Source organism: Diabrotica virgifera, chromosome 5, assembly GCF_917563875.1.
Source record: "Diabrotica virgifera virgifera chromosome 5, PGI_DIABVI_V3a".
Taxonomy (NCBI): Eukaryota; Metazoa; Arthropoda; class Insecta; order Coleoptera; family Chrysomelidae; genus Diabrotica; species Diabrotica virgifera.
The window spans coordinates 198,831,985-198,976,163 of record NC_065447.1 but is presented as its reverse complement, the minus strand read 5'-3'; the positions used below and the strand labels follow the sequence as shown (position 1 = coordinate 198,976,163).

The 144,179-nt window shown below is 32.0% G+C and overlaps 1 protein-coding gene across 1 annotated transcript; it reads left to right on the top strand.

The window, feature by feature from the left end:
- The first annotated feature begins 46,148 nt into the window (after window positions 1–46,148).
- On the top strand, window positions 46,149–105,609 carry LOC114324785 (uncharacterized). The gene is made up of 3 exons (XM_028272633.2): window positions 46,149–46,600; window positions 70,421–70,714; window positions 105,136–105,609. The coding sequence occupies exons 1-3, from the start codon at window positions 46,252–46,254 to the stop codon at window positions 105,570–105,572; spliced, it is 1,080 nt and encodes a 359-aa protein (XP_028128434.2). The 5' UTR covers window positions 46,149–46,251; the 3' UTR covers window positions 105,573–105,609.
- Window positions 105,610–144,179: the final 38,570 nt, after the last annotated feature.

The following is a 144,179-nucleotide window of genomic DNA, read 5'->3' as shown; positions in this document are numbered from 1 at the left end:
TATCTAAAATTCGATTTATTTTTTCTTAAATGCCCTAGTCCAAAATTAAAATTTTAAAAGATAAAATTTATTTGTTTTACACATAACATTTTTGTAACTCAAAATATGTGGATAAAAAAAATTATAATTATTAATCATCAAAATATACTACTCATTATGATGTAACCGAACTAAAAAAACACTGTGTAGTTTTATATTTACTTCCGGATTATTCATCTTAAATCGAGATAGAAATAACGTTTTCAAGATATAATTATTTATACGAGTACGTCAAGGTTTCTTGGTAATTTTGTGTTAGAAAGGAGATCACTGATATAAAAGTAAAAACCGGATTTGTAGACATCTCAGCTAGACGTTGTATGAATATTCCATTTGCTTATTTCTCATAAAATGAAGTAATCCCAAGAAAAGACATAAAGAAAAAGAAAGTAATACAATTTTGATTACGAAGAATCATAAAACGAGGATTATTTTTAATCATATTTTAATGCGAACATCCTTAATATATCTATTTTTAAATTAAAATGGTTTTATAGTTTTATGTTTACAAACTTACTATACAGGGTGTCCCGAAAAGATTGGTCGTAAATTATACCACACATTCTGGGGTCAAAAATAGTTCGATTGAACCTAACTTACCTTAGTACAAATGAGCTCATAAAAACAGTTACAGCCCATTTGAAGTTATAAAATGAAAATCGATTGTTTTCAATATATCGAAAACTATTAGAGATTGTTTATTTAAAATGGACATGTATCATTCTTATGGCAGGAACATCTTAAAACAAAATTATAGTGAAATTTGTCCACCCCATAAAAAATTTATGGGGATTTTGTTCCCTGAAACCCCCCCCCCCAAACTTTTGTGTCCGTTCCAATTAATTCATTATTGTGGTACCATTAGTTAAACACAACGTTTTTAAAACTTTTTTGCCTCCTAGTATTTTTTCGATAAGCCAGGTTTTATCGAGATGTGACTTCTTTTTCAATATATTTACGTAAAAATTTTATGGGGGTTTTGTTCCTTTAAACCCCCCAAATGTGTGTGTACGTTCCAATTAAACTATTATTCTGGTACCATTAGTTAAACACAGTGTTTTTAAGACTTTTGCCTCTTAGTCTTTTTTTATAAGTCACCTTTTATCGAGATGTAGCTTCTTTTTCAAAATATACCTAAAAATGTAAATTATAAATAAATTTTCAGATTATTAACAGGTCTCTATAACAGTACTTAACCATATACAAATATGTGGTTAATTCGAAAATTATTCAAAATACCTCGATAAAAACTGACTTATCGAAAAAGTAATATGAGACAAAAAAGTTTTAGAAACATTGTGTTTACCTAATGGTGCCACAATAATAATTCAATTGGAACGTACACAAAAGTTTGGGGAGGTTTAAGGGAACAAAACCCCATAAAATTTTTAGGGGGTGCACAAACTTCACTTTAATTTTTTTTAAGATGTTGCTGCCATAAAAATGCCACATGTCCATTTTCAATAAAAAATCTCGAAGAGTTTTCGATATGTGAAAAAAAATCGGTTTTCATTTTGTAACTTCAAAGGGCTGTAACTTTTTTTGTGTGCACTATTGTATATAGGTAAGTGAGGTTTAATCAATATATTTTTGACCCCAGAATCTGTGGTATAATTTATGACCAATCTTTTCGGGACACCCTGTATATCTATAGTTGATATACGTAAAAGACAGTTTTGGTAGATAACTAGCTAACCTAACCCAAGAACATAACTTTATCTTTCTGTAAACATATCAACTTCTGACCGACGGACCTAAATAAAATTCTGAATGAATTCAGCTATTGTGCGGAAGAAGAGAAATATTTCAGTAAAACTGAAAGGAACATTTCAGAAAACCGTCATTAGACTAGCGTTGTGTACGAGACTCAATGTTGAGCAGCTAAAAGAGAAAATATTAAACGTTGAAGAATAATCAAATGTTATGTTTGGTCAGTGTTGCTATATGGCACCGGGACCTGAACTCTGAAGGAGAAGGAGAAAAAGACCAAAGAAGATCTCTGGGAAAGACCATTAGACAAGACATGTCGGTAAAGGTGCTTAATACTGGTATGACCAAAAATAGGCACATGAAAAAATGTGAAAAATATGTGATGATGACAATGATAACAGAAGTATCTAAAGATGACACGATAGAAAACGGATATACAAAATAACGCAACTCACTAGTATTGAGAGAAGAATGAAGGAAGAGAAGCTGGCGAGAATTGACCGCTTGGTAAAACCAGTTAGAAACACATGCAAGTAAAGCAATCTAATAAACCAAACGATGATTAAGAATCTACTTGAAATGGAATATAACATTGGTTAGTCCTTATTAACAGATCGAAGGAGTACAAACATAAAGCAGAATTGGTTCCATTGATTTACTTATCTCTACGGTGTACATTGCTAATAAATTATTTACGTATGTATTTTTGTTAAATAGAACCATCAAGACAAACTAAACCTTCAATACACCGTTGAATTTGAAAAGTGATTCCTATTTTTTTTTTTTTTTCCAAGTAAAGATTTGCAGTCTGTTCTGTTTGGAAAATAATAAAATTTGATAATTCAATCACAGAAATTAACATATAGGAATATTACCTACCAATGCTGATGCCTTCCGAATGAGGGATATTTTATATTCGAACTCATTTCTTGATTATTAAATTCATCTGTTACGGCTAAGGGTTTGTGTCTCTTACGTGCCAATCACTTACTTTTTTATTTCTTTGCGCACAACACTCACTGAAAGATCAGGATGTATTACTTGGTTAGACATGGACGTAGTAGGGTGCATTAACAATCTGCCTAAGGACCTTCAATTGGAACCTCAGTAGGATTTCAATATTGAATTCATTTGCGTACCCCTACAGTTAACAGGCATAGGTCCAGATGGGTTTTAAAATTGCCTTAGAGAGTAATAATTTATTTTCAATAGATAGCTCAGATCTTCTTCCAAGTATCTAGTAGAGTTGTTTCACTTTTAATCCACGTTGTTAACGTTTATTAATGAAGCTCTTTCTCCAAGTAAGTCATTTATCCATTTATTATCCACTGTCAGATTGCGGTATATCGTGATTATATTTACATAGATGTACAGATTCGCCATTCATTCATTCACCATTCACCATTCATTCGCCATTTTCTTAACCACATTTAAATGATGTCCACATCATCAATAATGAACCACATTTGAATGATGATAACCTGTAACTTTCCAAATGCTTCGGAGAATTTGTGTGGAACGAGAGGATGACGGTGTCATCAGAAAATGTTGTTAGGGAGCACTGATGAAAAGACATGCATTTATACAAATAAATTATATGTCATATCTACGTTCTTCACGTTTCCTTAGAATATTATTTCCTGTATAATAGGTTTTGTAATTTTATACAGTCCATGACCCTAAAAGGTGTTGCACGTTAAGAGAATTTAAAATAAAATATCAAAAATAATATCAAATTTTTTCAAATATTCAAAGAAAGTGCAGAAATGAATGTAAATTTCTACAATATTGGTATTTCTTATTGTTCCTATGCAGAGAAAATTCTTCACATCTGAAAATCGGGCGCTGCAATTTTGTTAAAATTCCACCATCGGGAATTCACAGTTTCTCGAAGAGTGTAAATACTATACCGATATGATTACATTTTATGAATGATGAATGTTCGATTGAAACTCCATTTTCTCGTATTTGGAAAATTTAAATCAGCGTCTATAAACGGCGATAAACATTATCAATTATTTTAAAATAATAAACATTAATCAAATTCAAACAAAATTTGGAAAGTCAAGTTACAGTCAAACTCACTTATTAGAATACTGGTTATAGGAATATTCCGATTTAAGAAATAGTCATTTGAGGTACCGAAATTATTCCATTTACTCCTTAATAAATTTATCCCTTTATAGGAATTTTAGTAAAATAATACCGCATAATGGAATATTTTTCAAAATAAACGAAAAACTTTTACGTACAATTTCGTTAAAATTTAAATGATGTCTGGTTTATTATGGTCTGTCAGGTAATAAATACTTTATTATGTGTTTATAAGTACCAATTCGAACCTTCACCAAAACATCCACGGGTTATAAAGAACTTTGTCATTTGTCTAAAAATTTCTATTGTCCAGAATAATGACTTCGTTAAATTCGAAGAGAAGAGATCTCACTTTCAATAAAACAGTTCATAGTGGCACCGGTGGCTCTAAAATGGAAGAAGGCTCAGGATGCGAGATATACTCCAGATCACTCAACGTTAGTAGGTATAAAATGGGGTATAGGCAAAAATGCCAGCGTAGTTCATACTGAACCGACTGATGTCTCCATAGCCGCAACAGAGATAACCCGAAAAGTTATATCCGGTAAAACCGTAATAACCTGCACATGCAACAGACAAGCGCTACTAACCCTAAATAGACCACGTGTCACATCAGGGCTAGTAATGGAGTGTCATGAGTCGCTAGCCCAAGCTTCTGATCGTACCAACATCATTATGAGGTGAGTTAAAGGACAGAATGGAAATAAAGGCAACCGCCTTGGTCAACTGAATAATTTGGCAGACAGACGTCAGTTGACCAAGATGGTTTTTAAGATTTTGGGTAGGGTTTTTTCATGTTCCCGGAAGGTATCCGCTAATATCGGTTTTAAGCCTTTATAATTTTACAATTTAAGAGTATAAATTGAATTCTACAATGTAACCATTGACTGATATTGGGGCTCTTTTGCAAGTACATGAGTTCACTGATGATGGACTGATAAGTCTGAAAATGTTCGCTCTGAACAAATTTATGTAATCCATTTGGATTTTTAAGATTTTGAGTTAAATTATACCTACCGTAAAATGGGGTGAATAGGAACGGTTTTCAACTTTCAACTAAAAAAATGTCACTACACATGTTGTAAACATAAAACTTATGCATTTTTATTTGGGTCTTTCCTTTCTCTTTTGATATTTAGATGTTAACAAATTAGAAAGTTAATACTTTAATCACAAAAAAATAAAAACCTGGTGTTCCTCTTCACCCTATCAAACGGGGTGAAAGGGAACACCTGTATTAAAAACTATTGTATTCCTATTCGTACATTTGTAGGGTCAATAGAATCAGTTAAAAAGTGGCTAAGGTGTAAAGTAACATACACATAATATAAAGTTTGTATTGTGGGAAAAATATATTGTTGAAATGAAAAATATTTTTTAAACTCGGATTTAGCATTTTTCTCCGAAAGACTATTAACCAGTTTCTTTAATAGTCTAGGAAACTTGTCTTTAGCTATTGTGGATTCATTCTTACCTGGTCGTGTTTTCCATTCCTCAACTATTTTGTGCCATTGCCAAAGCCGTATAAATATTTATTTCAAATTTACGAAATTATTACCACATTTGGTCCTTTGAGCCGGATGCTGATAATAATTAGTGCCCATAATAATTGGAAAAATTGTGTTCATTTATACCACGCGTGGTTGAGAACCCTGTGAGAAGTTTATTTTGGATTGGAGACGATAGCTAACGGCTAGAAACACGTTTTGCAAGGTTTGGTTCTTCCTATTGTCTTTGTTTGGATCAATATAACATGTATAATTTGTCGTTAGATGAGATATTGTTTCGTTTTGTCTTACTCTATGGAGATATTAGATAAAAAAAAGTAATTTCTAATGTGTGTGGTGAATGGCAACGCGGTAAATATTATGTTACTATTCACCCCACATATCTCAAATTCATGACGTGAACAGTAATACTTGTTGTTAACAAAAAAAGTTAACAGATAAATCAAAATACAATCATGTTATAATGTTGTAAAGGTTAGAATAAACAAAAAAAGGGTACTCTTCAATATATTTTATTTTGTCAGAGGTTTTGTACTTACTGAGAAAGTTTTTTATGATGAGAAATAACCTCAAAATCAACGACTTTGTTTGCATGCCGAGAACATAGAAACCAGTGACGCCAACAACACAAACCTAAATTTCATAAAGCCATATCACGTTAGCCAACTTGAAAAAAATTAAATAGCCTAACGAAAGTAATATATATGTTTAGGAAGATTATTGTTATTGTTTAGTGAAGTTTTGTTCCTATTCACCCCACTGTTCCTATTCACCCCATTTTACGGTACTAATAAGGAGTTTTTTACTTCGATGTTAGAGTTTTTGAGAGTAATTTTATGTTTATTAACATCAAGGTAAATTTCCCAGTGGTTGGTTGTATACCATAATAATAAATAAAAAAGTAGTGTAATAATTGTTATTGCAGAAAGTATAATTATGTAAACATATAGAAGAGGATTTTTCAAAATTAATCAAAATCTTTGCGGTGTTATTAAATTATCATTACCGAGTCTTGCATGAAACGTGCAACCACATACTGTATATGTATAAAAACCTTTTAATTTTTAAATCTGTTGAGGAAATACCGATAGTTATGGATTCAACTCTGAGGTAATATCTTAAGGACTTATCTGAAATGAAGTAAGTTTCTAGATATATTACCGTTACCGCAAATGGAGATGTTAACATATATACAGGGTGAGTAATGGACAATTTTATATACTACCTCGTATGGAGAGCGCTAGATCCTATTTCCTTGCCCTTTTTAAGACAAAGCCTTTCTCATAATTTTTTCAAAGTTTTAATATGTATTAGTAAATCACATTCATCAATCACGATATAATTTAGTAATTCGTAGTGACATAACTTCCCTATTTATTAATATAAAATAAAAAAAATAAAGCTATAACATGGATATACACTACTCCAAGAAATTAACGCACCCCCTTAAAAATGGGTCATATTTGATGTCTCGAAATTCCTAAACCTGTTGTCCGATCTAAGTAATTGGTAATATGTTATAGCCTTATTCTTTTAGGTCTGGATCCTGCGTACCAAAAAAAAGTTGATTAATAGCAAGCTGAAAATTTGTTAATAGCTTAACGGTGTCTAGTCGGACAAACTTTGATGTAAGGAAACACTGGAACAGGAAAAGTTTTAATTGTGGAACAGGTTAAAAATTTAAAACGTCAGACTACGAAAACGTCCCATGTATTTTGTCTGACAGAACTTCCAATGATTGATTTGTTACCCTTTCATAAACTCTTATGCAAAAATCAGAATGGTATTTATCACCAACTGTGCATTTTAATAAGTCCGACACGTAAAACATGTCAAATGACAGGAATTATGACAGGTGATAAATAGCAATCTGATTTTTGCATAAGAGTTTAACGAAAGGGTAACAAATCAATTGGAAGTTCTGTCCGACAAAATACATGGGACGTTTTCGAAGTCTGACGTTCCAAATTTTTAACCTATTCCACAATTAAAATTTCCCTGTTCCAGTACTCCTATACATCAAAGTTTGTCCGACGAGATACCGTTAAGCTATTAACAAATTTTCAGCTTGCAATATATCAACTTTTTTTAGTACGCCGAATCCAGGCCTATTTAACAATATCGCTGTAATAATATTGTTGCTAGACAGGTAAATTGTCATTGTATGCCGGGTGAACCAATCAAACTGTGTTTTTTTCTCAATGTTTACCACACCCTTTGGAATATTCTAACATTTATAAAATACTGAAATTAAAACCCAACTATCGCCTCAGGTTTTCTTAATATTGGATAATAAAAAATTTGGTACTTTAACACTAGTTATGTTTTTCATCGATACAGGGTGTGCGACAAACTTTCAGGGGAAATTCTGCATGAAAAAGAAATGACAGTTTGCTTTATAAACGTATGTCAGCAAATGCATCGTTTTCGAGATACGGAGCGTTGAAATTTTTCTTACCAACTGACCATTTATTTATTGCTCTAAAACCGGTTGATACATGCAAATGAAATTTGGTGGATTTTAAGAGATAGTCAGTGTACGTTTTTTGACATAAAATTAAGAATTTTATATTCACCATTAGCGTGCATACGGGTAATATGCCCGTATGAATTGTATGCTTTAACTCTAACTTTTTAATTTATAGTAAAATTTATTTTTGTTTATTAAAAAATTAGTACCTAATAGAAAATATTTTCTCAATTTTACAAATCGTTGTAAAACTCTAGTATATAATAAAATAATTTATATTGAAAAAGAATAAACAATAAATAATGAGTTATCAAAATAAAAAAAATAAATCCAACTCAAGAACACAATTCCAGCACCTCTAACTGTTTAATTTTGCAAACTTTACATCCAAACTTGTTGGATTTGGGGAAATATTCCGGAGATATTATGGCGAAGCTTTGATTATCTCAAATATTCATATTTCTGTTTGCTCCAAACTTGAAAACTTATATGGAAAGCTAGAGGCTATTTATTACACGTTAATAGTTTGTTGGAAAACTCAATATGAACAGCTCGCACTATTTAACTTAGACTCTGTTGGGTGTGTTTTGAGGGTCAGTGTGTTCCGTCAATATTAGTTTTGTTGTGAATTGATATTCCTAATATAGAAATTATATTGATCTTGGTCGGAGCCATTTTAGTATACGGTTACGCAAACAAATTTTTATGAATATTAAAGTAAATTTCCTTGTGAATCTGTACATTTTATGGTCAATATTTGAGCGTTTGCGAGCAGGGTAATTAAAATTTAAATAAACTGTCTATAGTCTGTCTGAATTACTGTCTGAAATAAAAATTAATGTATTTTCACCAGATTTCACAATGAATACAAATTTATACAGGGTGGGCCAAAGAAAAGAGTTCATCTTAATATTTGGCAATTATTAGATTTTAAGGGAATGCCGAAACAGGCCGATTTTTATTTATAAATTACAATTTTTTTATATATATTTCATAAGTCTCCATGACATGTCATCGTCAGTGACGTCATCCATCTGGGTGTGATGACGTAATCGATGATTTTTTTAATGGGAATAGGGGTCGTATGTTATCTCATTTGAAAAAGTGTTCAATTCTCTGTTCAGTATTATAAACAATAATATACTTATTTATACAGGGTGGCCACAAAATAATTTTTGAATTAAATTAATTGACACAAAAAGAAGAATGTATGTAATTTATCTAACTTAAAATATATTTTATTGCTGTCATAAAAAAATATTTGGCAAATAAACATTGCTTCTCGCTTAAATTAAATGTTCAAACTCTCAATAGGTAGGTGGGAAGCTGTTTGTGATTTAATTTAAGCGAAAAGGAATTTTTATTTGTGAAATAATAGTACATTGTTTACCGGGTAGGAAAAGCTTAACATTCCTGGACGACTGTGAAGATTGCTAAGTCGAGGCGCAAGCCGAGACTTAGCAACACAGAGTCCAGGAATGTGGCTTTTCCTACGAGGTAAACATACTATTTTTCCGCAAATCGTTTAAAATTCGACAGATATTGATTGATTTAAAAAAAACGCGATAATTTTATTCCCAAATAAATGGTGCTTTGAAATTCCTAATAAAATTACTTGGGTTACTATGGAAACGTATTGAGGTTGAATTGTCAAACTTGACGCTTATAAATAGAACACTAACAACTGTACGGAAATATCATTTCCTTACAGTAAGGAAATGACATTTCCTTACAGTAAAGAAGTCCTGACTTTTTCTTCAAGAAATTTTGACAGGAATGTCAAAATTTCCTGGCGATTTGCGGAAATCATTTTTTCTATTTTCTTACAGCAGTAAAGTGTATTTTTAGTTGCCACAAGACCACTATTCCCATTTAAAAAATCATCGATTACGTCATCAGGCTATGATGGATGATGTCACGTAGTATGAAATATATCCCAAAAAGTTGCAATATAATAAAAATGGACCTACGTATTTCGGCATTTCCTTGAAATCTAATAGGTAACTATTGCCAAATACCGAGGTGGACTCTATTCTTTGGCCCACCCTGTATAAATTTGTATTCATTGTGAAATCTGGTGAAAATACATTAATTTTTATTTTATTAGACAGTTTATTTTAATTTTAGTTACCCTGTCCGCAAACGCTCCAATTTTGACCATTTTGATTTTTGACCATTTTTTCAGGCCTGTAACTCCTATATGTATGACGTAAGTCTGAAACTCCAAATTTTTACTTCTTATTTTACTTGCTAGGGGCTAACATTCAGCCAAATTTCTCATTTTTTCATCCGTGCCCATCAGGGATATAAGGGGTCAAACTTTGAGATTTTTCAAAAAATTATATTTTTGAGATTTTTTCTTTAAATTTACTCAAGTCTCAAAGCTCAAACTTTTTTCATTTAAAGTATGTACGTATGTCTTTTTCAGAAAAAAATTACAAACCATTATCGGCTTGCCTTATGATGTTAAGAAAATGCTGAAAAGGGAATTTTATCAGTTTACCTTTTCAAATTTTGAGGTTCATTTAAGGCCTAAGGGGTAGTTTTAAATTAAATAATGCTACAGGCAATTTTCCAGAGCATACTTTTCTAAAAAGTTTAGTTTTTGATTTTTTGTTCTAGGACAAACCTTAGTAAAAATATTGGATAAAGAGCGAAGCCATGTTTTCCGTGAAAATGATCGACACGTTTTAACAAAATTGGCCGTCATCGGAAAACTAAATTTTTAAAAAATAAAATTAATACAATTTTGTACTATCTATATACTGAAGTTTAAAAGGTAAAAAAATAAAAAATACTAAAAATAGTCAAGCAACCACCTTTGGATCACTTGGCTTGGATTGACCCATAAGTAGTTAAAGTGTGACAGGAACACTTCAGACACGCTAGGTCTTCTTCTTTTTCTTCTTGTTATTTTTGTATAGACATGAATCTGTCTGTTTTTTAAATTGGGAAATTGGGGATCCGCCTCTCGCCGTCCTTACTACTCTACTTGTCGTCATTCAGCTTTTATGGTTATTTCATTCTACTCTTGCACCTCCTTCGATTTACATGTTTACTCTGATGGGAGTACGAAGGAAAACATTCTCATTGGAACTTTACCGCGCTGAGCAGATGAGACGTGAATTATAAATTGTAAAATTCCCTTATCTTCCTTAGTCTCAGCATCCGTTACGGCTTGCAAATTGTAGAAGCCTCGGAGGTGTTATAGAGAAGATTCTTATTGTTTTCAGTCTGGTAGGATGTGGAACAACATTTTTTGGTATTGTTTTATGTGCTATTCGGTGTCTTTTGCTAGCAGTTACCGCTAGGGCATCCCTGCCATTTTGTTCGTTGCAATCCGTGACTGCACACCGGGGTTTGTCTTAGTTGGGTCAGAGAGAGCAGCATATGTGCCTCCTGATGAGAGGCTAATAAGTTTTGAAACCGGTAGAGGTGCTTGCTGCACTCTATGATTGTACTGGAATAATGATGCGGCTTTAGTTTGGGTTGCAACGAACTTGAAAATGGTTATTCATATTTATTTACATGTTTACTCTGATTGGAGTACGAAGGGAACCATTCTCGTGGGAACTTTACCGCGCTGAACAGATGGGACGTGAATTATAAATTGTAAAATTCCCTCATCTTCCTTAGTCTCAGCATCCGTTATGGTTTGCAAATTGTAGAAGCCTCGGAGGTATTACCGGAGAAGGTTTCCATTGTTTTCAGTCTGGTAGGATATGGAACAACATTTTTTGGTGTTGTTTTATGTGCCATTAGATTGAAAATTTAGTCTAATAATTTCTCTTGAACTTGTCTCATTATCAATATAGCATCGGCGCCTGATATTCCCTACCAAAAACCTTGTTGTTCTTCTGCTAATATTATAATTATTATGGTAGTTAATGGAATAGTCTAGTTAATGGAGAAAATAAAACTGAAGATGGATATGATATACAACTAGAACAAGAAGAAACTGAGTTACCAATTTTGAAATAAATGAAACACTAGCCAGAAACAAGTCACCCGGAGCAAATAACCTACCTAATATTCAGAGCTGACAATCAACCATTTGTAACCCTCTTTCACAAATTAATAGTACAGGTATAGCAAGAATGTGCTTTACCAGAAGATTGGAATATTTTGATTATATGCCCTATATACAAAAATGAAATTTACTTGATTGTTCCAAGTTTTGAGGGACTTCCCTTCTTAATAAAGCGCACAAAATGTTGTCACTAATACTTAAATATCTACCGAAGAGACTTTTTGAGAAATAGATGTAAGCTTAATCACATATCATTAGACTTAGGCAAATATGCAAATTGCACATTTTGCATATAATGCATAAAAAATGCAAAAATGTCAAATTTTGCATATTTTTATAAAAGTGAGGATAAAGTGCATATAATTTGAAAATTTGGTGTTAACTATATATTTTATATTCAAACTTACAGATAGCATGAAAATGCCAATATTTAATTTTGTTTTATAATGACTTGGTATTCAAATTCTAATAAAAGACAGCGGCTTATAGTTTTGTCACGTTTTGTCCTGGAATTAAGAGTTTGTGTTTGCCAGTTTATATCTCTAGGTAAAAGTTTTTATTTTGACGGTCAGTTTCACTTGGTTTCACTTTTGTTGTAAAATTGGAGGCGTAAACAACGTGTATTTCTAATTGTGAATAATTATTGTGCTTTGAAAATTCCGAAAATGAGCAATGTTTCAACTTGGATAAAACCATTCAAAGAGCTATCTATGGATATGGATAAAGTTTATTGCTCATATTGTGGCAAAACCGTAAGTACATACGTATTATTTTTTATGTTATTTTAAAAATTTACACGGTGGTACAAACAAAGATTTTAAAGTTTAAGATTATGTTTAACCCGCCATTACACGCGCTATGAGGGAATCCCTCACCATATTTGTTTATAACCAATGAAATTGTGTAAACTAATACGACAACCTTAAGCACCCAGGAATGCCTTTAGCATGGTTCATGAGAGGGTATGAAAAAGTTATAGAATATTTCAGGCGGTCAGTGTGCTGTGTGATAGTTGAAAGAAGAGATATCACTCTTCAAGTGAGGGAATTCCTCACTGCGCGTGCAATCACAGTGAAATCACGTTTCTATTATCTCAAAGAAACTTTGCAGGTTTTTATTTAATATTTAGGTAGGTTTAATTAAAGTATTATTGTTTGAATTAGGTTAGGAACAGTGGCACACCGAGGGGGGTTTGGGGGTTAAAATCCCACCCAGAGCATAGAGAAATATATATAAAAGAAAGTAGGAAAATGTAACTTGTCTTTCACAAATAATACAAAAAACTTTCGGTGCCCAAGCAAACCCCCCTCCCCCCCAGAGGTAAATTCTAGGTGCGCCACTGGTTAAGAACCCATTTTTAAATTAAATTTACCTATTCTAATTGGGAAATAAGCCACAATTTAACTTGAAAAATTGATTTTATTGACGTTTCGAATTCCATCGGACGTCGTTATCAAAATACAAAATATTAATAGTTAATTACATAAATGCCACAAAGAAATAGCTTCAGAACAGTTGTTGTTAATTTTAATTTGTATTTTATTTTAACGTTAATTTCTTCAGTGGCCTGCTGAAATTGAAAATTAAGAAAACTTGCTTTTGATTTATATTATTTTTACTTTTGTTTTGTTAAATTAATAAAAAAAATTGGTTTACGAGACTTCCTATAATATGTGAGTACAAACAATTTTATATTTGTACATGTTGACATTCATTCTTCCTCGAAATAAGTCGAATTGATGTAGGTGAGGGCGACGCTCATACGCGTGCAACCACGTCATAATAGAAGACGCGTGTAACGGCGGGTTAAGAAAAGAACCGACACAAGGCTAGTTCGAAATAAATCGATGTATTTTTTCTTTTTTCAAGCATTTTTAAAACTCCTTGCGATAAAAAATAGGATACCTATTTAAAAGTCAAATAATTCAATAGTCTACTGAAAGATCGCTAACATTTTTTAGTTTGCTTTAATTTTGCTAAAAACAAAAATAATATCATACATATATTGGACCTAATTAATTAAGTGCTTTTAATTTATGCTCACAGTATTTTTTCTTTAAATGTAAACAAAATGTAGTACAAAATACAAAAACACAGTAATTTCTTGACATTTTCAAGTTTACTACACCGATTTTTATTTGACTTAATATAAATATTTTATTTGTTATGCAAAAACGGTTTATTTTTAGTTTATTTCTACAATCTTAGATTTTAAAAATGGGTACAACTATAGATTATTTATATTATTTTTTAGATTTCATCTGAAAAAAAATTTCAAATAGATCAGCATGTCAGAACCACGAAACCTTTAGCTAAAAAAGTAAAAACCACATCCGGTGAAAAATATCAACCTTTAGTGCTTTCAGTCAAGTTCCAAAAAACAAACCGAACAAGAAACTTTTAACGAAGACTTCTGTCGTGCATTAGTATCTTCTAATATACCGCTTTCAAAATTATCTAATTAAAACTTAAGTTCTTTTTTAAAAAAATATTGCAAACAAAACATTCCCAGTGAACGAACTCTAAAGAGAAATAAAGTCAATTTGTTATACTCCTCAGTTATCCACAATATAAAAGCCGAAATAGGTAATAATTACTTTTACATATCTGTGAACCAGACCACTGACTCGTCAGGAAGATACATTGTGCACTTATTGATTAGTGTACTTGATTGTGCACTTATTGATTGTTGTACTGGCGATGAAATTTTCCAAAATCGTATTTAATTTCCTGTAAGCAAGTGGAAAAAACAAAAGCTCTAACAATATCACGGTTTCTACAAGAAGCATTAGCAAACTTTTTTCTTCCTGCTGCTGTGCCTAATGATAAATTATTGCTTATTTTATCTGATGCCGCACCATGTGTGGTGAAAGCAGGACAGAATTTAAAAATATTTTATCCAAACTTCATACATGTCACTTTTGTTTAGCGCATGGAATAAACAGAGTTGCGGAGGAAGTAAGAAAAAAATTCCCACTAGTTAACAGTTTAATAGCGAGCGTCAAAAAGGTATTCCTGAAATTACCTGTACGAATACAACGTTACAGAGATATGCTTCCTGCTGTTCCACTGCCACCGCAACCCATTTTAACACGTTGGGGAACATGGTTGAAAGCAGGTAATTCCTATGCTGATCATTTTGTTGATTTAAAAAAAATGATTAACCATTTAACGGATGATATTTGCCAATCTTTATTGGAAGCTAAGAAAGCCTTTAAAAATAACATCCTCCTACAGTATCTCTCGTTCATAAAATCAAATTATAGTTTTGTCCAGAAAACTACAACTCAATTAGGATCCTCCAAATTATCATTGTTAAAGAGTACAGATTTAATAAAAGAATTTGAGTCATTGTGTCAAAACGTTAAAGGTACTATTGGAAAGGAAATTTTTCAAAAATTTAAAGTAACCATGGAAGAAAATAGTGGTTACCAGGTTCTTTCTGCAGTGGTTCAAGTACTAGCTGGGACATTTTTCGAAAAAACTTAATTTAGAACCATCTATTATAGTAAAGAAAAATGCCCCAGTTACATCAGTTGATGTCGAAAGGAGTTTTTCTATTTACAAAATATATTCAGATGGAAGCCATAAGGTTTTATTAGAAAATTTTGAGCATCATTTGATAAACTATTATTACCACAATTCAAAATAATATTTATATGTTAAAATAATTTTTTCTATTCTCATACTATAATATATGTATTAATTATGATGTCACTACCTGTATCATAATGAACTTCATTATGATACAGATTTTCATTAAGAGGATCGGAACGTATTTTCGGCTGCAATACTATTCAAATGGGGATTCATTTTTTTCAAATCCTGAGAAAACTAATAAGTATTTTGGAAAAATTTAAACGCAGAATGAAAGATTACGTTATTAGCGAGGGCCGAAAGTCCCTGAGAACTTCTACAATGTTTATTTTAATAAGTTACAGGGGTGAAAAAACTAAGAGAAAATTTAGTGTGATTTTTAAATTCAAATATCTCATTCAAAATAAACTTTTTATTTATTCTAAGGGACTTTCGGCCCTCGGTAATAATTTAGTCTTTCATTCTGCGTTTAAATTTTTCAAAAATATTTATTGGTTTTTTCAGGATTTGAAAAAAATGAACACAATGCCGTGGTAATATTTTCCAAATCTGTCTTTGTCTTACAACGCACTCAACCGAATATAATATTGTCAGCATATATTGTCAGTCAGACACTGACAATCAGTGACAATTTTAAATATTTGACATTGCATCGGGAATATTTTGAGAAATTGATTAAATATTATTTATATATAGTGTATTTGATAAATAATTGATTTAAGACGTGAACTTAATAAAAAGTTATTTATTGTGTATTATTTGTGAAAGATCCAAGCAGAGAATACATCAGATATATCCTGTGATCCAAGTATTTTGTTGTTAGAGATGTTCAAAATTGTAAGCGTTCCAAAATAACAACATATTATTAAAAAATCACTTTAACACTTTTCCTCTTTTCTCGATTGATTATTAGTTTTTGTTGTACAAATAAATTATTACAATCACTGAAAACATAGTTAGTGAAAAAATTATCACATTTATTAACTGAATTAATAATTTGCAATTATAAAAATAACAGTTATCCAAGAACATTCAAAAGCCATCTCTTTAAATTAATTATGACATTTTCAAGTAGAATGACATTCTAGTAATGTTTACATATCCACACCAGTGTGAATTTTACTACACGTAATTTGCCGTGTAAAGACAGAAAAAGTAGGGATACACGTAAAATATTTGCGAATTATGTACCCATAGCCTTAAGATACAGATGTTTAACCAAGAGAATCGCGATATGGCATTCGCGATAAATGTGGTATACGTGCAGTGACCAATGGCGAATCAAATACATACGCTTTGACAGTTCTCAATATGTAAACAAACCGTCAAACTGACAAACTACTGAATTTATTTGTGTTACAAAATTAATAAATTTGAATATATTTTTTGTTGTGAATGATCATAGAAAAAATAGTGTATACAACTTGCATTTAATTATCATTATGAAGTTCGTACTTTATACGAAACTCGCCGCATACGGCTCGTACGTAACCCTCATACTCGCTTCATAATGACCATCATTAAATGCTCGTTGCATAATATACTAGTATATGTTATGTATTTATAATATTGTAAGTATTTTTGTAAATAAAAAAATATTGTAAATATTTTTTATTACATGCATATTTTCTAGATAAATATGCATATTTTGCATAAAATACTGCATATTTATGCGCATATTTCATACTTTTTTATTTGCATATTTGCCTAAGTCTACATATAATCCATTAGAAAAATAATAAAAAAAACGGCAAATTGCGGCAAGAACTGCCATTACATCTTCGTCGAATTTAAGCCAGCGGACGATACTGTTGACAGACCCCAATTATTTTCGGCTATGATGAATTTAGAATACCAGGATTGGTAGAATTGACTAAAATGGTTGAGAAGAAAATACTAAAATGGTTGAGATAAAGAAAAGTTGAATGTAGTGCGGGTATAAGGGAATGTTTTAGAACCCTTTACAGTGAACAGAGGACTGCGATATGGAGACGCGCTATCATGTCCGCTGTTCAATCTAATCTTAGAAAAAGGTATGAGAGATTCGGGAATAACCTTAGAGGGTGTGATATACACGACTAATATAAAAATAATGACATATCCCTATAATATCGTGATCATAAAAAGAACCTGAAATTAAGAAGTTGAAGCTTGCATACATAATATAATTCTTCCATTATATCTTTGCACATGCATGAAATTATTTACGAATTACTTCTTATACTAGGTCTTTTTTATACTCACAGAAACTAGTATCGCAAAATTAAACCGCTTGTCCATAGAAACCATAATAACTTAAACAATGATAAACAATACGGCATGTCTTTGATACCTTGTTTATTATGAATGTTGACATTTATAATTTTCAGTGACAGTGACATTAGCGCGTTTGTTATGTTTATTAGAATTTACATCTTATATTGTGTTTACTTTATAAAGGGTACTCCCCCCTTTTAAGATAGGCAAAATGCCCTCACTCCCAGAATTCAATTTTTTTCATTTTTTTACGTTCTGTGCAATAAAAAATGAGATACCGCAAATTTTTAGCTCGCCACCCCCTTACCCCTCCCCCACAGCCAAAAACGTAGATTTTTAGATTAATTTTTTTTAGTTGGGTTGCAATTGATTTAAAAATTAAAAAAAAAATACACGTGTAGCTGAGGCTTTTACAAAACATGTCCATTTTTTATGGACCCGTAGGTCAAGTGAACTTAACCTCAAATTTTTTTAACTTTTTTAAAACCTATAACTTTTTTAAAGGAGGGGGCTGCATGTCCAATTTTTTGCAATTTGTGTATTTTAGCAAAAGCTATCTCTCTGATTTTTTTCAGATTTTTCGTCAGGTACAGGTTTTCTCCATTTTATAGACTGCAACATAGATCAACTCAAGGTTTTATTAATAGATTATGTATAATTTGAAATAACTGAGTATTTTGGGATTATGAAAAATTGGATAAAACACCTTTAAACCCACCAAAAACCATGTTTTTTTAAGTTATGTAAGGGTTTTTGAGGGCTTAGTGATATTTTTTGAGATCGATACAGCCTGAATATCTTTTTTATTTTTTTTACGTTATATGTGATTAAAAAATGAGACTCATCGCATTTTTAGCCCACCACTCCCTCCGCCTTCCCCCACAAAAACGTCAATTTTTCTATTTTTTTTTTGTTAAGTTGCAATTAATTTAAAAATTTTATGAGGCTTCTACAAAACATATCCATTTTTGATAGACCCGTAGGTCGAGTGTACAGTGTACAATACATATAATCTCAAAATTCTTTTTTTTATTTTTTTAAAATGTATTTTTGACTTCCAATCGATATTTTTTTTAAAACGTCCAATGAATTGTACATCTCTCTCGCGGACGGCCGCTTCAATACGTGCTTAGCGCTCATTTTTAATTATTAAAAATAATAGTTAGTAACAAAATAATGACAAAAATTTCTTCAGGCTCTTGCCTTCCAACTTTAAACTTTGGTTTGGCTTTAAACTTTGATTTGGTCACTTTATGACTTTCATAGTAATAATTTTTAATCGAGTTATTAAGCCTTGAAAATGGCAATTTTCACGTTTTTCAAATTTTAAATTGCATGTAACTCGACAACAGCCAATGTTATAGAAAAATTAAAAGAGACCTTTTTTGCTCAGGTTGATCCAGAGAATCTAAAACAAATTTGTGAGAAGTGAAAAAATTTATTTTTTTAATTGGTCTAAAAAAATTGTTCTTAACAATTTTCGGACCGCGGTACTGCCTGGCACCTTGTGGATTTGTTATAAGGACCTGTTGTTGAGTAAGTTTGTGCAAAAAAAATACATACATACATACAGCGTGGATTATTTGCATTATGAGCAAAACGAAGATGGTTTGGAAAACATTAAACGATAGATACTGTTTTAGATGCGAGTTACGCAAACGGCAACATAACCATAGGCTGTTGTTCGCATGTAGCTGCCATAATATAATAATAATTATCGCATGGAAGATATTTTACAAAAATCATCAAGCCAGCAGTGTATCTTACAAAACTCTTTGACAATTCAGATCTTATACCTGTAATAGACGAAGACAACGATGAAGACTTTAGAACTGTAAAGTGTAATACCAACGAATATACTCTCAGAATACTCTACGAGTATACACGGAGCTATATAATATATTCTTTGGTAATACTTTCCTTATTCTTTTTATGGTGTTTTACGTGTCAGTAAACGTTAAGCAAAATGACATTATAGGCAGAGATATAGGTTATGTAGATGGTACAAGCACATGTTTGAATAATTAGAATATATGTCATAATGTAAGTTAATATTAGGGTACCTACTAAATACGAACTAATGAACAAAGAACAAAATGTTTTAATTCACAAAACGACAAGAAGTATGATATATTAAAATAATGTATTTTTCTTAAATTGATTATTCTGTTTTATTTTTGTTTTTTTATCCTACCCAAAAGATATCAAGATGACATCTTTATTTTCTATAAAAATCTTTACTTTATATAAAAATATTGCAAAAATTTGAAATTATTCTGTTAAAGTAGTTTACTTGAGGACAAACTGAGCAACAGATATGCTGAGAAAAAAAAATTAAAACGAAAAAATGATGATTTATTGGGCAGGTTGAGGGGGAGGAGGGCTAAAATTGGGCTAAGGCTTATTTTTTAAACACATCAAACGTAAAAAAATGAAAAAAATATTCAGCCTGTATTGATCTCAAAGAATATTAGGCCTGGATCCCGGCCTGGATCCCTGGATTTTAACTGTGGAACGTGTCATCCTGACAAGTTTATGATTGTGAAAACTAGCAGGTTGTTTTTAAGTTTATTCAATAGCAAACTTTATAATATATGAAAAAATATTTGTCCGACAAACATGTTGGGCATTTAATAAGTCCGACACGTAGGGCATGTCAAATGACAGGAAATATATTGGTAATAAATACTAGTTTGATTTTTGCATGAGAGTTTAATAAAAGGCTAACAAATCAATTGGAAATTCTCTCCAACAAAATACATGGGACGTTTTCGTAGTTTGACGTTAGAAACTTGTAACCTGTTCAACAATTAAAACTTCTCATGTTCAAGTGTTCCCGTACATCAAAGTTTGTCCAACTAGACACCGTTAAGCTATTAACAAATTTTCAGTTTGCTATTAATAAACTTAAGGAAGTACAAAACTCAAAGAAGTACCACAAAATGTATTATTATATATTTTTATATGTTAATTCATAAGTTAATTTATTTATTTATTTATTTTATTATTAATTATTTAATTTAATTTAATTTAATTATATTTTTATTATAGAATTATTTTTATTTATTTTTATTTATTATATTTTTATTTTTTATTATAATTTAATTATATTTTTTTAAATATACTGATTTAATAATTGATTTTAATATTGATTTTGCCCGGCGCCATCTATTAATCACTTACCTTACTAGCTCAGTTATAATGTGAAAACTGCATGAAATCTCCTATCTGTGGAGGTGTGAGAAAAAGATTTCTGAAATATCAACTAAACAAACGACACAAAAATAAAGCTATGAAATGGTGGATAAATAACAAAAGACTGTCGAATATTGTACACAAATTTGGAAATATATTGAAAAATAAAGGCTTTGTTATGCAACATCAAAAATACAAGGTAATTACACAATAATATAGATCAGATCAATATGATATTAACTTGAAATATTTGCTGATCTATCTAACGCTAAATTATTTATTTTAGGTTATCTAGTCGAAAGTCTGAAGAAAGAAATACGATGCAATGAATTTAACTATATAAAAAAAAATAAGAGTATTTGACAAAAAATTAAGTCGAAGATAACCCAAAATTATCTTGAATATTCAAAATTTGTTATACTAAAGCTAGAAAATGAAAAACATTGACTTTCGATCATGATCATTTAAAAAATATAAACTGTTCAGTACAACCTTTCACGATGTAATATGAAGATAAACCAAATTGCTATGAAGTCTCTTCGGATCCAAGAAGAAACCAACTCCTTCTCCTTCACTGGAACAATGTTCTAAATATGGTAGATACCCGCATCAGAATACTTTTTCACTTTTCTTATAAAGTTGAGGGTCATTTTTGAAAATTTTTTTTTACCATGAAGATTATTTATACAGGTTAGTAGAATAAAAGTTTTTTAATTTAAAATTTTTTTACGATGTACCGCATTTTTCTCAAAAATTTGCGGAGCTACTTATAACAAGGTGTTGCCTGTTCAAAAGCCTGCAAAAGTCTCCCCAAAATGGATTCTTTTTGGCTTGGCGTCCCTTCACAGCCAATGGAAATTAATTATTAATAACAATCCTTGCTATGAAAATTTGAATTCACCAATCAAAAAATTCCAATAAATTTGACATTTCATCAAAATAATAATTTTGATGAAAATTTTGGAAATATGAATCCAAATTGTGATTCTATCCTAATCTTTGGGTATAATCTAATCTGGGATTTGAATAGATTAAACTTTCTAGTTCATTTTGATATAATTTCCTTCTTGCTAGGTGCCCTTATTAAAGTTCTATTAGGGTTCACTTCAACGTCCGACACTTCATTTTTAGTTTCTTTATCACTTACACTCACATATTAAAATTCAAATATTTACACAATTACTACATACAAAGGATTGAAATAACTTTCAATTTACACAAAATAAATCAGCAATTGAATATGCATAAGCCATTTCCTCAAAATATCATTCTTATACGTTAATTTGACCTATAGTTTCGACACTTGACAAAGCTATGATTCTATTGAACTATTTTCCACATTTTTCTTTAAAATTTATACTAATACTATTAATATTGAACTAACTATTGTTCTCAAATTTTAGATTGATGTCTATTTCAACATAATTTCACAAATCTACACATGCAGCTAAGTGATGCAAGACGTATCACCTTAACGAAGTTCCTTTCGAAGTGACTTTTGGAAACATGGAACCTTTTGATGATTCTTACGAACAAATAAGGCTATTGTATGATACAAATAGAAGTAATTCTCTGGTAAAACACAAAATTCAAATTATTATATGTTCTAGTTACTAATTTCTAATTTATATGTCATTGAAATATCATTTTTGATATAGGATTACCTATTTTGATTTCTTATGTAATTCTACCTTTATACACTTAAATAAAACCATCTTATAACTATTTAATTATTACTAAGTGCTCTCCTAACTTTAGTTCTTTTTATAATTCTCATTCTTCTCAACCTTCCAATCAACGATACCCCTCAAAAGTGGCAATAATAAAAAAAATTATCCATATACTTTGGGCTTTATTAAAATTACTAAATTATCTATTATTTTAACTATTCTATGGTTTGAGTATCTTAAAAAATCATAATAACTATTTAAAATCATGACAGTATATATTAATAAAATGGTCATATAAGGACGCGTTTCGGCTCTTCACGAGCCATCATCAGTTTAAAAATACAGGAGCAAAGACAAAACTGACCTACAATTTAAAATGGAAATTTTAAGCATGTGGTGATAACGCCCACCTCAGTAAAGGAACTTACCAGACCAGGAAGGAGGAAGAATCTACTAGTTTACATTTTTATGGTTCTACAGACTTCATTATTAATTTTTTTGTTTTCTATATGTTGTACTAAAATTTAGTTAATTTGAATGTAAATTTTTTTTAATTCTTTAAGACTTCCACGTTCGGAGGAACCATCTTGCTAACAGATCAGCTGTAAGGAACTTTCCAGTGAAATGTCAAATTAGTGTCAGTGATGACCGATGACATGTAGTACTCTAGGATGAATTTGTCGTTAGGTGGTAAACTTTGTAACTAGGAGACCCCACAGACTAGGAAAAGAAGACTTCTTTTTTTTACATTTTTACATTCAAATTAACTAAATGTTAATATGTACAACATATAAAAAAAATAAAAAAATAAAAACTTTAATAATGAAGTCTATAGAACTATAAAAATGTAAACTAGTAGATTCTTCTTCCCTCCTGGTCTGGTAAGTTCCTTTACTGAGGTGGGCGTTATCACCACATGCTTAAAATTTCCATTTTACATTGTAGGTCAGTTTTGTCTTTGTTCCTGTATTTTTAAGCTGATGATGGCTCGTGAAGAGCCTAAACGCGTCCTTATATGACCATTTTATTAATATATACGTTTTGTGGTACTTCTTTGAGTTTTGTACTTCGTTACCTCGAGACCACATTTGAGAATGGATACTTCTTTTCATGTTGAATAATAAACTTGTTTTTGATACACAGTATCCAGGCCTGTATGAGTAACGGCTCAAAATCCTTTAAAAAAACATAGTTTTTGGCGGTTTAGAGGTGTTTTGCACAATTTTTGAATATCCCTAAAAACTCAGTTATTTCAAATTATACCTACATAACCTATAAAAAAAACCTTGAATTAATCTATTTTGAAGTCTATAAAATGAAGAAAATCCCTAAAATCCACCGAACAAACCAGTCTTGCGGATTTTTGAAAATGGCTCACCTTACGGGAAAATCTGAAAAAGTCAGAAATATGGTTTTTGATAAAATACACAAAACACAAAAAAAAATTAGACATGCAGCCATCACCCAAAAAAAGTTATACGTACCTATTAAAAAACAAAAAAAAATGAGGTTAGAATATGTACACCCGACCTTAGGGTCCATAAAAATAGATGTTCTCTAAATGCCTCAGCTGTGCGTGTGAATTTTTTGTAATTTATAATTTAATAATTATTAACTATTCTAAATGGGAAATAAGCCACAATTTAACTAAAAATGATTTTATTAACGTTTCGACGTCCACCACGGACAAAATACAAAATATTAATAAATTAAACAAAAATGTAAAGGTAAAAAAATCTTCTAATAATTAAATTTAATCTGACTTATTTATATAGATCGTCCCAAACACTTTTTTCAGTGCGTCAAAAATTATCGAATTCTCTCTATCGCATTGCAGATGGAAAATTCAACCATTTTTTAGTTAAATTGTGGCTGATTTCCAATTTAGAATAGTTAATTACAAAAATGCCACAAAGAAATAGCTTCAGAATAACATTTATAATTTAATTGCAAACCAACTTAAAAAAAAATAAAATCAAAAATTTGATATTTTTGGCTCTGGGGGGGGGAGTAGGGGAAGTGGGCTAAGATTGCTGCGAGTTCTAATTTTTTAAAATCATATAGATCGAAAAAATTAAAAATATATATTCAGGCTGTATCGACCTCAAAAATATAATGAGACCCACAAAAATCCTTACATAACTTTAAAAAAAAAAACATGGTTTTTCGGGGGTTTAAAATTGTTTCCGTCAATTTTTGAATATCCTAATATACTCATTTATTTTAAATTATACATAATCTATTAACAAAACCTGGAGTTGATCTATGTTGCAGTCTATAAAATGGAGAAAATCTCCAAAAAAAAACCTAAAAAACAGTTTTCCTGATTTTTCAAGATGGCGCACCTGACGGAAAAATCTTAAAAAAATCAGAGCGATAGGTTTTAATAAAATATACAAAATTCAAAAAAATTGGACCTGCAGACCCTCCAAAAAAAGTTATAGATTTTAAAAATTAAAAAAAAAATTTGAGGTTATGTACACTCGACCTACGGGTCCATAAAAAATGAACATGTTTTTTAAAAGCCTCAGCTACCCGTGTGAATTTTTTGAAATTTTTATATCAATTTCAACCAAACTAAAAAAATTAAATCTAAAAATGTAGGTTTTTGGCTGTGGGAGAGGGGTAAGGGGGGTGGCGAGCTAAAAATCCGCGTTATCTCATTTTTTAGTTGCATAGAACGTAAAAAAATGAAAAAAATTTAATTTTGGGAGTGAGGGCATTTTGCCTATCTTAACGGGAGGTAGGTACCCTTTATATTGTGTTATAGCTATTTGTATAACAAGGGAGGAAAGTGCTACTTTTCCTCCCGAGAATGAAGTTTACTGCCCGACGCGTAGCGGAGGGCAGTAATCATTCAAGGGAGGAAAAGGCACTTTACTCCCATGTTATACATATGGTTTTTCCACCTTCCTCAAATAACAAGTCATTTTTTCATTTTTACTTAATTTATTTATGTATCTAACCAACAAAATTTGTTAGAACTAAAACTAATAAGTAGGTACAATATAACTGTCAACTGTCAATAATATAAGTCAAATTATTAATGTAAACATTGTTAAATCAGAATAACAATTTACTGTTTTTTACCATTCTGCAAAATACAGAGTGTTTTTAAATAAACGTTAAAATGTATAGATACTTACGTAATAGAAAATAGATATTGTACAGGGCGTCAATAAGTTATATTTCATGAATGAAATACCATGACGTCACTTTTACTTTTCCTCCCTAGGGAGGAAAAATATTTTCCTCCCTAGGGAGGAAAAGTACAACTTTGCTCCCTACAATCAGGTCCGGAAAAGTATACTTTCGGTAGAGGTAGGTGGAAAAATATATTATAACCTAGTACAATATAAATGTACAATATAACTTTATAACATACGTCCACCGATAATAGCCATTTCCTAATTTATTATTACATTGACAGTATATATTATCAATGGTAATACATATCGACGTAAATTTCAATTAACGTTTTGATTTAACTTGTTTGCAAATGAATCATGACGTTTGTGCAAATATATTATGGAACAACTATATCAAAAGAGACCGATCCTGCATCGATAACTATAATGTTGTATTCAATGTGGGCTTCGAATATTTTTAATATTAGCAAAGTTTAATGTAAGTTAAGTTAAAATTAGCATTAAAGTCAGCAAATTGCAATTATTTGTTATTGTTTTCTATACACAAATCCAGTTTTACCAGCAAAATAACCGCTTTTAGTAAAGACCGATATACCTGTTTAGCAGAGTGTACAGGGTCGGACTTACTTTTCACTTAACGTTTATCGAAATGAATTCAAACATGGAATCCCACAACAGTTCTACAATAGAAGATCATCAAAGTCAAATAAACGCATCACAGTCATACTCTTTGGCAGCGTCGAGAGTGCAATTTCCTTTACAGTCCCAAGCAATTTTCTTTAGTGCCTTAGAAAACACCAAACTTCAAGACTACCTTCTCCCACTTGGAAATATAATTCAACCGAAAAATATAATCTTCTCTTCTAGATTATCTAATAATCGCATATGTATGTATTTATCCAATAAACAAAAAATAGTGGATGATTTTATGAATAATTATGGTCAAATAGAAATACAAGGTGAAATTGTCAGGGCAAGAAGGTTAGTTACACCAGTGGAACGAGTTGTGCTCTCCGGCGTATGTCCTTCAATACCGCATGACTTGCTAATCAATGCGTTACAAAAAATCGGCATAGTTCCTGTCTCCCCCATGACATTCCTCAAAATTAGTGCTTCTATGCCTGAGTTCAATCACTTCCTTAGTTTTCGAAGACAAATCTATATCAGTCCTCACAGTCTAACACTACCAGAGTCATTTACTCTTGTTTTTGACAACACGATATATAGAATATTCATCTCTCAAGACAGTTTACTTTGCTTTAGATGCAAGAAGCCAGGTCACATTGCATCACAGTGCTCTGAACCACTAACTCAACTAAACCCCAACCAAAATAATGAAGCATCCGTATCCAGCGCAACAAATATATCTTTGCAAGCACCCAATGCTACAAACACTTCTCAGTGTGAACAAATGTCTATTTCCAAGGTCCCGGAGATACCGAACAAAAAAGATGCATCAAATAAGGACAGTCACATAATTAATCAACCAAAACGTAACTTTGATGAAATTATTTCACCTGAAGCAGATCCATCTTCAAAAGAATGTAAAATTTTTCCACCACGTAAAGTCCAAGCAAAATCTAAAAAGGCTAAAATTAGTTCAGCGAGTACTTCTGAATGCTCATTTTCTCTCTTACTTGACCATGCTAAAAACTTCATAGAAAATCACCCTCTACCTTTCCCTCTAAACTTTGATCAACTTAACATGCTCCTAATGAATATCACGGGATCAACAGATCCTATAACAACAATTCAAGAATATACCACAGACCTATCAGCTTTGTCCCATATGCTCAGTCTAGTTTACCCCTATTTAAAGGAAAGATCCATAAAACGAAAATTCACGTCCATAAAGAAAAAAAATTAATATTTATCTTGGCAGTGAGGCGTCAGACTGGGAAAGTGACACATCTCAATTAAACCAACATTAAGATTCAAGTTTCTACTCCAAAAGAATATTGATGGAATTTTTCATCGCCTTGTTATGCTCGTACATCTTTCTCTGAATTCCAGCATCTATACTGCAGAGCTCTTTGGTTTGTTTAAAGCCATTAAACTATGTATATATTAAAAACCTCCCTTGTTGCCCAGTCCTTTCCGATTCTCTTAGCACAGTCAAAACTATTCAAAATATATACCATAAACACCCCGTTGAGAAAAGAACCGAGGCCGAACTAATGGAAGCTCAAGAAAGTTTCAGAAGAATCCACTTCCTGTGGATACCATCCCACATGGGCATTGAAGAAAATATGAACAAGCAGATACTAGTGCGCGTAACGCTATCACTAATGATGCATCAGAAAGAGAGTGTCGGAGTGTCGCTAGCGATCTAAAAGATCATTTAAAAAATGAAGTGTTAGTGCGTGGAATCCAATTATTGCTCCAAAGGTTTAATTGTATACAAATTGTAATTCATTTTTACTAATTTTTGATTTAATATTGTTACAAATGTTACAGAAATGTCGCTAATAACCTTCGGCTGGATGCGACTTTGTCTTTCTAAATAAAAAAAAACTATATCAAAAACGCCGAAAAAAACATCAAACTTCTGATTAACACCCACAAAATTAATTATATGTCGGCTATATCATGAATGCAATAAAATAACTTAGAGGTGCAACACGAAACAATAGAAATAGTGGAAGAATTCGTCGTTCACATTAGTCCAGGGTAATAAGGATTTTCTCGGGACGCTCAAAGATCCAAAAATCTATTTTTTTAGTTATTGTAGACCTATAGGAAGAAAACCTACCTGTTTCCTGCCTAGAGTTCGTGTCCGTTTTTTTAAATATTAACAATTTAGTACAAAAATCGCGATTTTTTCGATTTTTTGCACTCCATTCAAAAACTAAATAGTTAACATAAAATTACAAAATTCAGTTTTTTAGAACATTGACAAACCTTCAAAATGCCGATTTTTGAACGTTAACAAGTTAATTTGTTGCTACGCAAACTGCAAAATATGTGAAAATCGTTTTTAACTTTTACTAGAACTACCTTAGAACTTTAGTGTTTCACCCTAAGTTGGAACCCTAGTTTACGAGTTATTCTATTTGTTTATCCCAGAGACCTTTACTTTGCAATAAGACAGCAAATAATAAAGATAGAGCAATTCTGAGTATGCCAAATTAAAGTAGAAAAGTGATAGTATCAAAATGTATTAAAAAAAGATAAAAAAAATGATTAACAGTCAAAAATCCTAATGTCAAATTTTAAAAATTTTGTAGTTTATAAACATTTAGAATAACTGTAAAAATGTTGTCCGTAGAAACAATATTTTAATATATTCGAAAAGATAGTATTTTAACACGAATTTTCAAATAAAAAAATTTAGCCTGGGCTCATTTGGGACAATGTTAGCCATATGTTTTTTTTAACTCACAGCTAATTTGTTTATAATAATTAAGGAATCTCATTAATGCCATTTCAAAGAAGGGGATTTGTATTTTTTCTTAAAAAATTTGCACAAATATTATACCTTCACAGCACCCTCTACGATTTTTCAAAAATGTAGTGCAAACGATTACTAGTAGGTCTGGATCCCGCGTATGAAAAAAAAAGTTGATTAATAGCAAGCTGAAAATTTGTTAATAGCTTAAGGGTGTCTAGTCGGATAAACTTTGATATATGGGAGCACTGTAACAGGGGCAGTTTTAATTGTGGAACAGGTTAAAAAATTGGAACGGTCATACCACGAAAACGGCACATTTATTTTGTCCGACAGAACAGACTTAAACTCTCCGAACAGAGATTAAACTCTCATGCAAAAATCAGACTGCTATTTATCACCTGTCATAATTCCTGTAATTTGACATATTCCACATGTTCCGTGCTTCCACACGGAGAGTTTAAGTCTGTTCTGTCGGACAAAATACATGTGCCGTTTTCGTAGTCTGACCCTTTCCAAATTTTTAACCTGTTCCACAATTAAAACTTCCCCTGTTCCAGTGTTCCCATATATCAAAGTTTGTCCGACTAGACACCCTCAAGCTAATAACAAATTTTCAGCTTGCTATTAATCAACTTTTTTTCATACGCGGGATCCAGACCTATAGGGGGAACCTACAAATCCAGCGAGTTAAAATACCGAAAAAGCAATTTCAAACGAATATAATTTGCTGTATCTCAGGATCAACTCAATGGATTTTGATCTTTCTTTTTTAATTGGTATGTAATTTTTACGTACATTATAAATATGCAATTTGTTTAAATATTTATTAATTAATAAACAGTCAAATTTGTTTAAACAATTCTTGAAAAATATTTTTTTTTTACCAAAATCTATTTTTTTAATCATAGTATCATTAATGATCACAGGAAAAGTTAAAGTACACTTTAATAAATAAATGATTTTATTAGATAATTATTTATTAAAGATAATTTATTTATTATCTTTTTCGATGACTAATAGGGATAGTATAACTAAAATCATAGATTTTTGTGAAAAAATTATTTTTTCAAAAAGTGTTTAAACAAATTAGACTGTTTATTAATTAATAAATGCCTAGACAAATTACATATTTGTAATTTACAGAAAAATTACATACAAATTAAAAAAAGAACGATCAAAATATATTCAGTAGATCCCGAGATATAGAAAATGATAGCAGTTTTAAGTTGCTTTTTTTAGTTTTTGAACTCGAGCATTTGTCGGCTCCCAGCTCCCCCTTCACTTACCACGACTAGTCACCAATTAAACTACATTTTTAAAAATTCGTGTAAAATACCAGCATTTCTAACATGTAAAACGACTTTTTATAAAGACAATATTTTTTAAGTTATTCTAAATGATTTTAAACTACAAAATTTCACAAAATTGGCATTAGGATTTTTGACTATATTAGATAATTGGAAAGAAATCCTTTGTAAAAGGTATAAAATTTTTTTTATTAAAAATCCCTTAAAAGGGCTACATCACAACAAAACGTTTTCGATTTTTTTAAAAAATCATCATCAGTGTTCGATCTAAAAATAAGTATAACCGATTTAATGAATATAAAGTTATTATTTAAATATTGACAAAGGTTAGAGCAAGTTGGTTATACTTACAAACTGGATGCTAGCTGAGCCACAAAAGAAAAATATTTGGGTAAAAACCCTTTACATAAAATATAGATGCCTTAAAAGTGCATACTTCAGTAAAAAGGCCTGTGATGGTCACATGGCAAACAGGATAATGCCCTAAGGTAAGGTATACAGGTTTCCCAACACGTGGGATCCAAATTGAGTTGATCACATTTCAATGACTTAATGGCAACTGAATGCAAAATGAGTGATGTTTCTGAAAGGTGTCAAAAGACAGATGGACAACGTGACGTGGAATTTACCCTGTATTCCGACAGCCAACTAATTGTTAGTAAAATATTTAATGAAACTTTACCTAGTAATAACAAACATCAACAAAGTTGTGGCTATAATTACATTTAAGTAAGTACTTTGAATATGTAAGATGAACGTGAAGTATGAAATGATTTTTATAATGAGAAATAGCCAGAATCTATGCAGCCATCTATACATGTTCCTATTCAAATTGAAGTAAGTCCAACTGTGCTGTTGAAAATTTGATTTACTATGAATTAAAAGGAGTGTTTGGTTTAATTGTACCAATGGCAGAGTAAATTAGAGAGTCTATAGTAAATGGAAGTCTGATATTAAAGTAGTGTTGAAATTAAGATAAGTTGTATGAGTCACAGGAGGAAACTGATATGATATAATGATATGTGAATTAATTGGTTAAGGTACCTGAGTGTTGATATTGGAAGTGAAGAAGAATATCAAATGAACTAATAACCTGGCAAAAGTATGAGGTCCTTTTATGTAACATAGCATCTAGGACTAAACATGTTTATGAAATAGGGATTTTTTCTATTTTTTATTTTTTATACCAAGTTATCGAGTTGAATTGAAAAGATTTAAAACTGGATGGATGTATGTAGGTGTATTGGAAAACAAGCAATATGTGTAAAATTAGAAGGTAGTGAATAATTTGTGATGTGATATCAGAATTGTTTACTGTAATGAGGTGTGATGAAAAAACCTTTTCTTTTCCTTGTGGATTTTATTAGATAATATTTTTATCGTTTTTTAGTACATGTTGATAACATCAGTTTTCTACTTTCATTTGGCATACTCAGAATTGCCCTATCTTCATTATTTTCTGTCTTATGTTATTGCAAAATAAAGGTTTCTGGGATAAACAATTAGAATAACTCTTAAACTAATTAATGGATCGGTCTCAAATTTTGAGGGTTTATGAAGTACCCCAATATCCAACTTTGGGTGGAGCACTAAAGTTCTAAGGTAGTTTTAGTAAAAGTTATTAACAAATAACGATTTTCACTTATTTTGCAGTTTGCGTAGCAACATATTAACTTTTTAACTTTCAAAAATTAGCATTTTGAAGGTTTTTTTAATGTTCTAAACTGTATAATGTTCTAAAATTTTGTAATTTTATGTCATCTATTTAGCTTTTGAATGGAGTGCAAAAAATCGAAAAAATCGCGATTTTTCCACTAAATTGTTAATAATTAAAAAACGGACGCGAACTATAGGCAAGAAACAGGTAGGTTTTCATCCTATAGGTATACCATAACTAAAAAAGTAGTCAGCTACCTGGATCTTTGAGTGTCCCGAACATGGTCTATTTCTAGCTTATTACCGTGGTCTACAGTCTACATAGCCAAGTAGTCCAGGGCGCATCTGTTTTGAGATGGACGTTGTGAGGTGACTCCAATTTTTTTGCAGAAATTGCTTGAAAATAAATCAAATAATAATATTTGAGTTATCCTCCCTCTCAAAAAGGTCTGGAACATTGTTTAAATAATCAAAATGTCAAAAAATTAAGGAAAAATTCGATTTTTTTTTTCGTTTTTTGATTATAACTGTAAAAGTATTCGTTTCCGAGAAAAGTTTTACTGACATAAAAGTTGCATAATTAAATTTCCTACAATATAGAATTGGTAAAAAATTTTAAAAATAGTCACCCTTGTAGCAAAATAGCAATAATTGCGAAAAAACAATACAAAAACAAGTATTCACATTTTACGTTTTTCAACCATTTATGCTATACTTATGACCTTCATATTTCACCCAGAAAAACTTTATGATACAGTAAAACAATACTGTAAATTTTATTAAGATCGGTTTAATAGATTTTGCAAAATAAATTTTGAAATCCAGCTTTCGCAAAAAAACTTTAATTTTTCAAAATATTACAGGACTGAAAATAAAGCAGATAGCATTAAAATTTGTTTTTGCTTATAGAAGTGTACTGCACCTTTCATTTGCAATTTTCAAAATTAAAATCCAAAATTCAAAATTAATTACCACGGCGTCAGGAAATTTTTTAAATAAACATTAATTTTTGGTGCTACGCGCAGGACAGCGGTGTTCGATTCACACAAGTTGATTTCCACCAAAATTTCTTCTAATCTTTATCTAATATAGTATTTTCTTACTCTATATTTTGTTGTATTTTAATATTGTAATTCCACAAAAATCAAACTAATTTTATTATTGTTTGTGAAATATTGTTTAAACAATTGCATATGTTTAAAAATAATAAACTTTTATTCTCTAAGTTAAAATATATAAACAATAAAGTTTTTGCTAATAAAACTGTTATTTCAAAGGATAGAGTATGTGTTTTTATTTTGCAATAAACAAATTTATTTATTTATAACGAAATGTAATAAAAATTAAAATGTATCAATCATTATCGAAGGTCATTGGAATGCCCAATAAGAGCAAACTATCCGCTGTTCTGCGCGTAGCACCAATAATTAATGTTTATTTAAGAAAATTCCTGACGCCGTGGTAGTTAATCGATTTTAACTTTGCAAAATTGCAGATGAAAGGTACTGTACACTTCTATACGCAAAAAAAATTCAACTTGTTATCTGCTTTATTTTCAGTCCTGTAACATTTTGAAAAAATGAATTTTTTTTGCGAAAACTGGATTGCAGAATTTATTTTACAAAATCTATTGAACCGATCGTAATGAAATTTGCAGTATTATTTTACTGTATCATAAAGTTTTTCAGGGTGAAATATGAAGGTCCTAAGTGTAGCGTAAATGGTTGAAAAACGTAATATGCGAATACTTGTGTTTGTATGTTTTTTTCGCAATTATTGCTATTTTGCAACAAGGGTGACTATTTTTTAAATTCTTGACCCATTCTATATTATAGGAAATTTAATTACGCAACTTTTATGTCAGCACAACTTTTCTCGGAAATGAATACTTTATAAGTTATAATCAAAAAACGAAGAAAAAAATCCAATTTTTCCTTAAATTTTTGACATTTTGATTATTTAAACAATGTTCCGGACCTTTTTGAGCGGGAGAATAACTGAAATATTATTATTTGATTTATTTGCAAGCAATTTCTGCAAAAAAATTTAAGTCACCTTTCAACGTCCAAATGTGCTAATATTTTTACAGATGAGCCCTGGTCTAAAGCGGGTCAGGGTGTTCGACCGATGAATCTAGTGGATGTGGCCACTTTTTATTATACAGTTTGAGAGCCATTTTAGTATACAATTACACAAACGAATTTTTATGAATATTTTTAATAATTTATTTGCAAATATATCTTTTACAAAGTAAATTTCCCTGTGAATCTGTACATTTTATGGTCAATCTTTGGTGATATTTCTTAGTAAATTATAAATCATCTATTCTTGGTGGTTAATTTATGTTTTTAAATTATATCCATTGAAAAGAGTTGACAAACTTGTACTCAATTAAGTGTATAATATTTTCTGTCTTTATCCGCTCATCAGTTCTTAGGCATGCCTTTGGCATGAGCAAAGTTGAAATAATTTTTTATTAACTAAAAACCTAAAAAATATATTTTAATTATTTTAGAAGTACCAGAAGTACCGGTTGGTGGTTGCGGTAGATACATTTTAATTCGTTGACAATTTTTTAAATTTTCCTGTGACTTTTGATACTAGATTAAAGTCGAGTTAATCGGCTAAATATATTGGTAGGGAAGCAAAGTATGCTAAATTTGCAGTCCCTTGAGCGATATGAGAACCTATTGGGTTGTGATTATTAGGTCCTAAAACCAAAAAAATTTAAGTAAAATTTTCCATTTTAGTGGGGACTTTCCATTTTTTTATTTAATTTTTCATTTCCAACAATCGTGTTTTCCGATTATATCGGCATCTATCCATAATCCGGAAAAATGTCTCGAATAAAAGTTGCTTATTTTTACGTAAAGAATCCAAATCAGCAATAAAAATTTGGGAGTACCATTTAAGATTTTAAAGTAACCCCCCACCCCACTTCCGTGGGGGATCGTCTTTGGTACAATTCGATAGATTTTTCAAAAACATTTTGAAAGTGTATTTTGCAGTTTTTCGATCTGATGTTCATTTTGTGAAATATCGCGGGGTTTGTATTTAAATTTACCCCCACCCCTCTCCGTGGGGGTCATGTTTAATACCATTCGATAAATTTTTGAAAAATATTGAAAACATATTTTTTAGTTTTTCGATCTGACTTTATTTCGCGAAATATTCGCTTTTTTTTGTGAAATCTTTGACTCACCCATTTCCTTACTCCCCGCTCAATTTGTCAGATTTTTGAAATATACACTCTTTTGCATGTACCTAACTTATCTTATCTTAATCTGACAATTTCGAGTATTTTTAAGGATAGATTTTTTTCGGGCCCCCCTTAACGAACTTCCCTGTGTTAATAGCCAACATATGGTAGAAGTTCATCTGCAAGGTACCAGGTTTCTCCCCATATGATAATCTGACACGCTAGAGTAACTGCAAAGATCCCCGCTTGGGCTCCCCTAACATATTGTTCCTAAATGTGCGAATGTCTTAAATTTACTAAACGATCACATTAACAAATACTTAAATATTTCAACTTAAAATTAAACGTAAAAAACCTCTTTTTAATGGAAGACTATACGCTGATGACTTAATTTTATTTGACAAAGGAGAAAGCGTTGCATCTACTCAAGAGCATTTATAATAAACAATCAATAAGTTAACCCGTGTTGAGCTGCCCCCCCCCCACTTGCAAAAATCAAAAAACACATAGCCCTGATTTATGAGCCATTTATGAGCTCTCATATTCCGCAAACTAAAAATTTTGAGCTCGTTCCACTGAGCAGGAATTTGATACCTGAGTCAGCCCCCCCACTACTTAAAAATAGGAATATTGAATCGGTTTTTGCGGCAGAATTACGAGCTATTTATGAGCTCTTGATATTATATAGTTTCGATTTTTGAGCTCATCCCCTTCACCCCCAAACAACCCTTTAATTGATTTAACTTAAGAGAAAAATGCTGAGAAAACTTAATATATATCGTATTGAGGACATAATTCCTATAGCTTATATACTCTAAGAATAAACTACTAAATCACGTGCATTTCGATTATTGAGCTACAACCCCTTCGCAAGAAAACCACCCTATCTTCCCGGCTTAAGAAAAAGGTGTACTTAAAATGCATTAAACTAATTATTTGGCGACTACATATCATTTAATAATTTATAAGCTTCCAAATTACGCGCATTTAGATCAGTAAATTGCAATTTATTTTGTATAGTGCAGTCACTGAAGGTAAAAATCAACGATTACCTTCAATTTCGGTGAACCTTCATCGATTTTCACGAAAATTGGTCAGTGGTTAGAGGATACGTCAAGAAACAAAGGTGACATGGTACCACCTTGCGCCTTTACCCTGAGGGTGGATACCGCCCCTTCTCGGGGGTGAAAATTATTTTATTAAAAATAACTGCACAAATCAATAAAAGAACAAATTAAAAGCAAAATTTATTATATAAAGTTAATAAAATAAGTCAATACTTTTTAAGTTATTAAAGATCAAAGATTTTAATTATTCGTGAAAAAATGCATGTTATGAAGCAGTTTTTCGTAAATCACTGAAAAACTGTATGTTTTTACAAAAAAGTTAATAGTTATTTAATACGTATAGCTTATATTCTAAGAATAAACTCTTAAATCACGCGCCTTTCGATTATAGAGCTACAACCCCTTCGTAAGAAAACCATCCCATATTACCGGCTTAAGAGAGAGTTGTACTTAAAATAATTTAAATTAATTATTTGGCGACTACATATCGTTTAATAATTTATGAGCTTGCAAAATATACGCATCTCAATTATTGAATTGCCATTTTCTTTCTATAGTGCAGTCACTGAAGGTAAAAATCAACTATGACCTTCGATTTCGGTAAATCTCCATTCATTTTGAAGAATTAACAATAACAACTTGGGGTTTTAACATGGGGTACATGTCACTCCTTCTAGGGGGTGAAAATTACTCTATTAAAAATAACCCCACAAATCGAGAGAGGGACAAATTGTAAGCAAAATTTGTTATTTAATGTGATTAAAATAAATCAATACTTTTTGAGTTATTAAAGATCAAATATTTTAATTTTTGTGAAAGAAAATGCATGCTTTAAAGCGATTTTTCATAAATAACTCAAAAACTGTACGTTTTTACAAAAAAGTGTTTATTACTAAAATTGAAGCTAATAAAAAATATAATAAATTGTTTACCTGAAAAAGCCTTTAATGTTAATTTAAAGTAAGTTATTGGTAATTAAATGTATATTTTTTCTGCGACTATTCAAATCTAAGGATTCGAGCTTAAATAGCGGAAAAGAGATGCGTTTTATAACACTTAGGTACTAAAAACTTGTCAAAGTACTTAGAAATACCTATCAAAAATGAGCTCCGGAAATAGTTGATAGCATCAAAATCCGCTCACGAATTTTCGTGAAAATGAATGGAGATTTACCGAAATCGAAGGTCATAGTTGATTTTTACCTTCAGTGACTGCACTATAGAAAGAAAATGGCAATTCAATAATTGAGATGCGTATATTTTGCGAGCTCATAAATTATTAAACGATATCTAGTCGCCAAATAATTTATTTAAATTATTTTAAGTACAACTCTCTCTTAAGCCGGGAATATGGGATGGTTTTCTTGCGAAGGGGATGTAGCTCAATAATCGAAAGACGCGTGATTTAAGAGTTTATTCTTAGAATATAAGCTATACGAATAAAAGTACTATTAACTTTTTTGTAAAAACTTACAGTTTTTCGGTGATTTACGAAAAACCGCTTCAAAACATGCATTTTTTCACGAATAATTAAAATTTTTGATCTTTAATAACTCAAAAAGTATTGACTTAATAATTTGTTCTTTTATAGATTTGTGCAGTTATTTTTTATAAGATAATTTCCACCCCCGAGAAGGAGCGGTATCCACCCTCAGGGTAAAGGCGCAAGGTGGTACCATGTCACCTTTGTTTCTTGACGTATCCTCTAACCACTGACCAATTTTCGTGAAAATCGATGAAGGTTCACCGAAATTGAAGGTAATCGGTGATGATTTTTACTTTCAGTGACTGCACTATACAAAATAAATTGCAATTTACTGATTTAAATGCGCGTAATTTGGAACCTTATAAATTATTAAATAATATGTAGTCGCCAAATAATTAATTTAATGCATTTTAAGTACAACTTTCTCTTAAACCCGGAAGATAGGGTGGTTTTCTTGCGAAGGGGTTGTAGCTCAATAATCGAAATGCACGTAATTTAATAGTTTATTCTTAGAGTATATACGCTATAGGAATTATATCCGCAATACGATATATTTTAAGTTTTCTCAGCATTTTTCTTTTAAGTTAAATCAATTAAAGGGTTGTTTGGGGGTGAAGGGGATGAGCTCAAAAATCGAAACTATATAATTTCAAGAGCTCATAAATAGCTCGTAATTCTGCCGCAAAAACCGATTCAATATTCCTATTTTTAAGTAGTGGGGGGGGCTGACTCAGCCCCCCCCCCCCCCACTAAAGTGTTAAATTCGTGCTCAGTGGAACGAGCTCAAAATTTTTAGTTTGCGGAATATGAAAGCTCATAAATAGCTCATAAATCAGGGCTATTTGTTTTTTAATTTTTGCAAGTGGGGGGGGGGCAGCTCAACACGGGTAATAAGTTAGAATCGTGGTCTAAGTCTATGGAATTCAAATTTTCACCAACAAAAACTAAATGTATTCTATTCACTGGAAGACATAACATGCTTGCATTATACGGTACGTAAATCGTTCAGCTGAACATAGGGAATACACATTGAGAGAATTGTGGCAACTGCGCTAACCTGTGTTAGTTGAAGCTTCTGTTCAAGTACGAGTTTTTGGTGCAATAGAGCTGTTAGAACGAATAGAATGAGGTTTGAAGCAAGGCTGTCCATAAATAAATCAAAAACAAAGTTTATGATTAATGAGGTTACTTTAATTTTTAAAATATTTTTTATTTAAAAACTAATTTCAAAACTAAAAATATTTCAATTGAGCCGAAAATATTCAGCTAATACATTGTCATATTTTGAAGTTTCTTTGTATCAGTCGAAATGATTTGTCAATTTTGAGGTTAATGCCCCTTAATGCTAACAACCATATTGTCATCGAGAGAGCTCAGTTGCCACAACTATCTCAATATATTACAATGTATGTATTTATGTATCTAAATATACAGGGTGAGGCAGATAAAGGGCCTATTAGAAATATCTCGAGAAACAAAGGCAACAGACCCATGAAAATTGGCATGAAGGGGTTTTGCAGAGTGATCTATTTAATGAAAATATTTTCATCTATTTGCTACTTCCGGTTATACCGGAAGTTGCTTATAACTTCGTTTTTTTTTAATGGGACACCCTGTATATTTTTACATTTTTGGATTCTACCAGAAGTCTTATTTCTTAAAATATGAGGTTTTGTATTGTTATATAGGGTAGTTTAAAAGATAATTACGTTTTTTTATTAATTTTCTAGCAAATTTCACACCCTGTAGAATTGGAGTAGTTTGACATCAAAAACTTTATTTATGTTCAAACGATTTTTAATATAGTCTACTATTGTCAGAAATTATTAGTATGGCTAATTGTTAAATTTTATTATACAGGGTTGGTCGAAACTCAGAATGAGTATTTTCTGAGTTTTCTTAAATGAAACACCCTGTATTTTAGTGTTGTAATGAAATGATATTTATGTTACTTTTTTTATTTCTTAGACATTCCCTATACCTAACTGCTTTAATTTGTGCTTAATTGTTAATCGCACCAACAACCTTAACTACGCAAGTATTTTGATAGCTCAAACAATATTGGGAATTTTAACGATCAGTCTAGATTAATATGTATTTATTTCCGAAAAATTATTTGTGACTGAATATTTTCAAGGCCAACCTAATAAAATTTCACGTATTTTTTGTTGCAATTAATGTTTAGCTTGAATTACCAATAACTCACAAATTAAAGCAGTTAGGTATAGGGAATGCTTATAGAATAAAAAAGTACCATAAAATATCATTTCATTACAATACTAAAATACAGGGTGTTCTATTTAAGAAAACTCAGAAAATATTCATTCCGTGTTTTGGCCAATCTTGTATACTAAAATTCAATATATGGCTATACTAATAATGTTTAACAATAGTAGACTTATAACTAAAATCATCTGAACGTAAATAGAGTTTTTGATGTCAAAGTACTATAATTCTACAGGGTGTGAAATTTGCTAAGAAATTAATAAAAACACGTAATTATGTTTTAAACTACCCTGTATAATAATATAAAACCTCATATATTAAAAAAGGAGACATCGAGGAAAATCCAAAAGTGTAAAAATATACCATTTAAAAAAACGAAGTTATAAGCAACTTCCGGTATAACTGGAAGTTGAAAATTGATGAAAATATTTTCATTAAATAGATCACTCTTTACAACCCCTTTATTCCAATTTTCATGATTCTGGTGCCTTTAGTTCTCGAGATATTTCTAATAGGCCCTTTATCTGCCTCACCCTATATACATTGTATGTTCCCTATGTCCAGCTGAACGATTTACGTACTGTATCAACAGCTTTATAGAAACACTGAATTTCTCAAGCAATACCAGATTTTTAAGTTTTTTCTCGACCGAAAGCTATCCTGGAAAAAAACTTACTTGGGAACTTTAAAAATCATTCCCAACAAGATTGAATTTCATGAAAAACTATTTCCAGTAAAAGCTGAGGAGCTGAGCTAAGAATAAAATAAAAAGAAATCATCCATACACTATTACATGTATACAGTGAGCACGTAAAGGTTGGAATAATTTCATTTTCTCGAGAATGGACGATTTTGGAAAAAAATCCCGAAACAGGTCAATTTTTATTTTTAAATTACGACTTTTTGGCATATATATCATGCTAGTGGCGTCACCCTTCTGGGCGTGATGACGTCATCGATGATTTTTTTAAATGAGAATATGGGTCGTGTGATAGCTCATTTGAAAGATAATTCAATTCTCTATTCATTAATATAAACATTAACATAATTATTTATACAGAGTGTCCAAAACAAATTTTTTTGGATTAAATTTATTGACATAAAAAGAAGAATGTATGTAATTTATTTAATTCAAAATACATTTTACTGCTCTCAGAAAACATAAAAAAAATATTTATTTGAAAAGTAATCATTGCTGTTCGCTTAAATTAAATGTTCAAATTGTCACGAGGCTGGTGGGTGGCTGCTTTAATATTGAATTTAAGCAGAAAACAATACTTATTTGCCAAATAAACATTTTTTTTCCTGTTTTCGGATAGCAGTAAAATGTATTTTGAATTAAATAAATTACACACATTCTTCTTTTTATGTCAATAAATTTAAATGAAAAAAAATTTTTTGGGTACCCTGTATAAATAATTATGTTAACGTTTATATTACTGAATAAAGAATTGAATTACCTTTCAAATGAGCTATCACACGACCCCTATTCTCATTTAAAAAAATCATCGATGACGTCATCACGAACAGATGGGTGACGTCACTAGTATGATATATATGCCAAAAAGTCATAATTTAAAAATAAAAATTGACCTGTTTGGGGATTTTTTTCCAAAATCGTCCGTTCTTGAGAAAATGAATTTATTCCAACCTTTACGTGCTCACTGTATAAATCTTTAGTCAGAACCCAAAGTCGACTATGGCGCAATAGTTTATTCCTACAGCAAAACTTTCTTCTCTTCTTCTTCCTCTTTATAAGCAATTCTGCTTGTTCATTGGCGGATTGATACCTCTATGGAAGGTTGTCACTCCAACTTTTGCTCGGTCGGCCGATACTTCTTTTACCGATTGGTAATTTATCTCTTGCTATTTTAACCATACAGGTCTCCCCCATTCAGCATATATGTGGCCATTCCATTTTATTTTTCTATTTAGCGTCCATTTGTTTATACACTGTACGTTACGTTTTCTTCGAATATTTTCGCTCCCCTTTCGATCTCCCAGCGTATTTTCTGCAATTCTTCTCGGTACTCTAATCTCTGCAAATTTTAGTAGTTTTTGTATTATAGCTGTGTCGGTTCTTGTTTCTGATGAATATGTCATTATTGGTCTTATACTGGCTTTATAAATTTTTGACTTCATCTCATTGTTAATAATATTTCCGTTTCGCCATATAGTATTATAGTAGGGAGGAAAGTACGCTAAATTTGCAGTTACTCGAGCGTTATGAGGACCTATTGGTTTGTGAAGAGTAAGTCCTAAAACCAAAAAAAGTTAAGTTAAATTTTCCATAAAGTGGGGGACTTTCCATTTTTTAAATTTAATTTTCCATTTCCAACAATCGTTTTTTTCCCATTATGGCCATGGCCTGTGGCCTATAATGGGAAATATCTGCCATATGGCAGAAAGTGTAGGTACTACACACCCTACTAAAGTATGTTAAATAATCGTTTGTAGTTAATACCAGATACGTACGACAGGAGAAAGTGAATGGTTGACCCTTCCCAAATTCTACGCCACTGATGAAACTGATATTTTAGCATAATTTTTAGATTCGCCAATACTTTCTATGCAAATAATATACTCTTTATTCGTAACGATAAAGTCATCAGTTTTCGAGATATTTGAAGTTAAAAATGAAAAGGCACACTTATTTTGATTAATGTATTCTGCTCCTTCGTTTTTAGCTTCAAATATCTCGAAAACTAATGGCTTTATAGTTACGAATAAAAAATATGTTATTTACATAGAAAGTGTTCGAGAATAAAAAAATTGCACTAAAATAGAAATTACGCCAGTCGCGTAGAATTTGGTAAGGGTCAACCATTCACGTTCCCCCGTCGTACGCCTCTGGTGGTAGCCAGAAACGTTTATTTAACATAATTTAGTAGGGTGTACAGTATCAGCACCACTCACCAAATTTTGTGTTGTTGTCCCATGCCTGTCAGGAAATATTCAAAAATAAATAAAATAAAAGTTTAATTTTGACACCCTGTATTTCGGTTATTATCAACTTTTGTACTAAGGTAAGTTAGCTTAAATCGACCTATCTTGACCTCAGGAATCTTAGGTTAAACTATAGCCCCTTCTTTACCAAACACCCTGTATAATACATACGCAACACACAAAATAACGCACAATCATGGACTAAAATTTAAAAAATTAATTTCAACAATCACATCTCTACAATACAGATTACACAAACAAAATAACACAAAATTAGTCAGAATTTAATATCCCTAGGGCTATAACATATAATAACTTTCAAATATAATATTTCAATTATAATAATAACTTTCAAACAATTTTTTCAATCGCAAATTTTTCTGGTCCATAAGAAATATGCCAAATTTTTCATTACTTGAAAATAAATACATAAGCTAAAATAGCAGGTTATAAAATCTTCTCAGAATGTTTCAGAAAATCTTTTTTTGAAAACGATAGTCGAAGTGGAAATCAAAACGTCAAACATTAGTTAAGGGGAAAGGTGCGTCTGTCAAAATTTTGAATGTGTTTTAAATGTATTCGTTTTTCTTCGAATCCTGAGAAAACTAATAAATATTTTTGAAAAATTTAAACGCAGAACGAAAGATTAGTTGTTACCGAAGGCCGAAAGTCCCTTAGAATAAATAAAAAATTTCTTTTAAATGAATTATTGGCAATTAAAAATCGACCTAAATTTTCTCTTTTATTTTCACCCCGGTAACTTATTGGAATAAACATAATAGAAGTTTTCAGGGGCTTTTGGCCCTCAGTAGTAATGTGATCTTTCATTCCGCTTTTAAATTTTTCAAAAATACTTATTAGTTTCCTCATGATTCGAAGAAAAACGAATACATTTAAAACACATTGGGAATTTTGACAGGCAACATTTTGTAAATGTAATTTTCATTAGTAGCCCAGTAAATGACCGTTTTGGAGTGTAATTTTCAGGGCCAACTCCGAATTGCATGAAAATTTGGTTTTAGGTTCTACTTACACTCCAGTTCTAAGTTGAATTTGTGCCGTTGGTTGCTTTAGCTTATGAGGTGAAAGTTACCCCTTAACAGGAGTAATAAAGCATACGTTCAAGATAAGTCCTGAAATGGATAAATTGACTAATTTTAAGTAACTTTCGTTCTATAGGGTTTTTCAACTTAGTTAACACTTTTCGAGTTTTTTGCGAGTGAAAATGAGTATTTTTCAACAAAATAAAAACACGTTTCCATGCGGTTTTAGCTAGTAGCTAAAAAAGTAAGTACTTTATCGAAAAAAATATTTTTCGCAAAAATGTATCGCATAAAAAAACTAAAAAAAAGGCGATTAATAAAATCACGAGTGAAAGTAATAGTTGTAGCTCATGAAAAAAACGTTCTAATTCGTCAAATTTCAAATCGAATAATTTAACGTGAATTAACAAAAAAATAAAGCAATTTTCGGAAAACACAAAAAATTTTTAAGTGGCTTTATTTTTATTTTCTATAAAAGTTTCTAGCATCAAAATTAAGCGAGTTACGCTTAAAATAAAGTTAGCTACTTTTTTTGGAAAAAACGTGAAAATTTGGCACCCTAAAGAAAATTAATCGTTACCGCTTTACCATTTAGTTTATAATGTATGTGTATTGATTATACGATCTGTAAGTTTGACCAGTTCGAAGTGGTTATTTTTAAAAAAATTTGGTTTTATAGTAAAATAAAATTTCTAAACATTTTGCAATATGACCTTCTTTGAAAATAGCTTAAAACGTATTTGCGATACGAAAAACCTCAGATAGTGAAAAAGTGTAAGTTTTGCTTTTATAAATATGTATGCTAGTTTTATTTTGTTTTTCTGATAGACAAAAATTAGTTAAGCTATGGCTCTTCAAAATTTGCATACACTCGTGATTAATGACATGTTCAATTCCTTTTATTTATAACTGTTTCAAAAGTAAGCACCTTAAACCGGTGAAACTTACAGATTATATTATAAAAAATACGTAATTAAAGTGAATTGTTTGTAAAGCGGTAACGATTAATTTCATTTGAGATGCTAAATAGGGGAAGCTTTTCACGATTTCTTTTACCAAAAGAAAAATTAATTTTTAGAGTAACTCGCTTAGTTTTGATGGAAACTTTTATAAAAAATAAAAATAAATCTTTTGTTAAACACTTAAACAGTTTTCATGGGTTTTTCCCGAAAAGTGCTTCATTTTTGTGGATATTTCATGTTGAAGTTTGCGATTTGGAATTTGACGAATAAGAACGTATTTTTAGCTACAATAACTTTGCTTTTTCTGGGTCTATAGACTTCACGAATACATTTTTTTTTTCATTTTTTCCTATTTAACATTTTTGCTAGGAACATTTTTTTCGGTAAAATATGTTTTGTGCTGAAAAATTAACATTTTCAATCGCAAATATCTCGAAAATATTGACTTTTCGTAATTACGTATTTTTTATGGGAAATAAGCCACAATTTTACTAAAAAATGAATTTATTAACGTTTCGAAGCCCAAATCGGGTTTCGTTGTCAAAATACAAAATACTATTCATTTTTTAGTAAAATTATGGCTTATTTCCCATAAAAAATACGTAATTATAAAAATGCCACAAGGAAACCCCCCGTAGCTTCAGAACAACATTGACTTTTCGAGTAGAAAAAAAAAACACTTTAGAACGAAAGTTGCTTAGAATTAATCAGTTTATCCATTATTATTGGACATCTTGAATGTATGTTTTTTCACCCTCATGAAGTGGTGACTTTCACCGCAACCAACGGCACAAGTTGAACAAGGTAAGTAGAGCCTAAATCCAAATTTTCATACAATTCGTAGTAGACTCCGAAAAATAAGACCGTATCACCGTATTTCCCGTTCATTTACTGGGCTATAGAGCAATAATAATTGTGACTCGACCCCATAAAAGAATAATACTTAAATTTAGTTAATGTAATAATACTTTACTCTTACTTTTGTAAAAGCAGCTATTTGAAAGTCACGTACCGTTAAAATTCAGACCATACATACATTTCTGTAAATTGTATAAAACACAGAATTTCCCACTTTCTTCGGAATGAACGAATCGGTTGCACTTCTATTGAGAAAAAACCCATCGGGCTTCACTGCCGACCAATCGAAAAATTATAAGCAAAAACACATAAATTTTAGAATATAAATTAGTAATAATATCTTTTCCATTATCATTACATTAAAATCGGGAAGCAAGTCGATCGGTGATAAAAATGATTTTGTTTACGATATTTGTACTTCACAATATTTGTGTACTAGTGTCGTCGTACGAACTACCGGAACCAAGTGTCAAGACGTTGAAACCTAATGGTTTTCGTGTAAGCATACCGGACGAGAAGGGTGTAGAGGCTTTTGGATTTACTGGAACGTTGAACAGAAAAATTAGTCATAATCCCCCCGTCGATTTTGTTGCTAGAGAGAAGAGCCCTCAGAATGGCACATGGGTCTTTGAAGCTACTAACTTGGAGATATATGATGGAGATGTGCTGGATTATAGGATCTTCGTACAACATGAGTTACTGGGATACAGTAAACCATACAGATATGAGTTTACATTTCGAGGTATGCATGTTTTTTCATTATAAATATTCTGGCAAAGCAAGAGAGTAATTAAAAATTTATTTATATTTTTGTTATCTCCTTCTGAGTTAATTTTTTTGATTCCGTAATATATGGCCTACTTATTTTATTACTCTTATTATATTTTTTTATAGACTATAAATTTCATTAGGATCATCCAGCCCTAAAAAGTCCACTGCTGAACATAGGCGTCTCCCTCATATTTCCAACCCCATCTATCCTGCGCTGCTCTCATCCAGTTCTTTTTAGCTTTCTTAAATCATCATTCCATCGTGTAGGTGGTCTACCGACGCTTCTCTTGTCTTCCCTTGGTCTCCCTTTCGATGACATCAGTCACCTTGGTTCTTCTCCTTATCTCGTTGATTTCTATTTTGTCTCGAAGAGTTATTCCTAACATGGATTGCTCCGTTCTCCTCTGTGTGACTCTCATTTTGTTAGCCAAGGCTTTTGCTAAGATAAGTGTTTCTGCTCCGTATGTCAACACTGAGAGGACGCACTGATCAAATACATTTCTCTTCAGGTATGTGGGCACCTTACTCTTAAAATTTTCTCTAAGTCTTGCGTACTTGGTTCCCAACCAAGACCGATGCTCCTGTTCAGTTCATGGGTCTGCCTAGTCACAAGAAAGTCTTGCAGATGCTTCTTTTTTTTTGTTTTGGTGCTTCTAGGTCACGATTATTCATCAATAAAGCAAACTGATCTCCGTATTTTCCTTTATTTGTAAGTGTGTTTTTATCTGTCAACATCTATTGAGTTGATATTAAAATATGACGTTATCTTGTTATGTCGATACTTTAGAGTACTTGTGTAAGACATGATTTTTTTATATATTTATTTTTAGTCCTTTGTTTTTCCTCTTCCTTTCCTGCAAGACCTTTAGTGCTTGTTATAAATCTTCAATACTTTCAGTTATCTTAACTGTTATGTGCGTTTCTCAAATGGTTCGTGTAATTTTTTCTATTTAAATACTTTTTTGTTGCAAAGAACTTTTCAAAAAATCTGTTCTAAATACACACTCTACAGAAGATTTATTTTATTTAGCTTACGACGTACATGGACAATCTTCACACAAGTGAATATTATTCACAAACCATGCTGACATCCCCGATTCATCAGTATGTTAACTTTCAGGGCGTTGCTACCTAGGTTAACTGCTATTTCGTTCGTATTCTCTATTATTATTATTATATCACCTGGTGAGAACAATAGTGGCGAAACTTCTAAATGAAGATTTAGAGATAATCTTATTTGAAGTTTTGATGAAACAGCTGAATAGTGTAACTGACAAATAGGTAATCATTTTGCAGAATTTCTCTAATAATATGCTTTCTAGGTATTTAAACCAATAATTAGTAGAAGTAATTTTATTTGAAGAAAAGATAAATATTTTATTTATTTTATATTTTTTTCTGCGTTACGTCATTATTGCATTATCGAGGATATTTAATTGGATGTTTCTCCACTCTACTTTATTACTACTACTCTACAACAGTTTCGTTTTTGCATCAAATAAAATATTTTATTGTACAAACCAAAAAGTTATTCACAAAATGGAACTAAAGTAAAATAGAAGTACATAGAAAAATAACAAAATAAGTAATAATTATTCACATTATCTCTGTTAACAAGAAAACGATAAACATGATAAAAAATGAAAAGTAAGCAGAAGAACTATGAATAGTAAAATCAAATTCATTATTTCACTTATGTTTCATATTTCAAGCTACTGAAGAACTGATTGTGGGCGAAAGGAATTGATTGATTTTGTAAGAGACTTTGCAAGTCATCAAACTTCTTTTTAGAAATGGATATTGGTTCTCGATAGAGTGGAACCAAAGAATACTGATCCAAAATGTAAAGTCGCTTTCTTGATTTTCTATTTCTAAGTAAGACCGGTTGAAACTGAGTTTCTGTGTAAGAAGTTGTTTAAAAAAAACCACACAAACAAAAAAGACCACACAGACAAAAGTGCACATTCGTCACTATTGCACATTGCACTACTATGTTTAAAGATAATAGTTCAATGTTCAAATACGTGGAAGCACGGCGTAATTAGAGATTCGCCAGTGTTGATATAAAGTTTAGTTACGTTCCAAAGAAGACAATTTAAGAACTGACATTTCGCCGTTAATGCATCAAAATATTTGACAAATTCACAATACCATAAAGACATGTAGGCGCCCTCTAGTAATAAGGAAATTAAATATCGGTTCGCTGATATTGCACATAAAAGAGGACATATTTAGATGTCGGCTGATGTACTCAAAAACGATGATTTTCGGGTTTCGCCATTATTATTCTCACTAGTTAGTCTCTTTTTTTCTTCTCCTTTTTCCACACAATAATTGGGCTGCGCATGTTTCTTTGTTATAAGGATAATATGACCTCCTTCTTCGTAATTTTGCTTTATCTGATGCTGAGTGTTTTTGATATGTTTTTATTTTACATCGTGTAAACATATTGTTTTCGTTGATCTATATTATCAGTTATATCGTCGTTTCTAGTGTACTTATAAATTTCGTTGATTCAGTTTGTCTTCATTTCTTATAAGATAGCTTTTTGTCTAGACTTTATCATTATTCTCAAAATCTCTGCTGGTGGTAACCTATTCTCGTGCTTTGTTAGCATTTATCCAACATTCAGACTTGTACATCCGTAAGAGTTTTTTAATTACATTTTGTATTTAAATTTTGTTTCTATTTCTATTTACTTGCATATCTATGTTTTCCTTATAATGCAAGATTGGTAAAATAAATCTCAGGTAGTATAAATCTCAAAATAACTTGGGACTTATATCATTATCATGTTCATAAATCGTGTCACATTATATTATATTCACTCTTCTACTGATCCATTGTTGATAATTATTTACAACCATGCGGGAATTGTTCGTGATTATAACGAGATTTTGTTATTGCATTGCGTAAGTATTTGACTCAGACTTCAGACGATGTATTGCTATTTGGAATTTTGCTGCTTTTTATTCAATTTTGTCATCTCTAAATAGTAAAGTATAGTTACGGAAAGAAATTATATAGTAGTAGGCTTAGATTTGTAGGTTTTGACAGTTATGTTTAAGATGTACTGCGGCAGCTGGTTGTTATAATAACTAAATATTTAAAAAAAAATATTTATTTTTTACTTAGATAGATACCGTTAAAACAAGACATATTGTACTTGTTAAAATTAATTTTGAGCATTTTTTTTATATTTCACCCTACAAGGGGACTTTCTTTTACCACATGCTTGCATTGATAATTGATGTAGAATAGCTTTAATAATTGATCATGGTATTGTCAGAATTATTGATAATAAAAATCTTTGTAAAAAGAGGATTCTGTTTTCTCTGGAAACATTTCTATTTTATGTGTTATCTTTTATACCTGTCTTATTATTTCTGATCGGGTATTATATTCAGTCCCACCTTGACTTTACAGTATAAGGAAGATAGGCCATGCAGTCCTCATGATAGTTTTTAGCGCGGTAATGCCGATTTTCTCAAAAATAAATTCTAATCCAACAATAAAGAGATTCAATTAAAACTGCTTTAGAAAGGCAATCTACAATTCTACGATTCATATGCGTTTACGTTTATTTGATATACTATAGTTATTACGCATACGAATCCAAAAATTGTAGATTGCCTTTCGAAAACAGCTTTAATTTAATACCTCTAATGTTCGATTACAAACACTTTTTGATAAAATCGGCATAACTGCGCTAAAAACCAGTATAAAGACTGCATTGCCTATGTTCCTAATTATGTGAAGTCAAGGTGGAATGGACTACTTATAGAGTTCTTTGTAATGGTTAGTCTATTAATCTTAATTTACTTAATCATCTTCAATTTTGCTATTTCGTCCTCTATCTAGTCAAAATCTGATTCAAATGCCTTCTTGATAGAATAATCTTGTTCTTTGTCATTTATTTTTCGTAAGCTTTGTGTATTGTACCCTCGGAGATTCGTGGAAAAAATTTACACCCAAAATAACAAAATTCAGTTTGGCAACACTGTGCGAATGTTGATAGTAACATATCCTTTTTAAGATAAGCACAACTATAATTTAGTCCAAACAAATTAATATATTTTTTTTGCCAACAAAAATGAGATCTTTCAACCAAATAATGTTTCAAATATGATGTGCAAAATAATTTTTAATTGGGTTCTGCTAATGGGCTTGCTTTTTTTGTCATTAAAGTAAAAAAAACTAAATTTTACTCATTAAATCAATGTTGTCCTATTATGGTCTTAATTATTTTAACTGTACTAATATCCGTTAAGTAATTCTGAATGATGAATAGGTCGTTAAAACATTTTATCTGTAGCGGCTTCTGGAATATCTTAAAAATATCGAATTTCATTGATAAAATGCGCATATTCCACCGATATTCGCTTTGACAATACCTATATAGTATGTTTTTTGGTGTTTCTTGTTTAATATATTTCTTCCTTGTATTTTCTGTGTTCAATTTGTGACCATTATTTTTATAGTAGGGGTTTTAAACGTGTTTTAAACTTGTTAAGCTAATTTTAAATATACTTAATATTACAATACAGAAAATTTTATGATTTAACATGTCTTTGCATACTAAATTTTTTCAATTTGTGATTTACTTTACTTTTTGATTTTCGTTTAACCGCATTGTGTTGTTGACCTACATAGTTTGTTTATTTACATGATAAATATCTAGTTTTTCAAATAATGCTGAGAAAATCCAATGTTTATTAAAACAAAACAAAACCACATATTATTTCCTACATCTTAATACGTAACCGATTATATAAGTAAACTGGAAACATTCTATATATTTAATTTTTAATACGTAGTAAATATTCCAATTTAAAGTATAAAGAAAAGTTTTTATTGGTTTTTACAATAAAAGTAATTTGTGAGTTTTAAATTACTAACAGATAAGATAAAAAAAATTTAATTGTGATTTACATGTATGATATATCGATTGCTATAAAGCATTGTATAATCTAAAGCAGCGGTATTCAATCTGTGGTACATGTACCGCTGGTGGTACATATCATTATTTGAGGTGGTACACAAAACGCAAAAACAGCTAAAATCAGCACTACTATTATAGATTAGATCACCTGGCTAGATAGGTATTTCAATTAGGTGGTACCAAAAATAATAAAAAGTATTTGGTGGTACATGACCCAAAAAGATTGAGAGCCGCTGATCTAATGCACCAGAATCAGAACAAACAAACCCTACATGTATCTATTTACTTTTATTAGTCCTGTCGCCAGGGGGATACAACGGCCTCCTTTATTCAGATGGACTTACCCAAGTTTTTTTTATGTATTTTGACCCGTAGAACACGAATTTTTTGGGTAACAGCTGATCCCGATGTCGATAAGATTGTTATAAACAAAGAACTTGAGGAATAACATAACAGCGATTTCTCGCAAAACATAACATTTTTTTGTATTTTTTGGGTCATTCTAAGCAAAAAATGTTCCTACAAGTTTTTTCGTAGGATTCATAGTTTTCGAGATAACCTCTGCTAAAATTTCAAAAATCGAAAAATTGCAATTTTTGAACCCGAATAACTTTTGATTTAAAGATAAAATAGCAATTCTGCTTACCGTATTTGAAAGTTCAAGTAAAATTATATCGGTTTTGATTATGTGCATTGCTAAAAATTTATTTTTTTATTGTTAAAGAAAGCTATAAACACATAGTGTTTCCCGTACCTAATACATGCGTTTTAATACATCCTACGTAGATATTGCCTCGCTTGCACTTGTACCTACTCTACCTACTTGTTCGATTTTAGATGAGAAATCATTGAAAACATCACTCACACACTAGGTATTTATTACTGTTTATAGCTTTGTTTTAGAATAAAACAATTAATTTTTAGCAATGCAAATAATCAAAACCGATATAATTTGACTTGAACTTTCAAATGCGGTAATCAGAATTGCTATTTTATTTTTTAAACACAAGTTATTCTGGTTCAAAAATTGCAATTTTTCGATTTTTTGGAAGTTCAACCGCGTTTATCTCACAAAGTACGCATCCTACGAAAAAACTTGTAAGAACATTTTTTGCTTAGAATGGCCCAAAAAATACAAAAAAATGTTTTGTTTTGCGAGAAATCGCTGTTAAGTAATTCCTCAAGTTCTTTGTCTATAACAAACTTATCGACATCCGGATCAACTGTTACCCAAAAAATTCGTATTCTACGGGTCAAAATACATGAAAAAAACTTAGGTAAGTCCATCTGAATAAAGGAGGCCGTTGTACCCCCCTGGCGACAGGACTATATATAATTTATAATACAATAATAATAATATTAGCTGCAAAGTTTCATGTGAAATCTCCTCTTTTCGTAAATCATAATTCATATATTTCTGAATGTAGTTCCCTCTCAATTGCTTCTTTTTTTCGCTATTTTGCACCAATATAATCCACTCCTTGCCTGCCACTGCTCTTAGATCATCTACCCATCTCCTTTGAAGTCCCATGAAGTTCCCATGCTTCTTGTCGTCCCTCTTCGACTCCATTCAATGGTTCTCCATGTCTACATTTTATCATCCTATCCGGCTATGTAACCGGCCCAGCGCCATTTCTTTTTGGTTGTTTCTTCCTCGATATCCTTGGTCTTCTTTCTACGCTTTATCTTAGTGTTTCTAATCTTGCCTCCTGGTGATGTTCATTTTTGTGCTTTTGTCCAGCATTATTTGCATGGTTGTATTTTTACATATTATGTTTTTAACAATATTTCACTGATATGAAGACGGGTACCCTGTTCTTTGAGAAGTCTTTTCTACCACCATCCGAGGTAACTTGGAAGAGAAAATATATGAATATATTTCAAAGTTTAATGAAAATAAGCAATTATTGATGGCAACTAGTAGATCAAAAAAAGTATATGCTGCCCTGACAAATAATATTGATGGAATTGAGATCGTAGTCTACATTGTTTGATTTGCTTGTCTGGATAATGTTCAGAAGAAATGCGTTCAATGTGCTTCCCCGTTTAGGATTTTGTCCTCTTCAGGGTTTGTGGTGAATGTATTGTGTTGGCAGCAAAAGCAAACAGTCCGAAAAACACACTGGGGCAAGCGCCGTGTCCTGGTGTTCTTGGATCCTGGGTTATGCCGGACGGTGGTGTCCAGAAGGCTAAGAAGTCAACAGAGAAGAAAGTTTGATGGATTGTTGTTGGTTCCATAGACATTTACGTGTACTGTCCGTGCTTTGCTCTCGACCAGTCTCCCTAGAAACCATTGTACAACGACAGGCGAACCTGCGTCCCTCGTCGGCGGTCAGGAGGTGGCTTTGAGCGCAGCGTGGACAGTGTGCGTTCGAGTGGAGAAAATAGTTGCGGCTATTTTCTTGGGACGAACAGGTATAATTGTGCAATGAAGTTGGGAAACCGCAAAAAACCAACTTCTCCCTGTTCGGGGTAGGGAAGAGGAAATGTTAGAGGTGGGTACGGTAGGCTAACGGGGTAGCCTCAAGGATGTTTTCGTACTCCACCGGGAGTTCGTCAATGCATGTTTGCATTAGAGCGGACGGTACATGAATCTTTTTGCGTTTTGGCTTTCGGTGGAGTACGTGGCCGGAAGATGAACAGGAACATTTGAGAGATTCTTGTGTGTCGGAAGGGGGGCCGTTGATTACTTTGATTGTAAAGTTCCTGTTCAGAGAGTTTATTCTCTCGGTGATTTTAGGGGTGTTCGAGATGTTATGGATTTCGTTTGAGGGATATCGCCAGTGCTCATAGTTACATCTACGCAAGACTCTACGTTCCGTCCTCAACAACCTCTCTTGTTTTTGTCTTGAACAAAGAGAGTAGATACACGATTTGTACTCCATGACGGGTCGAATAAAGGTCCTGTAAGTGTGAATGAGAGTCTTAGGAGATCGTAAAATCGTAAAGGAATTTATATACAGCTACCGGAGCGAACCATGGCGGGTGAGAGAAATCCTGTGCAGTGGCGGCTGGTCAGGATCGGCAGGGTCGGCAGTGCCGACTCACACATTTATGGACACATTATTATAGAGTTTTTTTAAATATACAGAGAACACGTAAAGGTTGGAATAAATTCATTTTCTCGAGAATGGACGATTTTGGAAAAAAAATCCCAAAACAGGTCAATTTTTATTTTTAAATTACGACTTTTTGGCATATATATCATACTAGCGACGTCACCCATCTGGGCGTGGTGACGTCATCGATGATTTTTTTAAATGGGAATAGGGGTCGTGTGATAGCTCATTTGAAAGGTAATTTAATTCTCTATTCAGTAATATAAACATTTACATAATTATTTGTACAGGGTGTCCAAAGAAATGTTTTTTAAATTAAATTTATTGTCATAAAAAGAAGAATGCATGTGATTTATTTAGTCCAAAATACATTTTGCTGCTCTCAGAAAACAGAAAAAAATGTTTATTTGAAAAATAATAATTGCTTTTGACTTAAATTAAATGTTTAAACTATCAAGAGGAAGGTGGGTGGCGGCTTTAGTATTGAATTTAAGCAAAAAGCAATATTTATTTTAAGCATTATTTCCTGTTTTCTGATAGCAGTATAATGTATTTTGAGTTAAATAAATTACACACATTCTTCTTTTTATTCTTCTTTTTATGTCAATAAATTTAATTAAAAATTTTTTTCTTACACCCTGTATAAATAAATATATTAATGTTTATATTACTGAGTAGAGAATTGAATTACCTTTTAAATGAGCTATCACACGACCCCTTTTCTCATTTAAAAAAATTATAGATGAAGTCATCACGCCCAGATGGGTGACGTCACTAATATGATACATATGCCAAAAAGTCGCAATTTAAAAATAAAAATTGACCTGTTTCGGGATTTTTTTCCAAAATCGTCCGTTCTCGAGAAAATGAATTTATTCCAACCTTTACGTGCTCACTGTATAATTTAATCAGAGTTGATGATATTCGTTTCTGTGAAATAAAAAAAATATCTGTGAGATAATACAGACTAAATTTTATTCAATGTTAAAAGAATTCGAACGATCTGATACGTTAAGTGATCCCTGTGCGCTCTGCGTAAGAGACTTTTCAAATTAAGGATCCTAGCCAGCCATACACCCGACTGCGATTGTGTGAATTCATGGCCCGCTTCGGCTAGCTGTACCCAGTTGATCATTTGCTTGTAATAGGGCTTTTCATTCACAGTCATTTGTTTCGAGCTTCTGTCATGTGTCACATAATATTAATATATCTACGTCATACGTTATTGATATAACCAATGATACAAACCAAAGACGTATGACGTAGATATATTAATATTATGTGACACATGACAGAAGCTCGAAACAAATGACAATCGATGAAAAGCCCTATAAGACGCTATGGAATATTAGCCAATAATTCATAATTTTACCCAGAAAAACTATATCATATAATAAAAAAATACTGTGAATTTCATTAAGATCGGTTCAATAGATTTTGCAAGATAAATTTCGCAATCCAGCTTTCGCAAAAAAATTAATTTTTTCAAAATGTTGCAGAACTGAAAATAAAGCAGACTACTGTACCTTTCTTCTATATGTAAAAAAATTCAACTGGCTATCTGCTTTATTGTCAGTACTGCAACATTTTGAAAAAATAAATTTTTTTTGCAAAAGCTAGATTTCAAAATTTATTTTGCAAAATGTTTTGAATCGATCTTAATGAAATTTACAGGATTGTTTTACTATGTCATAAAGGTTTTCTGGTTAAAATATGAAGGTTGTAAGTGTTAGCATAAATGGTTGAAAAACGTAAAATGCGAATACTTATTTTTTATGTATTTTTCGCAATTATTGCTGTATTGCAACAAGGATGACACTTTTTAAACTTAACTTTTCTCAGAAGTGAATACTTTGAAAGTTAAAATCAAAAAAGGAAGAAAAAAATTGAAGTTTTTCTTAATTTTTTGACATTTTGATTATTTAAACAATGTTCCGGACCTTTTTGAGCGGAAGGATAACTCAATTATTATTTATAAGGAATTTTCAAAATATCTATTAGGCAAGTTCATTAAAAATTATCCATCAATCTTTATTCAAATAAAATAAGAAAATGGATTAACAGTTTTATATGCTGATCTAAATATTTTCGGAAGGTGGGATAAGTTACAAAATATGTTTAATTTTATATACTTACTGCAATTCATAGATACTGTTTCCGAATTGAATAAATTATTGTGCTCAAATGTGGGCAAATTCTGCCTCAAATGAACGGGATTTCTCTTGTCTCACAAAAGTCAAAACGTATTGTCGAAACACCATGAAACAAGAGAGAATGTCAAACTTGTCTCAAATGTCAATAGAAAAAACTTTTAAAACCTCTCCAAAACAATAATAAATTTTACAATGACGTTATAACCCATTTTGCTACTTCGAAACCACATAGACTAGGGTTAATTTATAAACAGGTTTACAAAAAAAACAAAAAAAAAATAAAAAAAAAATAAAAAAAAAACCAAAAATCTTCTATGAAATTGAAGCCTTTTAATTAGATGGCATACCTATCTGAGGAGACAAAACCTTGCCGACCCTGTCCCTAAAGCCACGAGCCGCCACTGATCCTGTGTAGTGACTGTAGAGTTTAGGTTCCACAGCGTTTCTAATCGGCCATGGTTAGTTCCGGGAGCTGTACTTACCTAGATGCAAACATCACCAACAACGGTAGGTGTAAGAAACAAGTAAGAATAAAAATCGCTATTAGCAAAACTGACATGGGCCATGCGCAAATTAGAGAGCGTATAAAAATATGACGAGATTTGCAAAACACAAAAAAACGATGCTTATCAGGAGACTCATATGAATTCCCATTGTCATTTACGCGGCGTGTCAAGAACGATAATATGTAGAGATAGAAAACGAATTTATTATGGATTGAGAGGGGTATCAACGTCTCAAGCCTAAAACTGTTTAGAAAAACAGCATAAAATATGTTAGTCATATTACGAGAAAGAATTAATGATTCACTCGAAAAACTGATAGCATAGAGAAAAACTGAAAGGAAATTGCCCAGAGGAGGATCACCCACCCTATGTCGTCAAAAATATTAGGCATATCTTTGCATAACTGCATTAATATGCCTGAAAATGGAGACAAAAGGCATCAAAAAATTATTTACATATATATAAATTTATATCATAAAAGGAGCACGACCGCCAATTCCAATATAAAAAAGGAGCACTCGTGAGTGTAGGGTCTTTCGGTCAAGTAGGTGAAGAAAAAAGACAAAGAATTCGGCTACTTTATCTGTTTATTGAAGACGTTTCGTTTACTGCTCAGTAAACTTCATCAGTTCATCTACAAAATGAGTGTTACAAGAAACAACATCCAAAACAGAGGTAAAAAAACACTAGTGTTACCCTAAAAAGACATGTAGCAAGAGATAAGCTGTATAAGTAAAAAAATTATCTTATCCAATGAACCACCAAAGTAATGTAAAAGTATATAAAACATTTAAGTGTATAGGTAACAATTAAAAAACTTTAGTACAGCTAAAGGCAAGACCATGTGGTAACAGTCACATATAAAAAAAAACAAGTGGAAAAAAACTAGCTTGTTTTTAATGTGAGAAAAAACCAAGAATAAACCAGATTCACACTTCCAAGATTAATGATATTTAAGCATATTTCATTTTAACTTTAGGTAACATCATGAAATAATTAGACTACTAATATACAAAATTGGAGATTTAAAGTTTAATAGTTACCAATACCAATATAAATTTATACCTATCATATACCATAAACGAAATCCAGATTAATAACATGTAAAAATATGGATGGTTCTGCAATTAGTGACAAACAGCAGATACTTAACAGATGGGCGAATCATTTTGAAAAGCTGCTTAGTGGATTATGAAGCTTATGAAGAAATAAAAGAGCAAGGTTTGTGCCGCAGACGTTACAATGTTGAGTTGTATAGAAGTCTTGGGGAACCTGACGTTGTAAAATTCATTAAGCTAGCACGCCTATGATGGAGAGGGCATGTAATCAGGTGAGAGGAAAGTGCAACAGTTAGAAAAATAAAAGATGGTTTTGCTTGCTTTCGATTCAGAGGTACGCACAATCGCTGGAGTTTGTTTCTGCCATTGCTGGCTTACTCAACAGCGCTAGCGTGCACACCTCTGAATCCAAAACCAGCTAGCCCATATATTTAAGGGAAATTTCAAAGATCATTGAAATCCCCATTGGGACGCAATCCAGCGACATCTCTTGGACAAATTGAAAAGTCTCAGATGCAGAATTCACCATTATAATAAAAATTAAAATGGTCAATAGTTATTTAAATCTGAAAGTTTTCTTGTTGAAAATTCTTCTGGTACATGCTTAATCTGCGACTTTTACAATTTATAAAACAGCACACGACGAATATAAAAACAAAAAGGACTCTACTATATGCAGTCACTTTCCTTTTTTATTCGTCTAGGAAAAGGACAGAAAGAAACTTTCTAGTACTCAAATCTGAGTAAAGATAGAAAATTAAATGGTTTTGCTTGCTTTCGATTCAGAGGAATCCACAATCGCTGGACAGCTGTTTCTGCCATTGCAGGCTTCCTCAACAGCGCTAGCGTGCACACCTCTGAATCGAAAACCAGCGAAGCCCAGAAAAGAAGATTTTCAGATTTAAATAAATATTTACCACTTTAATTTTTATTATAATAAATCAATGGGAAAATCCCAATAGTTGGCTGTATACCATAGTTTAAAAAACCAATACAGAAGTAAAAACTTCGAGATGTATTCTGGTATAAAATCGTTTATTTAAAACTATAAAATGTCATGGATTTCAAAACGTTTACGTACTATACAGAACATCTTCAGTGCATCCTGCCGAGTAGTTTGAAACCAGCACACTGTAAATAGTGTTAACCTCATCGTATATGGTTTACATAATATAATATATTAAAATTTTATGACTACAAGTCGATGTTGATGGATAAAGTGGAACACATGCTAAAAGGGTGCCATGGTTCCCTGCTCGAAGATGCTAGGTACTTGCCAATTCAATGGGCACAGACCAACTCTGTGCCCATTGAATTGGCTTGGTCTGTGCCCATTGAATTGGCAAGTACCTAGCATCTTCGAGCAGGGAACCATGGCACCCTTTTAGCATGTGTTCCACTTTATCTATCAACATCGACTTGTAGTCATAAAATTTTAATATATTATATTATGTAAACCATACACGATGAGGTTAACACTATTTACAGTGTGCTAGTTTCAAACTACTCGGCAGGATGCACTGAAGATGTTCTGTATAGAACGAAAACGTTTTGCAATCCATGACATTTTATAGTTTTAAATAAACGATTTTATACCAGAATACATCTCGAAGTTTTTACTTCTGTATTGGTTTTTTATTATAATGGTGAATTCTACATCTCAGTTTGTTTAGTTATAAAAGTATTTAACCGTAGAGGCCCGATGAGACAACTATCCGGAGAAAGAAGAAGTATCAAGTTAACTTAGAGGGAAATTTAAAATTTATTAGAGTTAGAACATGGAGAAGAATTACCAGAGTTGGGAGTAATCGGAACATTTTTCTGAAGAAGCCTTTGGCTCCTAACGACCAATGATGATGATGATAAACAAGTGTACTAGCTTGATATGATGAATATCAATTCTAACTGATTAGAAAAGTTTTCAATTCTAAAATATTGCCATAGCTTTTAAATAAATAAAGTACTAGAAAATTTCTAGTTAAAAATAGGTACTCTTATTTTGTTTTTGTTACTGATTGAACAAGGGTCATTTAAATTAATAAAATACTTAGTAAGAAATACCAACATCATAGGACTTAAAAACGCTCTATATTCGCTTCATGCAATAAATAATTTCCAAAAAATACCATATTTCACTTTTTGTAATATTCTACATGAATACGTCTATCCCTGTGATGTATTAGACACATTTAATACATTTTTAATAACCGCTTAAAGAAACGAGCATCCGGTTATACAAAATACCTACAAACTGCGGCAATTTTAATCAAAACAAACAAAAGTTGGCGTATCTAAATACTATTTTTAGTTTAGTCATTTTTAAGCGGAAATAATTCCCGAGCACAGAAAAACCTAGAGATTATAGGGACTGCATGACTCACTGGATATACATCCCATCTGCTATCACAAAAATTACCTTCCGTTTTGCGAATGAAAAGGGGACTGGAACTTTTTAAAAAACTCCAAACGGTACTGGAAAAACCGGAGGTAATCTCAATGCGAAAGTGATGTCGTTTGGTATATGAGTTTTCTGCTGTGCAGTGCATCTGTTAATATTATATTTTAATTAATATTAAATATTATATTCTTATTTGATACAACATCATTTTATAAATACGGCTCATTACATGTTATATTTTTTAATGTCAAATTAGATACATATTACTAATATATGGAACTTTTAATACCGAGCTCTGAGGCGTGAGCACGTAAACTGCGAGCGTAAATCAATTTTCAAAATTTTGTAAAAAAAAGTTAACGTAGAAACATTTACCAAAGTCTAAAACGTTCTCTTTTAATTGTTCTAAAGATTTTAAAGATATTTGTGCTGCTACCCTAATGTTGGTAAATACGGAATTCACTCTGCAGCTCCTTAACTTTTTGACTACTGATCTTTTTAGGAATAAGATGCAAATTTGTTTTCCAATATGGAAAATAACATGAGAATGTAAAGTTAAAAACTTTTAGCACTACCATAATGGTAATGTCGCATGTCGTGCCAAGTTGCATCTAAGTCAGCGATACTCAACCTTTTTCTTTCCTGGGCCACATAGTAGCTATAGGGCTTTTCATTCACAGTCATTTGTTTCGAGCTTCTGTCATATCTCGTATAATCCGTGTATATTAATATTATACACAGATTATACAACATTTGACAGAAGCTCGAAACAAATGACAATCGATGAAAAGCCCTATTGCCACAGCTTGCGGGCCGCAATCAAGATGAAGTAGTATACAGGGTGTTTCATTTTGAAACGGAAATACTTGAATGGTGAATAAAGGTAAATGAGGCGGTTCTAGACATACTAAATTAATTGCTCCACCGACTTTATAACCGAGTTACAGGGTGTTTTATCGATTTATTTTGCCCATTTGTTTCTGGACACATAACTTAGAACTACCTTGTATATTTTTTTTTGATATTTGGTACACATATGTCGCATTTAGAATACAAACCACCCAACTACTAATCACAAGAAAAATCCAGGTCCAGGAAATTTTCAAAACCCGTTTGCACATTTGAAAAGAGCTTTAACACATTCACGGTCACGCTTCAGATGTAGACACGTCTTCTTATGAAGTAAATGACTTTATATGCAGTCGTATCCGTGAATGTGTTAATGGAGCTTCCATTTTTTGCGCAGACAATTCAATGACTTTAATTTTGAAATTATGTCGAAATTTTTAAAAACTCATACTTTCAAAACAAAAATTTCGATATAATTATTTTAAAATTAATGTCATTAAATTGTCTGCGCAAAAAATTGAAGCGAGCAATTAAATTTAGTTTTTATGCTCTTTCTAAATGTGCAGACGAATTTTGAAAATTTTAATATACAGGGTGTTGTTTCAAGGTCACAATTATTTAAAAAAAATTTTTGTTAATCCGGACCTGAATTTTTCTTGTGATTACTAAATGGGTCATTGCAATGTAGTAGATAAGTATTGATTATTTTTAAAATGAGTATTTGTTCATTCATTTTATTAATTTATTATTAAAAGTTAATAATACCTTGCTTTTTAATCAGAGTTCTTAAAAATTTCAATATAATTTAAAATTAAAGTCATTCAATTGTCTGCCTCACTCCCAAACACGCCTCAAACACATCGGCACACTATGAAATAATTAGAGAAAACACGTGAAATTTGACAGATAATTTGATCACAGGGCCCTTCAGTTAGCCTTCGGGCCGCATAAAAAACGCTAGAGGGCCGCATGCGGCCCGCGGGCCGCAGGTTGAGTATCACTGATCTAAGTGAACTTTTTGACATCACTAATATTTTAAGCATTATTTCGCTGAAAATTAGCCCTCCGCCATGGAGGTTGCCAGATCTGCTAACAATTCTCGAATTTTTGCATTAACATGAACCGAATCAACAGATAGCAATTACGTGGTAGGCTCAATGGTTTCAGACAACCACGTGCTACAACTAGATAACTAGATCTGTCAGTCAGTACATGTTTTAACTCATCTTGTCAAGTTTTAGCAGTGGATATTAGGGACATTTGAGATTTATCAACTTTTGACAATCATAAATAAATACTTAACCCGTTTGGAGCGAGTTATCAAGTTTTTACACAGTATAGAGGCAAATAAAATACAGCTTGTGAACTAGTTATCTCTAAAACGTAAATTTTGGAGTTATCAAGTTATAGTACTAAGGCGATGAATATGGTATCATACGTTGTAGACAACGTTAAGATTATTATACAGGGTGTCCCCGAAAATAGTGCGTTTCTTTAAGGTATGGATATAATACACAATTTAGAACAAAAAAGTCATATAACATGTTTTTCTAAAGTTAACCGTTTCCAAGAAAAAAATTACATTGTTCTGCATATAGGTGAATTTTTATTTTCATAAATTTGAATGACATGGCAACGTAGCCTAGAAGAACTTGCTGTGACTGTGGAAATTTAACCTAATAACCCCCTGTTTATTTACTTTGAGGTGTGATTTTTGGGGTTGTTGACATCGTAGGTACCACCTGCAAAATAATGGATACGGGTTTGGTTGATATTTACATTATTTTACCTACCAGATGCAACTGACCTACAAACCTGCTTTTGAATCTTTAGATTTTTGAGTTGCGCGTTGTTGCCAGACTTCAATTTGCATATCAAAATATGTTTTCGTTTTTTGGTCAAATTGATCAATTTAGAAAAAAATGTTATAAGAATTTTTGCTCTACATGGTGCCTTCTACCTATACCTTTAAGGAACGCACTATTTTCGGGGACACCCTGTATAAACCGATAATTATCATACACCTGGCAACGCAGTTTGCTTATTTTAAACAGTTATAAATTCGGCCGGAGGGATTCGGGTTTGAATCTGGAGGCTAGGCGGATATATAATTTTTATCTGTCCAGTAAATTGAAATTAATGCTAGTACCGCTGTTCGTATCTCTCGCTTACTTTATTATATCAACCATAAAACTTTTCCGTATCTGTATATTTTTTCGGTGAGGTGTCTTTTTTCCAGTGTATGTTGTATTTTTCCATTCCACTATAATCGAGGACGTCCATTTTGCCTCCTTCTATTTGGTTTCTATTTCCAAGTCCTAGCGGTATTCTGGAGGAAAATCTTCATATTTATTATATGAACAAATAATGTTCCTTGAAAAAAAGCTTGATTTTTTTGCGATACGTTTAGGGTATTTAATGGAGCTGAATAATGAGCTAAAGTAGATAGAATAACCATCTTTAATAGTCCATCTACAAACTTGGTAACACAAACAGACAAAAAAAATGTACAAAGTTCGCCTTTGCGATCTTTTATTGAAATTGTAGAGGAGACTAGACAGACAGAGTAAAAGCACAGTTTGAACTAATTTCAGAAACATAATAATCAGACAACCAGACCGTAGAGTGTAACGTCCCGCAGGAATATATTACAAGAATGATGTACTAGAATTTTTATCGATCCATTGTAATTATTGTATTATTGAGTAAAACAGGAAAAAAAGTTTTACCAAGTCTCAGAAAATAATTACAGACTAATAGGCCTGTATAACTCGTACCAAAAAAAAAATTATTAATAGCAAGCTGAAAATTTGTTAATAACTTAACGGTGTCTAGTCGGACAAACTTTGATGATTGTGAACACTGCAACAGGGGAAGTTTTATTTGTGGAACAGATTAAAAATTAGAAATGGCAGACTACGAAAACTTTCCATGTATTTTGTCGGACAAAACTTCCAATTAAATTGTTACCCTTTAATTAAACTCTCGTGCAAAAATCAGACTGGTATTTATCACCAACTGGGCATTTTAATAAGTCCCACACGTAGAACATATTGTAGAGTTCAGAAATTAGGGGGAAGATAAAAGCTTGGAAAGTTTAGATACTGCTTCTAGTTTAGGTATGAGGTTGAGAATACCTAAATACAAGGGGGTTGGAGAAAACTAGGGGATATTTCTAAAAACTACTTTGCTGCGGCGGCTCGTGTTTTGGTTGGAGAGCTGAGGTTGTGAGTTCATTTAAGAAGAAGTTAGGGATTAGGAAATATTTACTACTATCACCAATTTAAACAAGGGTACTTACAGTGATATCCCGGGGTGTTAAATATAAATCCTGGCTATATTTTCTTAGGGCGCCTTACCAGGAGTTTTACTTTCTATGATCCAACATCTTAAAATTTGACTCTAAAAAGCTTTTAAAGTTTGTGTTTAAAATTTTGCCAATAGCTTAGCGGTAAATAAACAGGACAAAATACAATTATGACATTTATTGAAAAATTATTCCTTTAGACGACAAAACTTTCAAATTACATAAAAGATTCTAATCACCTGTAAAAAAGATACATCTACTTTTCTGAACATAGGTTATGGTGCACCAAAAGATAAACAATAAATTTATTGCATTGAGGATTTGATATCTGACTTAATTATGACTTGTATAACTGACTGACTGACCTAATTATGACATATATTATAGCATTTGCATTAAAACAAAAATTTATATTCATTCAGGGAACAATGTTTACATTAAAGAATTTCTGACTACTCCTCGTAGTACTTAATTATTGGAAATAACAACTTAACTATGTCACCTGTCAAATATCATTCCATAAATCTTTTATTTTTAACTATTTAAAAAGGTTTTAAAAGGATTTTAACATTAACTCACAATTATGTCTTTACAATAATATTTTTTAATGATGAAAGCAAAATTCTTCTCTGTGCTGTTCAACAATTTACTTTGTCATTTTTGTATTTTAAGTTCTAAAAAGATTTATTTTTTATGTTGATGAAAGAAATTAACGTTAATAGTTTGAGAATTTTATAATTATTAAAAGTCATTATACCTTAAAATTCAAAACATTCACCATTGTGAAACTTGACATGACACTTGACAGCACGTACGTAGTTCATACGTCACTCGAAGGGGAAGGATGTCGATGAAAAATTACAGATTGCACCATACCATTATACCATGAAAATACCATTAAACAAAGGAAATTTGCTTATTTACCTCGGGAAATAGGTTTTCTAATCCAGGAGACAGGAGGCTTGGGTTTAATTCATCACCAAGATATTCGTACCATGGTTCATACCATGCCGGCTTTCACAAATACGCAGTACCTTACAAAGCGTATATTTCACTTATACCATCAAAAAAAGAACTGCTACACAAACAAACTGATGGTACACCTACTTAACAACAACACAAAAGAACTTTGATAGATCCCATTTACTTGGAAATTCGTTTTGCGTCGCAAAAAAGCCGGTTACTGACTTTTCGATGTTTACTGATTCAATACCAAAGTAAGAATGCCTGCTCCTTTCTTCGCATCTTGACAAGATTCCCTGATCTTGTCATACGTAATTTCCGATTTCCGTTCTTCAGGGCCAATTAAGAGCTTCGATCTTTGTACCAAATTCAAACAAACCAATCAAATTAATTTTCAACATTTCTTCTAGAAAGTTCGAATAGAAAATCTACGCATCAGAATTTTGTACTTCTCAGCATTTCTTAAAATTGGTTAACATTGCGCAATAGTTTGTAACTTTACACAGCGGCGGTTTTAGAAAATTCCATGTAATTTGAATTTAAGTAAAAAATTGAATAAAAAAATTTTGACTTCCTAGGGATGGATTGTAAAAACTATACAAATCTAAAAGATCATATTTTCACTGGTTTTATAAACGCTACAATATCAAGTAAGAGGAATTATGTTTCTAATTTTTGCATGAGAGCATAATGATAGGGTAACAAATCAATTGGAAGTTCTGTCTGACAAAATACGTGGGACGTTTTCCTAGTCTAACGTTCCAAATTTTTAACCTGTTTCACAATTAAAACGTCCCTCGTTGCAGTGTTCCCGTAAATCAAAGTTTGTCGGACTAGACACCGTTAAGCTATTAAAAATTTTTCAGCTTGCTATTAATCAACTATTTTTAGGTACGCGAGATCCAGGCCTGGTAGGTAAATGACAAATTGTTGTCTGCGCTTTAAAGGTTTGGGCGCAAAATTTAGCGCCAATGTGTTCATTTTTTTCGAATCCTGGGAAAACTAACAAGTATTTTTGAAAAATTTGAACACAGAATAAAAGATTACATTTTTACCGAGAGTTGAAAGTCACTAAACATTTCTAAAATGCTTATTTTAATAAGTTACAAGGGGGAAATAAAGAGAAAATTTAGTGTGATTTTTAATTTCAAATATCTCATTAAAAAGAAACTTTTTCGAAAGGACTTTGGCCCTCGGTAATAACGGCCCTTTCATTCTGCGTTTCATTTTTTTTTAATATCTAATAGTTTTCTCAGGATTCGAAAAAATGAATAGATCTAAAACACATTGGCGCCAAATTTTGCACCTACGCCCTTAAAACAGATTTTTTATCTATCATCTCTTTTCATATCAGGTATCAATATGTATTCATAAAAAGCTAGCATACGTCTTGTGATTTATTAGCTGAATATGATACAACTGTTTTTTTTTAATAATCTCGTAATAAAATGGTATCTAATATTAATTTATATCTCCTTTGATAAAATATTCAGCGGTTTTAGTTTTTCCAGTACAAGTCGTGCCTGCATATATTTAAATGTTGCAATTACACAGTCAACTGGACGGGGTTGGTAATTATTGTTATAAATATAAGCTTTGATCGTTATTAAAATTTTTATACTGTAAATGGGAAAACGCATATTGGTTAAAATCAAGCATTCCCATATGTTTTGAATTAAAATATACGCATAACTTTTTTTATTTAAACATAAAACCATATCAAATGCTCAGGATTATTAGTGGATAAGTTACCGACCCAACCCGATTTCAAGACAAACTAGTTTCTCCTGAATGCGTTAGGATAAACTAGTTTAGCCTAGGCCAAACTAGTTTATGCTGATAATATTAATACGGACACTGCAGGATAAACTAGTACGGCCTAGTAGTATAAACATTATAGTATACCTAAAAAGTCAAAATAAATAGATAAACTGAATAAAATACTCTGTAATTGGATGTAAGATAATTATTTTTATTAAAACGATAATGATTCGTCGGTAAAACTAATGGACAACTGGTAATACAAACAATCATATTATAAAAAACCTCAATTATTATTTATTTTTCTATCGAGTGCTTTGGTGACACTTAAAATAATTGCATAGTATCATTGCCTTCTTGCACTTGCATCTGTTTGTGGAGCAGTTTTTGTTGCAGATGCAATTGACAAGACCTTGTCCTGAACCAACTGAATTTATCGTAGCTTATTAACGCATCCGTGGACACGACTGCATATGCAGACACTTAGAAAGGGACGTGACTGTCTGCATATGAAGTTGTAGTCGTGAATGTGTTAAGTAAGAAAAATTAACCCAGAATATATTTTCTGAAGGACGCCAAGTTTGGTGCCAACTTTGTAAAATCCTTCGAGATTTGTCTGAAGAATAACTCCAATGATGTTTCTGAGATCACCATTGCCTGTTTGCATCACTGTCTTCTCTTAGATTAACATTGCAATTATTATTGTCTATTCTCTTCATTGAGTTATGTTCATCCTGTATGTCATTTATGATTTAATGCTGCAATGATGAAGTCGAAAGTTCTAAGCCAAGGCTCTAAAATACCGTTAATGGTTGCAGCTACCAGAGATTCAGTTGAATCAGGACAAGGTTTTTTTTCTAAATACACCTGCAACAAAAACTGTTCCATAAACAGATGCAAGTGCAAGAAGATAATGATATTCCGCAATTCTGTGTCTTGAAAGCACTCCATTAAAAAATATAATTTTTTTATAATTGAGGTATAATTTATTTTTTTTATATTTATATTGTAATAATTTATAAAAAAAACACTGAATATTTTTTATATGATTGTTTGTGTTTCCAATTGTCCATTAGCTTATGCCGAATCACTATCGTTTTAATAAAAATGATTGTCTTACATCCAATTACCGAGTATTTCATTAAGTTTATCTATTTATTTTCGCTATGTAGGGTAAATATACTAGGACTGTCTACTAAAAAAGTCTTTTATCTACTCTATGTCATATTATGTGTAAGTTTTTAGTTTTTGGAAACTGTCATTATAGATAGCAGTGCGTGAAGTGTTTAAAGTGTGCGTGAAGTAACAATGTATTTTAAATGGGACTTTTTCGCACTGTTTTTAACACACTTTCATATAATCAAATATCCTTAACTTTCCCGTTGTCATGGTGATGACATAATGAGCAATAAATTACGACAAAAGTTTTGACAGTTTTGTGGTATGAAAGAAGTTAGAATTTTTAAATGTCAAAGTTCTAAAAATTGTAGAGTAGGAATAAAATCCAGTGACGAAAAGTTACAGTTTTTTTATTTGTTTATTGTAGAGTAGATAAAATATTGTATGAAACTGTGCATGAAGTACTTTTTGCGAACTTACCCGATGTATGGGACTCGCTCCGCTATCGCTCGTGCTCTAAATATCGCGTGCGTTCGCAAAAAGCATACTTCACGAACTGTTTCATAAATAACTATTTTCTACGAGCGTGCAAAAAGTCTACTTTTCCGCACGCGTTTTAGTCTGAAATGTTTAATTTTTCCGCATTACTTTTCCGCACTAAATTTAGATATTTTAATATGGCCTTAAAATAATTATAATACATGCAATAAACTAATATTAAGATATTATTTACTAATTTATTTCTATTTTATGTTTTAATGAAATTAACGCGACAATTCGATGAAATAAAATTAGTTTAACATAATATTCGAAAGTCAAATCAGTAGACAATAACATTGGTTTTGAATCGTCGTCATGGAAACCAAGATTGTCGTCATGCTAACCAATTATATTGAAAGTTTGGTTTTGACAACCTTGTCAAAGAATTAATTTGTGTATTTTCATATTAATTCAATTAAATGATTAAAATTTGGTCATTTTTTAAACGCTCGTAGAAGAAGTATTGTTCCTAACTCTTGCGGAAAGTCTCCTTTCCGCACTCGACTGCTTGCCGAACTCCGCTTCGCGTCGTTCGGCAAACTGCAATCGCGTGCGGAAAAGTATGACTTTCCGCACTTGTTAGGAAAACAACTATTTCGGCCTGTTAAAAACACTCTATCGTTGTTAATTGCACAGCTACATATTATATAATTAGCATATTAATTTATGTGTAATTAATTAGTTAGATTAATTAATTAAGGCAAAATAAACAAGCAAAACACCTTACGCTTTTTTATACGGTCGGTGGAATGTATTGGTTTTCCCTAGTACTCAGTTGGCTGAGCATAATTTAAATACTATTACCAAATGTTTACAGATTTAATCAATCAAATGACCTTTGTAACTAAGGTTAAAGAATTGCCTATACATTATCGAATCAAAAGTAGATTGCCTCACATAAAATATCAATGTAAAAGTTCCCTTGCGATTTTCATTTTCTCATCGTCTAACCTTGTTCGAGATAACTGCAAACATATACCAACTGGCAAATTGTGACGAGATTATAGTAATTATAAAACAAAATTTAACGCCGCAACCCGACGTAGTACAGAAAACCTTACAGAACAAGTTATACATAATTATGCAGCTATTAGCGTTAGTATTTCTCATTCAATGTGTTTCCGTCTTTTCAACAGACTACGAGGTGCCGAAACCACGGTTTAAGGTGCTCCCGAAAGGATTCCGTGTGAGCATTCCCCAAGAAGAAGGCATTCAACTGTTCGCGTTTCACGGTAATCTCAATGTGCCCATGAATGGTCTGGAAGCTGGACAAATCGCCCAGGACGTTGCTCAAAGTAAACGTGGTAGATGGATCTTCGAAGATAGACAGACTAAGTTACAAAGAGGTGATGTGATTTATTATTGGTTGTTCGTGATCAAGGACCACTTAGGATACAGAAAAGAGGGAGTGTACCTGGTGAAAGATACTGGTAAGTTAAATTTAAGAACTTTATATTTCTGTCCTTTAATTACTTCGTATATTGTCTAAAAGTATCAGGTCTACAAAAGAAAGAGATTTCAATTTCAAAATTTTGTATGCTCATTATTCGCTTGTATCGGAACAAACAAGCAAGCACATGTGAGTACGACGATCTTCTTGTTCTGTTGTTTATGCTGGTTGGATTACGCTATTCTTCTATTCTTCTATTAATGTATTGATATCCGGTATATCGTACCAGTTTCTTACGATGAATATTGTTTACGATCTGGTCCCCCTTGACCTTTATTTTTGCACATTGAAATTATTTTTAAAGAATTATATTTATCGCCTCTTAAAATATGGCCGAAATGTGAGACATTTCACTTTTAGACGATGTTTAAAAGCTCTCTTTGGGTATTAGTTCCTCTTTAGACCTCTTCATTTATAATATCGTCGATTCATCGTAGACCCAAAGGAGATCCGCAATGACAAAGGAAGTTAATGAATTTGGTAAAAGTAATTCTTGTTATTTTTGCTTGTATCTTCATTCGTTCATCGCAGTCCCATTTTTTTAAAGGTAACTGAAATATATTGAAATTTCTCAACTCTGTCTAAAAATTGGTTGTTTATTTTGAACTGTTCTTGCATATGGTCTCTTGATTATTATTAATTATATTAATTAACTTATTATTAATTTAGTTTTTTGATTTCATCGTTGAGATCATATTCCACTCCAACTATTGTTAATATTTGATAATAGGGCTTCCAATACATATGTCTTCAGTTCTTAGCAGTTAACCGTGAGTCATTTATTTAGTTTATACCTTTTGCAACCTTCCACTATGTTTTTGACAGAACTCATCCACGTGGCATATTATCCCAAAATAATGAGTTGTTCACTTCCTTGTTATGGGGTAGTACATCGAGCTTCCTCGAGTCATCAAGTTTTATTTGGGTATTTTATGGGCTTTTATAATGTTTATTTATGGATTTTTATTTCCATCTTGGACACCATTATTTTCAATGGATTTTGAGAATCGCTGCTTTCTTGATCCTGATTCTAGTATTAGCACCTTCCTTCTTCAGTTGATCAAAAATTACAAAACGAACATAGAGCTATAAAATCTACAATAGCTACAATAAATGACAAAATAGTGCTTGTTTTAACTGATTATTTATTTTTATGACTAGTTATAGAGAGTATATTTCCATATTCTCACTACTTGATTTAGTGCTAACGCAGGCCTTTTAGGCTCATAGCATCACAATTGTTCTCCATTTTTTACTGTCCTCGGCTTTTCCTCTCTAGTTTTTACCAGCTTTTTTTTTCAAAGAACCTCTTCTGCTTCATCTAACCATCTATTTCTTCGTCGACCTACTCTTCGTTTGTCGCCCATCTCTGTATTTACTAACATTTTCGGTATTCTTTCTTCTTCCATTCGTTAAAACTCATTCAACCATCTCAATCTTGATGCCTTTACTACTTCTGATATCGCAGGCTCTTTAAAAAGCCTCATGATCTCGGGTTGTTATTTGTTGTTCTATATTCAGCTCGACTTTTATCCTTTAACATCTCCAAAAATGTTTCTCAATATTTTCCTTTACCAGATATTTATTTTTTCTTCTTGTTTTTAGTTTATCATCCATATTTTGGTGGCATAGCATAGAGCTTAGAGGATTTTCGGCCTCAAAACTGTTTTGTATATTTTGGCTGATCTCGACACATTTTTAGATGTAAGGATTTTGTGTAATTCTACCTTAACATTTCCTGTATATATTCCTGCGTCTAGTTCAGAGTCATCTTATCCACTCTCATACATGTTAGTTCCCAAATTCTCTTCTTCTTCTTCTTATATTAGGCCTCTTGGCCTGTTCTTGACCGATTTCAAGCTTGTATTCGCAGCTGTGATGTTGACTGACAGCTATTTCGCCACCTTTTAAAGGGCCTTCCTATTGATCTCTTGCTTGTTGTCTTCGAATCGTTGCTTCGTCACATGCTGATTCCACTCTCGTCTTCTCTGTCTTCCCCACCGTACTATATCGTGTATGTTACAGAGAGCTCTTATTCTGTCGTTCGGTATTTTGTCTCTCAGTGTTTTCCTAGTTATTGACCTCAACGTTCCCATTTCTGAAGTTCTCAGTATCCTCTTGGTTTCTGCTGTGTCACATCTTGTTTCTACCGCGTACGTCATGATCGGTCTTACACATGATTTGTATATGCGTACTTTTCCTTTCAGCCTCATATCTTTGTTTCTCCAGATGACGTCCCTCAGACACAGAACGTAACATTCTCAACTTGTTGTAATTCTAGGGATTAATTTGCATTAATATTGATCTGAAAGCCTACTCCTTGTCCTTCTCTTAATCTTGTTTGAGGGGCTGAAAATTTTGATTTCTTTTTATTATTGACTCAGTTAAATTTTTCTATTGAGGTTTGCAATACAGTGCATATGTCTCTCAATATATCTATAGTTCTAGCCAGAATCGCAACATGATCCAAAGAAGCCAATATGTGGTATACTTTGTTTTAAAGTCTTTTTTCTGTTTTAGTTGCTATCTCTAAGCGCCCATTTTAGATAGAGATTGAACCGGGTTATGGATAGAAGGTCCACTGTTTTAAATTTTGTCGGGCAGTTTTCGGTTGTACAGTCAAACTTGGCATATCCGGATCAATGTAGCGACAGACCGATCCGGATTTGAAAAAATCCGTATATCAAAACCACTACTTCTTTTACAGTCTCTGAAACGTTTTCTCCTTCATCTTCATACATTCCAGTAATCAACGCCCTCAATAACTTTCGTCGATAGACACGTTTTATAGATTCTCTAATACATTATTTCGCCATCGTTTAGTTCTTCTTTTAGTGCGTTGTCCAACAGCAGGACTGCCTTTCTCGGTAGATTTCGGTAGATCCGGACGGAGCAGAACCGTCCGGAAATGGGGAGGTCCGGATATGACAGGTCCGGACATGGCAGGTTATACTGTATTTGATTTTCATGCTTACATTACTGATTATCATTTTAACTAGGTTAATTAATTTCCTCGGTATATCTTTATATATTTTAAAAAATTCAGTAATTTTTCTCCATTTACTAAATTATATTTAAATCCCATGTCAATAATTCTAAAAGAAAAATTATTGAAACACTAACCATGTAACTTCAAGTAGTCAGACTAAATTAGTGTATAATTAAAATAAATAATAGAAAAAATAATTACAATAACTGGATATAATTATAGATCATGAGGTTTTTATAAACATAATTGTAAGGGGATACACTTATTCCAGCACATAAATGTGAACCAAAATTGTTAAAGATTTAATCATTAGTGTTGTGGTATTTTGCAACCATACATTTTGATTGAAGTCACTATTTACGATAAAGATATCAGAGGTTAACCAACCATAAAGATAAAAGCGCAAAAACAATTTAACCAATAAATCAAATAGCTTGTCGAGTTCACTTCAACACGCATTGTTAAGTATAGTATCTTTTTTTACTCAAAATAATTTTCGTTTTTTTTTTCTAGTCGGACCGTGTGATTTTTGAGTATCTCCTTAAAAGTATTAATTGTGTATTATTCGGAATGTATAATTACCTATTTACCGATAGTGTACCTGATGACAGATTATTTTGTGGGTATACCCACAAAAATAATCGATATATACATTTATGTTACTAGTTAAGAGCTACAACCACAGTACCTAATTAAATAACTGTATAAAGAGGTCATGCACACCTACAAAATTGCTTGGAAAATCCCAGTTACGTATTGACATTTTGCCCTAAGAAAATTGTTTTTTAATGGAATTTAAGGAAATATCTTAATCAGAATATTCAAACATGTGTGCGTTAGAATGATTTTTTATACAATTTAATGCCCGTATCCGTTGATGGCAGTATCTATTTAAGACCAGGTTCTAATACACATAATTTCAAAGGTTACCCATCATCCAAATTTTCAGTAGTAATGTCACAAGAGCTCTAAAATTCTGTATTAATTTTAGAGATCGAGTGCAATTTGTTGCGATTATTTCATGAATAAAACTGTTCAAAACCAAAATTTTATTGTAATTTATTTATGTAAGTACCATTAAACACACAGTTTTTATAAATATTTGACGATTGAAAGTCATCACTTTTATAATTTTTAAAACATTAATTGTCATTAATGTTACTGAATGTAATTTTTCGTAGCAACGAAGGTCATCTGACGTAATATACTTAACTACGGGAGATTATCAAAAATTATCGATTTAATTCAGATTTCTGTAGCTTTCTATTGGTCAGAATCTCCGATGAATGAAATAATCGCTATTATTAACTATTTTCATAAACCACTGTTAGTTATAGATAGTCCAGAAAGCCACTGCGCATCCGCTAGGAAAAATATTCTAATTCGGATTTTTTGCACAATCTTAATCAAAAAGGACTCCTTTTAACAAATTTGCATGTTGCCAGGATCAAAAGGTGGTCAAACATGTTTTAAACGTTTTTTTTGTTTTTTTCGTAAAATTAATTTTTTTGCATGAAAAAAACTTTTTTTAGGTTTTTTAAATCATTCCAAACAGAAAAGGTCTTTAGTGACTTTTCTCTAAAAATGATAGTTTTTCACATATTATAAGCGATTAAAAATTGAAAAATTGCGAAATCGGCCATTTTAACCCTCAAAAACTATGTGAAAAACTGAAAATGTGAATGTTGCCAAGGTAGATGAATATTCTTTAAACATCTATTGATGAAATCCCCAAGAGTTTTTTGCAATATAATATTCAAAACTCCTTTGTTTTTTAATTTCTAATCAAGCGTGCGCGACCCTATTTTCCACCGACAGTATGGTGCAAATGAAAGTAATAAATTCGTTATTTCGTAAACTGGCGACTTTAAGGAAAAATCCCGAAACAAGTCGATTTTTATTTTTAAGTTATGATATTGTGGCATATATGGAATACTAGTGACGTCATCCGTCTGGACGTGATGACGTAATCGATGATTTTTTTAAATGAGAGTAGGGGTGGTGTGCTAGCTCATTTAAAAGGTTCTCCAATTCTCTATTCAGTAATATAAACATTTACATAATTATTTATGCAAGGTGTCCAAAAATTTTTTATTAAATTAAATTATTTGACAAAAAAAGAAGTAGAAGGACACCCTGTATAAATAATTATGTAAATGTTTACATTACTGAAAATAGAATTGAAAAACCTTTCAAATAAGCTACCACAAGACCCCTATTCTCATTTAAAAAAATCATCGATTACGTCATCACTCCCAGACGGATGACGTCACTAGTATACCGTATATGCCACAATATCATAATTTAAAAACAAAAATGGACTTGTTGCGGGATTTTTCCTTAAAGTCGCCGGTTTACGAAATAAGACGAATTTATTCCTTTCATTTGCACCATACTGTCGCCGGTGGAAAATAGTGTCGCGCACGCTTGATTAGCAATTAAAAAAATAAGTTTTGAATATTGTATTGCAAAAAACTCTTCGGGATTTCATCAATCGATGTTTATAGAGTATGTACCTACCTTGGCAACATTCAAATTTTCAGTTTTTCACATACTTTTTGAAGGTTAAAATTGGCCGATTTCGCAATTTTTCAATTTTTAATCGCTTATATGTCAAAAACTATCATTTTTAGAGAAAAGTCTCTAAAGACCTTACCGCGGGACCGCGGGAACTCATTCTAGCCTCGCGTCTGTAGTTTGCCGCCACCTTGCCAAACTACCTTGCCGCTTGGCTGAAATAGAGTACTTTCCCGCTTGGTATGTAATATACTATTACTTAAACTTGACTGACATTCCATTTTTATATTTTTTTTGACACTATGTCAAAACTGCCTATACTGCCAATACGTAAATCATAACAACTATAGAATAACATCTTACTTTTATTGTTGCATATTCTAACAAATTTTAATAGTTTTTTTTCACAAACGTGTTAAAAATGCAGTAATACAGTTTAAATTAAATTTTAAAAAACCTTTTAAACCAGCTTTTTCAAATTGCGCAAGTTGTACTATTAACATCAATGTTAATAAATGAAATATAAATATTTTGACGTTTCAAAATTTGACAATTCACTTTTAACTGCAGTGCCTTAACATTTTTAAAGCACTAGTGCTTTAAAGTAGCATTTTTAACGCTCCTATGGAGTGCTAAAAATTGCATTTTTAACACGGTTGTAGAAAATCATACTGTATAGTAACGTATTTATAATAGTTATAATAATATATCTATAAATGAATAAATTAATTACGATTGAATTAAAATTTTCCTTTAAGAATCGGGAATCCTTATATTAATGCAAATATTATATTTATTATATTGTATTTTAGCCTAAAGCACAGCGTTCATTATAATTTACTTTAAATATCTACATATAAGACGCTGCACCTATTTCTTTAAGTTCTCTACTTATTCCAATAATTGTATTGTTATAGCGTTGAGGTATAATCCAACGGTTAAAGGTTTTCCACGCTCATTTCATCAATATTATCTTTGTTAATTGCCACTCCCTGTGTTTTTTTAATTTAATCATTTTGTTTCAGTACTCTCTTTTTTCTGTTTGCTGTTAATAAAAACGTCATCGCCAATATTATTAAAAAATTTATAACGATACGCTTTAATTACTATTTTTGCTAATTTTAATTTTAATATTTTTTTCTCAAAACGAAATAATATGGGCCATATAAAAGTCACAGTTAATATACAAACCAGATGCTAAGAAAGACATGGTTTTACAAAACGAAATGCATCCCTAACCATATGTTTTTGGTGTGTTCAATGTAACAAACTGAATTCCCCATAAATTAATTATCATATCAGACCATTATGTCAACAACTCACTTTGGACATACAATCGTTTTTAAAACTGCAGAAGTGTTTCTGTTTTTATACGCCAGATCTAAATAATTTATTGCCCATCTGGTCAGAGGGTAGAAACACAAACAGATTAGCGTCTCTGGCTTTTTTCAGTCTCTTCACAGCATGCGTACAAGCCGCACTCTCGCTAACAATCGACCCACTCCGAGACCTAAGCAAAACATCTTTTTGTTACCAAAAAAAATAAATATTTTACTGTTCGTCGTTAGCCTATTTTCATTATTTTTAAATTAATTCCGTCAACTCACACCTACAGGAATAAATTATTAAAAACAATTACTGTTAATTTTTTTCTAAAATACATATTATTACTTGAAAATACCTGAATAAATAATAACGCTTGAACAAACGATTTTAATGTAAACATTCTTAGGTAACCTTTGATCACATTCTTGAATAAATTTTCATTTTAAATAGGGGATTACATAAAAATCGTTCTAATGGAGATCCCAACTATTTTAAGGTGATCAAATTTATTAGGTATTTACTGAAATAGGAATCAAATGCTTTAAATAATCAAATTGATTACCTATATTTATGAAATAAATGTATCAGCCTATGTTACGAGGCAAACACATCCTAGAAACGTTTCATAAAAATAGAAAGATTGATGTAGACGGGCCGTCTAGTACAACAGAAAAATCATTAGTAGTAATATCACAGTCCGGGAAAAGTAGATCCAGATCCATGCCAATGCTTAGATGAAAGAATAGTGTGAATTGGAAAGCTAGAAAAATTGGTGCGACAAACTGGTAACGTTTGTTAATGGATAGAACTGATTGTCGAACGTCGATTAGGAACTTAGGAACTGTCGATTAGGAAAGTGGACACTCTAGTCTAGAAATGAGCCACCAGTGATGATGATGTAAACATAAAGGAATATGTTTCTTGACTTAAATGCTACATGCTCCATTAGAAGTTAACGATTACCCAATATTTCATTTTCGTCTAGGTTTGGCATAAACTCTTTGTGTTCTTTTTGTTTTATTTATTAGAACATTGATTTGCTTCTTTTGGAGCATGTATTTCTTTTATTGTCTTTTCAAGACTATTACCAACCACACCTCTACTTTTTGGAAGTTAATTACTCGTGTCTAACCCTGACTATGAATCTATGAAAGTCTGTCTGAGTAACGACCGTCTCATTCTCATTTGGGCCACTCCGAGCTTGGTTGCTGTGGCCTAGGTTAATATAAGGAAAGTTTTTCCTTAACTGTTGTCATGACTGGAAATACACATTGGTCTTTTTTTTTAAATAATTTGGCATTTTTCTTCTGAAGGTGTCCATATGCGGCCCATGTTGAAGTTCTTTGTAGTTCAGCAGTTTAGTTGTCTCTAGAAAGGAAGAATGGATTAACTATATAAAAGAGCTCTTCCTGGATACGAGGCCACCACTTAACACCACAAAGTATGCGAATACTGGTCCTAGTATTTTAAAAGCGGAAGTAGAGAAAGCCATCAAACAGAGCAAAAATGGGAAATCTCCAGGCCCTGACCAAATACCATCAGACTGGCTCAAACTTCTGGATGACGACAATGTCTCACAACTAACAAACATTTATAACCATATATACGAGACTGGCATGATGCCACAGATATGGTTAGAGTCCACATTTATTCCACTCCCAAAAAAGCCTAATACATCATCATGTAAAGACTTTAGACTAATTAGTCTCATGAGCCACTCTCTCAAGCTACTTCTTAAGATAATTCTTAATAGAATCAAGCAGAAATGTGAAGAGACAATGGGAAACAAACAATTCGGTTTCAGAGAAGGATTGGGAACAAGGGAAGCTTTGTTCTCAATGTAAACATTACCTCAACGATCATGGGAAGTACAGAAACCAATTTACGTCTGCTTTATAGATTTTGAGAAGGCGTTTGATAGAGTTCAACATAATAGGTTGTTTGAATATCTAGAAATGATTGGAATAGACGATAAAGATCTGAGACTTTTACAACATCTATATTGGTATCAAGAAGCTTCTATTCTGGTAGACGGCAAAGAAACAGACAAAATTTGCATTCAAAGAGGTGTCAGACAGGGTTGTGTGTTATCCCCAACTTTGTTTAACGTATACTCAGAAATAATTTTTAATGAAGCCTTGGAAGGACAATGTGGAGTTCGAATCGGGGGAGAAACTATTAACAACATCAGATATGCAGACGACACCGCGATCATGGCTGAAAATATCGAAGATCTTCAATTCCTTATAGATCGAGTCACTAGGGAATGCTCCAATAACGGACTTAACATAAATGCAACAAAGACAAAGTTACTTGTGGTTAGTAAACAAGACGTCGGCCCTATGCAACTAATTGTCAATGATGAATCAATAACAAAAGTTAACCATTTTAAATACCTAGGATGTTGGATAAACGAGACACTAAATCCGGATGAAGAAATTAAAACTCGTATAGAAATTGCAAGAGGAGCATTTATGAAAATTAGATCTATTCTGAGCAACTCTCAGCTGAACTTACAACTAAGAATCAAGTTCCTAAAATGTTATGTGTATCCTGTATTACTATATGGATGTGAAACCTGGATCATGAAGGTTAACATGATGAACAAATTAGAAGCCTTTGAGATGTGGTCGTATCGTAGAATGCTCAGAATATCTTGGGTTCAACGCATTTCAAACAGAGAAGTCTTAAACAGAGTAGGTCAAGGCGAAGGTGACTTAATGAAGATGATAAAAAAGAGAAAACTTGAATATCTGGGGCATATAATGAGAGGTAGCAGATACAGGATGCTGCAGTTAATACTCAATGGAAAGATCGACGGAAAAAGAGGAATTGGTCGAAAGAAATATTCATGGCTCCGAAACCTTCGTCAATGGACTGGCTTATCAGCAGATCAATTGTTACATGCCGCACAAGATCGAGAACGATATCGGCAAATTGTTATGGAAGCTACCCACGCCTAAAAATTTGGGCACGGTACTTAAAGAAGAAGAAGAAAAAATTTTGATTTCATGACCAAGTATTTATATTTATGAACTAAGTCTATTTCGTTACAGTCGACTTTTGGATTTGTCGCTTGGTACCTACCAAATTTATCAGGTATTGTTTATTTCCAAAATTTATGTTCAAATCAACTTCCTTACAGGTGCATTCAACTCAGTAAGCTAAAATAACTATCCTAGATAAAATAGGCAGAATAATAAAAGTTTAAAGCGTAGTATTGACCTTGTTAGCTTCATTGTATATCGTAGAGGTACAAGAAATAGCAGCTACTCTGCTTTATCCCTAAAAGTGCACTAATAGCAAAATAGCATTATATTATTATTATTCCAGATTTATTCCATACGGGCACGGTATCAAACGCGTTAGGCTCTGGTAGGGCTCTTTCGATGTTATTGAGCCGTAGGTGACGTCTTACAGATATGTTCACTAAGACCCAGTTGTTTTATATTCTCTAGGAGGTTCAGTAATAAAGGGAATAGTTAATAGAGTTGGGTACTTTCTATTCTCATTATTTGTATCTTTAAATCTGTAGCAATTTGGCAAAAGTTGACATATTCATTTAGCCTAATTTTCTAGTAGAACATTTTCATAATTTGAAAGGCCTGAAAGAAATTCTTGAAATTTTCAAAGCGAGTTGCCAATGTGATTTTCAACTTACCATATTAACGGTGTAACGATTATTAACTGGTATTAAATAATTGTTTAATTAATACTTTTTGTTAATGATTTTCTTCAGAATACACACAAATACAGGATACATACCATATCTGGCCAATTTAAAAAGAAAAGTAAATGGACAATGGACATAATATAAATCACTGTCCAAATAAGAAATCAGGTTACATATCAAGTTCTTCCCACCTAATACAGAAGTACCACAGCTGTATCAATATTTTAATATTGCCATTCTCAGTTTTAACAGTTTTACCTTCATCATAGACACACCAACATATCAAGCAAATTATAATCTCATTTTAAAAAAATCGAACATAATATCAAGTTTTTCCATACCACTACAGAAATATCTGCACTTGGCGATATTCTCGTTGTATTTGCTACATTATAATATGTATATTATTGTCATTATCTTAGATCGACGATTTTTAGATATAGGTACAGTGTAATCCCGATAAGTCGGCCTCCGATAACCCGGAAGTCCGGCTAACGCGGATTGATTTGCATCAGACAAAACAAACATTTTTTCATTTTGACTGAGTTTATTACCTTCCTCTTCTTCAAATGCAAATCCACTAATGAATGTTGGCGATCACATTTTCCATTAACTCTCTGTTTCTTGCAATGTGGATCAGTGATTGTATGTCGGTAATCCCTGTCCATTGCCTTATGTTTCGGAGCCAGGACATTTTCTTGCGTCCTATTCCTCTCTTGCCTTCAATTTTACCCTGGATTATAAGTTGAAGGAACTGGTATTTTTCGTTTCGCATGATGTGACCCAAATACGCCGTTTTTCTTTCCTTGATGTTTTCGAAAAGCTGACGTTCTTGGTTGATTCTTTTAAGGACATCCACATTTGTGACTTTCGCCGTCCATGGTATCTTTAGGATACGGCGATAAAGCCACATTTCGAAGGCTTCTAATCTGTTTATATCCCTCGTTTTGAGTGTCCAGCCCTCTATGCCAGTTTATTACCAGGAAATAAATAATACTGTATGCAACCGTACGTAATTTAGACGTATTGTGCATATTATATTTCATGTTTTTGTAATTATAATGGAGGTTATCTGTAAGTATATCGTAATTTATTATCTTTTAGCATATTCTCCGGCTAACCCGGATTTTCGGTAACCCGGATCTTCCGCGGTCCCCATTCAGATGTATCATTATCGTCTTGATATTTACGTCGGTAAAATAAATATTTCATATTTTCTGTATTTTGCATAATATCGTGGTGAAACACATATAAGAGAGCTCCAGATTAAAACAATTCCTATCTATGCCAAATTTTTCACATGAAACTTATAAAAATTATGCACATATTTTATTACTACTTGTACCGTATTTAGCATAATTCTCACTTTATCACTATGAAAGCCTAAAACGTTGTCTGTCGTTGCGCACTGATATAATAATTAATCTTCATGAATAAAACATTAAATATTTTATCATAATATCGATTGCAGTTTTCAGGAGAGCTGTCGCATGTCGTGTCACATTCCTGAAAACATGGAAGCGTGTCCGGTCGTTTACGAGAGAATCCGTGAACGTGACAATTTTTTTATCCGATCATAATACCTATCGGAACATGGGCGTATCATTGAGATGGAAATATGGGAAAATACAATAAAATAATAGTGAGGGTCAAATTTAATAATTAAAATCATCTAGTTAGTTTAGAGTTTAGACAGTGGTGTGTTTATATTGCTAAAAATTGCTATTTCTATAACCTAGTTTCTCAGAAACTATACAGTAAGGAACGAATATATCAGAAACACATGTGGAAAATAGCATAGGTATAGTTAGATTAGGTAATATATCGTAGAAAAGCATGCACTGAAGAATAAACAGATTTCAAGTCTAAGTGAAACAGGAAAGGAGGAACAAATTCTTCTTGAAACAGATAGGAACTAATATATTGTATTATTCCCTATAAGAAATATAACACTTTTTCTGGAAAATTTGAAAATATTTACTCCACATAACTGCAAAAAGTAAGTTTGAAGACATCCTCTGTGACATATCTAAGGAAATACTGAACTTGTAGCAGTTATGCTACGGATCATTTGAAATTAATTACACTGATTTTCGATTAATTCAATTAAAATTAATAAATAAAATTAACAAGTACTATCCCACCAGAAATTTCGTTTCGTGCCGCCGGCGATCAATTTAGAAAGTTTTTTACCATCAGAGGGCTTGTTTCGCCTCGATCGATTTCCGTTATCGAGCGAAATACCGGCAGTTCTGGTCAGAAACTCATAAAGTGCGTATAGTGCATATAGTGCGTATAGTGCAGCAAAATTTCTTTTTTTTTAAGCGGCGAAGATCTAGAATCCATCAAATATACGCTGTTTAAATGGAATAAAAACATCATAAATACTATTTATCCAAAAATCCAACGTTTAAATCGACGGTAACCAAAGATATACCAATATAAGTATTAAAACTACATTACAGTTGTGTATTAACAACCCCTAACATACTACCAAGTACCATTTACAACAATTAACCTAAAACATTGACACTAGAGCGACCAGATTCTATTAATCACCCGAGAGTTCAATGAGGGCCTAATTTATTAGGACTAGTTAAAACTATATTACTAGAAACCTAAACATATATTATGATATGGTTCTGGATATCAAGAACATAGAAAATTCAAGGTAAAAATAATCCATCACATCTTTATTAGCTTTCATAGCGGTATGAAGACACAATAAGGTAAAGACACTAGCAAGCCCACTGATGGTAAAAAACTAAATTGATCGTCGGCGGCACGAAACTTAGTGGGCTTGCTAGTGTCTTTACCTTATTGTGTCTTCATACCGATATGAAAGCTAGTAGAGGTGTGATGGATTATTTTTACCTTGAATTTTCTCTGTTCTTGATATCCAGAACCATATCATATATGTTTAGGTTACTAGTAATATAGTTTTAACTAGTTCTAATAAATTAGGCCCTCATTGAACTCTCGGGTGATTAATAGAATCTGGTCGCTCTAGTGTCAATGTTGGGTATATTGATAGGATTCGTTTTAGGTTAATTGTTGTAAATGGTACTTGGTAGTATGTTAGGGGTTGTTAATACACAACTGTAATGTAGTTTTAATACTTAAATTGGTATATTTTTGGTTACTGTTGATTTAAACGTTGGATTTTTGGATAAAGAGTATTTATGATGTTTTTATTCCATTTAAATAGCGTAGATTTGATGGATTCTAGATCTTCGTCGCTTAAAAAAAAGAGAAATTTTGCTGCACACTATACGCACTTTATGAGTTTCTGACCAGAACTGCTGGTATTTCGCTCGATAACGGAAATCGATTGCGGCGAAACAAGCCCTCTGATGATAAAAACTTTCTAAATTGATCGCCGGCGGCACGAAACGAAATTTCTGGAGGGATAGTACTTGTTAATTTTATTTATTAATTTTAATTGAATTAATCGAAAATCAGTGTAATTAATTTCAAATGGTCCGTAGCATAACTGCTACAAACTATCCAAATGTATTGTGCAAATGATATGACTTTTTAATCCCACTAAAAGCATCACTCTGGTATCTTCTACGAAGAAAACAAAATTCAATGTTAAAACCATCAATATAGATAGGAGCATAAATAAATTCAAAATACGTTAAATGTCTAGATTTCATTTTAGATAACAAGCACATGTTCCATAAGCATGAAAAATCGATGATCAGCTAGGTTGCCAAAAATAATATTCTGCAGAATATTTGCAGGAAAAAATTGAAGACGTAGCCCAAAAATTTTTAGGTGGCTACACATATCAATGGTGAGAACAATGATTAATATGGGGCAATGACCTGGGAACTAGATCCTGTGCATAATTTTTATAAGTTTAAACAACATGAGAAAGCTTTAAGACTTTTGGCTATCGGCTGCTGGGGAAAATAATTCTTCTACTGTGGAACCACACCATTATCTAATATTACGCATCCATGAAAGTTTCTTCCGATCAATTAAATCTCTTTCCCTTCGCTTTTCTTGTATTATAAGGCGAAGCACATGGTATTTAGGTCCCCTATTACTATGGCTGAAGTATTCTGTTTTCCCCGCTACATGCTGGTTGTTAGCAGACGTTCTGCATTCATCATTTTAAGAACATCTTCTTTAGAAATGAAGTTTCTGAAGACTGATCTTTCTATCAGAGTTATAATTTACATTTAACCAGCTGCCAATGTATTAAAATGGCATTATATCTCCTCTCCAATGAGAGAAATAAGACCTTGATCTTTCCAACTGTCGTTCACTTTGTCTTTGAAACATTATATTAACCCTTAACTGGTCCGGTACTGTAGCAGTAGCGTAACTGGTCCGCCGTCGTCTGCGAAACTACTGTTTTCAAGAAAGCCAAACAACACTCAAAAATATTTTTTTATTAAGAATAAATGTTACAAACATACCTTGATATGTTTATATAAAAGTGAACGTATTAGGGTTGGGCGTTATTTGGGTTAAGAAAAAAATATTAAAATAAAACTGAAATTTGCACAAATATTTGTGAAAAAAAACATAGTTTTGTAAAGTAGATAAAAAAATATAAAAAACAACATGAAAAACAAAATGTATTCCTAGGATAGATGTTCAAACTGCACACTAAACAAAAAACTAGGTAAAATAAAAATCGATCAAAAATGTTTGTTTCCAGCATCAGTCAAACTTTACCTATTTTATATGCAATTTTTACATAGGTAGTGGTTTTGTACATCCCAAACAAACAGGCTTTTTGCAACGCAAGCACAGGTATTTTGTCATCCTACGCTTTCTACAAGGACATAAACTGCAAATCTTGCGTTTTTCTAAAATAAGAACATCCTCTTGTTCTTCTTGAACTCCAAGTATGAACACAAAAAAGTGACACCAACGGTCCGGCGTCGTCTGAGAAACTACTCTCAACCTAACTGTTGCGATAACTTTTTAGGAACTGAGAGAAACTTGTCTCAAATACACCCACTTGTCAAGCTCCAATAGTTTAAGGATTAGATAGAACGACTTGCCTGTAAGCGTTGCAAATTTCCAATAAAAAATAATCAAAATTATTGAATCGTCTGTCAGACGACGCCGGACCAGTTAAGGGTTAATTTGAAGGCCGCCTAAAGTAGTGAAGCAAAGAGAAAGCCGGTGCCCTTCTCTTTGCTTCACTAACTATATTGACTAAAGTCTGGTGATGTAGATTTTCTGCAAAAACGGCTGTGTCGTCAGCGTATCTGATATTATTGATTACTTCTCCGACTAGTCTTACTCCCTCTTGTCTGTCAGCGAAAGCCACGCTAAAGATTTATTCTGAGTATAGATTAAAAATATTTGGTGACAAAACACGACCCTGTAGTACTCCACGTTTGGTGGCTATCCAATTTAGGAAGAGGCTGCTTGATTGTAATCTACGTATTTTAGCGGTGTTATATCCTATATTTAGCAGTATTATAAACAATAGTGTATCGTGTTGTACGCAGTCGAATACCTTCTCGAAGCCCATAAAACAAGCATAAACGTTATTTCAGAACTCACAAATTTTTTTGTAAGAGAACGCGCATACAAAATGAGATTCTCTGCATCTAAGACAATTTCTAAATCCAATCGACACTAGCAGCTGATTTCTCGTGATTGAAAGGAATACATATTTTTCAAATCAGTAAGTCAATCATTTATACGCTAATAATTATGTATATACAGAAAGCAATAATTATTATAAATAAATGTCAATCTTATTTTAAGAAATATGTGCGTACGCCAGTGTATGCGTGGAAATAATCTAGGTTGCATGATACGTCACGGAGGCGCCAAATTAAAATACACAGTTCAGTTTTTCCGGCAAAAATTTTACGTTATTTATAATAACATCCTGCTTATGAGTGTCACAAAATTAAAGCGTGATGACATTCTTTCCATGCAATATGTATATTAGGCATAAATCAGCATTTTGTAATACCAGCATGTGTGAAAATTCTGCTGGAAAATTGGTATTATCCGTATGAGCGGTAGTCACGTTTGTGATATTTCATAGACAGAATAACAAAATATAGTATAATTTTGTCTTTCTGTTATATTGTATCACTAAAAAATGCATCTGAATATCTATATTCTAATACTGAAACATGTTTCTGTGGACAATTCGATGTAAATATCAGGTTCGAAATGTTTTCTAATGCCCTGTGTCCGTTTATTTTCGATCGACGATGGTAAATAAATGTTTGAAGTGTGGAGTAAAAATACGGTTTTATAGGGCTTTTCAGTCACAGTCATTTGATTCGAGCTTCTGTCATGTGTCAAACAATATTAATATATCTACGTCATACGTTATTGATATAGCCAATGATACAAACCAAAGACGTATGACGTAGGTATATTAATATTGTGTGAAACGTGACTAAAGCTCGAAACAAATGACAATCGATGAAAAGCCCTATTGACAGCTACTGATTATTATACTATAGTTGTTGGTTAGGTAACTTTCTACAGGGTGATTGATTAGTAGGGTAAAGTTCAATAGCTCCGCTATAGTAATAGATAGCAATAAAAGTTAATAACCAAAAATTTTAGCCACCTTTGAGCTTCACATTACAAAATTAGATAGAATGTTACAGGGTGTTAGATAACAGTGTGGCAGACCAAAATTATGTTTTTTTTTTAAATGGAACACCCTATATTTTATTTTAAATTCGAAATCCTGTGAACTTCTTCATCACAAAAATACAAAGTTTTAACCAATTTTATATGAAAATCGTAACAAGTTCAACTCCCTGTATAAATAAAAATAAGCAAAACAATAATGGTTTAATAATGCCATATTTTTTGACGTATTGTCAAAATTTTCAAGAATTGTCGATATTGCTAATTTTCTTTATATCAAATACAGGGTGAGTCAAAACGCAAGTACATTATTTTCTCAGTAATTTTAAACGGAACAACCTATATTTTATATCACTATTGAAAAGTACCATTACCGTACTTTAATTTTTAGATAACATTCCCTTTGTCTAAATTTATAAGTTTTCGAGATATTTTCATTTTTCAATGGACCAGTAGCGTGGCCACCCAAATCACCAGAATTTAATAAACTGGACTGATTTTTTTGGGGTTACGTTAATAATGAAGTTTATAAAATACCTCCAACAACAAGGGATGAGATAAAAAATAGTAGAATATTTCGTGTATTTCAATGTGTTAATTTACAAATGCTCCGTAGAGTACGTAGCTCATTCAATGATCGTTTTTAGGCTTATATAAATGTGTAAGGAGATAATTTTGAACACCTTATGTAATTAAATATTAAAAATATTTTATTAAAAGTAGCTTCTCATGTTCTCAAACAGGTTTTTTTGCAAGATGTATTACTGATAAATTATGTTTCGTTTTTCATTTGTTACATTTACATACAAAAGTAGTGTTTAATTGTCTTCACAAAATATTGTACTTTGTGTTTGTGTGTTTTTTTTTGTAAAATTTATTACTAATTTTCTTTGTTTATTTGTTGCATTTACATAAAAATATGGTTTTTATTTGTTTCAAAAATGTTGCATGTAGTGGTTTTGTTTTTGTTTGTACAATGTATTACTAATAAATTATTTTTATTTCTTCAATTGCTACAGTGTTACATTGATTACCGGATTAATAATCGGTAATCTTCAATTGTCAATTCAGTCATGGCTTACTTAAAATTTAGATAAATTTAAACACCTAAAATAATTTGCTTTGAAAAATGAAAATATCTCGAAAACTAATAAATTTGGGCATAGGGAATGTTATATAAAAATTAAAGTAAGTTAATGTTACTTTTCAATAATGATATAAAATACAGGGTGTTCCTTTTAACATTACTGAGAAAATAATGTACTTGCGTTTTGACTCACCGTATATTTGATAAAATAAAATTAACAATATCAATTATTCTTAAAAATTTTGACAATAAATAAAAAAATATGGCATTAATAAACCATTGCTGTTGTGCTCATTTTTATTTATACAGGGAGTTGAACTTGTTACGATTTTCATACAAAATTGGCTATAACTTTGTAAATACCCTGTATAACATTACAAACCTTTATATTTTTGTGATGGAGAAGTTAACAGGATTTCGAATATAAAATAACAAATAGAGTGTTCCATTAAAAAAAACAAAAGTTAGGTCTGCCACTGTGTTATCGAACACCCTGTGACATTCTAACTAATTTTTTAATGTGAAGCTCAAAGGTGGCTAAAATTTTTGTTATTAACTTTTATTGCTATCTATTACTATAGCGGAGCTATTGAGCTTTACCCTACTAATCAATCACCCTGTATAATAGACTGCCCTTGATGACAGCTACGGATAATAATTACACTCGGCGTAACTTCTACCAATGACTTACGCACTTGTTAATGTGGTAAATATTCTAAATATACTGCGCTCAAACGAGCTCAAATACCAAATTTATAATTTCACAAATAATGTGTACATCAGCAGAGAGGCCAGTGACTCTATCCTAATAACAAAGTTTGAATTATGAGCTTACAGTACAATTTAATCAAGGACGTTATTACAACACTTCGGAAGTTCAATTAGAAAATATATTATTTGGCAATTTATTAAGTTTGCAGGTTTGCAGGTTGAATGGACTCTAATTATTAAAATATTACTCGATATGTTTCACAATATTTCAATTATACACGGTGAAACTATAAAAGTTTAGGAAGTTAAAAATAATGTGAGATTACAAATTAAGGGATTAATTTGAGATTGAACATTCTGATTATAAGAGGCTTAGTAAAACAATTTTTAATATATTATATGAATTCGCATGTTAGCTAATTTGCAGCCATTTTTTCGCAGGCACCCTTATTATAATCGTATTAGAAAAAAATACCTTTAATTAGATATAAAAACATGCATATTGTAACGTGACTATTGTAATTACTTATAATTACAATAAAACTAACGGTTCGTATTTATATACGACTTTATTTATATTTATACAAGTTTACTTTACAAACTTTAGCTTAAGACTTAACTGTATTTACAAATATGCCCGTATTTATACCCAGTTGTTATTCTGGAACAATCGACGCCCGTCTCTAGCTATCAGCGTGTTCCGCCTACGGGTCGTATGTTCGAGAATTTCCTCCTCCTTTCCGCCGAGGCCTAGATCATTCGATGACGTCATTCTCGAGGTGTTTACTGTTATACGGCGGTCGTCTAAGATTTCTCTTTTGTTACACTGCTCCCCTCTTAAGATCTGAGCGTCCCGATCAGCAACTCTAGATGAAGGCCCAGGATGGCGGAATCTACACGACTCTCCAGCTCTGCATACACCCTTCAAGAAGAAATAGCAGTCTACTGTCTTTGAAGGGTATGACATCTTCGGGTTCATGCAACACACAGTAATTCGTACGCCAGTTTCTCTGAAGATCACTTCAAGCATGCTTCTCACAATCTTCCAATCCAGACTTTCTACTGCATGGCCTATTTTTGGTATAGCCAAATCTTTGATGTCATAATTACACACGATTTTCTTCAAATTAGTTAGAGCACGCCATATGTTCTCGTAGCTTGGCGTGTCCGTATAAGACTTCCTGGTCACTATATACAGCAAAGATCGAGGACCATCTTCCAATCGCAATACTCTTCCAATTTTAGGTTGTTGATTCCTTAACTCGTCCAGGCGGCCGAACTTTCTATTGAATACGGACGAGATTCCTTTAGTCATCTCGAGGTCTTGGGCAACACAGTGGGCTAGAGAGACGTTTTCTGGAACACCAAACAGATCTTGCTGAACTTCTGTGGTCACGCCGAATCTAGCACTCTTTCTTTCTGCGTAATTTGACATAAATTCCTTAAAACTTGGCTGTGGTGCATCTTTCATCTCCTGTTGGAGGACTCGGGCTTCCTCTGTTTCATTTGAGCCAGCATATGGTGCGAGACGATTTATGTGAATAACTTTTGGTTTACCGTTTGGCAACTTCTTAATTCTGTATATTACGTCATTTATTTTCTTCTTAACTTCATACGGACCTTCCCATTGTCTTTGTAGTTTAGGACACAAGCCGCGACGACGTTGTGGATTATAAAGCCAGACAAGATCACCTATTTCGAAGCTTTCAATCTTGCATCGAGAATCATATTGATCTTTCATTCTGTCACTGGCTATCTGGATGTGTTGTCGGGCAACTTCATGAATGTTGTTCATTCGTAACTTCAGGCGGTCGACGTATTCTTCGCCTGCCACATGTTCCTCGGAAGGTCTGCAGCCAAACTCTAGGTCGCAGGGCAAACGGACTTCACGACCCAACATCAGGCAGGTTGGTGTTTGACCTGTAGTTTCATTTACGGCCGAGCGGTAGGCCATCAGGAATAAATGAATGTGTTGGTCCCAATCTCGCTGATTTTCAGATACAACTTTGGACAAGTGTTTACCCATCGTTCGGTTCATCCTCTCGACCATCCCATCTGATTGAGGATGCAGGGGTGTTGTTCTGGTCTTATTGACACCAATCAATTTACAAACGTTTTGGAAAAGAGCTGACTCAAAGTTTCGCCCTTGGTCGGAGTGGATCTCCAAGGGAACACCAAATCGGCTGAAGAATTCTTTAACAAGTACCTCTGCAACGGTAGCAGCTTCTTGATTTGGTAATGCATAGGCCTCGGTCCATTTCGTAAAATAATCCATGGCTACCAGGATGTATTTATTTCCAGCATCAGTTTCTGGAAATGGACCTGCAATGTCGATTGCTACTCTTTCCATAGGACTGCCAACATTGTACTGTCTCATGGGTGCTCTCTTTTTACCAACTGGACCATTACCGGATGCACACAGTTCACATTTCTGGCACCATCTTCTTACATCATCTTTACAGTTCACCCAATAGAACCGTTCTCGAACCTTTTGCAGAGTCTTCGTAATACCAAAGTGTCCACCTGATGTACCGTCATGCAACTGACGCAATACTTCTGACACTTTACTTTTAGGTACAATCAACTGAAGCTTAGATTCTGTACCATCATCGTTCTCAAAGGTCCTGTACAGAAGATCATCTTTTAGTATCAGGCAATTCCATTGGCTCCAGTAGGCCTTGACTTCCGGACTACATGCACTAATGTTTTGCCAACTAGGTCTCTCACCTCGACGCATCCAATCCAATACTCTTTTTATACATGGATCGTCTTCTTGGGCTTCTTGTAACTGTTGTGGCTGCCATTGCTCATTAACGACGGTAGTTCGTCTCACAGGGCAAAGCTGTTCATCTACTTTAAGCCGGTGATTACAACTTTCACTGCATGGCCGTATCGAGGAAGCATCTGTATTTGAACTAACTCTCACTAAACGTTCATCTTTTCTCTTATCGCCTTTTTCCACGGTTATTACTCGATTGTTTCGTGAAGCTTGGCTAGCTGCTTCGTGTTCCAAGGCAATAGCAAGTGCTTCATCTAAAACTTTCGGTCTTGCTAGTCGTAAAGCTTTCTGTAGTTCATTATCTTTCAGCCCATTGACGAAGGTATCTACTGCAATTTCTTCTAAAACGCTGTCTGGCACCTCTGGATAAGCCAACCGCACCACACGAGCCACATCTGCTTCAAATTCTTGCAGATTCTCACTTGCTCGTTGACTTCTACTTCGCAGTTGTGCTTTGTATACTTGTTGTAGATGGGCATCTCCATAGCGTTTTTCTAGACGAGTGAACAAGGTCTGGTAACAATTTTCTTGACCCTTAGGAATTGATCTTAATATATCTGCAGCATCACCTCGCAAAGCAGCAGTCAAGGAAACAGCCTTTTCCTGTTCGGTCCAATGATTGGCGGTCGCAATAGCTTCAAACTGTCTAAGATATATGGACCAAGAGGACTTTCCATCAAATGGTGGTAATTTGAATCTCATATTATGCGACGTTTCGCCTCTCGGTAGTTCATCTTTCACTAAAGGATCTAACGCTGCTGCATTAACTGATGGTTGTACTTTTGTATCGGTTATCCTGCTCTCTAGCTGTTTGATCTTTTCTTCTACGGTCTCTACACTTTTCTGCATCTTATCGAATGTTCTAGAAACTTCTTCAAATTTCTCGTCGTTCTGTCTACAAACGTCTTTAATTACTTGAGAAACACTTTCAAATTTTTTAGCAACGTTCTCGAATTTCTCGTCGCTTTTTCTAGAAGTTTCGTCGATCTTTTGAGAAACACTTTCAAATTTCTCGTCGCTTTTTCTAGAAGTTTCATCGATCGTTTCAGAAACAGTTTTTAATTTCGATAAGATTACTTGTTCTGCTGACTGGAAGTGGAACGTCTCTGGGTCATCTCCGTTCTTCGTGAGGACATCCTTGAGTCGTGCTTGTAGGACTATCTTGAGCCCACTGCTGTCCAGATCCCGTTCCTCTAGCTGTTCACGGAGCTGTTTTACTGTAAGTTCTTGTAGCAACATCTTTGGTCGGCACACACGTACTTTCCAAAATGTCTTTTAACAGTCTTTCCGAATACCGATTAATCAACGCACTTTAACTATTCCCGACGAATAAAGTCCAAAAGTCTTTTAAAGTCTCTCTGTAATTCACTTATTTATATCGCACTAAGTTAACCGAACACCGACACCAACTGTAACGTGACTATTGTAATTACTTATAATTACAATAAAACTAGCGGTTCGTATTTATATACGACTTTATTTATATTTATACAAGTTTACTTTACAAACTTTAGCTTAAGACTAAACTGTATTTACAAATATGCCCGTATTTATACCCAGTTGTTATTCTGGAACAATCGACGCCCATCTCTAGCTATCAGCGTGTTCCGCCTACGGGTCGTATGTTCGAGAAGTTCCTCCTCCTTTCCGCCGAGGCCTAGATCAGAGGTTCTCAATATGTGGTACATGTACCACTGGTGGTACATATCATTATTGGCGGTGGTACACAAAACACAGAAAAAATTAAAATAGTAGTACTTAGTAAGTATTGATAATACAATTTAAAAATATAGGTGGTACCAAAAATAATAAAAATAACTGTAGGTGGTACATCACTCAAAAAGGTTGAGAACCGCTGGCCTAGATCATTCGATGACGTCATTCTCGAGGTGTTTACTGTTATACGGCGGTCGTCCAAGATTTCTCTTTTGTTACAATATACAGTATTTCTCATGATCATCTTTCAGTGCGTCACAGTTTTTCGATTTCTTTCTTACGCATTAAATTGTATGTGACAGAAAAAAAGGCACGTCGGTGATTACATTTCGTCGGTGACATTTTTATAACATTTATTCTAGTTATTCTAGCTGTCGGTAAATGGCGCCATAATAAAAAAATATTTTTTTTTAATTAGATAATAATATTACAAACATAATCTGTATAATTTATAAGACTATACAAATCAAAGAAAATACCATTTTATAAATGCAAGAAACACTTTTGATTTGTTTTTATTCCAAATTGAAAATAAAATGTGACAACTGTCAGATTTAACTAAAATGTCATGTTAGAATAAATGTCATAAATGTGTATTATCACGGACTTACCCTTTTTCCTATCGTTTTTTACGCACTGAAAAATGATCATGAGAAATACTGTATGTAGGTTATGAACCAAAAATGTTTTCTTTAAAAATGATTTACTATCTATTAATTTAATTAAAAACGTTATTTTAATTAACTAACATATTATAAACATTGTAATTCTCCTTTGGGATCTCGTACTGTTAGTTGAAAAAAATTATAAAATAAATATTTAGCACCCCGCTAATAACTCTAGGGGTTGGTACGGTTAAAAACATGAACTATTGAGATGTCCTGAGAAATATTTCCCTGCACTAATACAACTTAATTAAATACAGTGTCCTTGAAAGAAATCAACGCCACATAAATACTTGTTTCATTTTAAGCATTTTTTTAGGTGAGTGAGAATGTGTTTTTATTATTTCATCCAATATAATGACCGCGGTTAGTTGATGTTGTATAACCGTTATTTGGTTTTAATCCGAATAACAAGCATAATATTAGTGATATTTATTTATTAATTGATGAGACAATACTACTGGGGAAATTCTAAACTTTGGGGATCCTCTTTAAACTTGTAAATATTTACGTTGCAGCCATATTTTGTCCTTGATTTTTTATTTGTAAATGCACTTATCACGATAATAACTCAATTAGAGTAGAATTAATTGAAAAGAAAAAAAATAGTCTTGATTTATAGGACTCCTACAGTTTATGAGTACTATAAATCAAGACAGTATAAATAAGTATATATGTTGATATATAAGTATATATCAAGACAGTATAAATATAAATAACACTTATAATACTAATAAACTGTCAACTGTAATGAAATTCAGAATCGAAACAGGTGTTGGGGTTCTGGAAATGATTTATTACAGTAATATAAAATTGTTTCGTGGACAAGTCGTCAATATCAGCTAGCAGGAAAAAAATTTTTTTTAAATTTTATTTGCTTGTCTCAAACTGTTAAAGTTGGTTGTCATAGACCATGAACTCAAATATAGTTTATTTTTGTGCAAATTTTCAAAGGTATCATCAGATAATATGTTTGTATTCTATGTATAATGCAAAGTATTTTAAATATGTTCTTTGTTCATCTTCTTCCTTAAATTTTCCCTTTTCAGGGGTTCTTTAATCTTCATTGCCACTCATTTCTGCCCATCTTGTCTTTTTCGCTTAAACGTTTCTCTCTGAAATCCCCAGCCACACAGACCTTCCATCTTCTTGCTTTTCCTCTACATCCCCTTCCATCAACTTCGCAAACAGCTCTATCCTCGACAAATAATTTTCATTTCTACGTCTAACGTGACTAAGTTGGTGCAATTTTTTGCTTGAATATTTTTGAGACTGTAGTTCCTGATCTTGTCCCCTCTAGTCTTACCCAGCACCAACCGTAACATTTCATTTCAGCTACCTCCATCTTCGTTTCCTGAATCTTCTTTATAGGTCACAATTCATCGTAGTACACCAACGCAGGGCTCACCACGCTCCTTTATATATTACCTTTCAGTCCTTATTTATCGATCAAAGAGTACCCAGCTCATTCGCTTCCAGTTAATCTAATCAACCTGTATCTGCTGGGCAATTTCTGGATCTAGTATCCCATTTTTCATTATGTAGGAGCCAAGGTATTTGAATTTTGCTAACTGTCCTATAGTCCGTTCTTTAACGGTAAAATATTGCAAATCCTCTAAATTTTAAAGAACCGCTTGGATTGGCATGAAATTTGGCATACACATAGCAAACAAGTCATAGAAAAAAAGTGATATTGTGCCGATATGTGCTTTTGCCCTGGGGGTGGTTTTCATCTCCTCTTGGGGGTGAAAAAATATTCGTCCAAAAAAAGTCAGGAAATGGATAAACTGGCTAATTTTAAGTAACTTTTGTTCTATAGAGTTTTTTCACTAAGTCAATACTTTTCGAGTTATTTGGCAGTGAATATGTTTATTTTTTCAACCAAATAACCACTCTTTTAGACGGTTTTTCGCAAATAACTCAAATTGTAAGTATTTTGTCGAAAAAACGTTCTTAGTAAAAATATAGCCTGTAAAAAATTTTAAAAAATGGTGTATATATCACGTATCTACAACTAGTAGAAGCAGAGTTATAGCTAATGAAAAATAGGTTCATATTCGTCAAATTCCAAATGGAATAATTTAACGTGAAATAACCAAAAATTAAGCACATTTCGGGGAAAACTCATTACAACTTATTTAAAGTGTTTAAAAAAGCTTCATTTTTGTTTTATAAAAAAAATCTCTAGCATCAAAATTAAACAAGTTACGCTCAAAATAAAGTTAGCCCCTTTTGGTTTTGGTAAAAAATCGAGAAAATCACCCCCTAATTAGTATCTTAAATGAACTTAATCGTTACGACTTCACAAGTTTCTTGACTCGGGTATATATTGTTTATATGATTTGTAAGTTTAATCGGTTTAAAGTCCTTATTATTGAAATGGCTGTAGTTAAAAGGGGTTGAACGAGTCACTGATCACGAATGTATGCAAATTTAGAAACACCAAATCTTAATCAATTTTTGTCGACCAAAAAAACAAAAAAATACATGATCTTCAGAAAAGCAAATCTGACTTTTTTTGTTTTTCGAGATTTTTGATATCTCTAACAATTTTTAAGTTGTTTTGAAAAAAGCATCTTTTTCAAAATTTAAATTTTTAAAAATGTTATTTTGAAACCAAATTTTTTCAAAAATAAGCACTTTGAATAGATGAAACTTACAGATCATATAAACACAACATAAGTAAAATAATTTATGGAGCGGTAACGATTAATTTCATTTAAGTTGCTAATTAGGGGGTGGTCTTCCCGGTTATTTTTTGCAAAAACAAAAGGGACCAACTTTATTTTGAGCGTAACTTGCTTAAATGTAATGCTAGAAACTTTTTATAAAAACAGAAATAAAGATTTTTTTAAACACTTTAAAAAAGTTGTAATGGGTTTTCCCCAAAAAGTGCTTAATTTTTTGGATATTTCAAGTACGAAATATTCTATTTGAAATTTGGTGAATATGAATCTATATTTCATTGGCTATAACTCTGGTTCTACGAGATCCAGATACCTATCGTGTACATCATTTTTTTTACTTTTTTATATGCTATATTTTTTCTAAGAACGTTTTTTCGACAAAATACTTACTTTTTGAGTTATTTGCGAAAAACCGTTTAAAAATGTGGTTATTTTGTTGAAAAATGAACACATTCACTCGCAAATAACTCGAAAAGTGTTAGCTTGGAGAAAAAGCTCTATAGAACAAAAGTTACTTAAAATTAGTCAGTTTACCCATTTCCGGACTTATTTTGGACATATATTTTTTCACCCCCAACCCCACTTTTTCACCTGAAAACCACATATACTTTATTTTAGACTTACTAACTGTGGTCCTCGCACTTGAATAGCCCCTCTCCATCCTTCAACTTTTCTCCATTTCTTTGCTCTCATTTACTAAGACGATATCATCAGCAAATAGCATTCACCAAGGCCCCTTATCCCTTAAACCTAGAGAGGTGGACTATTATTTACTGGCGGTTTAGGTGGACTTTCGTCATTCTTAAGACATACTTAAGAAATACTTAAGTACATCTACAAAAAGCATAAAAGTATTTACAAAAAGAACAAGCGGATACTTGCAAAATAAGACTTACCCCGATTATGAAGGTTTATTACCTTGAAGAATTATAATAGAAAATAATAATATGTAGTATATTATCCAACGAGCATGTAATGATGGCTATTACTTACGATGATCAAGTTTAAGACACGAACCGTAGGCGAGTGTCGTAATTCATCAGAGTGAGTGATAGCCATTACATGCGAGTAGAATACTATACTTTTCTACCACCTTTTTTTTATTTTAATTAGTAAAAAATATAATTATCAATTACTCGAGATTAATCCACTAAATTATAATAATTTACAAACATTCCTAAATGCTGTTTACCCCTAGTACGTGACTGAATAATTGGTTGCCTATCTACCGGAATGGGACGCTTCATCTCCGCCGCTTCATCGCCGCCGTTTCGATGCCGCCGGTTCATCGCCAGTCCATTTCATCGCCGTCCGTTTCATCGCCGTCCGTTTCATCGCCAGTTAGTAAGTTGATTTTGTATTATGGGAGATGACACGACGCGACGTTAAATTCAGTTCAAAACTTATGACAATTACAAAGATAAAAAATATTATTATATTTACTGTTCTACTTCCCCTATATTTTTGTACAGAAATTTTGGGTTCTTTTCGAATTTAAGAAACAGTTTTTCTTGGTTGGAAATGTTGACCGTGAAATTTAAAAGATCATTATAATATATTTTATATTATAAAAGTTTAAAAGTCTATTAAAAGATTAAGTATGGCAACGGGAATGGTCATATCTCGCATTTCCTTGAATTCCTAATTAATACTAAAAATAAATAATAAATGTAACTGTCGAAAATTCGTAAATGTATCAGATAGCGATTAACTGACTGGCGATGAATCGGCCGGCGATGAATCGGCCGGCGATGAACTGGCGGCATCGAAACGGCGGCGATGAACTGGAGGCGATGAAACGTCCTAGACCCCCAATCTACTATTACCAAATTCTTGTGTATAGGGCTTTTCATCGATTGTCATTTGTCTCGAGCTTTGTATATTAATATTATACACGGATTATACAACATATGACAGAAGCTCGAAACAAATGACTGTGAATGAAAAGCCCTATTGTAAAAATACAACATTCCAAGTTCTAGTTATAGAAAAATTATAAGCATAAATTTGTACCTACTGTCAATGAATCTAATAAAAAGGAAATGGCTATTAGCGGTGGACGTATTTCATTAAAGTTATAATGTATCTTTACATTTAGCTATATATAATATAATATTATAACTATATATAATATGTTATAACATATTGACCACAATATTATTTAAAAAATAAACATAATATTAATTAATTCCAATTAACGCAAACAAAATACGCTAATGTCACTGTCACTAAAATAAATAATGGTAAACTTAAAAAATATACTGACATTGTTACAGTTAAAATTCCTTTAAAAATTTTTCGAAGTTAATTATTGATATAAATTACAATAATTATTATATTAAATAAATAAGTTTAAGTAATTTTATTTGCAGTTTATTTACGATTAATATTAAAAGTGCCATGCGCCACCGTGAGTAATGAACTATTACTCACGGGTAAAGTAATGGGTGCTATTATCTAATAAAAAATAGCGAATAATGAGCATGTTATTAAACGGTCGTAGAAAAAATATTGCCAAATTGAACTGTCTTTGACAGATTTGAAGAGAGGCCTCGCTGACAAGTCTCAACATTTCTATCAACGTAAAATGAGACGACGTTTACCTACCAGAGTTACAAAAAAAGTAAAAAGGAAATCAAATATTAGTACCTATGTAATAATAATAGTCTCCCGTTTTATACCGCTCACGCGGCTTTGGGATTATAGCAGGGTAGTCTGCTATATCTAGGGCCTATGGCCCTATATTAGTATGTATAAGGTCGAATAATTATAAGGGTAACAATTATTTAACAGAATATTCAACTGTCCATGAAAATAGAAAACTGTCCAGAAAAATTGTAAAACAAAACAGGAGATCCAAAAAATTCAGGAATGAAATAAATATTTGAAAAAATAAGTAATATAAAAGTAGGTAATCTAGCTAGCATAAATCAAAATAAATTTTAGGAGATTTCGGTTACCGCTCGTATTTTGTCTTATACCATGTTAATCCCTTATACCATTTATTACTACCACCTTTTCTCAACTGGTTAAAAGCTTAGTACAAGATAAGAAAATATAAAGATGATTAAGAACGTATGAAACATATTAAAACTTTAATAACGTACATAAAACAATAAATATGAGTAAAAGCTGAATTAACACCTCATATTCTTTATAATCCAATATGTAATCTCTAAAAAGCATAAGTTCAGCGCTCGATAAATATATCTCGGAGCTCATTATCACACGAAATAGCACCCCTTCTTCATAACTCCCATAAATTCCTTCACGGATGTATGTATATACGTAATTAAGTTTCAAATTTTCCATGTATGTCCCAACAGATTTATAATCTCCGTCGTCTCATCACTTTCCCCAGAATATCAACACCGACCATTTAACGCCCAAAACTTATATCAAAATTCATGCTCGAACAGCTCAACAAATGAAAGTTTTGGCCATCCACCCAGTGGAGTGCAAATATTAAGGGTGTTTTATGTGATATATTTTATTCCAACGAAAAAAATCTACTAAATAAAACGACACACTCTAGATTTTAAGATATACAAAATTTTAATTGGTAGATATATTATAATAATAGAGAGTTTATTTTAATTTTGATTTCGTTTACATCGATTCTACTTGTGATTATTAGCACATAAATTATGATATGTCCATTTTTCTATTGTGGTCCTTTTCTAATAATTTTAGGCCTAGAGGCTATGGCGAAAACCTACTCGCTAAACCAGACCCTCCTCTGTCATCCACCACTCCGAAAGCAGAATGTCTGCTGTAAGGCCAACATCACTTCCAAAGCACTATATTCATTTATCCACAAACTGTCAGCAAGGAGGCCTCTCACTTTTCCCCGGTACCCCTTTTGTTGATCCCAGAATTTGGGGTTTTTATAATTTTTCTTTTTTGGTAACTTCGTTCTAGAGAGCGTGTAAAAGACCGTCATCGATCCCAGAACGCTATCACTCCCAGCCGGGCATTTCCTCTCCCCCACAGTCTGACTCACACAGTCTCACTAAATTCGCATCTTATTAAAACGTATTCTCTTTACCTTCAAATTACAATATCTTTTCCTCGTTCTTTTGTAGTTGATAGGGCTGTTTTTTTCCTCTTCTTGTTCCTGTATCACTGTACGGATATAATATTATGCTGTACTAGTCCAACCTGCTTTATTTTCAGTCATTTTCTTAATCATTTCTCTCACTGTCACAAATTTCACACCTGTCTCTCTTTCCATTCTGCTCCTTTCTACAGTGGAACCCCGATAAGTCGGCCTCCGATAACCCGGAAGTCCGGCTAACCCGGACCGATTTTCATCAGCCAAAACAAACATTTGATCACTTTGACTGAGTTTTTTACCAAGGAATAAACAATACTGTATACCATTGTACGTAATTTAGATGTTCTGTGTATATGTATTTCATGTTTTTGCATTTATAATGGAGTTAGTCTGTAAGTATACCGTATTTTATTCATTTTTACCATATTCTCCGCCTAACTAGGATTTTCGATAAACCGGATCGGCAGCGGTCCTAATTAATCCGACTTATCGAGGTTCCACTCTACTACCCATCTGTTGCACTCTAAGGTAGTATGTATCACAGTGTCCGATTATCTGCAGAATAGGCATTCGTCCATGTCAGCCTTTCCAAACCTAGAGAGTTAGGCTCTTAAACATCCGTGTCCTGTGAACACCCGAGTTAGGAAATAATCCAGTAACATGTGACCAGAGTCCACCTATTTATTGGTTTGGAAGCATCATGTTTGTCCACTGTTCCCCATCGTCCATGTTGTTCCATTCTCTTTTTGCCATCTTTCAATTGATCTTTCTCTTTCCTGTCTTCTCTCGGTTATAGCAAGCTATAGATATTTTCTCGTATATATCACTGTTCTTTCCACTGTCAACACATGTAGCGGAATACATCACAGATTCCACAAAACCCTTATTAGACGAATACTAGGTTATGGATGCGAGATATTGGTAATGATAGAAAATACAAAAAGAAAGCTGTAAATATTTGGAAGAAAAGTTTTTAAAAAAGAGATATTTAAACCTATTACCGAAAACGGAGTATGTAATTACATGTAAAACCTACAACTACGAGAATAAACTTCACGAGATTTCGATGGAGGATGGTCATGTAGTGAGAATGGAAGTCGAAAGCTTTCTAGAACATGGTCTATATAGTAAAGTGCAGGGTGCAAGATCAAAATAAAGACCACAGAAAAGGTGGGAGAGGACGCTGAAATTTGGTTTATGTCAGAACTTAGAGAAGATCGCCGTGGAACAGCAATGATTAGAGTTATACTATGAAGGGGGCCAAGGCTCAATTTGTTCTGTATTGTAATTGGAGAGAGATCGCTCACTCCAACAGATTTTTCTTCCTTTCTCTATAAGCATAAATTTTCTATCGTGCTTCTCCCAAACGAAATATAGGTCATGTTAAGTTTTCCTCAATTTGTCCCTTGAGATGTTTGGCAAGTTACGTCACCGTAAATGTCTGGTAAAGTTTTTTACCTGATTTTAGCAATACAACAAATGCAGTTTGTTTGTTTTACAATATAATTTTCTTGCTCGAGTTTCTTCCTTTTAACGTTTTTACTGCTTCTTTAAAAGTCACTACTAATTTCCATTGTTCCAAAATGTTTATAAACGCTTGCTTTTACAACTTCGATCGTGGTTAAACACTTATAAACTATACTCCCGAAATACAAGATGTTTTCATGTAAAAGAGCGTCCGTACATATAACACTACAGTTACAGTATTAAATGCCACTTTAATTTTACAGGAGTAAAATTATACATTTTACCAATTTCTACTACACGAGTATGAGTATAACAATACTTAATATTAGTACTAAACTGGCAACCCTCTACGTTAGTTTTAAAAGTCCAAACAAATAGAAATGTAACTCCTAACTGGCTGTTACTATCTGGTTATCTCATATATGAAACATAAAGTGAAAAATAAAGTGAAACGTACGCCGATATGTGTAGTATACAGTGATGAGCAAGCTAATAACCGGCAAAATACCACAAAAGATGGAAAACGTATTAAGTTGTGTTATAAAAAGGAATGAAACTAATGGAGTTGGGAAATTTAGCGACATTAACCTATAAATTTACATTATATTGATTGTTTCAATATTATTTCCAATTTTGATTTCTGTTATTCAAGTGCATGTGTCAACATTATGAATAATATGGAATAAATATGAAGTTTTACCAAACATTAGGTATAGTCTGTTCGCTAAACTCAGACACAACTGGCTAGTGATTTTAGTAATTAATTTTGCCAATTTGGCAAAATTGACAAAAACAATAATTGCTAAATAGTAAATAATTACTAAACAGTTAATAATTTTGCCCATTTTGGCAAATTGGCCAAAAACAAAAAAATTACCGACTAAAATCACTAGCCAGTTGTGTCGGAGTTTAGCGAACCGACTATATATCTAATATCCTACGATAACGCGGATATTTTTTTCGAAATTTCTCCATTCGTAAAAAAGCTTAAAATTACTTTTTTTTCAAATTAATAATCACGATCATTAGTTTTGTAGACCTTACTTTCTTCAAACTTCGGTAGGATTTCTATATAGGGTTGAGAACCATAGGGTTCCAAGCTACATTTTGTGCAAAATCGGTTTTTGTAAAGGATTCCATTTAATAAATAATTCTGCATCGAATAATATCTGAAATACGTTGAATTGCTTTAAGTGGTGGTGTAATCAATAACGAAAAAATATTATTTGAAAATTGAAATATGTTTTGACAAATACTTTCCGTAATGTATAAAAGTATTTTTTTATTTTTATTTCAAATTCTATTTTTTGAGCTTAATTAAGGATTTTTTTGTTTTTTGCTATAACTTTCAATTTAAGAATAAATATTCGCTTTATTTTGAAATTTATTGTTTAATTTCACAAATTGCGATACAATATTTTGAAATATGTAAAATTTCCTGTGAACGGTTTACCTTATAATTCCATAAGGTGCAGGCAAGGCTTATAGTGCATTAAGGTTCCAAGTGCACTGCAGATGTGGTAAAAATATTACAAAATTACAGATTATATTAAATTTACATTCAAGATGCAGTAGAAATAAACAAACCAAGATACGTTAAATCCTACTAGGAGCACTCCCGAATCATAATTTACAATGTATAAATTTTGAAAATCATGATTTAGGATTTACAATGAATATACATTATAAATTATGATTCAGGAGTACTCCTAGAAGCATTTAACGTGTCTTGGTTTGTTTATTTCTACTGCATCTTGATTGTAAATATAGATTAGAATCTTACTTTTGATATTATCTAACGGGAGGCATTGTCACAATTTACCACACTAGTATAAAATAATTTTAACATTTACAGTCCTTCAAATAACGAAGTTATGATAGTTTAAAATTAGAAATTTGTTTCCTGAAAACTTTGTTAAATGGCGTTTGGAACCTTACTTTCCTCAGCCCTCGATAATTCAAAGCACAAACCGAAAAATCTGATGATAATTGAAACAAAAGTAAAATTACAGTCACCCATAAACTTAGTTAAATATTAATATAAATCCTTACTGTTACACCAATGCATCCACCAACAATCCAATTTCTGATTTTGTAAGCCATTTTCGTAAGAGATTAAATTTGTTTCAGATATAACGACCACGTCGTCAGAAGGATCCCAGGAGAACAACTTTCACGCGTCATCGGGCCAACAATTTCATCTTGATAACGAGAGTGACACTGGCTACAAGATAGCCCTCAAAGTTTCCGATATTGCCGGGGATCTGTACGAGGAGGTCAAAAAGTTAAGGGAAATCAACACTGTTCTAACACAACTGGTCCAAAAGGACGATAGCCTTTCAAGGACTTTAAAATTTGAGGGTGTGTTACCCGCATTTGATGATGCCGCGTATGTTGCACAGATTTTAGTTAATGAGAAACTAAGACTGACAGTACCAGTAGTAAATGCTACGAGAAATCCCGATAAAAGTGTTAGCTTTCAGGTAGCTAGTCTTGAGGACAAAGTGTTTCTTATTAGATCAGCAAAAAAATCATTATTAGATTCAAAAATTAGATTAGTGTATTAGGTTAAATAATATTAATAATATAATTTTTTTAATAATATATATCATTTTTTATTTACATTTACTCTGTGTGGAGTATGAAGGGAACCATTCTCGTTGGAACTTTACCGCGCTGAGCAGATGGGACGTGAATTGTAAATTGTAGAATTCCCTCATCTTCCTTAGTCTCAGCATCCGTATGGCTTGCAAATTGTAGAAGCGTCGGAGGTATAACCAGAGAAGGTTCCCATTGTTTTTATTCTGGTGGGATGTAGAATAGCATTATGTTGTTTTATATGCCATTAGAGTGAAAGCTTGGTCTTTTTGCTAGCAGTTGCCGCTAGGGCATCTATGCCATTTCGTTCGTTGCAATCCGGGACTGCACGCTGGGGTGTTGTTTTGGTTGGATCAGTGAGAGCATTTTATGTGCCTCCTGATGAGAGACTAATAAGTTTCGAAACCGGTAGGGGTGCTTGCAGCGCTCTCTGATTGGACTAGAATATGGTTTGGCTGTGTTTTCGTTTTGCAACGAAATTGAAAATGGTTATTCATTTTTTTAATAATATCTGTGATATTAGAAATAAGAAAATAAAATTAAAAAAAAAACTTTTATTTATTTAAAATGTTGTTTTACTTTTTTTTATTTTTGTTAAAACTCATCGGATCTTTTGACTTAAAAAGGGAATAAACGAGGATATATGTTAATAAATGTATCAGAACGAAGAACTGGTAAAATACCTACTATATCACCCAGACATTATGTGTGTAGAAATCTACACGAGATACTAACCAACACAAAAGTAGAAACCAATTAGGTTATTTCCTTGTAATAGGCGATTCGCAAACATCAAGGAAAGAGTAGCTGCTTACCCTGGAGTAGATATTGGCTCTGACCCTATTCTACTAATAGACGAGGCAACGAAGCAGTAAACCTAGGAATTTTGTGCAGTAAGATGAATCGATGAAACAACATCTAAATGCCCACTACGATGTAAAATCGAAATTGATGGGAAAATAATAAAGCAGGAAGCGGGGTTTAAATATCTGGGAATAGATATAACCAGTTACGGAGATGTTGAAGAGGAAGTATGACAACAAAGCTTAAAAGCAAGTAAAGCTTAATGACACAATCTGGAAGAACAAACACCTAAGACAAGACACAAAAGCAAGAATCTATAAAGCAGCAATTAGACCTATATTGACATACACGGCGGAGACAAGACCTGACACATCTAAAACGAGACGACTACTAGAAACAACAGAGATGATGAAAATACTTCGACGAATATCAGGGAAAAATCTGTTGGATAGAGAGAGAAGGGAAAACATAAGAAGATCATGCAATGTAGAAGACATAAATAGATGGGTGACAAAACAGAAACAGCAGTGGAACGAATACATTAGCAGAATGGCAGAGGATAGGATAGTACGAATAGCACGAGATAAGTCACCAAATGGACGAAGAAGTATTGGCAGACCAAGAAAAAGTTGGTGCGATAACTTAAATAATTTAGGAGGCTAATATTGACGAAGAAACAGGCTTAAAGCCTACATACAAGAAGGGAGAAGAAGAAGTAGAATATGAATCGTCATGCAACTTTTTGCATTGGATTCGAGAGAGTGTCTGGCAATTTTTTCAACTAAATTGTTCTCCGGCAAAAATTTTGTGCATGAGAAAATGCATTTTCAAAATGCATCTCGAAGAGATAGGAAATGAAAAATTTAGAACTCAGGAAATATTGACGGAAATAAGTTTACTTTTTTTACTGGCGGTTTTGGAGGTCACTGAATACGAATTTTATGACGGCGATGGCCTCCGTGGCACCTGGTGCCCAGGGTGGAACTCGTCGCCTGGGACGATCGAATAATTCGCGGTACGTTCGAATTTTTCACGAAATAAAGATTGTATCAAAAACTCAAAAATACGTGTTCAATATTTTACGAAAATCTATCGAATGACACTAAACATGACCCCCCACTATATCCCCTGGAGGTGGGGTGGAGATAACTTTAAAACTTTAAATGGAAACATCATTTGTTATTGCAGATTTGGATTGCTTACGTAAAAATAAGCAACTTCTTTTTAAAACATTTTTTCAAATTGTGGATAGGTGGCGCTATAATCGGAAAAAACAATTTTTTAGTGATACCCTAGGTAAATTATAGAAACGGTCTAATATCTGAGTCGAAAAGAATGTGCCTTACAGAGTAGACGTGGTTTTGCGGTGCTGCGATTAAGTATTGGAATATGTGGTAAACGTGCACGTATAATTTTGAAAATTTGTCTGTAAGTGGAAGTTATGACCACGGACGTAAATACATAGATACATAGAAATATTTTTAGCTGATTTTTAGCTGATTTGCAGTAAGTTTTTATAAAGTTTGTTTTGTTAAAATGGGTAGAGATGGTAATAGAAGTCAAAGTGGTAAGGGAGAGGATGAATTGCACTCAGTAGTTAAAGACCTTGTTGTTAAACTGTGCACAGCAGATGAGTTTATCCTCAAGCTTACCGAAACTATAACTGGGATTATTGAAGAGAAATATAACGAAAAAATTGCCAAACTCGAAGAAGAAAATCAAAGTATTGTTAGAAAACTTCAGCAGCAGGAAGAGACAATCAAATCTCTTGTTAATCACCAAAAGAAACAGGAACAAATGGGGAGAAGCACCAACCTTAGAATTTATGGAGTTCCTGAACCATCGGGTCCTGAAAATTTGTCTAAAACTATGCTTGCTATATTTACAACTACAATGCATCTGGAATTAGATGAAAGAAGTATAGAGTTCTGCTATCGACTGAACAAGAAAGAAACCCACAAAAGTAGACCAGTTTTGGTGAAATTTTCCTCAAATTATTATAAAAATGTTGTTTACAAAAATAAAAGGTCACTGAAGTCTACAAATATAATAATTCGAGAGGATTTAACGAGAGAGCAGCTAAATATTGTAACGGAGGCAGTGAAAAAAATTAATGGTTCAGGTGTGGTTTGGACAAATTATGGTCAAGTTTACGTCAAACTGAATGGTCAACAAAATGGTAGAAGAATCAGCTCACTGGAGGATGTCGCTAAACTACTTACTTAGTATATAATGTATTATTATTATTCTCTATTTAATGGCTTTTGAAATTAACAGATAGAATCATGATGTTTGTTATTTTTATCTTTTACGAGCATAACAATGTTAAGGATTATATTTGCAGCATTTGACCAATTGAGTTGTCCCCGTTACTAGATTTTTATCTAGGTGGAACAAAAACTACAAGAACTACAATTTTTTGTTTAAGTTAGATATCGTTTGTTTTGGTATTGTTTTAATTTCGAACTCGAGCATTCAAATTGTTTAAAATAAAACAAAATGTTTAAAGTAGGTTGCTGTAATGCAAGATCAAGTATAATGTACCTTCATTGCAAAATATTAAACAAATAGTTTCGGATAATTCTTTAGATATTCTTTTAATATGTGAAACATGGTTGAAATATAGTATTGTTGATGACCAATTAAATTTTAATAATTATAAATTATACCGGGCGGATAGAAATTGCAGAGGTAAAGGAATATGTATATATGTTGGAGATGGATTGCGTTCTGAACCACTTATAAGTAGGCAGGATTATATCTGGGAACAGTTATGGATTAAAATTACGGTTCATAAAAAAACATTTGGAATAGGTGTAATATATAGACCTCATGAAAAAAATTTAAATTCTTTTCTGGATGAGTTTGAAAATAGTCTAATTGATATTGGACCAACTGTAGATGAAATAATTTGTATGGGTGATTTTAATTTAGATTTGTTTGACTATGACAATAGTAGTGTTAAGAATTTTTATTCAATTTTAGAATCACTGAATTATTGTCAATTGATAGACGTTCCTACTAGAGTCACTGCTACATCTGCAACACTTCTAGATTATGTAATAGTACAAAAAGGAGCTGCAGTGGAGGGGGGTGTCATACATCATAACATCTCAGATCACTCTATTGTTTATTGTAAGGTAAATGTAGGTGGTACATCGCAACAATCTAAAATGTGTACATATAGAAGCTTTAAAAATTTTAATCAAGAATCCTTTCAGGCTGATTTGTTTAATACTTCATTTTTCAGAATATATGACCAGGAAAATATTGATGCAAAAATATCGTACTTAGTTAATTGCTTAAATAATTTATTTGGTAGACATATTCCCATAGTTACCTCTAGAGTCACTAAAGCCAGAGCACCATGGATGACATATGTCATCAAAATTATGATGAACGAGAGGGACAAAGCTTTAAGCAAATTTAAAAGGACTAGATTACAGAGACATTTAGATTTTTATAGACAAATGCGTAACTTTACTAATCGGGCTATTGAGAGAGAAAAAAAGGCATACTTTATACATCAATTCAATAATAATTCATCAAAAGAAATGTGGAAGACACTAAAGTTGAATAAATTTCTTCCCGATAAAAATAAAAATATTCCAGAGGATTTAAAAAAGCCTAACGATCTAAATAATTCTTTTATAAAATCTGTTCCTAATAAAAAACCACCCCAACATCTTTTAAATTTTTATAATAATAATAGATTACTCAATGAAAACTTTAAATTTAAGGAAATTAATGACTTGTTTGTTTTTAAGACCATATCAGATATAAAAACGAATGCGAGAGGGTGTGATGGTATAAATATTAAATTAATTAAACTTTGTTGTCCTCATATCGTACCTTACATTACACATATTATAAATTATTGTTTAACAGAGAATGTCTGTCCGGCGATGTGGAAGAGGGCAGTTGTGAGGGTATTGCCGAAGAAACAAAATCCAAAAGAAATGAAAGACTTGCGAGGAATCAGTATTTTACCTACTTTATCCAAAGTATTGGAAAGAGCTATGGAAATTCAAATAAAGGAATATATACAAAAATTTTCTCTTTTACCTGATGTTCAATCTGGATTTCGCAAAGGCTTTAGTTGCACAACTGCACTTTTGCATATTGTCGATGACATACTTACGGCTATAGATGACAGAAAATGTACTATATTGATTTTATTAGATTTTAGCAGAGCTTTTGACACTATTAACCATGAATTAATGATAAGCATTTTAAAGTATTTAGGATTTTCCTATGATGCGTTGTTACTTATAATAAGCTATTTGGAAGGGCGACAACAGCATGTTAATATAGAAGGTCAAAATTCAAACTCTTTGAATATTAATTCAGGAGTTCCACAAGGCTCAATATTGGGTCCTTTATTATTTTCTCTATATACTTCTAATCTTCTCTCTAAGCTTCAGTCATGCCAAGCTCATTTATATGCTGATGACACTCAGCTCTACTACAGTTTCCCAATCGAAAATTTAAAAAACGCTAATGATCTGATTAATGCCGATTTAAAAAGATTTGTAGAAGCTGCTTTAAACCATTGCCTATGCATCAATTCCAGTAAATCAAACATATTAATATTTGGGCCAAAAAATCAAAGGGAATTAGTTTTACCATCAATCCAAATCCAAATTCAGGATTCAATTCTTGATGTTGTTGATGTGGCAAAGAATTTGGGTGTATTAATGGATTCAGAGTTAAGATTCGAAAAACATATAAATAAATTGATACAGCGTGCCTACGCTTCAATTAAGATTATATACGGTAATCGACATTTTCTACCATTTAATGTTAAGAAAATTTTGTGTGAATCTCTTGTACTTTCAAATTTTAATTATGCTGACGCTCTTTACGGTCCTAATTTAGCCACTCACTACAAGAATAAAATTCAAAAAGTTCAAAATTCCTGTCTAAGACTCATATTTGGCATTCGCAGAAGACAAAGAGTTTCACATAAAATTAAGGAAATTGGGTGGCTGAATATGGAAAATAGAAGGGTACATCATACAGTCTGTCTTTATCATAAAATAATTCTAACAAAAAAACCGTCTTATCTTCATCGTAAAATCACGTATCGAACGGACATACACAACTTAAATATTAGATATAAAGGTTTGCTGGCAATACCGAAATTTAAAACAGAGATATTTAGAAGGTCTTTTAGGTATCAGGTATGTCATTTGTATAATTCATTACCATCAACAATAAAAGTATTAAACATTGGGCAGTTTAAATCCAAATCTAGAGACTATTTGTTTATTTCTCAATCATAATTTTGGTTCTGGACGAACCTAATGCTCGAGCTCGAATAAATTGGTAAATGAAACGAAATTATTGTTGTTTTTATAATGGCACTATATAGATAAGTTTTTTTTTCTTTTTCGGGTTAAGTGGAAGAACATTTTCTGTAAATGGCGACATTTCAGAAAATGAACTTCGCCCTTTATTTCTGAAAATAATATATTATGTTTTATATAAAAATGTACATTTCTATATTGAAGAAATAATAAAGACGATATCCAGATTTAGCCATACGGCTCACACTCCCTCTAAGGGGAAAATTGACTCATCCCAGATACCTACGGTATCAAAAGGATTGAGCTCTGGTGGGACTCTTTCCGTGTTATCGAGCCCTAGGTGACTTGGTATGCAGGTGTATCTCCCAAAAATTTCCGTACACATCTGGCTGTTGCGAGTAGTACTGCTTTCTGCATGAAGTACTGACGATATTAATATTATTATTATTATTATCTCGAGAAATACACTTCCAAATAAAAAACCAAAAATATGTTTAATATTTTTCAGGAACCTATTGAATAACATAAAACATGACCCTCCACTCCACCCCCTGGAGGTGGGGTCGGTGGTAACGTTGAAAACTTTAATAGGAGCCCTCATTTTTTATTTCAGGTTTGGATTCTCCACGTAAAAATAAGTAACTTTTATTAAAGACATTTTTTCGAATTATGGATAGATGAGCTATAATCGGAAAAACACTATTTATTAGCGCCATCTCTTAACAATTCTAAAAAATATTTGGAATAAACGTTACCAATTTTTTCATGAGGAATCCAAATCTGCAATAAAACATGGGGATTCTTATTTCAGATTTTTAGTTACCCCCAACCCACCTCCAGGTATTGGAGTGGAGGGTCATGTTTGATGTTATTCGATAGGTTCTTGAAAAATGTAAACACGTATTTTTCAGTTTTTTGATCCAATGTTCATTTCGCGATTTTCGTCCCAGGACGAATTCCACCCTGGTCACCAAGTACCTCGGAGACCATCGCCGTCATGAAATTAGTTTTCAGTGACATCCAAAACCCCCAAATTTAAAAATTTAACTTATTTTTGTCAATATTTCCTGAGTTCTAAATTTTTTATTTTAAATCTCTTCTAGATGCACTTTGAAAATGCATTTTCTCATGCACAAAAATGTTTGACGGAGATCAATTTAGTTCACAAAATTGCCTGACACACTCTCGAATCGAATGCAAACAGTTGCATGACGATGCATCTTACTGCACAAAATTCCTAGGTTTTGGGCCTTTTAGTGCTTCGTTTCTTCACCTATAATTATTAATTTTAGATTTAGAGTTAAAATGATCTCTAGAGCTAGACTAAATGTTGAGTATAACTTTGAAGCTTTTAAAAATAAAACAGCTACACAAAAATTAAAAACGGAACTAGAAATTGAATACTTAATCAGTAAAAAATGAAAATAAAGCATGGGGAAACAATGGGAAAACATCAAAAATGCTTATATTGGGAAAAACGAATTGGTAATTAGAAATACCTACTATGATCTATCAACCAGATGATTGTATAAATGGAAATCTACAGTAGGTAGGTAAAACTACCAGAAGACTGAAACGTATCTATCAATTTGTACCTATTTACAAGAAAGGAGTCCAAAGAGTTTGTGGTAATACACGGAGAGCTAGAGCCGAGAAATCATCGTCATAAGTAATATGGAGTTTTCCTGTGAAATGTATCCATTGTATATTGACAATTATGGCCACTTTCAGGCTGACACCTTAGTGGATACAGGACGTAGCAATCAGGGATGAAAGGAGAAAGTTAGTGTAGTCATTAAAGGTTTTCACCTGGTATTTTGTTAAACCTCCATCGATTTGCAGGAAAATTAGTGACTAGTTAGAGCATACCTCAAGAAACAAAACTGATTTGGTGCCACTTGCACTTTTACCCTGGTAGTGAATACCATTCCTTCCCGCGGGTAAAAACTATTTTATTAAAAATAACCCCACAAATCGATAGAGGGACAAATTTTAAATAAATTCTGTTATATCATGTTATTAAAATAAATCAATACTTTTTGAGTTATTAAAGATCAAAGATTTGTCTATTTAAGAGCATATTATGCGTGAATTTACGAATGACAAAAAGAACATATTAATTAATTGTATGTTACTAAAATATTATTTTTATATTATTTCGATATTTAATTGAATTTTTTTTTTCATTATAAACTGAATATGTCCAGAAACTGGGGGTGTCCAATAATGGGTACATTTGACATATTCGAATACACTTTTACTAAATTTACATACATACCTACATACATACATAATCGGTTGCCTCTTTTAACATTAGGTGTCGAGGAAGAGGACTAAATTTATAATATCGAAATAATATAAAAATAATATTTTAGTAACATACAATTAATTAATACGTTCTTTTTATCATCCGTAACTTCACGCATGTGCTCTGAAATAGTCAAATCTTTGATCTTTAATAGCTCAAAAAGTATTGATTTATTTTAATAACATGATATAAAAAATTTTACTAATAATTTGTCCCTCTATCGATTTCTCTGGTTATTTTTAATAAAATCGTTTTCACCCCCAGGAAGGGGTGGTATCCACCCCCAGGGTAAAAGTGCAAGTTTGCACCAAATCATTTTTATTTCTTGAAGTATGCTCTAACTAGTCACCAATTTTCATTCAAATCGATGGAGTTTTAATCAAATGGGAGGTAAAAACCTTTAAAGACTACACTAACTTGCCCGTTTCATCCCTTATTGCTACTTCCTGTATTCACTGAGGTGTCAGCCTAAAAGTGGTCATAATTATCAACATACCATGGACACATTTCACAAGCCAAACTCCATATTACTTATGACGATGATTTTTCGGCTCTAGCTCTTAGACTTATATGTAGTGTATAAGTAAAGTAACACAATAACTGCAGAAGTTAACTATATTAACCCGGCACCTACCACGTGGCTTTGCAACGTGATCTACTTGTTTATAAACAATATAATGTGTTGAGATACACATGAATATAAAAAAACATGTTTTATTAACTTATTAGCTACTAATATATTATAAAAGTTAAAAAATAAAATTAAAAATGTGATAAAAGCAAATTAGCAAGTACCAAGCTATAATAAATGAAGTAAAGTAAAATATCTGTCGCTGTCGGTCTAGACAGTCTAGTTAGCTAAGGCGCAGTCGATCGATTTGCGATCGCTGGTTCGAGCCTCAGCTAGGTAATGAAATTTATAAAAGGCCAACGCCGTAGTATAAAACTCAATAGAGTCTACGACTTGGACTGGAATAAACTAGTGTCTGATCTATGAAGGAGCGGTACGGCAAGGGATAAAGGCTTGCGGCTTGGTGATACTCCTCCATCTTTACCTAAGGGCATTGACGCCTAAAAACGGTGTATATATATAAGTAAAATATTTAAAAAAAAAATAAGATTTATTAAGTATAGAGACTATATTAATAATTTAAATCAGGCATTACAATAAAAAAATGTAAATCTGAACTGTTTATCAAAACAAAAAAAAAATTAAAACTTAAACTGCCAGATGACACCCCAATTCGACTTTAGAACGAAGTTTAGGATGACACTAAATAACCACTTCAAATGCAAACAAATCTATGCTATATATAGTCCAGAGAAATAAGATTTTTCTCGTGACACATCCCCTCCAGGCCGAAAACAATTTTCTTCAGTAATATGGACATCTATAAAAATCACCTATGTGTTTCCTACAGCCTATTTTGATGATATACACAGTTATAAACAAATGAAGATCAAAAAACGGTAAATTTTATTTTTAACAATTTTTAAACAAATTTGAGAGTAAGGATCTTATAAATCATATAAAATACTACAATATGGCTTTCGCTGAATATATCTATCCTTATTTGTTGCTTAGAAAATTGCAAAATAATTCATAAATATCGAGTTTTTATAAATGTTCATAACTTATTTAAAAATTAAGTAAGAACCTTCTTATTACATGGACTGCTAAGACTTCTGGTGCTTAAATTATATTTTAAATTTCAAAGCAATTTGTCAAATAGTTTAAAAGTTATTTAGTTTGTTTATCCCAAATTATTTTTTTTTGCAACAATATAAGTCATAAAATACTGAAGTTACAATAATACTACGGATAGTTTACGAAAGAACTTTCATACTATTAATTTTATTTAAAAAAAAATGACAAAAAAGTATTTTAAATATTCCAAAATTATTTTCTAAGAATATGTTGATTTTTTGCTTATAAACAATTTTAATAAACTTTTTAACCATTACCCGTAGAAAAATTTAGAAATACTGAATTTTTTACAAATTAAGAAAAAGAAAAAATTGTCTTAGGACAATTAGGGACGAAGTTCTCCCTTTTTTTAGTTCACAGGAGCTTTGATTATGACAATTAAAAAAATAAAATTAGCAGCATTTGAAAGAACATACTTCAGGGTTTTAATGTATCAATTATAAAAAAATATTTCCTTCTAAGGAAATCGTCCACAAAGCTTTAAAATATCGCCCTTAAAATCGGCCGACCTTGAAACTTGGAAGAGCGATGAGAAGAGCTGTTAACTGTATCTCTGGTTTTCGATTATGAGTTTCTTTTTTACGTTTCTTTTTTAATTCGTATGTTCTTTTTGCGTAAATTACGAATATGCATTATTTAAATAAATTAATTGTTATCTACACCATCAAATTTGTTTAAACAATTTTTTTTTCAATTTTTAAATAATATTTGATATAACTTTTATTGTAAAACGGACATATTGTTTATGATTAATATATACTAATCCTATTTAATTATTCGTAAAACTAACATTGGTTTATAATATTCAACTGAAAATAAAAAATCTCAAATAAACTAGGTTTTATTTTTTGATAAACATGCTACTAGATAAATGAAACATGAAATATAACAAAATTAGAGGCAAATTACAGAGAGGACAAAAAGAACAAAGTTGTTTGCCGAACATTTTTCAACATATTGTTTTTTCTATTGTTTAAATTTTTGTAAATTTATTACAGAATAATATAAGTAGTAGAAGGAAATATAATGTGTTATATAATTGTTTTTATTAAATTTTTTTACATAATTCACAAAAATCACTCAATTACGACTTAATCTATATTTATTTTACTCTTCGTTAAAACCTATTTTGTATGTATGTATAGTAGGAAAAATGAAACAGTATCCATTCTGAAGTCCAAACTTGGTACCAAAATGTCTGTATTTATATCTAAGAAAATGTATTTTCTACGTTAGTATAATGAGTGGAGGCCTGGAGAATTTCTTAAGCTTCTTTAAGAAAACTCGAGGCCTTCGAAATGTGGTGTTACAGAAGTATTTTATGAATTTCATGGGTGGATCGTATGACTAATGTTGAGGTCCTACGTAGAATGGGCAAGGAATGCGAGATTATTAAAACAATGAAAGAACACCATTGGTCATCTTGGCCATATTATGAAGAATGAACAGAGATATGCCTTGCTGCAACTCCTTCTTCAGGGCAAGGCAATTGGAAAAAAAAGCTCGGGGAGAAGAAAAATACCTTCGTTTCAAAACCTGAGTATTCCAAATAGCAGCAAGCAAAGTTAGGATAGCCATGCTGATCGCCCACATCTGGAATGGATAAGCACCGTAAGAAGAAGGAATAGGAATAGAGTGTCTACATTAACATCACTAAAACGAAATTCTGCTTTTGACCATTCATAATGGAAAACGTAACCAACATATAAATTAAAAAAAATTGTACGGTAGAAAGATAACCGTCAAATAGGGCTATGAACAATATTAACAAAGGAAACATTCGAACTGACTCAAATTACCTACTAATACGAAATTAGGTTACATCTAAGAATGGAAATATAAAAGATTGACATATAAAAAGTTCTTTCTAAAAGGGACTAATTAGAACCATCAAAAAGAGTAAATATAGACGAATTTTTAGTACTAATTGCTCTATACAAAATTAAAAACTTCTCATATTCATTATAGCTCTAATAACGCGTCATAGTACGCTAGAGGCGCAATTTTTGATGTCAGTGATTAAAACTAATACAATATTTGTCAGGTACTTAAATAGCTATTTTGTAATATCTCTATGCCGGCATATTTGCCTCAAATTAATTAACACTTATAAAGTTCATTACTACTAAAGTTTGGAATGCACTAAGTTTGTTAATTTAATATCTAGTACATGCTTCTGCAATTTAGAACGATATGGAAAATAAAATAAGACTTATATAATAAAACGTACGTAGTGATGAATCGAAACTTTGCTGCTAACTTCGGATGAGAGGAACTAATTTAATTTAATCTGGATTTATTAGTTTCCATTTGGGAGAGCAATCAAGAATTAATAGATAAATTACTCCGAGTGTGACCTTTTCGTTAATACTTCTTATGAAAATAATATTTCCTACTTCTGTATCTACTCGGTTCCAATGTGAAATACATTTTTTTTTCTTTTTCCGTAGTAACTTTTTTTTTATTAGGAAAAGAAGTCGCATCCACCAAAAGGTTATTAGCGACGGAACAAAATATAAATAACAAAAGTAAACAACTACAAATTGTGCAAAATGTTTATGGATCTTAGATAATTAACTATATTGTCATAGGAACCGTTTTGACCTAGAGCTTCTGGTAGAGCGTTTGGAATATTATTGCTCTGTCTTTCTTGGTCATATTTACTACAACTTGTTAAAAAGTGAAGTAAAAGTCAGACTTACTCTCAATCTTAATTATAACTTCCGATGACCGGTTTCGCTCTTTAAAATTTGTAGAGCATCTTCAGGTCAAAGGTAACAAGTTACAAAATGCTACAAATAAAAACCAGAATTAGCACATTGTCTGGTTGTAAAAGATGCTAAAGATCCATATTATCAAGCCAATGTTGAATAACATACATAAAAGTAGCGAAATAGCATACCAATGCACATGCAAGCATTCATGGGGGTGGTGGTACAAAACTTCCCTCAAACGCAACAACATGCGCAGAAGTATGCTATATATAATCATGCAATCATAACGTGTCGTACTTACATTCGGATACAAGGTGCTATCAACTCAGTTTTCATTATCATGATGTTTCTTTTAAAGTTATGTTAACGGGATATGGTGGAATAGACCGTAACATAACTTTAAAAGAAACATCATGATAATGAAAACTGAGTTGATAGCACCTTGTATCCGAATGTAAGTACGACACGTTATGATTGCATGATTATATATAGAATACTTCTGCGCATGTTGTTGCGTTTGAGGGAAGTTTTGTACCACCACCCCCATGAATGCTTGCATGTGCATTGGTATGCTATTTCGCTACTTTTATGTATGTTATTCAACATTGGCTTGATCATATGGATCTTTAGCATCTTTTACAACCAGACAATGTGCTAATTCTGGTTTTTATTTGTAGCATTTTGTAACTTGTTACCTTTGACCTGAAGATGCTCTACAAATTTTAAAGAGCGAAACCGGTCGTCGGAAGTTATAATAAAGATTGAGAGTAAGTCTGACTTTTACTTCATTTAAAATGAACTCTCACATGCAACCCATTCAAGATTTGTTAAAAAGTGTTCGACTGTTAATCGAACGTTACACTGATCACATATAGGTAGATTTTTCTTTGTTGAAAGGTAAGAGTGCGTTAACCTGGTATGTACTAGACGTAAACGCGCAACCACAATTTGTTCTCGTCTATTCCGCGACGGTGGAATCCTGGTAGACTAAGACGGTCCTAGAGAGAAGATGTTGAAGATACAATGACCGTCAGAAATTTAAAAACTTCAGATTCTTTCGACAGAAGTGGCTGGAAATACAAGTGTTGAGCTGACTCCCCACTTGCAAAAATTAAAAAATAGATAGCGTTGACTTATGAGCCATTTATGAGCTGTCATATTCCGTCAATTAAAAATTTTAAGCTCATTACACTGAGCAGGAATATAATATTTTAGTGGGGGGGACTGAGTCAGGCCCCCACTACTTAAAAATAGAGATATTGAATCGATCTTTGTGGCAGAATTACGAGCTATTTATGAGCTCTCGAAGTGATATAGTTGCGATTTTTGAGCTCATGCCCTTCACCCCAAACAACCCTTTGTTTGATTTAACTTAAGAGAAATATGCTGAGAAAAATTAAAATATATCGTATGGCGGATATAATTCGTATTGCTTATATAGTCTAAGAATAAACTCTTAAATCACGCTCGTTTCGATTATTGAGCTACAACCCATTCGCAAGAAAACGACCCCATCTTCACGGCTTAAGAGAGAGGAGAGAGTTGTAATTAAATTGAGTTATATTCATTATTTGGCGACTACATAACGTTTAATAATGTATAAGCTCACAAAATACGCGCATTTCAATTATTAAATTGCAATGCCCTTTCTATAGCGCAGTCACTCAAGGTAAAAATCAACTATGACCTTCGATTTCGGTGATTCTCCATTCATTTTCACGAAAATTGGTGAGTTAATAGAGGATACCTCAAAAAACAAAAGTAACATGGTGACAACTTGCGATTCTAAGCAAAAAATTTTCTTACAAGTTTTTTCGTAAGATGCATAGTTTTAGAGATAAACGCGGTTAAACTATCAAGAAAGCGAAAAATTGCAATTTTTGAACCCGAAAAAATTTTGATTAAAAAATAAAATAGCAATTCTGCTTACCGTATTTGAAAGTTCAAGTCAAATTATACCGGTTTTGATTATTTGCATTAACGAAAAACTTCTAAGAACACGTTTTGCTTAGAATGACCCAAAAAATACAAAAAAATGTTTAGTTTTGCGAAAAATCGCTGTTATGTAATTTCTCAGGTTCTTTGTTTACAACAATCTTATCGACATTCGGATCAACTACTACCCAAAAAATTCGTGTTCTATGGGTCAAAATACATAAAAAAACTTGGTTAAGTACATCTGAATAAAGGAGGCCGTTGTACCCCCCTGGCGACTGGACAGGACTAATCTATATGTAGCTCACTTTGAATTATTAATATTAAAAGGTTTTTCAAGTAAGGCGTTCAACGTTTTATTAGCTTCACTTTTTGGTAACGATTACTTTTTTTTTGAGTGATTTACAAAAAACCGCTTTAAAACATTTTTTCTCGAAAAATTAATATCTGGGATCTTTATTAACACAAAAAGTATTGGTTTCTTTTAATAACGTTATATAACAAATTTTGCTTATAATTTGTCCTTTTATCGATTTGTGGAGTTATTTTTTATTAAATTATTTTCACCCCCGAGAAGGGTTGGTATCCACTCTCAGGGTAAAGGCGCAAGGTGGCACCATGTCACCTTTGTTTCTTGAGGTATTCTCGAACCACTCACCAAATTTTCGTGAAAATTGATGAAGGTTCACCGAAATTTAAGGTAATAGTGGATTTTTACCTTCAGTGACTGCACTATACAAAAGTAATTGCAATATAATTATCTAAATGCGCGTATTTTGGTAGCTCATAAATTATTAAACGGTATGTAGTCGTCAAATAATTAATTTAATTCGATATGTAGTTTTCAGTACAACTCTCTCGTAAGCCGGGAAGATGGGGTGGTTTTTTTAGGTTCGCCCCTCTTCGGGTGGCGAAGGAGTTGTAGCTCAATAATCGAAATATGCGTGATTTAAGAGTTTATTCTTAGAATATATAAGCTATACGAATTATATCCGCGATACGATATATAAATTTTTTCAGCATTTTCCTCTTAAGTTAAATCAATTAAAGGGTTGTTTGAGGGTGAAGGGGATGAGCTCAAAAATCTAAACTATATCACTTCGAGAGCTCATAAATAGCCCGTAATTCTGCCGCAAAGATCGACTCAATATCCCTATTTGTAAGTAGTGGGGGGAGAGCTGACTCAGTCCCCCTCAATAAAATATTAAATTCCTGCTCAGTGTAACGAACTCAAAATTTTTAATTTGCAGAATATGAAAGGTCATAAATCAGCGCTATTTGTTTTTTAATTTTTGCAAGTGGGGGGGGGGAAGACAGCTCAACACGGGTGCTGGAAATTAGGATGTTTTAAACGGCTCAGGCTATAGAAAACTCACTTAGGTACTACATGTTTTATGTAATATTTTTAATAAAATATATCAACCAAACGTTTAAAAGCAAATATTTGATCTAATCCCTTTATCTCTCTTATTATCCATTGCATTTTCTGTATGCTGATGTGTTGAAAACAAAACCAGAATATTTTAAAATTCAACGAGTTAGTTACATCCACTGTAGACCATCCCGGCTTCACGTTTTCGAAATGTATCCCATTATAAGCACATCAAGGGAGTTAAAAATGCACCAAATCGTATAATGGGGTTTAAATCTCAACACGTAACTAACTCCATCAATCCTGTATATTCATTTTCATACATTCACATTCATAACGTACCAACAAAGCGATAAGAATCTCAATGCAGATTGGTAATTCATAAATTCGGTCCAATCTACCAACTTTGTTATTTGTAGCTGCGTGCATACACTCAGTGAGATAAAAATCAGCATTTTGATAGCCAAATGTATTTCAAACACTACAAAATTTGATCCGCATGACGCGACAAAGAAACAATGGTTTGTTAATATTTTCACCGGATATGAAATAAACATATTCATTCTGTATACATTTATTATTTATTAAATTATTATTTATTACACGTATATTATAAGCCAGATTGGAATAAAAACAAATAGGCACTCGCGGATGCTGTTCGAATAATACCATCCACATATGTGTTTGTTAACTCGTATTTTTGTTACTTATTTTTTTAACATAAACCTTTGATTCACTGTGTATCATGCTCAGAGTTTTATTAGCTAACCTAGATGCCGAACTCCCTAGGATTTTATAAAGACAGAATTAAAGCCGGCCCTATTTTACTAGCAAAAAGTAAGGGGGTAAAAATTTGAAAATTAAACTTGACTGAATATTAGAAAATGTTTAAAGATTTCCGTCATTTTAACTTTATTTATGATTTTGGTCATAATATAATGAAGTCTGGGACTTGCTGTGTTACATTGAACTTTTAAGCAAACAAAACAATTGTTTTATGCCAAAACAATTACAAAAAATATACCTAAACATTTCTTCAATATTTTCTCCCACGACTGAAAGTTATTATTTGTTTAATTACTGCATATTATTATATACATATATAAGTATAATTACAGTAACAAGCAATGAGTACATGATAACAAGCAATGTCCATCTATTTATTCTTTCAGAGTTGACACACATGATTCAGAATTGAATTTAAAACTCAGAAATTAACTCTAGTTCTACTGCATGCATCTCTATAATTTTCCCATTACACTGCAGTACCTATCCAAGATACTTAAAACGATTATAGACTAAGAGCCGCTATAGGTGAAATTTCTTAATCATTTAGGCACGACGGGACCCTATAACTTAAATAGTAGAACCTAAAAGAAAACGTTTTAGTACTGTGCCGTCACTTTTCGGTGGCACATGCGTCTGCAGTGGCGCATCAAACTTTCCACTTATGGACGGGATACATAAATTAAAAAATACCCTCCCTCATTACCAGAATTTATTGAAGTTATACTTCTTTACCGGCGATAGAGGGCAAATTTTTATATGGGAAAACCTAGCGACCGGGCGCATGCGCATTATAACTTTGTTCTGATTGGATGTTCAAATGACATGTCAAAAATTATTCAATATGGCGGCTGTGGCACAGCTGTAGTTAGATTATTTATGGTTGTTGCGTTTTAAAATTTGTGTGAAAAGAAACAACAAACAAAAGTTAGTTAATACTTATACTGCCTTTTTAAATAGTTTTCATATACCTATATTTTTGGACTTTTGGACTATTTTGGAAAAGGAAAACTCATTCTAATTTGGTAAGTACCTAGTTTTTATTATAATCATATTGTAATTATACATTTGGATTAGGTTGAAATACATACATTTATTTTCTCAAGAATGCGGATTTTAGAGAGAAATCCCAAATTAGGTTCGATTTTTATTTTTAAATTACGATTTTTTGGCGTAGATTTATTTATCTAGTAGGTATGTAATGCTTTGATTTACATACTTAATTTGATTACCAACAAAAGTTCTACCAATCTTCATCTAATATATTGTTTTCTTACTGTTTTGTTATATTTTTATATTTTCTTCCACAAAATTTAAACTACATAATTTTCAAAACAATTGTCAAACAGTAAAACGTTCAGTTACCGTATTTTTCCACATGATAAATAATGTGCGATTGGACGAGTGAGTCTACGCTTCGATTACGAGTCAAAGCGGCACAAAATTCAAGGGTTCAATTCCCGATGCAAGTTTTATTTTTTTATGCATATTATGATTGTAAGTATATTTGTTATATAATTTTTTTTTCAGCAAATGCGTATTTAAAATTTTTGCCAACAATTATTATCGTCCAGAAATCATTTTTTCTTTGTGGCATTTTTCAATGTGTTTGTGTGCGTTTTATTCTTTTATTTTTTTAAATTTTTGGTATAGTCTTAAAAATCACATAATATGTAGTAGAAGTATAACTTCTTACGTGCGTACAAAGTACACACACATTCTTGTTTTTTTTTCATTTTTTTAAGTTCTATGTGATTAAGACATAAGACTCATCGTAATTTTATCCCACCACCCCCTTCTCCCTGCCCCCACCATCAAAAACTTTATTTTTCGATTTTATTTTTTTTTTGGTAGGATGCAATCAATTTTAAAATTTCAAAAAATTCACAAACATAGTTAAGACTTTTATAAAACACGTCTATTTTTTATAGACCTGTAAGTTGAGTGTACATAACCTCAAAAAATTAAAAAAAAAATTTTTTTGGAAAAAAGTATATAACTTTTTTTTGGGGATAGCTGCAGATCTAATTTTTTCTTAGTTTTGTGTATTTTATCAAACACTATATTTCTAATTTTTTTCAGATTTTTCTGTAACGCCGGTCCCCTTCAAAAATCCAGAAAACTGTTTTTTAAAGGGGTTTTGGGGGTTTGAACGTGTTTTTCTGATTTTTAAATATTCTAAAGGACTCAGTTACTTCAAGTTACCTATAAACTATAAAAACAAAATGATTTGATATATTTTGAAGTCTATAAAATAGAGAAAATCCCCCAAAACCCCCCAAAAAACAGTTTTTCGGATTTTTGAAGGTGGGGAGCCTTACGGAAAAATCTGAAAAAAATTAAAAATATAGTGTTTGATAAAACACACAAGATTAAGGAAAAATTAGACCTGCAGCTATTCCTCAAAAAAAGCTATACGCTTTTTTGAAAAAAAAAATCTCTTTTAATTTTTTGAGGTTATGTACACTCTACCTATGGGTCTATAAAAAATAGGCATGTTTTATAAATGCCTCAGCTATGCGTGTGAATTTTTTCAAATTTTAAAATTGATTGCATCCCAACAAAAAAAATAAAAACGAAAAATTAACTTTTTGATGGTGGGGGCAGGGGGAAGGGGGTGGTGGGTTAAAATTACGGATTATCACATAGAACTTCAAAAAATAAAAAAAATGTAATTCTGTTAGTAAGGGAGGGTAACTTTTAATTTATTTATCCCGTCCATAAGTGGAAAGTTTGATGCGCCACTGTCGACGCATGTGCCACTTAAAAGTGACGGCACAGTGTTCAAACGTTTTCTTTTAGGTTCTACTATTTAAGTTAAGTTAAGAAAACCAAAGTTAGGGATGTTAGACAAGAAGTTGCAAAGTTGAAATGGAGATTTGCCGGACACACTATAAGACAAAAGGAAGACCGATGGAACAAAATTCTCATAAATTGGAGACCGTGGCAATATAAACGAAGCAGAGGAAGACCACAAATGAGATGGGCAGATGATGTCAAGAAGCACGTGGGCTCTAGGTGGATAACTGTAGCGACAGACAGAGAAGAATGGAAAAGGATTGGGGAGGCCTATGTCCAAAGATGGACCGAAGAAGGCTAATTAGATAGATAGATTTAAGTTATAGGGTCCCATCGTGCCTAAAATGATTAAGAAATTTCACCTATAGCGGCTCTTAGTCTATTACTTTTTAAAATCATTTCACAATCCAAAGATATCAGTTTATTTGTAGTTGTAGGCGAGCCCAAGCGGGGATTTTTGCAATTACTCGAGCGCGTCAGATTATTACATGGAGAGAAACCTTGTACCCTTAAATGTAACTCTGCCACATATTGGCTCTTAATGCAGGGGTGTTCGTTAAGGGGGGCCGAAAGAAAAATCTTTCCTTAGAAAAACTCGGAATTGTCAGATTAAGATAAGGTAAATTAAGTACATGCAAAACAGTGTATATTTCAAAAATCTGACTATTTAAGCGGGGAATAAGAAAATGGGTGAGTCCCAAAATTTCACAAGAAAAAAGCGAATATTTCGCGAAATTAATGACAGATCGAAAATCTAAAAAATATGTACTCAATATTTGTCAAAAATCTATCGAATGATACCAAAGACCACTTCATTTGGGGAGGGGTGGAGGGCAAATTTAATATTTTAATTACGAATCCCGCGATAATTGGCGAAATGAATATCAGATCGAAAAACTGTAAAATACGCTTATTTAATATTTTTGAAAAATCTACCTAATGGCACCAAACACGACAAGACAATTTTCTGGAGTATTTTGTCCAAGATTTTCCCAAAAGTACTGAAAAGAAATAAAATATATGGGTATTTCTGAACAGGTAGTTTAATGACCTTTAAAAAATGAGGTATCACTCAAACCCCTTTTCCATTAAAGATTTTGCGAGGTTGTGTCCGCCCCGCTAGAGGGTTGATGTAACTTGATTAAAAACTTGTCTACAAAATATCCCCCTCACAAATAAATTTGACGTGTTTTTAAATATTTTTAGAATTTCTAAGGGGACTTTTCAAATTGACACACTGTATAGTCCTGTCGCCAGGGGGGGTACAACGGCCTCCTTAATTCAGATGGACTTACCCAAGTTTTTTTTATATATTTTGACCCGTAGAATACGAATTTTTTGGGTAACAGTTGATCCGGATGTCGATAAGATTGTTATAGACAAAGAACTTGAGGAATTACATAACAGTGATTTCTCGCAAAACAAAACATATTTTGTATTTTTTGGGTCATTTTAAGCAAAAAATATTCCTACAAGTTTTTTCGTAGAATGCATAGTTTTCGAGATAATCGCGGTTGAACTTTCAAAAAATCGAAAAATTGCAATTTTTGAACCCGAATAACTTTTGATTAAAAAATAAAGTAGCAATTCTGCTTACCGCATTTGAAAGTTTAAGTCAAATTATATCGGTTTTGATTATTTGCATTGCTAAAAATTAATTTTTCTATTGTTAAACTAATCTATAAACACATAGGTTTCCCGTGCCTAATACATGCGTTTTACCGCATGCTACGTAGAAATTGCCTCGCTTGCACTTGTAGCTACTCTACCTACTCGTTCGATTTTAAATGAGAAATCATAGAAAACATCACTCACATACTAGGTGTTTACTACAGTTTACAGCTTTGTTTAACAATAAAATAATAAATTTTTAGCAATGCAAATAATCAAAACCGATATAATTTGACTTAAACTTTCAAATGCGGTAAGCAGAATTGCTACTTTATTTTTTAATCAAAAGTTATTCGGGTTTAAAATTTACAATTTTTCGATTTTTTGAAAGTTTAACCGCGGTTATCTCGAAAACTATGCATTCTACGAAAAAACTTGTAGGAATATTTTTTGCTTAAAATGACCCAAAAAATACAAAAAGATGTTTTGTTTTGCGAGAAATCGCTGTTATGTAATTCCTCAAGTTCTTTGTCTATAACAATCTTATCGACATCCGGATCAACTGTTACCCAAAAAATTCGTATTCTGCGGGTCAAAATATATAAAAAAAACTTGGGTAAGTCCATCTGAATTAAGGAGGCCGTTGTACCCCCCCTGGCGACAGGACTAGTACGTAAATTGGTTTTTTTTGACAGAATTTGTTAATTTTTACATAGTTGTATAATTTCACATTTTTTCAGCTTTTTTTTTTCAAAACTGTTCCAGTTTTCTCGTAATTTAATACCTATCACTATATTTAATTATCTTAAATTGACTGTAATAAATTTGAATATTTCTTTGCGTTATTTACCATATTTATAATCTCAGCTTATTGTTTTTTTTATTACCGCCCATTTCATGAGAAGTGTACCTAAAGTCTAAGTATTTTTCTTAAGTGGTTTTTTCATGCTTTTACATAATTTTATAATTAAAATAATATTTAACAATAAACACTGAAAACGTTGGTTTTCTATAGTTCCACAAAATTTATTTCAACTATGTGACTACAGCAGTTTCGGCAGAGTGCCTTTCTCAAGTGATATAGTTTACAATGTGTTTGCCTTTTTAAGTCTTTAACTGAAGAGGTTGAGGGGTGGGGAGCTGTTTGTCTCGAGTTGGTCATTCAGAATTATATCTGTATTTTTCAGTTTATTAATTTCCATATATTCTAAAAAAGATAGTTTAAGGCCTTTATTTTGAATATGCAGAATTTGAAACTCTTCATTGAAAGAATGATCATGATCTAGAAGGTGAAGTGCGTATGTGGAAGTGTCTGTTTTTCGATTGTTGAAAGCCCTTTTGTGTTCTGCTATCCTTTTGTCAAAAGTTCTGCCAGTTTGACCGATGTACGTTTTCGGACAGTCACCACAAGTTAGTTTGTACACACCACTCTGTAGTTGCTTTCTCTTTCGGCTTTTATTGTTCTTAATATATTTGCTTAAGTTGTTGCTAGTTCTGAAAGCTGGTGTTATTTCTTTCTTTTTTATATATCTGGCTATTTTTGTCGTTAACTTGCCAGTATATGTGCGAGAGCAGAAGGTACTGGGTTCTTTCTGTGGTGGTGGACACACTAATTTCAGGGCTTTTTTATGGACTTTTTGGTTTAAAATGTTGTGTCACACGAGAAACGTTTTCAGTGTTTTATTGTTAGATAAAATGAACTTCCATCAAGTAACGGTCGAATCCATCAAGTATTAAAATAATATGTTGGAAAACTCTATCCGATATTATGTCAAACTCTGAATATTACACTTTCTTCCACATAAACCCATCCTGTAAACACCCATAATTCTGTACGACCCACTGTATTAAACCTCCATTTAAACGTTATTACAAACATGCCTACAAAAAGATAAAGAATCCGTTTCAGCCAAAAATTCATAAATCTCGCGTGCTGTTCAAAGGCACGATAATAAAGCCCTCACACTCATACATGTATTAGCTCTGCATTTAAATCACCATATCTTGAGCGCCACATCATTTCGGTAAACAGATTTTAGAAAATCCGACCCTCTTACCATTCAAATAGAAAGGTTGTTTACTCTTATAAGGGACAAAAACACAAAATATTCAAAATTAAGTTAAACCCACTTTTCCGCTGAAATTTAGGACCTTTTTAAAACGTAACCCTGGTTTGAATAAAATTCTGCGAAAGAAAAATGGAAAGTTGATTTTTCTTAAAAATATATAAACGTGATATAAGGTTTTTGCGGTGCGGTAAAAAAAAGAAAATTTTAATGTAGTAAGACCTATGAACATAATGTTTTCTCTCATTTTTTATATAATTTATTTTCTTTTACCTTCGGCTGTTTTTTTCTCGATTTTTTTAGCCTAAAAGTTTTAGTTCTTCTTTTAGATGAAAATCACAGTTTTGATATGTGTTTCCCGCTACCAATGCACCAACCGCTACCAATCCTATCAATGCACAAGCCATAATTTTTGAATATCTTTGTTCGCGCTGGACAACCCGAACGTACCCAGAGGGAGACCGCCTGCGCATTACAAAATCGAGCATTCGCGGATGTCGAATTTTTCCCTCTGAACGCCTACGGATTTTTAATTCGGTGTACAGAAAAAAGATCCTGAACGTGTCCGGGATACCCTCTCGACGTTCGAGGATTGTGTTTCGGATTTTAAGTTCGCACAGGCGCACAAAATATTTGGGAAGAATTTCTTGACATTCTGACCATTATTCTGTTCTTATTCCGTCCAATTCTGAACCTAAAATATTGTTTTGTTAAACAACTTGTAGATGTATGTAGATTCTGGCTTTTAAAGTTTTTAAATTATGTAAAGTGTTATATCATTTCAATATTCTTTAAACAAATTTTAATATTTTTTATAAGATTTTTTAGTTGTTTTTGCCAATGTTTTCCATTTAGTATGTTTATAAATAAGTAGGTACCTTTTCTAGTCTTATTATCTTATAACTTTCCATTCGATATTCGATAATTTTCTATTAGGTAGTATTACAATAAATTGTACTCTGTTTTTACTTAATTTCTTCTATTTAGATGAGCTTATATATAAGTACCTACATATTCTTGTGGATTATTTTTCAGTATAATTTATTAAATTAGTCTCTTATTGAATAATGAATCATAAACAACACATCAAACTTATTCTGAAATTAAACTTACGTGCATAGTGCATAGAAATCCGCCCACTTAAAAATTTGGTCATTACATATTTGATAATATATACATATTTGATGTATAATATTTCCTAAACCTATCGGCCGATTTAAGTAATTTTTTGAACATGTTATAGGCCGATTCTTTAACAATAACACTATAATAATATTGTTGCTAAAAAGGTTAATTTTCAATGTATACCGAGTGTACCAATCAAACTGTGTTTTTTCTCAAAGTTCGCATCACCCTGTGGAATATTCTAGCATTTACAAAATACTGAAATTAAAACCCAACTATAGCCTCAGGTTTTCTTAACTATCTGTTTTTTGATTCATTCGTTTATGTTGGTTAATAAAAAAAATTAGGTACATTAACAACTAGACATGTTCTTCATCAATACACGGTGTTTCTTAATAAGTTCGACAAACTTTAAGGGGTAATTCTGCATGAAAAAATAATGACCGTTTGTATCATAAACGTATGTCCGCAAATGTTTCGTTTACGAGATACGGGATGTTAAACTTTTTCTTGCATACTGACGATTTATTTATTGCCTTAAAACCAGTTAAGATATGCAAATGAAATTTGGTGGGTTTAAGACGTAGTTATTGCACATTTTTGACATACAATTAAGAATTTAGTATTCACCATTAGCGCGCATACGTGTAATATGACCGATCATATTACCCGTATGCACGCTAATGGTGAATATAAAATTCTTAATTTTATGTCAAAAAATCTGCAATAACTATCTATTAAAACTCACCAAATTTCATTCGCATATCTCAACTGGTTTTAAAGTAATAAATAAATCGTCAGTGTATAAATATCTTGTGTGGACTGTATTATTATCGTGGTTCTAATAAAAAGGATTTTATCTTCAACTTATTACATTTATTCTTCTTCTAAAATACAAATGCCTCAAATTAAATTATTGAATCTTGTCATTCTCATAATCGGCAACTTACCAAATAATAGCAAATATTTCATTGCTACCTTATTTAGGATTTAACAGATTATGTATTAAGTTTTAACATAGCCCCCACCTTGAAGGGAACCTTCAAATAATAATAATAATGTAATATAAAACACAACAAAATTAACTACATTACACATGTGAGTCCTGTAATGGTAGTAAACAGAGGTCTCTAATAGATCGTTTTAAAACACCATTGGACGTCCGAACTTCCGCTACCCTAGAGATATTGTCTTATCCAGGAAAAAACTTTTAACACTCGTCCAATGTTCCATCGGAAAGACGGTAAATGGCTATTCTTGATGAGGACAAGAATGTCCACCATTATTGGAGATGCAGGTTCGTTCCATTTATACTGCTTGTGTAGTTGAGTGACATAGTCTTTTGAAAACCGATTCCAGAATTGTTGCTTCAGTTGTTGCACAAATTGAAGTCTAAATAGTCGGTTAGTTGGAACTTCTTGAAAATCAGCTTCAGAAGGGTCTGTGATGATCCGTCCAATAAGAAAATGTGAAGGAGTTAGAGGATTTAGGTCATGAGAATCATTGGATAATGCAAATAAAGGTCTGCAATTTAATATTCCTTCAATTTGAATTAATAGTGTATTAAACTCTTCATATGTCAATATTGCATCTTTCAAAATTCTTTTAAAATGAAATTTTGTACTTTTGACAGCAGCCTCCCATAGGCCACCAAAATTGGGAGAGTATGGAGGTATGAAATGCCAGATGAAACACTGATTTACTGCAAAATCTAAAACAACACCTTGATATTGTTGTAAAAATTGACCTAATTCCTTAAGTTCATTGTAGGCACCTATAAAAGTAGTACCATTATCTGAGTATATATTTGAAAGCATAGCTCGTTTTGAAATAAATCTACGTACACATGCCACAAAATTTTTACTCGCTAAATTTGAAACTAATTCAAAATGGATTGACTTGGTTGAAAAACATACAAAAACACATATATTATAACAGTTGGTAATTAGTTTACCTCTTACCTTTTTATCTGCAATTGAAACTGGACCAGCATAATCTATACCACTATGCTGAAAAGGAAATGATTGCAAAACACGTTTGTCAGGTAAGTTAGATATGAGTGCTGTACAGAGAGTAGGCTTTTCCTTAAAGCATATCATATTGTAGTCTTTTATAAACCTTTTAGCTACATTTTTTGCTCCTCTTATCCAATATTTTTGTCTAATAGAAGACAAAAGTGATTGAGTTCCTGCATGTAAGGGTGTACTTTGTTTGTGTTTAATTATGAGGTGTGATAATGGACGCTTTGAAAATAATAATTTTGGATGTTTTATGTCAAAGTTAAGCAAAGTATAACGTAACCTGCCACCTAGACGCAAGACACCAACCTCATCAATAAAAAGTTGCCGTGAACGTATTTTATAATGCTTTGGTAATTGTTTATTGGTATTTAGAATGTGAATAATATCATGAAATGACTCAATTTGGGCTGATGTATTAAGTTTCATTGTAACACTATTGAGTTTACTTGCATTAAGAGTTCCTTTATTTATAGAAATCTTTTGTAGTTTGTTAAGGTTTTTTAATTGAACATAAAATTCATGCCAAGTTTTACACAAGTTTTTAGAAATATCAAATGTAAAGACTGAAATAGTTTTGTACACACTTATGACAACAGGTAAAGGGGGAGAAGTGTACTTTTGAAGTGTGTAAAATTAATAATTCTTAGCTGAGCGCTTTCGGCTTATAAAGCCATCTTCGGAGCTATGCTACAATAAAAGATCTCTAATGAATAATTGATCTTAGAATTCAAAGTTTAACTTACGTCAAAAAGGTCAAAATACCACTATGAAGAGAGATGGGTTCCATTTATGATATGAAATACTTCTGTTTCTTATGTAGTTTTTTATTGGCTGGAAAAAACCTTGTCTGTCTGTTTAAAAAATTGTTCAATATGCTGTTGGTTATTTTTGTATCCAGAAAAGTTAAACATCAAGAACGAGCACAAAGGACTTTCACACGAAAATTACATTATATATAAAACGAATATTTGATCATGGTAAGGTTAAAAAAACCTTACCATTTGAATACTGCGGTGTTAGATAGCAGAATGGTCGCCTCGCATGGAGGATTTTTAATGAGAGTCGATGTAGACAGGGTGTGCTCGTTAAGGTGTCTTCACATTTTCTCATATAAAGTGACAGTTGACATATGACATTTTTAACAATTGGATTGAACAACTTTTCAACAAAGTCTGTAGTTACATAAATCTGGTTTTTAAAAAAATAATGAAATACATATTGAAAAGAGACTTAAGGTCTAGGATAAACCAATTGACAAGTTATCCTCCACAAACCAAACTCGAATCGTTTTTGAAAATTAATATGTACATGATGTAAAGAAACTTGATGGTGAAGTTTTTTAGGAAGATGGGAAATAAATTAACAATGAATTTTGTGAAATGGATTTTTAAAGAATAAGCTGCCAAATGATTTATTACAAATATTGTTTTAAATGATGCTTTAGTAAAGAATTAAAAAAATTTTACAAATTTAAAAAATTATTTTTTGATTGCATGAGGTCAAACTTCTTCCTCCAGAGTCTCCCACAAGAGTCTGAACAAAGGTATATAGTTGTAATTAAGATTGATTTGTGTATTCAAGCGAAAATCAGGATTAAGTTTCATTTCTTTAGTTATCTCTAGATCTTCTAAAAGGTTCATTTGTCTATAGTTTCTAGTCAAAGACTCTACTTTGTTGATATAATCTATATTGTACATGATCAAAAGACAATTGCCTTCATCTGCTTTTGTTATTATAAGTTTGTGGATTTTTATTTTATTAGAAATAGACTTGACCAGTTTGAGTTGAGACTGAAAAGTTGATATAACCTTATTGTTTGAAGAGTATTTTTGATATGATTGAGTTAGTGTAAGAAGACAAGACATTTTTAAGATTGTTTTTACAGAGCTTGTGATATTTAAACTGTCTATTATACTGTCAATCTCTACACAAAGCAATTCAATGTTGTTTAGATCAGGTTTGGCTTTAATGCAGAACTTGAGACCCCGTCTCAGAAAATCAAGTTCGGATTGTGTGAACTTACAATTAGACAAATTGTTGACTCTTTCATGAAAAGTATGATAAGTTTGTTGACTCACCTGATTCCTGCTGTTGTTATTAATAAAAGTTTGATATTGAGTATTGTTACCTGAACGTTCTGATTTTAGTTTATTTAGTTTTTTGTTGAGTCTTTCATATTTAAGGTGTTTACTCAAAGTTAAATCATCTTGATATTCTTGACGAGCTTGTTGAAAGGCTGAAAAAGAAGAAGCGACCCCTGCAATCTGGTCATACAATATCTTAAGTTCAATATTAATGTTGTTAATTTTTGCATAATGTAGACAGATTTCTTTCCGTAGTAGCTTTCTTTCTAAGTTGGTCTTTAAATTAGCTGGTATATTTTTTGAAGTTTTACATTTGGCAAAAGTTGGTGTTAGATGAAGTTTAATGCATTGCTGGATAAACCAGATATCAATATATAGAAGCTCTCTCCTCGTAGACAGTCTGAGGTATTTTGGGATGTCCACTACCACACTGTAGATTTACAAATGTAAAGACTGAAATAGTTTTGTACACACTTATGACAACAGGTAAAAGGGGGAGAAGTGTACCTTTGAAGTGTGTAAAATTAATAATTCTTAGCTGGGCGCTTTCGGCTTATAAAGCCATCTTCGGAGCTATGCTACAATAAAAGATCTCTAATGAATAATTGATCTTAGAATTCAAAGTTTAACTTACGTCAAAAAGGTCAAAATACCACTATGAAGAGAGATGGGTTCCATTTCTGATATGAAATACTTCTGCTTCTTATGTAGTTTTTTATTGGTTGGAAAAAACCTTGTCTGTCTGTTTAAAAAATTGTTCAATATGCTGTTGGTTATTTTTGTATCCAGAAAAGTTAAACATAAAGAACGAGCACAAAGGACTTTCACACGAAAATTACATTATATATAAAAAAATATTTGATCATGGTAAGGTCAAAAAAAGAAACCTTACCATTTGAATACTGCGGTGTCAGATAGCAGACACCGCAGTATTCAAATGGTAAGGTTTTTTGACCTTACCATGATCAAATATTCGTTTAATATATAATGTAATTTTCGTGTGAAAGTCCTTTGTGCTCGTTCTTGATGTTTAACTTTTCTGGATACAAAAATAACCAACAGCATATTGAACAATTTTTTAAACAGAGAGACAAGGTTTTTTCCAACCAATAAAAAACTACATAAGAAACAGAAGTATTTCATATCATAAATGGAACCCATCTCTCTTCATAGTGGTATTTTGACTTTTTGACGTAAGTTAAACTTTGAATTCTAAGATCAATTATTCATTAGATATCTTTTATTGTAGCATAGCTCCGAAGATGGCTTTATAAGCCGAAAGCGCTCAGCTAAGAATTATTAATTTTACACACTTCAAAAGTACACTTCTCCCCCTTTTACCTGTTTTGGAAATATGTTCATCCCATATTACCTACTTTTTTGGACCATAATTCTTGAATAATAATTCTTGCTATTATAATACATGAACTAAGCAATCCTAGTCGATCATAAATTTAGGAAATTTAAGATAGAATAATTGTTCTTTTTGTAGCATCATGGTCTGAAGTTGTAATAAACAAATCTGGTTGACTAAGCCACCGAATGTCTAAAGTGTTAGATGATTCCTTTTCTCCTAACACGAGAATTGAGTTGGAAACATTGTTGTCTGCAAGTTCATTTAACAAAGACTGTGAATTAGAAATCCACTTTCGAAGTTGAAATGGTCCGAATTTAAAATAGAAGAAATTTGTTGACACAAAATTTTAAGTGTTTGAAGGTCATTGGCACCAGTTAATAGATCGTCTTCATAGAAGTCCTTTAAAACAGTTTTGGAAGCAAGTGGGTATTTATTTGAATGATTACTACCTAACTGATTTAAACATCGTATGGCTAGATATGGAGCAGCTGAAGTGCCATATATGACTGTATTTAACTGCAAAACCTGAAGTTCTCTCTCTGGATCATCTCTCCAGATAATTCTTTGTAGTGATTGATATTCAGGGTGCATTTGAATTTGTCTATACATTTTTCTGACATCTGCTGAAACTGCATAAATGTATTGTCTGAATCTGATTAAAATAGGAAATATATTATTTTGGATCTTAGGACCCACATATTGTATATCAATAAGAGACAAACCACTAGTAGTTTTACAGCTTCCATCGAAAACTACTCTTAGTTTAGTAGTGAGACTTGATTCTTTGTATACACTATGGTGAGGGAAGTAATATGTTTGTAATTGTGTATCAATAGTCCTTGTATTATTGAATAAATGACCAAGTCCTTAATATTCATCAATAAATTGCTTGTATATGTATTTTAGCTTGGGATTGGTTGCGAGTCTTTTTTCGAGAAAATAAAAGCGTTTTACTGCAGTATCAAAAGAATTGCCTAATATTTCTGGAGGATATTTAAATGGCAATTTAACAACGAATTGTCCATTGGGAGCTCTAGATGTAGTATTTAAGAATAATTGTTCTCATTCAATATCATCTTGTGATAAAAAGTTACTTTCAGGAATTTCTTCTAATTCCCAAAACCTTTTTAATTGCTCATCTAAACTTTCAATAACAGAAAAATTAAAAATGTGTTGACTTGAAATGGGTTTTGATATTGGTGCTAAGCCTGATACTGTCCATCCTAGCTTTGTATTTTGTAAAATTGGTAAGTTTTTCCCTAATTTTATTTGGCCTTGTGATAGCAAAGTCCAAAATTCACTAGCTCTAATTAGTATATCTATGCATCCTGGCTCATAGAAAGATGGATCTGATAATTCAATATTTTCAGGAATATTCCACAAAGAATTGTTCAAGACATATATGATGGAGTAGCAGTGCTAATACTTGGGACTACTAGACAGTTTAAAATTGTATAAAATTGTTTATTGTTTGAAATTACATTGATGCTGCTTTTTTATGAGTAATGCTTTCAGATTTGTCAATACCGATAATTGGAATATGTCTATTGATCAATGGAATATTGATTTTTTGACACAAATGCTCAGTGATTAGATTTGATTGTGCACCACTGTTTATAATTGCTCTAGCTTTATGAAAATTGTTGTATTTATCCTTAACTTGAAATGTTACAGTAGGCAGCAAAACTTGTGTAACCGGAATCTTATTTTCAACTAGTAAATTTGTTTAACTAATACATGGTTCTCCATTTATTATTGATTTAATTTGAGAATCAATGTGTAGCAATGTACTATGCTTTTTTGAACATTTTTTACAATTATCTAGTCTACACTGATCTTTGGAATGGCTTATATTTGATTTTATTTTAGGTAAAAAGTTATTTTTTATATAGTAAAAAGATTTATTTGAATTGGGGAAAATTGTACCATTAGTAACATTAAATGCATTTTTAATCACATAGTTGATTAATATTGCCATAGCATCAAAAAATGATGTTGCAAATTGCTTTCGTGTTTCATAATGAGTCTCTAGATCTGTCCCATCACATTTCTCCTCTATAGTTCTCTGGAGTTGATTAAATTCTTGTCTTAAATCATGGTAATGAGTTAACCCGTATCCTACATCTGCAATAGTAGGCAAATTGGTATTTATATTTGTAGAACATTCAGTTAACATTGCTAGTTAGTCATTCTTTAGTCAAAGTATTTCTGTTTCTTATTAATTGTTTGATAGACATTCTAATAGTCACAATGGAAATATAGGCTAAATAGAAATTGTAATCTAGTAATGGTTTGATAAAGGTATAAATAGACCTTTGACAATAATTGTATTTGTATTGTTACAGAGGTAATATCGTATCTACCTCGTAATCCTCGTATAACCGTACCTCGTAATATAGAAATGGTAAATTGGCAATTGATTGAAAACAGGTATAAATAGACCTGTTAAAATTGTAATCTAGCAATGGTTTGACAAAGGTATAAATATTATACCTATGACAATAATTGTGTTTTTCGTATTGTATTTGTATTTGTATTATTTGTATTCGTATTTGTATTCGTATTTGTATTCGTATTTGTATTCGTATTTGTATTCCTATTTGTATTCGTATTTGTATTCGTATTTGTATTCGTATTTGTATTCGTATTTGTATTCGTATTTGTATTCGTATTTGTATTCGTATTTGTATTCGTATTTGTATTCGTATTTCTATTCGTATTTCTATTCGTATTTGTATTCGTATTTGTATTCGTATTTGTATTTGTATTCGTATAGAAGTAAAATCGTACCTCGTAATTCTCGTATAATCGTACCTCGACCTCGTTATATAGAAATGGTAAATTGGTAATTGATTGAAAACAGGTATAAATAGACCTGTTAAAATTGAACTTATATTGAACTTGCAACTTGAACTTGAACTTATAGAAATAGCATCCCAAGTGATTATTTTGTGATGAAAAATGGACAAATTATTTCATCAAAATTAATTGTATTTTACTTAAAAATTGTATCAGTTTTTGAAATAATAAAAAAAATGCAATATTGACCTAGAAATATACACCAACGTTAAATGAAATCAGTTTCAAGTTCTAAGTAACTGGAACTGGAACCGAAATGTCAATTTGACAAATATTCAAAAATAAATATTCTAAACAACTTCAAAATAATCGTTTTAAATTTGTAAATAGGTGGTAATCAAAATAATGTAAAACTACAAACCCCTAATTACAGTAATATGATCAGAAAATAGAAAATAGTTTAAAAGGATATCCTCGTGTTGTAATTTTAATAGCGTTCTTGAACTGTAATTTATAGTTGACCAGTTCGTTTGTAGATTGAATATCACCTCTTTGTGTAATAACTTTTCTAAAATAGTTCACTACTTACTATGGCCACTGACTGCTAGTATAGACTTCGCTTGTGGCTTCTTTTTCAATAAATCGTTGCAATTGATTTTCAAAATATGGGGCTCGACTTGGACCAAAAAATATGTATAAATATCTTGTGTGGACTGTATTATTATCGTGGTTCTAATAAAAAGGAATTTATCTTCAACTTATTAAGTACATTTATTCTTCTTCTAAAATACAAATGCTTTTCGAAGGTGTACGTAATGAAATTAAATTATTGAATCTTGTCATTCTGATAATCGGCAACTTACCAAATAATAGCAAATATGTCATTGCCACCTTATTTAGGATTTAACAGATTATGTATTAAGTTTTAACAGTCAGTTTGTAAGAAAAATTTCAACACCCCATATCTCGTAAACGAAACATTTGCGAAAATACGTTTATGATACAAACGGTCATTATTTTTTCGTGCAGAATTACCCCTTAAAGTTTGTCGCACTTATTAAGAAACACCGTGTCTTGATAAAGAACATGTCTAGTTGTTAAAATACCTAACTTTTTATTATCCAACATAAACGAATGACTCAAAAAACAAAATATTAAGAAATCCTAAGGCTATAGTCCAGTTTTAATTTCAGTATTTTATAGGTGCTAGAATATTGCACAGGGTGATATGAACTTTGAGAAAAAAAAAACAGTTTGATTTGTACACCTAGTATACAATGAAAATTTACCTGTTTGGCAACAGTATTATTACATTGGTATTGTTAAAGAATCAGGCTATAACATGTTCAAAAAATCACTTAAATCGGCCAACAAGTTTAGGAAATATTAAACATCAAATTGACCAAATTTTGCTAAACGATTTTACTTCCAATTTTTCGGAGAGTGGTTGTACTGTCCCTCTTTATACTGTGCTTATACCTCATCCAATTGATCTCGCCACCACTAGATTAAACGGACTAAACGGACAGTTGATTATATTTTTTGTGTTTTTTAGAACTTCAAAATAAACACAAAACTGAAACAAATCCAAAGCTTTCATTAAGTGGACTACATTTTGTTCGAATCGTATCTGGTTGATACAGAAGTCGTTGGAAAAAAGGGGTAATTTCTGTCACTCATAAAACTTATTGCAGTATGACCGAACCACGTGGGTGTAAAATGCTGTCATGCCCAGATTTTTTTTATTTTTTTTTTTAAAGTTACCAAGTCACTGTAGTTATATGAAAGCCAAACACAGAAATTTAATTAGCGATCCAGTGGACATAATGATGGCGTGGAAAAAACATTTTGAAGAATTATTAAATGGTGTCAAATTTGTTGTCATTGGGCAATAGCCACTCGAGCCCTGCGTGCTCTCGTGTCTATTGCCAGACAACAAATTTTCGAAAAACTGTCGCATTATTTTCAATTTATTCTCACTCTCTTGTGATATTATAACCGATTATTTTTGAATGATTCTAACTTTCAATCGTATAGTAAGATATTTGATCACGTGTTTAATTCTGTCCAATCAGATTAAAATTATGCTGAGAAGTATCTACTGTAGAAAATTACCGAAAGAATTTTTTAGGTAGATTGTTTCTGTTTAATGGCAACCAGTTTCCTAGTTTTGACAACTGTTACATTTAAGAAAATATCCATAATATACGTATTAAAAAATAATCTTACGAATATTACACGACAGTAAGAATAAATAAGAAAATAATGCTTCATTTTTACTCAAACTTGTTGTCATTGGGCAATAGCCACTCGAGCACTGCGGGCTCTCGTGTCTATTGCCATACAACAAATTTTCGAAAAACTGTCGCATTATTTTCAACTTATCCTCACTCTCTTGTGATATAATATCTGATTATTTCATTCATAGGAAATTCTGACCAATAGAAAGCTACAGAAATACAAATTAAACTGATAATTTTTGATAATTTCCCGTCGTCAAGTATATTACGTCAGATGCCCTTCGTTGCTATGAAAAAATACATTCAGTGACATTAATGACATTAATTAATGTTTTAAAAATTAGAGAAGTGATGACTTTCAACCGTCAAATATTTATAATAACTGTGTGTTTAATTGTACTAATTTGTACTTACATAAATAAATTACAATAAAATTTTGGTTTTGAACAGTTTTATTCATGAAATAATCGCAACAAATTGCACTCGATCTCTAAAATTAATATAGAATTTTAGAGCTCTTGTGCAATTACTACTGATTATTTCATTAATAGGAGATTCTGACCAAAAGAAAGCTACAGAGATCTACATTAAACTGATAATTTCTGATAATTTCCCATCGTCAAGTATATTACGTCAGATGCACTTCGTTGCTACGAAAAAATACATTCAGTGGCATTAATGACAATTAATTTGACAAATAAATTTCTGTCAAAATGCGAAACTCCCCGTGTATATTATTAAACAATGGGAGTAGACACTTTCTAATGGTCATTTGTTATTCCCCATAGGGGCTTCTATACGAGGTAAGAGTATATACAGTTCCTCATGACTCTACCTGTATACAGTGAGCACGTAAATGTTGGAATTAATTCATTTTCTCGAGAATGGACAATTTTGGGAAAAAATCCCGAAACAGGTCAATTTTTATTTTTAAATTACGACTTTTTCGCATATACATCATACTAGTGACGTCACCCATCTGGGCGTGATGACGTCATCGATGATTTGTTTTAAATGAGAATGGGGATCGTGTGATAGCTCATTTGAAAGGTAATTCAATCCTCTATTCAGTAGTATAAACATTAACATAATTATTTATACGGGGTGCCCAAAAGAAATCTTTTTGCATTAAATTTATTGACATAAAAAATATGTAATTTATTTAATTCAAAATACATTTTACTGCTTTCAGAAAACGGAAACAAATATTTATTTGAAAAATAGTCATCGCTTTTCGCTTAAATTTAATATTCAAACTGTCAAGAGGCAGGTCGGAGGCTGCATTAATATTGAATTTAAGCAAAAAACAATATTTATTGATTAAATAAACATTTTTTCTGTTTTCTGAGAGCAGTAAAATGTATTTCGAATTAAATAAATTACATACATTGCTCTTTTTATGTCAATAAATTTAATTCAAAAAAAATTTTTTGGACACCCTGTATAAATAATTATATTAATGTATATACCACTGAAAAGAGATTTGAGTTACTTTTCAAATGAGTGTGAATATCATACGACACCTATTCTCATTTAAAAAAATCATCGATGACGTCATCACGCACAGATGGGTGACGTCACTAATATGATATATATGCCAAAATGTCGTAAATTAAAAATTTACCTGTTTCGGGATTTTTTCCAAAATCGTTCATTCTCGAAACAATGAATTTATTGCAACCTTTACGTGCTCACTGTATATTTTAATATTGTACAAAGAAAAAAGTCTTTAACAAATTTTTAATGCTAATTCATGATTATTTTGTTAATTTTTTTATAAAAAATCTTTTGTGTCAATTTTTATTTATCACATCTCGAGAAAAAAAATTGAAAAAAAAATGTTTATAACAAATTGACGAATATTTTTTGTTAAAAGTGTCATTTAGATGTTACTATTTTTTAAGCTACCATAAACTAAAAAAAAACATTGAAATTGGTCCATTATTAACGAAGATAATGCAAAGTACCTACTACTGCATAACTCTTCATGCAAAAAGTTTTCAGTTAAGGTCGCTACGAAAATCATTATTTTTTTAAATATTCTAAAATTTTAACTCTATGTATAAATGACACTGTTAAGTAGTAGATGTACTCACGAACTTTTAAATGTTAATATTGATAAATCAACAAATTATGTTAATTAAAATTATGTTGATTAAAATTAGTTTAATATTTAAATACAAATACAATTAAAATGTTAACAATATATTTGGTTGAAATCATAAAAATAGAAATATAACTTCTTACGTGCGTACAAAGTACACACACTCGTTTTTTCTTTAATTTAGACGTGCTACAAGAAAACTGTTTCAGAACCTTAATAAAACACTATTTATTTTAATTGCGTTAAGAAAATATACCCCATTCTGCTGTATGTCTTGAGATTATACAATCAATTGTAGACGTATGTAAATAGTACTAGAATGTACGTATGTAGAGGATAAACTTTAGCAAGAAACACTAAGTGCACATTGAAGCTTCAACAACATACCATCACAGTATTTGAGATGCTCCGGGCAAAACTGAAATGACAGTCTACGTGAATGTGAATTTTCCCCGACGTTTCGTACATAGTAAGAGTAGCGATTTGTTTTCATTTGTATCTGAGTTTTCCCCAGCAAATTTGGGATGCGAACTGATAAAGTACATCTTGGAAATTGAAAATAATAGCCGCAAGCAAAAGTACAGAGATAAGAATGACAAAATTGAGTTAAAACAACGAGAGACGGGAAATGAAATACGTTTATCGCGCTTATTCCGTTTTGAATTGTTAATGCAAAATACACAAGGTTAACCTTTGAAATCCTGCTAACGTAATAAAAGAATAATATCGCCGAAAATGATGTTGCTCGATTCGACGTCCCATCGTTTTCAGAAAATGAAGTTTTTCCGAAACAGCGGAATATTATTGCTCTTATGCAGCTATTTGTTTTTGGTAAAACACTGAAATGAATTGAGATTGTGTTTTGATTCACAGAAAAAACATGTATGTTAATAAACAAGTACATACATACAATCATTTTTTTTTATTTAATTTTTGTTTTCTTTTAGCATAAATGTTTCGACAGCTAAGGCCATTGGCATGGTACAGTTGATTTCGCAATCAGATTATAGTGTTATGTGTAGTGTGTGTGTTGAGTAAATGCCTTGTTAGTTTTTCTTCTTCATGCACCATGTCCTTTTAGAACGTTGGTTACCATCATAGCTATTTTAATTTTATTCACTGCAGCCCTAAATAGCATGCTTGTATCAACACCATACCAATCTCGCAAGTTCTTCAACCATGAGGTCATTCTTCGTCCCGGACTTGTTAGTTAGTAAAGCCTAATTGTATCCGATGATACATGAATTGCTGATGATCATCAGCAAAATAGAATTAGAGACGCCCAACTACTTATCAACAATACACCAGTGGATCAATAAAACAGTATAACTATCTTGGAACAATAGTAAACGAACAATGGGATCACTCACAAGAAATAAAATGTAGAATAGAGAAGGCTAGACGTGCATTCAATTCTTCTTCTAAAAGTGCCTA

Excerpts from the sequence above, each read along its gene's own strand:
- LOC114324785 (XM_028272633.2), top strand. The coding sequence starts at position 46,252 with ATGATTTTGTTTACGATATTTGTACTTCACAATATTTGTGTACTAGTG. Across the intron at positions 46,601-70,420 it reads ATATGAGTTTACATTTCGAG|ACTACGAGGTGCCGAAACCA; the intron begins GTATGCATGTTT and ends TCTTTTCAACAG. Across the intron at positions 70,715-105,135 it reads GTACCTGGTGAAAGATACTG|ATATAACGACCACGTCGTCA; the intron begins GTAAGTTAAATT and ends AATTTGTTTCAG.